Below are 144,179 nucleotides of genomic sequence, written 5' to 3'. Positions count from 1 at the left end.
CAGGGACTGACCTGATTGTATGTTTTGAATGACTGCTCCTTGCATGTAGCACCGTGTTCCCACTGTATGGTTTATGGTGCGTTTTGGTATGAATGACCGCACCATCTGTGCCACTCAAACACAAATCCAGAAATGCAATATTGTTGGAACTGTAGTTATACGTGAATTTGATATTATAGTTATTAGAATTAATATATTTTATGAAATCTGGTATGGCAGAAATATCTCCACCCCAAATGATGAGGGTATCATCGATATATCTACCATACCAGATTAATTGCTTTGAAAAAGGGTTGGCAGTGGAATATATATATTCCATTTCCCAGAATGACATTACAAGATTTGCAAGGGAGGGTGAGAATTTAGCTCCCATTGCAACTCCTCTAAGTTGCAAAAAAAATTCTCCATTGAACGTGAAGAAATTATGTGACATAAGAAATGCAACTACTTGTAGAATGTAATTTTGCAGCTCAGATGAAAAATTGCTGTATTTGACAAAATGGAATTGTAATGCTCGTATGGCTATATCATGGAAAATGCACGTGTATAATGAAATAACATCACAAGTTAGCCAACTATATTTGGATGACCAAGTTTTTTTGGAGAATGCCCCCAAAACCTGTTTGGAGTCCCTGATGTATCCCGGGGTGCGCTGCACTAGAGGTTGTAACAGCGAATCTACCCACTGACATAAATGCTCATTATTTGAGCCAATGCCCGATACTATTGGGCGCAAAGGTGGAATACCCTCAGATTTATGGATTTTGGGGACCCCATGTATTATTGGCAAAATGGGATTTTTTACCTCCAAGTATTCTGCTTGACTAGCTGTTAAAATCCCCAAACTGGAACCTTCCTTTATTAGAGCACTACTTATTTCCTTAAATCTTATTGACGGGTTATGCGGTAGTTTTTTATAGATGGTACTGTCTGATAATAATTCCATCATTTTTTGATAATAATCAGTGGCATTCAATACCACTACCACTCCTCCCTTGTCTGACATTTTAATGACTAAATCAGCATTATTTTTCAAATCCTGCAGGATTTTGTGCTGATAATTTGAAAAAAATTTTTTGTTGTTTGATTTATCTTTGGATTTCATTTGATCATATAAATGGAGCAAATCCCTCTCTACCATATCCTGAAATTGTTCCATGCAACTAGATCTCGTTTGCACTGGGTAAAAATACGGATTTTTTGTCTCAAAAGCATGTGTCTGTTCACATTGATCATTGCTGGAAAGGGAATGTTCATCTAGATCCTGCAGAGTAACCAGTGCTAACTGTTCCTCAAAATTCATGTCCACAAACTCATTGTTAGCATCTGAGGGGTGACTAGATAGAGGGACACAATTTGAATTATCAATGTCAAAAAAATGTTTTTTAACTGTCAAATTGCGAATAAATTTATTAACGTCCATAATGGTGGAAAACAGATCAAAATCTCGATCAGGGACAAAATTGAGACCCAATGATAATATTTGGGTTTGTTCTTTGGTTAGAATAATTGAAGATAAATTGAGGACATTATTGCAGCTTTTTATTGGTGCCAATATTTTTTTCTCCGAGTTGTAATTCCTTGTGTTCCTCCGGTGTTTTCTGCCTCCACGCCTCTGACGTTTTTTGAATAATGAAGATTACGTCTGGACGCACCTGGAGTGATCTCATTAGATGAAACATCAGATATGCTTGAAAAATTGTCAGAAGAATCCAACTCTGATGAAGTGAAGGAAACATGAGATCTTGGAATTCTGGTGGAGTTTCTGCACTTATTGTGAACATGGCTTTGCTTCAAGATAGATTTTGGGGTTCTGTTTAGACCCTTCCATTTTCCCCATTCATACACCATATTGGTAGAATAGTCATTCAAGTCTCTTGTGAACTTTTTTTTCTTTCTATCCATAATTTCATCTTCCAATGTTGACACCTTTTTGTTCACAGCAGTCACTGAAGAGTCAAATTGTGGTAATGTTTTGTATTCCACCATTGAAATGTTCAATAGACTCAATTCCTCTTGTATTTCCTTCAATTTCTGATCTTCATATTTTATTATTAATTTCATTAAATTTGCCGAACAATTGCTCAATATAGCATTCCATTCATTTTTAAACTCATCTGAGTAAACAGTAGTAGGCAGTTTTTTTATACGTAAACCTCTTGGTATCATGTCCTTTGCAATATAGTTATTTAAGGTGGCATGATCCCACCAGATTTTAGTTTCCAATATAAGCAGCTTTTCAAATTTGTTGAGACTCTTATCTAGGTCTGCCACCCCCTGATTAGATGGATCAGAGAACACCTGCACAACCTTTCTGGATCGGTCTCTAGCAACATCCATGTCTATGATGCATAAGAATATAGCACATATAATCTGTGAGAGGTGGGTTATAAATATTTCTCAATCAGAGTGGAGATAATCAATGGGAGCACGGCAGTCCAAAACTGTCCAAATAGAAATAGAAAGAAATAGCCAGCTCACCAGAGGTCAAGCGCAGAAACTCGGAGCTCCGTACGGACCAACGTCATAGACCATAGAAGGAAAGTTCTGCTCCAGCTGCTATTAAAATCTTCTTTAATGAAAAACCATTAAAACATACAATGGTGAAGACTCTCCATATAACCTCACCACAACAGAGATGACAGGCTACGCGTCTCGACCAGACGGTCTTTGTCAAAGCCATGTTTGAAATTTGCCTTAGATTAGACATATATATGTAGCTTAACGAATAAAACATCATATAAAAATCACATGATCACATGAGCCAATCCAATTGGACACATGTAATTAAATACAAAAGCGACATAGAAAAAAAAAAAACCCCCCAAAGTTTTTTTTCCTCTTTTGAGAAAAAAAAAAAAAAAAGGGGAAATTCAACAATAGTGCAACAATAGATCATGTCTTTTATTGAGACCGTTTGGATGTCTAGTATTTAAATGGTATATCCAAAATGCTTCCCGAGTAAGGAGACATCGCCTGATGTCTCCCCCACGGGATGACAGGTTTACTTTTTCTATTCCCTGAACTTTAAGGTGTGATGTATTGCGGGCATGGCAATCAATAAAATGTTTGGAAACTGCTGAGACATTCCGTATAAAATTATTTGTATTGCTAATATCATTTAAATGTTCCCTTATTCTTATTTTAGCTGCCTCGAGGTGCAACCAACATAGGATAAATCACATTGTTCACAATTAATTTTATACACTATGTTGCTAGAATTGCAATTGATATAATTTTTTATTTTAAAACATGAAGTATGATCATTATTAGTGAATTCCTGAGAAATTTGGGCATATTTGCATATTTTACAAATGTTAGCACCACATTTGTAAAAGCCCTTCACCGTTAACCAGTTTTCTTTAGGCTTGTGATGTGTTAGTGAAAACATGCTGGGGGATAATATACTCCCTAAAGACGGTGCTTTTCTTGACACCACATTAATTCCTGATGATAAAATTTTAACCAATTCATTATCCTGGTGCAGAATGGGTAGAAACTTGTGAACAATATTTTTTATAGATGTGAATTGCGGGCTATACTGGAAACATATATAGGGTTTTTTCCCATAGTTATTGCCTTTTTTTTCCCTTCTGTACTTGATGCCAGCAAGTCATTTCGATCTTTGGTTTGCACTATTTTTTGTGCTCTAGTTAGGGTCCATTTTGGATAATTGCGATTTGTCAATTTATTGGTAACATGTGCAAATTCCTCTTGCAAGGATTCCTCTGAGCTGCAATTACGTTTAACTCTGGTGTAGTCACCAACAGGGACTGACCTGATTGTATGTTTTGAATGACTGCTCCTTGCATGTAGCACCGTGTTCCCACTGTATGGTTTATGGTGCGTTTTGGTATGAATGACCGCACCATCTGTGCCACTCAAACACAAATCCAGAAATGCAATATTGTTGGAACTGTAGTTATACGTGAATTTGATATTATAGTTATTAGAATTAATATACTTAATAATAATCTTCATTATTCAAAAAACGTCAGAGGCGTGGAGGCAGAAAACACCGGAGGAACACAAGGAATTACAACTCGGAGAAAAAAATATTGGCACCAATAAAAAGCTGCAATAATGTCCTCAATTTATCTTCAATTATTCTAACCAAAGAACAAACCCAAATATTATCATTGGGTCTCAATTTTGTCCCTGATCGAGATTTTGATCTGTTTTCCACCATTATGGACGTTAATAAATTTATTCGCAATTTGACAGTTAAAAAACATTTTTTTGACATTGATAATTCAAATTGTGTCCCTCTATCTAGTCACCCCTCAGATGCTAACAATGAGTTTGTGGACATGAATTTTGAGGAACAGTTAGCACTGGTTACTCTGCAGGATCTAGATGAACATTCCCTTTCCAGCAATGATCAATGTGAACAGACACATGCTTTTGAGACAAAAAATCCGTATTTTTACCCAGTGCAAACGAGATCTAGTTGCATGGAACAATTTCAGGATATGGTAGAGAGGGATTTGCTCCATTTATATGATCAAATGAAATCCAAAGATAAATCAAACAACAAAAAATTTTTTTCAAATTATCAGCACAAAATCCTGCAGGATTTGAAAAATAATGCTGATTTAGTCATTAAAATGTCAGACAAGGGAGGAGTGGTAGTGGTATTGAATGCCACTGATTATTATCAAAAAATGATGGAATTATTATCAGACAGTACCATCTATAAAAAACTACCGCATAACCCGTCAATAAGATTTAAGGAAATAAGTAGTGCTCTAATAAAGGAAGGTTCCAGTTTGGGGATTTTAACAGCTAGTCAAGCAGAATACTTGGAGGTAAAAAATCCCATTTTGCCAATAATACATGGGGTCCCCAAAATCCATAAATCTGAGGGTATTCCACCTTTGCGCCCAATAGTATCGGGCATTGGCTCAAATAATGAGCATTTATGTCAGTGGGTAGATTCGCTGTTACAACCTCTAGTGCAGCGCACCCCGGGATACATCAGGGACTCCAAACAGGTTTTGGGGGCATTCTCCAAAAAAACTTGGTCATCCAAATATAGTTGGCTAACTTGTGATGTTATTTCATTATACACGTGCATTTTCCATGATATAGCCATACGAGCATTACAATTCCATTTTGTCAAATACAGCAATTTTTCATCTGAGCTGCAAAATTACATTCTACAAGTAGTTGCATTTCTTATGTCACATAATTTCTTCACGTTCAATGGAGAATTTTTTTTGCAACTTAGAGGAGTTGCAATGGGAGCTAAATTCTCACCCTCCCTTGCAAATCTTGTAATGTCATTCTGGGAAATGGAATATATATATTCCACTGCCAACCCTTTTTCAAAGCAATTAATCTGGTATGGTAGATATATCGATGATACCCTCATCATTTGGGGTGGAGATATTTCTGCCATACCAGATTTCTTAAAATATATTAATTCTAATAACTATAATATCAAATTCACGTATGACTACAGTTCCAACAATATTGCATTTCTGGATTTGTGTTTGAGTGGCACAGATGGTGCGGTCATTCATACCAAAACGCACCATAAACCATACAGTGGGAACACGGTGCTACATGCAAGGAGCAGTCATTCAAAACATACAATCAGGTCAGTCCCTGTTGGTGACTACACCAGAGTTAAACGTAATTGCAGCTCAGAGGAATCCTTGCAAGAGGAATTTGCACATGTTACCAATAAATTGACAAATCGCAATTATCCAAAATGGACCCTAACTAGAGCACAAAAAATAGTGCAAACCAAAGATCGAAATGACTTGCTGGCATCAAGTACAGAAGGGAAAAAAAAGGCAATAACTATGGGAAAAAACCCTATATATGTTTCCAGTATAGCCCGCAATTCACATCTATAAAAAAATTTTGTTCACAAGTTTCTACCCATTCTGCACCAGGATAATGAATTGGTTAAAATTTTATCATCAGGAATTAATGTGGTGTCAAGAAAAGCACCGTCTTTAGGGAGTATATTATCCCCCAGCATGTTTTCACTAACACATCACAAGCCTAAAGAAAACTGGTTAACGGTGAAGGGCTTTTACAAATGTGGTGCTAACATTTGTAAAATATGCAAATATGCCCAAATTTCTCAGGAATTCACTAATAATGATCATACTTCATGTTTTAAAATAAAAAATTATATCAATTGCAATTCTAGCAACATAGTGTATAAAATTAATTGTGAACAATGTGATTTATCCTATGTTGGTTGCACCTCGAGGCAGCTAAAATAAGAATAAGGGAACATTTAAATGATATTAGCAATACAAATAATTTTATACGGAATGTCTCAGCAGTTTCCAAACATTTTATTGATTGCCATGCCCGCAATACATCACACCTTAAAGTTCAGGGAATAGAAAAAGTAAACCTGTCATCCCATGGGGGAGACATCAGGCGATGTCTCCTTACTCGGGAAGCATTTTGGATATACCATTTAAATACTAGACATCCAAACGGTCTCAATAAAAGACATGATCTATTGTTGCACTATTGTTGAATTTCCCCTTTTTTTTTTTTTTTTTTCTCAAAAGAGGAAAAAAAACTTTGGGTTTTTTTTTTTTTTTTCTATGTCGCTTTTGTATTTAATTACATGTGTCCAATTGGATTGGCTCATGTGATCATGTGATTTTTATATGATGTTTTATTCATTAAGCTACATATATATGTCTAATCTAAGGCAAATTTCAAACATGGCTTTGACAAAGACCGTCTGGTCGAAACGCGTAGCCTGTCATCTCTGTTGTGGTGAGGTTATATGGAGAGTCTTCACCATTGTATGTTTTAATGGTTTTTCATTAAAGAAGATTTTAATAGCAGCTGGAGCAGAACTTTCCTTCAAATAAAGATACCAAATGTAAATTTTTGGTGAAGAAGTGGGACATAATTGTGAATTTGAACAAAATTTATTGGTTATTTTAAATTTTTGTGGAAATTCAAAAACTGAAAAGTGGGGCGTGCAATATTATTCGGCCCCTTTACCTTAGTACTTGTTGCGCCACCTTTTGCTGCGATTACAGCTGCAAGTCGCTTGGGGAATGTCTCTATCAGTTTTGTACATCGAGAGGTTTACGTGGACCCTGGGTGAAAGAGTCTCAGTGGGTCCCTTTAACACATACAATAATACATGATGAACAGATAAGAAATCTAAGTATAGTACAATGGCAAAGATTTCATTACTTCTTACATTAGAGTAGTGATATCTATTGTAAAGTCTACAATTACTCAGAAAAGAGCGAATCCTCACAGCACACAGCGAAGAGTGACTGGAGGCTTATCATTATACAGCGGACAGGATAGTCCTCCATACAGTGTTATGGTGACAACATAGTCCTCCATACAGTATTATGGGTACCACACAGTCCTCCATACAGTATTATGGGCATCGTATAGTCCTCCATACAGTGTTATGGGCACCACATAGTCCTCCATAAAGTATTATGGGCACCACATAGTCCTCCATACAGTATTAGGGGCATAATATAGTCCTCCATAGAGTGTTATGGTTATGGGCACCACATAGTCTTCCATACAGTATTATGGGGATCACAGTCCTCCATACAGTGTTATGATCACCACATAGTCCTCCATACTATATATGGGCACAACATAGTCCTCCAAACAGTACTTAGGCACCACATAGTCCTACATACAGTATATGGGCCTCAAATAGTCCTCCATACAGTATTAAGGTCACCACGTACACCTCCAAATATTATTATGGGCACCACATAGTCTTCCATACTGTACTTGGGCACCACGTAGTCCTCCATACAGTATTATGGTCAACAAGTACTCTTCCTATATACTATTATGGGCACCACCTAGTCCTCCATACAGTATTATAGGCACTACAAAGTCCTCCATACTGTATATGGGCAACACATAGTCCTCCATACTGTACTTGGGCACCACGTAGTCCTCCATACAGTATATGGGCCCCATATAGTCCTCCATATAGTATTATGGTCGCCAAGTACTCTTCCTATATAGTATTATGGGCACCACCTAGTCCTCCATACAGTATTATGGGCACCACATAGTCCTGCATATGGTATTATGGGCACCACATAGTCCTCCATACAAGATTATGGGCACCACTTTGTGCTCTATGCAGTATAATGGGCCCATATAATGCTCCATACAGTATAAAGGGCCTCATATAATGCACCATACAGTATAAACAGCCCTATATTATGAACCATACAGTATAATGGGCCTAATATAATGCACCATACAGTAAAATGGACCCAATATAAAGCTTCATACAGTATAATGGGTCATATACTATATAATGTTCCATACAGTATACAAAGGGCCCCATATAATGCTCCATACACTATAAAGGCCACATACGGTGCTCCATACAGTATGAAGGACACATATATTGCTCCATTCTCCATGCAGAAAAATGGGTCCCATATAATCCTCCATACAGTATAATGGCCCAATATAATGCTCCATACGCATATAACATGGCCCCATATAATGCTCCTCCATACAATATATCACAAGCCCAATATAATACTCCTGCATACTTTATATAATCAGCCCCATGTAATTCTTCTCCATTTAGCATACTGTATAATAGGCCCCATATAATGCTCCATACATATATAATGGGCCGCTAAAAAGCTCCTCCATAAAGAATATAATGCTCCTCCATAGAGTATATAATAGGCCCCATATAATGGTCCTCCATACAGTATATAATGAGCCCCACAAAATTCTCCTCCATACATTAAATTATTGGCCCCACATAATGTTCCATACAGTATATACCGTATATACTCGTGTATAAGCCAAGATTTTCAGCCCATTTTTTGGGGCTGAAAGTCCCCCTCGCGGCTTATACACGAGTCATATACCTGAGGGTCATTGGGGGAGGGGGAGCGGGGGTGTCAGAGATCATACTTACCCCCTCCTGGCGCGGTCTCTGCAGCCCCCAGCTTTTCAACGGTCTCCCTTCCTGCCATCAGAGGTCACATGGTACCGCTCATTAAACTCATGAATATGCGCATATTCATGAGTGTAATGAGCGGTACCACGTGACCTAAAGGCAGGAAGGGAGACCATGGAGAAGCGGGGCTGCAGAGCCCACGCCAGGAGGGGGTAAGTATATCCAATATTCACCTGTCCCGGGTCCATCGCTGCTCACCGCTGTCTGCTGCATCCTGTATCAGTGACGTTTAGGCAGCAGGGGGCGCGGTGACATGGTTAGTGCACGCTGCGCCCTCTGCTGGCTGAACAGTTACTGACACAAGAAGCGGCAGACAGCGGTGAGCAGTGATGGACCCCGGGCAAGTGAATATCTCAGGTACCGGGTCCTGAGCAGGAGAGGGGAGTATGGCATATTTTTTTTTTGCAGCAGCATATGGGAGCATAATATATGGGGGCATATTCTATAGGGCAGCATATGGGGGCATACTCTATGGAGCAGCATATGGGGACATATTCTACGTTGCAGCATATGGGGGCATAGTCTATGGAGCAGCATATAGGGGCATATTCTATGGGGCAGCATATGGGGGCATATTCTATGGGGCAGCATATGGGGGCATATTCTATGGGGCGGCATATGGGGGCATATTCTATGGGGCAGCATATGGGGGCATATTCTATGGGGCAGCATATGGGGGCATAGTCTATGGGGCAGCATATGGGGGCATAATTTATGGAGCAGCATATGGGGGCATATTCTATGGGGCAGCATATGGGGGCATATTCTATGTAGCAGCATATGTGGGCATATTCTATGGGGCAGCATATGGGGGCATAGTCTATGGAGCAGCATATGGGGACATTTTCTACGTTGCAGCATATGGGGCATAGTCTATGGAGCAGCATATGGGGGCATATTCTATGGGGCAGCATATGGGGGCATAGTCTATGGAGCAGCATATGGGGACATATTCTACGTTGCAGCATATGGGGGCATATTCTATGGGGCAGCATATGGGGGCATAGTCTATGGGGCAGCATATGGGGGCATAATTTATGGAGCAGCATATGGGGGCATATTCTATGGGGCAGCATATGGGGGCATATTCTATGTAGCAGCATATGTGGGCATATTCTATGGGGCAGCATATGGGGGCATAGTCTATGGAGCAGCATATGGGGACATATTCTACGTTGCAGCATATGGGGCATAGTCTATGGAGCAGCATATGGGGGCATATTCTATGGGGCAGCATATGGGGGCATAGTCTATGGGGCAGCATATGGGGGCATAATTTATGGAGCAGCATATGGGGGCATATTCTATGGGGCAGCATATGGGGGCATAGTCTATGGGGCAGCATATGGGGGCATAATCTATGGGGCAGCATATGGGGGCATAATTTATGGAGCAGCATATGGGGGCATATTCTATGGGGCAGCATATGGGGGCATATTCTATGTAGCAGCATATGTGGGCATATTCTATGGGGCAGCATATGGGGGCATATTCTATGGAGCAGCATATGAGGGCATATTCTATGGGGCAGCATATGAGGGCATAGTCTATGGAGCAGTATATGATGCATATTCTATGGGGCATTTTATGGGAGCATAATCTATGGAGCAGCATATGGGGCATATTCTATGGAGCACCATATGAGGGCATAATCTATGGAGCATCATATGGGGCATAATATATGGAGCATCTTATGGGGCATAATCTATGGAGCATCTTATTGGGGCATAATCTATGGAGAATTTTATTGGGGCATAATCTACGGAGCTTTTTATTGGGGCATAATCTATGGAGCATTTTATGGGGCATAATCTATGGAGCATGTTATGGGGGCATAATCTATGGAGCATCTTATGACGGAATAACCTTTATGGAGCATTATATGGGGCAAATTATTCTATGGAGCATCTTATGGGAGCATTATTAACCTTTGTGCAGCATTATATGGGGTGTATTTTGTATGGAGCATCTTATGGGGCCCATCATTAACTGTATGGAGCATTATATGGGGCTCCTGATTCAATATGGATATTCAAAAACATTTAACCTACTGATGTCTCAATTAATTTTACTTTTATTGGTATATAATTTTATTTTTGAAATTTACCAGTAGCTGCTGCATTTTCCACCCGAGGCTTATACGCAAGTCAATAAGTTTTCCCATTTTTTTGTGGCAAAATTAGGGGGGTCAACTTATACACAGGTCAGCTTATACATGAGTATATACAGTAATAGGCCCTATATAATGCTCCTCCATACAGTATATAATTGGACCCATATAATACTCCTCCATACAGTATTTATTAGGCCGCATATAATCCTCCTCCATACAGTATATAATGGGCCCCATATAATGCTCCTCAATACAGTATATAATGGGCCCCATATAATGCTCCTCTATACAGTATAAAATAGGCCCCATATATTGCTCCTCCAAACAGTATATAATGGGCACAATATAATGCTCCATACAGTATATAATGGGTACAATATAATGCTCCTCCATACAGTATATAATGGACCCATATAATGCTCCTCCACACGGAATATAATGGGAATCATATAATGCTCCTCTATACAATTTATAATAGGCCCCATATAATGCTCCTCCATACAGAATATAATGGGAATCATATAATGCTCCTCCATACAGTTTATAATAGGCACCATATAATGCTCCTCAATACAGAATATAATAAACCCAATATACTGCTCGTCCATACAGTTTAAAATGGGCACAATATAATCCGCCAAACGCAGCTAATGGGACCCTTATAACTCCATAAAGAATATAATAAACCCCATATAATGCTCCTCCATACAGTATATAATCGACCCCATATAATGATCCTCCATACAGTATATAATAGGCCCCATATAATGCTCCTCCATACAGTATACTGTGGCGGAGTCAGCTTTTGCTGAGTCGATTCCTAGAGTGGACCCTCTGGGCCGTGGCACCCACCCACCTAGGGCGAGCTGACCTTGTGAGGAACCACCACTTATACAGGGAGTGTCAGGGGCAAGACCAAGGGGGTTAGCCACCACGACTGCTGGAACCAGACGGCCGGCTCAAGCAAGACACGAGTGTCAGTGTCTGGCAACAGGGAATGTGCAGGGTACAAGACATAACAAAGCATGGTCACAGGGTTTCTTCAATAAATCGTGGTCTCAGGGTACAAGACATAATTACGAGGACAAAGTAATGCATAGTAAGGCACGAGCAAGGGCACGCCAAGGTCCAAGGCATGGTACATGCTAGGTGGCACGTCAGGGTCCAAGGCAGGGTTCAAGGCAGGATGCGTGCTAGGAGACACGCCAGGGTCCAAGGCAGAGTACAAGGCAGGATGAATGATAGGAGACACACCAGGGTCCAAGGCAGGGTTCAAGGTAGGATGCGTGCTAGGAGACACGCCAGGGTTCAGCCAAGGGCTAGGTGGCATTGGACTACGGACATCTAGCAACGATCGACAGGCTCTGGACATCAGGCCGCAGTCATCAGGCTCCGGACCTCTGGCAGCGATCGTCAGGCTCCGGACATCCAGCAGGCAAGCCAGAGTTCAGACAAGGAGGCACGCCAGGGTTCAAGACATGGTGCGTGTTTAGGAGACACGCCAGGGTCCAAGGTTCAAGGCAAGGACCTGCGCGTGCTTAGAGAAGCACGGGGAGGCATGCCAAGGGGCAGGCAAGGGCCTGCGTGTGCCAAGGGGGCACGCAAACGCAGTGCAGGGACAGCATGGGTGCAAGGAAGCACAGAGAGCACGGCTGGGGCACTTGCTAGCTGGTCGGGCTGAGGCACAGACAGGCGGGCACGACTGAGGCAGGCACGGCTGAGGCACAAACAGGCGAATACAGCTAAGTCACTGGCCGGCGAGCACGGCTGAGGCACAAGCAGGCGGGCATGACTGAGGCGGGCACAGCTGAGGCACACACAGGCGGGCAAGGCAAGACCAGGCGTGTGCAAAGGGTACGAACGAGGAGAAACAAAGCAAGGCAAGGCTAGCTAAAGACAGAGTACAAAGCAAAGAGCGGAACGTAGGCTGAAGTACAGAGCCGGGTATGAAAAGAGAAGCGGAGCGTATGCTAGAGCCCAGAGCCGGGTCAAGACAGGGTACCAGATGCAAGAGTACAGACAGGGAGCGGAATGTATGCTGAGGCACAGAGCTGGGTACAAGGATAAAGCGGAACGTATGGCAGAGCACAGAGCTGAGTAAAGAGAAGAGACAAGACTTGTGCTAAAGGAGCACGGTAGGTAAGAATATAAAGATGTAGCTCAAAGCAGAGTACATGGCCAAAGCGCGTACAGACAGCACGACGAGGCATAGTACAGAAACAGGCTTGTGCAAAAGAGCACGATGGACAGAGCATAGGGAAGAAGCAGAGCTTGTGCTAAAGAAGCACAATAGAACAGAGGATAGGAAAGCCAGGCAAAGCAAGATACAGGACACAAGGCAAGGTACAGGACACAAGACAAAGTACAAGACACCAGATGAGGTACAGGACAAAAGACAAACACAGGACACCAGACGAAGTACAAACACAGAGCGTGTGCGAAGAAGCACAACAGAGCAGAGTGCAGGGGTACAGATTACAGGGAGCGACCAAGCAGGACATGCAGCCTAGCAGGGAAGCAACACGATACTCAGGCCCCGACCATAGGAAGGGGCGGCCTGATATAGGGCAGGAGCACCTGGACTTCCGGTGTAACAGGCCAGATTAACCCCCCACCCAGAATATACCCGGGGTTAAAGTGGCCTAGGCCAGATTATACCCCGGGTATATTCTGGCCTAGGCCAAACTATACCCCGGGGTATAAATTAGCCTAGGCCAGTTTATACCCCTCTGGGCTACAATATACCCCGGGTACATTCTGGCCTAGGCCAAACAATACCCCGGTGTATAAATTGGCCTAAGCCATATTATACCCCTCCGGGTCAGAATATACCCCAGCGGCTGTAGATCAGATTTTTCACACTTTTGAGAATCAAAAACATGGCCCCAGGCAGTGCACGGGGCCCCAGGCACCACACGGGGCCCCAGGCACCACACAGGGCGGCAGAGACAGCGAACAGGGTCCCAAGCAGCACACGGGGCCCCAGGCAGCACACAGGGGTAGAGACAGCGAACAGGTTCCCAGGCAGCACACGGGGCCCCAGGCAGCACACGGGGCCCCAGGCAGATTACAGGAGCCACAGCCAGCACACAGGGCCCCAGGCAGCACACAAGGGGCCCCAGGCAGCACACAAGGGGCAGAGACAGCAAATGGGGTCCCAGGCAGCACACGGAGCCCCAGGCAGAGCACAGGGGCCACAGGCAGCAAACGGGGCCCCAGTCAACAGACGGAGCCCCATGCAGCGCACAGGGCCCACGGCAGCACACGAGGGCCCCATGCAGAGTACAGGGGCCACAGGCAGCACGCGGGGCCCCAGGCAGACTACAGGGGCCACAGGCAGAGTACAGGGGCCCCAGGCAGCACATGCCCCAGACATCGCACAGGGGGTCCCAAACATCGCACAGGGGGGCCCAGAAAGCACACGGGGCAGAAACAGCGCACAGAGGGGCAGACACAGTATCTTGCCCCCTTGCTCTCTGTTTCTGCCCCCCTGTGAGCTGCCTGGGACCCCATTCGCTGTCTTGTATGGGGGAAGCATGGGAGAAGTCTTGTATGCGGTTGTGGGAAGGAGAGATAAGGTGGGAGTAGAGAAGGAAATCTTGAGATGATCGAAGGTTGCGTGCGGGTAGGTATCTAGAGACCATGTCACAGATGTATGGAGGAGACAAGTTGTGGATGGCTTTGTATGTCATGGTTAGGGTTTTGAATTGGAGCCTCTGGGCAATAGGCAGCCAGTGAAGGGCCTGGATAGGGGGGAGGCTGGGGAATAGTGGGGAGACAGGTGGATTAGTCGGGCAGCAGAGTGTAGGATGGACTGGAGTGGAGCCAGAGTGCTAGAGGGGAGGCCAGAGAGTTACAGGTTGCAGTAGTCGAGGTGGGAAATGATAAGAGCATGCACTAGTGTTTTTGTGGTTGAGGAATGAGCAGATCCGGGAAATATTTTTGAGTTTGAGGCGGCAGGAGGAGGCGAGGGCTTGGATATGTGGTTTGAAAGAGAGCGCAGAGTCGAGGATCACCCCAAGGCACTGAGCGTGCGGGACTGGGGAAAGAAAGCAGCCATTGACATTGATGGATAGGTCTGGTGGAGGGGTAGAGTGAGATGGGGGAAAGATGATGAATTCTGTTTTGTCCATGTTCAGTTTGAGAAAGCGAGCAGAGAAGAAGGCTGAGATAGCAGACAGACATTGTGGGATTTCAGTCAGTAAGGAGGCGAGGTTGGGTCCAGATAGGTAGATCTGCGTGTCATCGGCATAGAGGTGATACTGCAAACAGTAGGATTCTATGAGCTGTCCCAAGCCAAAGGTGTAGATGGAGAATAGTAGGGGTCCTAGGACAGAGCCTTGAGGTGAGGAGGTGGTGTGTGAGAGGGAGACATTAAATGTTCGGTCTGTTAGGTATGATGAGATCCAGGATAGGGCCAAGTCTGTGATGCCAAGAGAGTCTGTAGCAGGAGGGAATGGCCTACGGTGTAGAAGGCAGAGGACAGGTCCAGGAGAAGGAGGACAAAGTAGTGTCGCTTGCTCTTGGCGGTTAGTAAGTCGTTAGTGACTTTAGTTAGGGCATAGAATCATAGAATCGTAGAGCTGGAAGGGACCTCCTGGGCCATCTGGTCCAGCCCCCTGCTCAAAGCAGGATTCGCTAAATCATCCCAGTCAGATGTCTGTCCAGCCTCTGTTTGAAGACTTCCATTGAAGGAGAACTCACCACTTCTCGTGGTAGCCTGTTCCACTCATTAGGGCAGTTTCAGTTGAGTGATGCGGTCGGAATCCAGATTGTAACCGGTCAAAGAGGGAACAGGAGGAGAGGTGGGAGGACAGTTCAAGATATACATGCTGTTCCAGTAGTTTTGTATAACTAATATATATGTAATATATATATATAATTAATAAAAATATTTTATATATATATTATAAATATATATAGATATACATGTTAGTGACAAATACAATTAGTATAGTGTTGGTTCAAAATTATGGAAATGTATTTAATTAATAAATTATTTCAAGGAACAAAATGGCATGGGTTCCCCTTATAATTTATAGACAGTAACACTATAATAATTATATTTGTCACCGACATGTACTGTATATGTATATATATATATTATTTAAATATATATACATATATATATTATTTAAATATATATATATATAAATATATATATGTATAGATTATATATATATTATATGAAGATATATTATGTATACAGTGCCTTGCGAAAATATTCAGCCCCCTGGAACTTTTCAACCTTTTCCCACATATCATGCTTCAAACAAAAGATACCAAATGTAAATATTTGGTGAAGAATCAACAAGTGGGACACAATTGTGAAGTTGAACGAAGTTTATTGGTTATTTTAAATTTTTGTGGAAATGCAAAAACTGAAAAGTGGGGCGTGCATTATTATTCGGCCCCTTTACTTTCAGTGCAGCAAACTCACTCCAGAAGTTCATTGTGGATCTCTGAATGATCCAATGTTGTCCTAAATGACTAATGTTGATAAATAAAATCCGCCTGTGTATAATCAAGTCTCCGTATAAATGCACCTGCTCTGTGTTCTGTTTGACGCACAGAGAGCATCAAGAAGACCAAGGAACACAACAGGCAGGTCCGTGTTACTGTTGTGGAGAAGTTTAAGGCCGGATTTGGATACAAAATGATTTCCAAAACTTTAAACATCCCAAGGAGCACTGTGCAAGCAATCATATTGAAATGGAAGGAGTATCATACCACTGCAAATATACCAAGTCCCGGCCGTCCCTCTAAACTTTCATCTCAAACAAGGAGAAGACTGATCAGAGATGCAGCTAGAAGGCCCATGATCACTCTGGATGAACTGCAGAGATCTACAGCTGAGGTGGGACAGTCTGTCCATAGGACAACAATCAGTCGTACACTGCACAAATCTGGCCTTTATGGAAGAGTGGCAAGAAGAAAGCCATTTCTCAAAGATATCCATAAAAAGTGTTGTTTAAAGTTTGCAACAAGCCACCTGGGAGACATACCAAACATGTGGAAGAACATGCTCTGGTCAGATGAAACCAAAATTGATCTTTTTTGCAACAATGCCAAACGATATGTTTGGCATAAAGGCAATACAGCTCATCACCCTGAACACACCATCCCCACTGTCAAACATGGTGGTGGCAGCATCATAGTTTGGGCCTGCTTTTCTTCAGCAGGGACAGGGAAGATGGTTAAAATTGATGGGAAGATGGATGGAGCCAAATACAGGACCATTCTTGAAGAAAACCTGTTGGAGTCTGCAAAAGACATGAGACTGGGACGGAGATTTGTCTTCCAACAAGACAATGATCCCAAACATAAAGCAAAATCTCCAATGGAGTGGTTCACAAATAAATGTATCCAGGTGTTAGGCTATGTGCACATGCTGCGGTTCCGCTGCGGTTTTGACCGCAGCAGAAGTGCAGCAGTTCTGCAAACAGTGTACAGTAGCATGTTATCCTATGGGATTAACATTCTGCTGTGCACATGCTGCGGATTTGAATCCGCAGAAACAATTGACATGTCAATTGTTTCTGCGGATTCTGCTGTGGTTTGCCACCTATTCCATTGTCTAGGTGGCAAACCGCAGGCCAAACTGCAGGTAAAACCGCAGGTCATTTTACCTGCGGTTCTGCAGATAAAAATCCGCAGACCAATCCGCAGTGTGTGCACATACTATGGTACATAATTCTTCTAGCTAATTCATAGCAAAAAGAAACAACGAGTGTTTAGGAAAAATATGAAAACAATTTTATTGGAATACGTTAAAAATACATATTAGACAGAGTTTCCCACTATGCAGGGAACCAAGGGGTTAATCCAAGAATAAGCAGTACAAATGGTGAAGAACTAGCTGAAAATATATAATATCAACATACAAGCTTCCTGTGATATTTTTCAATGTTAGTATATGTAATGCAAATTCTCCACTAAGAAAAAAGCTCTTTACATAATAGGGCCCCGTTTAAAGTGCCATAAGTGCTTGTGCAAATAAAGCTTAATCACTATACTGACAATGGCATATCATACCATCTTCCAGTTCTGGCAAGAAAAGCTATACAAACTGGATAGTACAATTAAGATACTAGCCAGTGCTAGAACTGTGGCCCAAGTAAAGATGCATATAAATGTGCAGTGCACTGTACTTACAACTGATATGTAATGAAGGATTCTCCAGGCCTGCCGCCCCAACGCGCGTTTCACCGCTTCTTCCTCAGGAGGCGTGGCCTATGGCGGCCTCGGTGTTAGTATTTATAGGAAATGATGTCACTGATGCTAATAAGCAATCAAAGCCAGGTCATATAACGGCGCATGCGCAGATTCGGAACCGTCATCAATCCGGGACCCTCTCCCAGCGCTCATGGAACGCAAGCAACCAGGTGCTGCTTAGCAACCTAAGTCGCCTGCAGTTCCTGTCGAGCACTCAGAGAGATCCCTGACAGAGCCAGCTCTGGGCATGCGCACTAGACCGCTTTAAAGAAATACACATTTAAGGTGCCAGTAGTCTCAAAATGAATGGACTGTGGATGCATAAAAGTGAACGAATGTGAATAGTGATGATGAATGCTATAAATAAAGTTAATACTTTATAAGCCACAAAAAGACTGTAAAATATGAAAAATTATAACTTATCAAAGCATGATGCGTTATACACCCAAATAAGTAATATTGTGAAATAATTAAAATGTATAAACATAATAAACATAATACATACAAAAACAGTTTTTAGACAAAAAAATAATAGATAAATAAAAATTATATATCAAATAATTTTATTCTAATTATGTGCAACATACATTATGTCAATATTTTACATGGACAAAAGCGTGCTAAATAGTGATGTAATAATCAGTCCATTCTTCTAAGTGCGATTTCCCCTTTGGAAGAGGTCCAAATAAGAAAATCCATTCTTCTCTCTCTTCAAATTATGAGGACTCATCCGCAAGATCACATGCACCACAAATGAGCATAGGAAAAATTGCTATAATAAAAGTACAAATATAAAAATTAACAATAAAAAATGAGAATAAAAACACCTAAACTAAAATTACCCATGTACTCTAAAGAAAGGACCCGAACCCATGACTCTCATTCAAACCCCCAGGGACCATCGAATTAAGTCGATAAATCCACATACTTTCAATTTGCGACAATTTTTTAAACAAATTTCCTCCCCTCATTCCCAACGATACCTGATCAATGGCCATTATCCGAAGGCCACTCGTATCCGAATTGTGACACTTTTTAAAGTGTCGGGGTAAGGTTTTTAGTTGCTCTCCCTCCTCAGATTCTTTTGACCTCTCAATGTCTCGAATATGTTCTCGTATTCGTATTCGCAGCTCTCTCGTAGTCATCCCAATGTATGTTTTATTACAAGGGCATTTTGCCAAGTAAATAACTCCCTTCGAGGAGCAAGTCAAGCACTTTCTGATAGTGAATGTTCTAGTCTGATCCGCATTTTGGAATTCTTTTCCTCTTATAGTATTGGCACAAGTCTTACATTTCCTGCAAGGAAAAAAGCCCTGAATATCACCCAAAAAGCCTCTCCGTTCCTTTTTTGATGAAAAATGACTATGGTCTAATAAGTCTGATAAATTTTTAGACCTCTTAGCAGTAATGCATGGCTTGCTTGATAATGTCTTGTTTAGATCAGTTAGTAAGATTTCCCAATGATTGTGAATAACACTAGAAAGTTGCTTCCACTGCTCATTAAAAGGTGTAATCAACCTGACTGTTTTGCAGTCCACATCCCGAGCTTCTTTCTTTTTATACAAAAGTTGATTGCGTGAAGTGTCTTGTGCTCTTTTATACGCATACCTTATTTGCCTATGGCCATAAGCCCTTTCTCGAAACCTAGAGTATAAATCTTTAGACTGTTTTTGAAAGGCTTGTTCTGTAGAGCAAATTCTCTTTGCCCTAAGGTACTGACTTACCGGAATAGACCGAATAGTAGATTTTAAATGAGACGATTCAGCATGGAGGATCGAATTAGTCGCTGTTGATTTACGATAGATATCGGTAAGAATAGATCCATCATCCTGTACCGTAATATCTATATCCAAAAAATTGACTTTTCTTCCAAATGTATACGTTAAATGGATGTTTAAATCATTTTTATTCAATGTCGACATTAACTCATGAAGTTCATCAACAGAACCATCCCAAACAAACATTACATCATCGATGTATCTTATCCAATCACGGATCTTTTCTATACCGGCAATGGGGGAGCTCTGAAAAATTTCTCTCTCCCAAAAACCCAAAAATAAATTGGCGTAGGAAGGGGCACAAGCCGCCCCCATTGCCGTACCCTGTAGCTGGAGGTACACCTGATGATCAAAAATAAAACAATTATGTGTTAGGATGAATTCTAGAAGATTCAGAATGAATCTCGACATTGAAAAGTCCAAGTTACTATTGTTAAGGAACCATGCAATAGCTTTTAGACCCTGTGCATGGCGGATGGAGGTGTATAAAGCGTCAACATCCGCCGTGACTAGGATCATGTCATCCCCAAGGTTCAATTGATCTAACCTCCTCAATGCCGCAGTGGTGTCGAGGATATGAGAGGGTAGTGAAGTTACAATTGGTTTTAAGTAGTGGTCAATAATTTGGCACACCAATTCACTCAAACCCTCATTCCCCGAAACTATAGGGCGACCCGGGGGATGTAACACATTTTTATGAACCTTGGGTATAAGATAGAATGCAGGTAACTTAGGTTTTAAATTTTCAATAGTTTCTAATAGCTTTTTTGGAATTAATCCTTCTTCCCAGGCTTCCATCATAATATCAACTAGCTCTTTTTGATATTGTAAAAGTGGGATATGCGTTAATTTCTGATAGCAATTAGAATCCATAAGCAGCTTGTGGGCCTGTCGAACATACATATCTCGAGGCCAGATAACTAAATTGCCCCCTTTATCAGCCCTCTTAAATAACACATCATCCCAATTTTGCATTTCTTTTATAATATTTCTTTCTTTTTTACAACATGGGCTAGGATGAAAATCTTTTTTAATTTTTTCAATATCTCTTGTGACCAATTTCACAAAGACATCGGCGGACGGACAGGTATTAATGCTGGGAAATTTTTTGCATTTATTGAACAGATGCGAGGGGAATGAACTCACCACTTTTGATTCATGGTTTTCCTCAGCCAATGATTCAAGAATTGCAATAGCCTCCTTCTCCTCCTCCGTTTCCAGCGGTAACCCCATATTCTTTTTTTCATGGAATCTCTCCAAAATTAATTTTCTTGCAAAGAGATGAACGTCCTTTATGGCCGTGAATGTATCTAGAGGTTGTAGAGGAGAGAAGGATAACCCCTTATCCAACAATTCAACCTGTTCATGAGATAATATACGAGAAGACAGATTGATTACCTTAGGGTGATCATTCCTCCTCTTTGAATTCTGCCAAGAAGTTCTTCTATCTCTTGTCCCAAACCTAGTTTTCATCCGTTTGGGATTAAACCGTTCAATCTCATAAGTTGGGGTAACTACGCTGGAAACGGAAGATGCAGAAGATACCGAAGGACTTCGAGATGCAGGATATTTATTTTTACCCAAAACTCTAGTTTGCCAACGGTATACTTTTTTCTGGTCATAATCCTGTAAATCTCTCTGCAGCTTTTTTAATTTCGCTGTACTAATTTGCTGCTCCCACTTTTCTAAATCCTGGTTCACACTCAAAAGGAACTTGTCAAGTTGTTCCCCATTCATTTTAGCGGTCAAATCTTTTTGTAACTGATTAAGTTCGTTATCAATCTCATCTAATATAGAAATATTTTTTACATTTATTATCTCCATGAAGGACAAAGAGCAAATAGAAGAAGCTGCTTCCCATCTTGTCATAAGATCCACATCATTCAGATCAAATGTGGGATACAGCTGTACTCTTAGACCGCGAGGTACGACTTTTGGTTTGATGTAATTTTCCAAAGAAGCTTTGGTCCACCATATATGAGTTTTTTTATGTACAAGATTTTTATATTTCAACATAAGATCCTTAGAGTCATCATGGGTAAAATTAAAATTAGTGGAAACACTCTGTTTGAAAAGATCTGATGCTTTATCCTGCCAAGCCTTTTCCTTGGCTTTGAAATCCATATCCAGGGATCAATAGCTGTTATAAAACAGAATATACAATATTATCACAAATATTCCCCAAGAAAAATTAAGGATATAACAATAACACCTCTGTAACTCTAGATGCAGTACTATGGTACATAATTCTTCTAGCTAATTCATAGCAAAAAGAAACAACGAGTGTTTAGGAAAAATATGAAAACAATTTTATTGGAATGCGTTAAAAATACATATTAGACAGAGTTTCCCACTATGCAGGGAACCAAGGGGTTAATCCAAGAATAAGCAGTACAAATGGTGAAGAACTAGCTGAAAATATATAATATCAACATACAAGCTTCCTGTGATATTTTTCAATGTTAGTATATGTAATGCAAATTCTCCACCAAGAAAAAAGCTCTTTACATAATAGGGCCCCGTTTAAAGTGCCATAAGTGCTTGTGCAAATAAAGCTTAATCACTATACTGACAATGGCATATCATACCATCTTCCAGTGCCGGCAAGAAAAGCTATACAAACTGGATAGTACAATTAAGGAACTAGCCAGCGCTAGAACTGTGGCCCAAGTAAAGATGCATATAAATGTGCAGTGCACTGTACTTACAACTGATATGTAATGAAGGATTCTCCAGGCCTGCCACCCCAACGCGCGTTTCACCGCTTCTTCCTCAGGAGGCGTGGCCTATGGCGGCCTCGGTGTTAGTATTTATAGGAAATGATGTCACTGATGCTAATAAGCAATCAAAGCCAGGTCATATATAACGGCGCATGCGCAGATTCGGAACCGTCATCAATCCGGGACCCTCTCCCAGCGCTCATGGAACGCAAGCAACCAGGTGCTGCTTAGCAACCTAAGTCGCCCGCAGTTCCTTTCGAGCGCTCAGAGAGATCCCTGACAGAGCCAGCTCTGGGCATGCGCACTAGACCGCTTTAAAGAAATACACATTTAAGGTGCCAGTAGTCTCAAAATGAATGGACTGTGGATGCATAAAAGTGAACGAATGTGAATAGTGATGATGAATGCTATAAATAAAGTTAATACTTTATAAGCCACAAAAAGACTGTAAAATATGAAAAATTATAACTTATCAAAGCATGATGCGTTATACACCCAAATAAGTAATATTGTGAAATAATTAAAATGTATAAACATAATACATACAAAAACAGTTTTTAGACAAAAAAGAGGCTTTTTGGGTGATATTCAGGGCTTTTTTCCTTGCAGGAAATGTAAGGCTTGTGCCAATACTATAAGAGGAAAAGAATTCCAAAATGCGGATCAGACTAGAACATTCACTATCAGAAAGTGCTTGACTTGCTCCTCGAAGGGAGTTATTTACTTGGCAAAATGCCCTTGTAATAAAACATACATTGGGATGACTACGAGAGAGCTGCGAATACGAATACGAGAACATATTCGAGACATTGAGAGGTCAAAAGAATCTGAGGAGGGAGAGCAACTAAAAACCTTACCCCGACACTTTAAAAAGTGTCACAATTCGGATACGAGTGGCCTTCGGATAATGGCCATTGATCAGGTATCGTTGGGAATGAGGGGAGGAAATTTGTTTAAAAAATTGTCGCAAATTGAAAGTATGTGGATTTATCGACTTAATTCGATGGTCCCTGGGGGTTTGAATGAGAGTCATGGGTTCGGGTCCTTTCTTTAGAGTACATGGGTAATTTTAGTTTAGGTGTTTTTATTCTCATTTTTTATTGTTAATTTTTATATTTGTACTTTCATTATAGCAATTTTTCCTATGCTCATTTGTGGTGCATGTGATCTTGCGGATGAGTCCTCATAATTTGAAGAGAGAGAAGAATGGATTTTCTTATTTGGACCTCTTCCAAAGGGGAAATCGCACTTAGAAGAATGGACTGATTATTACATCACTATTTAGCACGCTTTTGTCCGTGTAAAATATTGACATAATGTATGTTGCACATAATTAGAATAATATTATTTGATATATAATTTTTATTTATCTATTATTTTTTTGTCTAAAAACTGTTTTTGTATGTATTATGTTTATACATTTTAACTATTTCACAATATTACTTATTTGGGTGTATAACACATCATGCTTTGATAAGTTATAATTTTTCAGATTTTACAGTCTTTTTGTGGCTTATAAAGTATTAACTTTATTTATAGCATTCATCATCACTATTCACATTCGTTCACTTTTATGCATCCACAGTCCGTTCATTTTGAGACTACTGGCACCTTAAATGTGTATTTCTTTAAAGCTGTCTAGTGCGCATGCCCAGAGCTGGCTCTGTCAGGGATCTCTCTGAGCGCTCGACAGGAACTGCGGGCGACTTAGGTTGCTAAGCAGCACCTGGTTGCTTGCGTTCCATGAGCGCTGGGAGAGGGTCCCGGATTGATGACGGTTCCGAATCTGCGCATGCGCCGTTATATGACCTGGCTTTGATTGCTTATTAGCATCAGTGACATCATTTCCTATAAATACTAACACCGAGGCCGCCATAGGCCACGCCTCCTGAGGAAGAAGCGGTGAAACGCGCGTTGGGGTGGCAGGCCTGGGGAATCCTTCAATACATATCAGTTGTAAGTACAGTGCACTGCACATTTATATGCATCTTTACTTGGGCCACAGTTCTAGCACTGGCTAGTACCTTAATTGTACTATCCAGTTTGTATAGCTTTTCTTGCCGGCACTGGAAGATGGTATGATATGCCATTGTCAGTATAGTGATTAAGCTTTATTTGCACAAGCACTTATGGCACTTTAAACGGGGCCTTATTATGTAAAGAGCTTTTTTCTTAGTGGAGAATTTGCATTACATATACTAACATTGAAAAATATCACAGGAAGCTTGTATGTTGATATTATATATTTTCAGCTAGTTCTTCACCATTTGTACTGCTTATTCTTGGATTAACCCCTTGGTTCCCTGCATAGTGGGAAACTCTGTCTAATATGTATTTTTAACGTATTCCAATAAAATTGTTTTCATATTTTTCCTAAACACTCGTTTCTTTTTGCTATGAATTAGCTAGAAGAATTATGTACCATAGTACTGCATCTAGAGTTACAGAGGTGTTATTGTTATATTCTTAATTTTTCTTGGGGAATATTTGTGATAATAGTGTGTGCACATAGCCTTAGAATGGCCAAGTCAAAGTCCAGACCTGAATCCAATCGAGAATCTGTGGAAAGAGCTGAAAACTGCTGTTCACAAACGATCTCCATCAAACCTCACTGGGCTCGAGCTGTTTGCCAAGGAAGAATGGGCAAGAATTTCAGTCTCTCGATGTACAAAACTGATAAAGGCATACCCCAAGTGACTTGCAGCTGTAATCGCAGCAAAAGGTGGCGCAACAAAATATTAAGTTAAAGGGGCCGAATAATATTGCACGCCCCACTTTTCAGTTTTTGAATTTCCGCAAAAATTTAAAATAACCAATAAATTTTGTTCAACTTCACAATTGTGTCCCACTTGTTGTTGATTCTTCACCAAAAATTTACATTTGGTATCTTTATGTTTGAAGCATGATGTGTGGGAAAAGTTTGAAAAGTTCCAGGGGACCGAATACTTTCGCAAGGCACTGTATTATCTGTTTAGATATATAGTATATATATATATATATTTTATGCATATACTGTATATATAATATATATGATATATGTATATATTTATTACATATATATATATTTATATTGCACAGAAAGATTGAACAAATAAGCGGTTACGGTAATTCATTTGTCGGCTTCTGTAAAATCATTGCAGAAACCAACAAGATATGAGACATGGTTTACATACAGTAAACCATTGCATATCCATAAGATTTATATATGTCCCTAACTAATAATGTTATTAGTGTGTGTGTGTAAAATATTGGAGCTGTAGGTGTTAAATTAAAGAATTCACAGAAAAAAATTGCGTGGGCTCCTGCACAATTTTCTGCACCAGAGAAGGAAAGCCAGTGACTGAGGGCAGATATTAATAGCCTAGAGAGGGACCATTGTTATTGGCCCCCTCCCTGTCTAAAAACATCTGTCCCCAGACACCCCAGAAAAGGCGCATCAGTAAGATGCGCCAATTCCGGAACTTAGCCCCTCTCTTCCCATTGCCCTGTAGCTAGTGGCATATTGGGTAATAAGGGGTTTATGTCACCTTGCTATTGTAAGGTGACATTAAGCCTGGTTAATAATGGAGAGGTGTCAATAAGACACCTCTCCATTATTAATCCAATAGTATGTAAGGGTTAATGTTGTGCAGAAGTCTGGTGGATACACAGCTGATAGTCCTACTGAATAGACTGTTAGAATTTGTATTATGGCAAGAAAAAAGCATCTAAGTAAAGAAAAACGAGTGGCCATCATTACTTTAAGAAATGAAGGTCAGTCAGTCCGAAAAATTGGGAAAACTTTGAAAGTGTCCCCAAGTGCAGTGGCAAAAACCATCAAGCGCTACAAAGAAACTGGCTCACATGAGGACTGCCCCAGGAAAGGAAGACCAAGAGCCACCTCTGTTGCGGAGGATAAGTTCATCCGAGTCACCAGCCTCAGAAATCGCAGGTTAACAGCAGCTCAGATTAGAGACCAGGTCAATGCCACACAGAGTTCTAGCAGCAGACACATCTCTACAACAACTGTTAAGAGGAGACTTTGTGCAGCAGGCATCCATGGTATAATAGCTGCTAGGAAACCACTGCTAAGGACAGGCAACAAGCAGAAGAGACTTGTTTGGGCTAAAGAACACAAGGAATGGACATTAGACCAGTGGAAATCTGTGCTTTGGTCAGAGTAGTCCAAATTTAAGATCTTTGGTTCCAACCACCGTGTCTTTGTGCGACGCAGAAAAGGTGAACGGATGGACTCTACATGCCTGGTTCCCCACATGAAGCATGGAGGAGGAGGTGTGGGGGTGCTTTGCTGGTGACACTGTTGGGGATTTATTCAAAATTGAAGGCATACTGAACCAGCATGGCTCCCACAGCATCTTGCAGCGGCATGCTATTCCATCCGGTTTGCGTTTAGTTGGACCATCATTTATTTTTCAACAGGACTATGACCCCAAACACCTCCAGGCTGTGTAAGGGCTATTTAACCAAGAAGAATGATAGGGTGCTACGCCAGATGACCTGGCCTCCACAGACACCAGACCTGAACCCAATCGAGATGGTTTGGGGTGAGCTGGACCGCAGAGTGAAGGCAAAAGGGCCAACAAGTGCTAAGCATCTCTGGGAACTCCTTCAAGACTGTTGGAAGACCATTTCCGGTGACTACCTCTTGAAGCTCATCAAGAGAATGCCAAGAGTGTGCAAAGCAGTAATCAAAGCAAAAGGTGGCTACTTTGAAGAATCTAGAATATAAGACATACAGTATTTTCACACTTTTTTGTTAATTATATAATTCCACATGTAATTCATAGTTTTGATGCCTTCAGAGTGAATCTACAATTTTCATAGTCATGAAAATAAAGAAAACCCTTTGAATGAGACGGTGTGTCCAAACTTTTGGTCTGTACTGTATATATATATTTTGGGGATTATTTTGTTTTAAAACGATGTGTACAGTTTTTTTTACAATGGTATTTTAACATGAGATTTAACAGAGAGAGCTGCTGTATGTAAAAGCTCATGTTAAAATTGCATACGGATTGCACATGCATATCATACGTATGTTCCGTGGAAAAATCGCAAGGAAATTGCATGACACTTGCATAGCACTCGACCATTTTTTTCGGTACGGAAATCGGACGTTTTTTTTTTCCTCGCAAATGGGTATGAGCCCTAAGGCACCATTTTTACTCCAGAAAAAAAGGCGCAATGATAAATGAGCACCACAGTATTCATCTCCAACTCTTGGGCGACTACAATCCTCAGCACTACCTGTCATAACAACTCTTGAAATGCTCTAGGTCTGGTCAGAGGTCTCCCAGTACTGCCGTAAAGCGCGTCTTATAGCCCAAGAGAGAGCGGGGGCGCGCACGCCCCTAGATTCCTCGTGTGCGCGTCCACCTGATGACGTTTCTGAGGCGCGCGTGCGCGCGCCGCTGGCTGCGGAGATACTGAGTGCGAGCCTCGGGGGCGCGCTTCCGTCCTCCCGGCTCAGCCCTCAAGATGGCCGGTAAGTCTGGGGTAGGGGGCAGATGGGTCTACGCGGGGTATTACCTGGGATGGGAGGTGTCAGCCTGTGACGGCGCGCAGGAGGGGCGGTGCAGGCAGAGGCCAGTGTGCGGCGCCCTCCTCCCCCCATGTTATCTCTGCAGGGAGCGTGCAGCCATTGTTATTGGTGCTGCTGGGTCCTATGTAATGTGCAGGTGATGTCCCCCGTGCCAGGTGAGGCCGCCAGAGGGCGTTATCCTTCACCTGGTTAATGTGTGCGCCTATATAGCATATATATATGTAGCCAGCTACTCCTCCCATCATGGTACCGGTACTACGCCTCCCATCATGGTGCCTATACTACTCCTCCCATCATGGTGCCTATACTACTCCTCCCATCATGGTGCCTATACTACTCCTCCCATCATGGTGCCTATACTACTCCTCCCATCATGGTGCCTATACTACTCCCATCATGGTGGCTATACTACTCCTCCCATCATGGTGGCTATACCACTCCTCCCGTCATGGTGCCTATACTACTCCTCCCGTCATGGTGCCTATACTACTCCTCCCGTCATGGTGCCTATACTACTCCTCCCGTCATGGTGCCTATACTACTCCTCCCGTCATGGTGCCTATACTACTCCCGTCATGGTGCCTATACTACTCCTCCCGTCATGGTGCCTATACCACTCCTCCCATCATGGTGCCTATACTACTCCTCCCATCATGGTGCCTATACTACTCCTCCCATCATGGTGCCTATACTACTCCTCCCATCATGGTGCCTATACTACTCCTCCCATCATGGTGCCTATACTACTCCCATCATGGTGGCTATACTACTCCTCCCATCATGGTGGCTATACCACTCCTCCCGTCATGGTGCCTATACTACTCCTCCCGTCATGGTGCCTATACTACTCCCGTCATGGTGCCTATACTACTCTCGTCATGGTGCCTATACTACTCCTCCCGTCATGGTGCCTATACTACTCCTCCCGTCATGGTGCCTATACTACTCCTCCCGTCATGGTGCCTATACTACTCCCGTCATGGTGCCTATACTACTCCTCCCGTCATGGTGCCTATACCACTCCTCCCATCATGGTGCTTATACTACTCCTCCCGTCATGGTGCCTATACTACTCCTCCCGTCATGGTGCCTACACTACTCCTCCCGTCATGGTGCCTACACTACTCCTCCCATCATGGTGCCTATACTACTCCTCCCGTCATGGTGCCTATACTACTCCTCCCGTCATGGTGCCTATACTACTCCCGTCATGGTGCCTATACTACTCCTCTCGCCATGGTGCCTATACCACTCCTCCCATCATGGTGCCTATACTACTCCTCCCATCATGGTGCCTATACTACTCCCATCATGGTGCCTATACTACTACTCCCATCATGGTGGCTATACCACTCCTCCCATCATGGTGCCTATACTACTCCTCCCATCATGGTGGCTATACCACTCCTCCCATCATGGTGCCTATACTATTCCTCTCGCCATGGTGCCTATACTACTCCTCCCATCATGGTGCCTATACTACTCCTCCCATCATGGTGGCTATACCACTCCTCCCATCATGGTGCCTATACTACTCCTTTCGTCATGGTGCCTATGCTACTCCTCCCGTCATGGTGCCTATACTACTCCTCCCATCATGGTGCCTATACTACTCCCGTCATGGTGCCTATACTACTCCTCCCATCATGGTGCCTATACTATTCCTCTCGCCATGGTGCCTATACTACTCCCATCATGGTGCCTATACTACTCCTCCCATCATGGTGCCTATACTACTCCTCCCATCATGGTGCCTATACTACTCCTCCCATCATGGTGGCTATACCACTCCTCCCATCATGGTGCCTATACTACTCCTCTCGCCATGGTGCCTATACTATTCCTCCCGTCATGGTGCCTATACTACTCCTCCCATCATGGTGCCTATACCACTCCTCTCGTCATGGTGCCTATACTACTCCCATCATGGTGCCTATACTACTCCTCCCGTCATGGTGCCTATACTACTCCTCCCGTCATGGTGCCTATACTACTCCTCCCGTCATGGTGCCTATACCACTCCCATCTTGGTGCCTATACTACTCCTCCCATCATGGTGCCTATACTACTCCTCCCGTCATGGTGCCTATACTACTCCTCCCATCATGGTGCCTATACTACTCCTCCCATCATGGTGCCTATACTACTCCTCTCGCCATGGTCCCTATACTACTCCTCCCATCATGGTGCCTATACTACTCCTCCCATCATGGTGCCTATACTACTCCTCCCATCATGGTGGCTATACCACTCCTCCCATCATGGTGCCTATACTACTCCTCTCGCCATGGTGCCTATACTACTCCCGTCATGGTGCCTATACTACTCCTCCCATCATGGTGCCTATACCACTCCTCTCATCATGGTGCCTATACTACTCCCATCATGGTGCCTATACTACTGCTCCCGTCATGGTGCCTATACTCCTCCTCCCATCATGGTGCCTATACTACTCCTCCCATCATGGTGCCTATACTACTCCTCCCATCATGGTGGCTATACCACTCCTCCCATCATGGTGCTTATACTACTCCTCCCGTCATGGTGCCTTTACTACTCCTCCCATCATGGTGCCTATACTACTCCTCCCATCATGGTGCCTATACTACTCCTCCCATCATAGTGGCTATACCACTCCTCCCATCATGGTGCCTATACTACTCCTCTCGCCATGGTGCCTATACTACTCCCATCATGGTGCCTATACTACTCCTCCTCCCGTCATGGTGCCTATACTCCTCCCATCATGGTGCCTATACTACTCCTCCCGTCATGGTGCCTATACTACTCCTCCCGTCATGGTGCCTATACTACTCCCGTCATGGTGCCTATACTACTCCTCTCGCCATGGTGCCTATACCACTCCTCCCATCATGGTGCCTATACTACTCCTCCCATCATGGTGCCTATACTACTCCCATCATGGTGCCTATACTACTACTCCCATCATGGTGGCTATACCACTCCTCCCATCATGGTGCCTATACTACTCCTCCCATCATGATGGCTATACCACTCCTCCCATCATGGTGCCTATACTATTCCTCTCGCCATGGTGCCTATACTACTCCTCCCATCATGGTGCCTATACTACTCCCATCATGGTGGCTATACCACTCCTCCCATCATGGTGCCTATACTACTCCTTTCGTCATGGTGCCTATGCTACTCCTCCCGTCATGGTGCCTATACTACTCCTCCCATCATGGTGCCTATACTACTCCCGTCATGGTGCCTATACTACTCCTCCCATCATGGTGCCTATACTACTCCTCCCATCATGGTGCCTATACTATTCCTCTCGCCATGGTGCCTATACTACTCCTCCCATCATGGTGCCTATACTACTCCTCCCATCATGGTGCCTATACTACTCCTCCCATCATGGTGCCTATACTACTCCTCCCATCATGGTGGCTATACCACTCCTCCCATCATGGTGCCTATACTACTCCTCTCGCCATGGTGCCTATACTATTCCTCCCGTCATGGTGCCTATACTACTCCTCCCATCATGGTGCCTATACCACTCCTCTCGTCATGGTGCCTATACTACTCCCATCATGGTGCCTATACTACTCCTCCCGTCATGGTGCCTATACTACTCCTCCCGTCATGGTGCCTATACTACTCCTCCCGTCATGGTGCCTATACCACTCCCATCTTGGTGCCTATACTACTCCTCCCATCATGGTGCCTATACTACTCCTCCCGTCATGGTGCCTATACTACTCCTCCCATCATGGTGCCTATACTACTCCTCCCATCATGGTGCCTATACTACTCCTCTCGCCATGGTCCCTATACTACTCCTCCCATCATGGTGCCTATACTACTCCTCCCATCATGGTGCCTATACTACTCCTCCCATCATGGTGGCTATACCACTCCTCCCATCATGGTGCCTATACTACTCCTCTCGCCATGGTGCCTATACTACTCCCGTCATGGTGCCTATACTACTCCTCCCATCATGGTGCCTATACCACTCCTCTCGTCATGGTGCCTATACTACTCCCATCATGGTGCCTATACTACTGCTCCCGTCATGGTGCCTATACTCCTCCTCCCATCATGGTGCCTATACTACTCCTCCCATCATGGTGCCTATACTACTCCTCCCATCATGGTGGCTGTACCACTCCTCCCATCATGGTGCTTATACTACTCCTCCCGTCATGGTGCCTTTACTACTCCTCCCATCATGGTGCCTATACTACTCCTCCCATCATGGTGCCTATACTACTCCTCCCATCATAGTGGCTATACCACTCCTCCCATCATGGTGCCTATACTACTCCTCTCGCCATGGTGCCTATACTACTCCCATCATGGTGCCTATACTACTCCCGTCATGGTGCCTATACTCCTCCCATCATGGTGGCTATACCACTCCTCCCATCATGGTGCCTATACTACTCCTTTCATCATGGTGCCTATGCTACTCCTCCCGTCATGGTGCCTATACTACTCCTCCCGTCATGGTGCCTATACTATTCCTCCCGTCATGGTACCTATACTGCTCCTCCCGTCATGGTGCCTATACCACTCCTCCCATCTTGGTGCCTATACTACTCCTCCCATCATGGTGCCTATACTACTCCTCCCGTCATGGTGCCTATACTACTCCTCCCATCATGGTGCCTATACTACTCCTCTCGCCATGGTGCCTATACTACTCCTCCCATCATGGTGCCTATACTACTCCTCCCGTCATGGTACCTATACTACTCCTCCCATCATGGTGCCTATACCACTCCTCCCATCTTGGTGCCTATACTACTCCTCCCATCATGGTGCCTATACTACTCCTCCCGTCATGGTGCCTATACTACTCCTCCCATCATGGTGCCTATACTACTCCTCTCGTCATGGTGCCTATACTATTCCTCCCGTCATGGTACCTATACTACTCCTCCCGTCATGGTGCCTATACCACTCCTCCCATCTTGGTGCCTATACTACTCCTCCCATCATGGTGCCTATACTACTCCTCCCGTCATGGTGCCTATACTACTCCTCCCATCATGGTGCCTATACTACTACTCTCGCCATGGTGCCTATACTACTCCTCCCATCATGGTGCCTATACTACTCCTCCCATCATGGTGCCTATACTACTCCTCCCATCATGGTGCCTATACTACTCCTCCCATCATGGTGGCTATACCACTCCTCCCATCATGGTGCCTATACTACTCCTCTCGCCATGGTGCCTATACTACTCCCGTCATGGTGCCTATACTACTCCTCCCATCATGGTGCCTATACTACTCCTCTCGTCATGGTGCCTATACTACTCCTCCCATCATGGTGCCCATACTACTCCTCCCATCATGGTGCCTATACCACTCCTCCCATCATGGTACCGGTACTACTCCTCCCATCATGGTGCCTATACTACTCTGTTATGATGAGTCACCGAAGGAGGAAAAAACAAAATACCAGCTAAGTCCAGAAAAACCAGAGAGGTTGGCAGCTATCGGATTGCAGACCCCTGAACCTATCCACAACAACTAGCAGTAGCCGTGGGGGGTTCCTACGGTGCCCTAGACCCCTCGATCACAGCCGGAGAACTACATAGCCTAAAGACAGAAAGGGGAAAAACTAAACTGCCCCAGAGCAGACCCCAAAGCAATAGGCAGCCCCCAACATATAATGACGGTGAAGCAAGATGAAAACACTAACACAGATAGAAAGATAGGGTGAGCAAATGATGGGGCCCAAGCTAACTACATAGGACAGGATAGGAAAGCTGCTGTCTGCCATCCGCAAAAACCCTATCAAAATGAGCCGACTGATAGGAAAAACAGGCCCTGAAGTCGCTAGGCTTCAAAAGACTATATCAGCACTCAGGTATATTCTGAAGACAGAGCAAAAGATCAACAGATCAAAGACAAAAATGGAATTCAGCTCACCCCCGGCCGGGGATGGCAGAACTCCCAAAAAACAAGGCAAAACAAAAACAAAACTGAAGATTACAAAGCAGAGCAGAAAAACTTAGCTTTGAGATGCAGGAATCAGACTGGTCTCCAAGAATCCAGCAGGAAAATCACCAGCCAGGAAGAAGGGCGTCGGCAGCCTTATATCCAGTCCTCAATTCCAGCCACCCAGTCATTATCTAGCTGCCCAGGTGTTTGGTAATCAGCCTCACTACCTTCCTTCACCAGAGGAGGGAGTTCATCAGACCTCAATGGTGAAGGGAAAAATGAACTCACAACAGTACCTCCCCCTTGAGGAGGGGTCACCGAACCCTCATCCATGCCACCAGGGCGATCCGGGTGAGCCCGATGAAAGGCACGCACCAATCTTTCGGCATGAATATCAGAGGCAGAGACCCAGGAATTATCCTCCTTACCATAACCCTTCCACTTAACCAAATACTGGAGTCTCCGTCTAGCCAGACGGGACTCCAGTATCTTCTCTACCTCATATTCCATGTTACCTTCAACCAATATAGGGTCAGGAGGTGCCACCACAGGAACTACTGGTTCAACAAACCTCTTCAACAAGGACTTATGAAACACATTATGAATTTTAAATGTGACAGGAAGAGCCAACCGAAAAGAGACCGGATTAATAATCTCCAAAATCTTGTAAGGTCCAATATATCTAGGCTTAAACTTAGGAGAAGCCACCTTCATAGCGATATTTTTTGATGACAACCAAACCATGTCACCCACCTTAAACTGGGGACCAACGGTCCTACGCTGGTTGGAAAACCGCTGGGCCTTTTCCTGGGAGAGAGACAACTTATCCACTACTTGGTCCCAGATTTGGTGCATTCTCTCCACCACAGTGTCAACACCTGGGCAGGCAGAAGGCTCCACCTGCCCTGAAGAAAATCGAGGGTGAAAACCAAAGTTACAAAAAAAGGTGACATCAAAGTGGCAGAACTAGCTCTATTATTTAAAGCAAATTCGGCCAAGGGCAAAAATGAAACCCAATCATCCTGATCGGCAGAAATAAAACATCTCAAATACGACTCCAAAGTCTGGTTTGTTCTCTCCGTCTGCCCATTGGTCTGAGGGTGAAACGCAGAGGAGAAGGACAACTGAATTCCCAGCTTGGAACAGAAAGTCCTCCAAAATCTAGACACAAACTGAACTCCTCTGTCAGATACAATGTTCTCAGGAATCCCGTGCAAGCGAACCACCTGTTGCAAAAACAAGGGCACCAACTCAGAGGAAGATGGCAACTTAGGGAGTGGTACAAGAAGGACCATCTTAGAGAATCTATCACAAATCACCCAAATAACAGTCATTCTCTGAGAGACAGGCATATCAGAGATAAAATCCATTGAAATATGGGTCCATGGCCTCCTGGGCACCGGCAAAGGCATCAACAAGCCACTAGAGCGAGAACAAGGTTTAGACCGGGAGCAAGTCCCACAGGACTGCACAAAATTCCTGACATCATGAGACAAGGCGGGCCACCAAAAAGACCGACTCACCAGATCTCTAGTACCAAAAATACCTGGATGACCAGCCAATGCAGAGCAATGAACTTCAGACATCACTCTCTTCCTCCACTGGTCAGGAACATACAACTTTCCACTGGGACAACGCTCAGGTTTGTCCTCCTGAAACTCTTCCAGAGCACGTCTCAAATCGGGCGAGATGGCAGAAAGAACTACCCCCTCGCCTAAGATGGTAGCAGGCTTAGTCACAACAGGAGAATCAGCAAGGAAACTCCTAGAGAGGGCGTCAGCCTTGACATTCTTAGTGCCCGGAAGAAAAGAGACCACAAAATCAAAACGTGTGAAAAACAAGGCCCACCTAGCCTGTCTAGGATTCAAGCGCTTGGCCGACTCCAGGTAAATCAAATTCTTGTGGTCAGTAAGGACCACAACTTGGTGTTTGGCTCCCTCCAACCAATGTCTCCACTCCTCAAATGCCCATTTCATGGCCAACAGTTCCCGATTCCCCACATCATAGTTACGTTCGGATGGGGAGAACTTTCGGGAAAAGAAAGCACAAGGATTCATTTTAGATGTCACAGGATCTTTTTGGGACAACACCGCTCCTGCACCAATCTCAGAAGCGTCCACCTCCACCTGAAACGGGAGTGAGACATCAGGTTGCCGCAAAACCGGAGCAGAAGTGAATCTTCGCTTCAGCTCCTGAAAGGAAGAAACAGCCTCCGGAGACCAATTCAGCAAATCAGCCCCCTTCCTAGTCAAATCCGTCAATGGCTTGGCAATACCAGAAAAATTAGCTATAAATTTCCGATAAAAATTAGCAAAACCCAAAAACTTCTGGAGGGCCTTCAAAGAAGTGGGCTGAACCCAATCATAAATGGCCTGTACCTTGGCCGGGTCCATTTCAATAATTGACGGAGACAAAATAAATCCCAAAAATGAAATCCTCTGTACCCCAAAAATGCATTTCGATCCCTTGACATACAGGGAATTCTCCCTCAAAATCCGGAACACAGTCCGAACATGTTCCAAATGAGAGTCCCAATTCTTGGAGAAGATCAAAATATCATCCAGTTAGATAATCCAAAATTTATCCACAAAGTCTCGAAATATATCGTTCATGAAGCACTGGAAGACAGAAGGGGCATTAGTGAGCCCAAAAGGCATCACCAGGTACTGAAAATGTCCCTCCGGAGTATTAAACGCCATCTTCCATTCATCCCCATGCTTAATGCGAATAAGATTATACGCCCCCCTGAGGTCAAGCTTGGTAAACCAGCAAGCACCTTTAACTCTGGAGAATAGATCAGAAATCAGGGGTAACGGATACTGATATTTAACAGTAATTTTGTTGAGGGCACGATAGTCAATACAAAGCCTTAATGAACCATCCTTTTTAGCCACGAAAAAACCCCCAGCACCTAAGGGTGAAGAGGATGGTCTAATATGACCCTTCTCCAATGCCTCCTTAATATAGGATCGCATAGCCTCGTGCTCGGGTACAGATAAATTGAAAAGCCGACCCTTGGGGAATTTACACCCCGGGTTCAGCTCAATTGCACAGTCATAACTCCTATGAGGAGGCAAAGACGCAGACTCATTCTCACTAAATACATCATAAAAGTCAGCCAAATAGTCAGGAACATCATGCGACTGGGGAGAGGTGGAGAAAACAGCGTCACTAAGGGCACACCGACAACCCCAACTCACCACAGACACAGATTTCCAATCCAGAACTGGATTATGGATTTGCAACCAGGGAAACCCAAGAACAATGGTATCATGCAAATTATGCAACACCAAAAATCTGCAATTTTCTTGATGGTCTGGGGCGACCCGCATTACCACCTGGGTCCAAAACTGAGGTTTATTCTTCGCCAAAGGAGTAGCATCAATACCCCTCAAAGGGATAGGCGTCCGCAGAGGTGTCATAGGAAATCCACAACGTTTAGCAAAATCCAAGTCCTCAGGTTCAGAGCTGCTCCTGAATCCACAAAAGCCTTGGCGGAAAATGTGGACAGGGAGCAGATCAGAGTAATTGCCAGAAGAAACTTAGGTTGAACACCACCCACAGAAAACGTGTGTGCACAACGTTTCTCTCGTTTAGGGCAGACAGAAATAATATGCGAGGCATCTCCACAAAAAAAACACAGCTTATTACGCCTTCTGAACTCCTGACGTTGCGCCCTAGACAAAACTCTATCACATTGCATAGGTTCAGACATTTGTTCAACAGGTGGCAACATCTCTCATGTAGTTTTGCGTTCACGTATACGCCGATCCACCTGAATGGCTAATGACATAGAATCGTCAAGGCCAGAGGGAACAGGAAATCCCACCATAGTATCTTTTATAGTTTCTGACAAACCCTTCCGAAAGAGGGCTGCCAAGGCACCATCATTCCAGGTAGTAAGGACCGCCCACTTTCGGAATTTTTGACAGTACAACTCTGCCGAATCCCGACCCTGGCTTAATGCCAACAGGGTCTTTTCAGCCTGATCAATAGCATTAGGTTCATCATACAATAACCCCAAGGCTTGAAAAAATGCGTTCACATTATTCAGAATAGGATCATCAGGTTTCAAAGAAAATGCCCAATCCTGGGGATCGCCGCGCAGCAAAGAGATGACAATTTTAACCTGCTGCGCGGAGTTCCCCGATGAGTTAGGCTTCAAGGCAAAAAATAATTTACAATTATTCTTGAAATTCAAGAATTTAGACCGATCCCCAAAAAACACATCAGGAGTGGGAATCTTTGGTTCAGCAGCATGTGAATGAGCAAGATAGGCGGAAATTCCCCGCACTTCAGCAGAGAGCTGCTCCACACGATCAGACAATTGCTTCATCTCCATTGAGAGAAAAATTCCCCCTACGGCCTTAGAGATATAGAGGAAAAAATATGCACACACACAAAAAGAAAAAATTCTGACACTTTTTTTTTCCTTATTTATTTATTTTTTTTTTACAATTCTCTCCTGCTATTGAGTACCGTAGGATCTGCGGTATGGCTGGTGATTCTGTTATGATGAGTCACCGAAGGAGGAAAAAACAAAATACCAGCTAAGTCCAGAAAAAACAGAGAGGTTGGCAGCTATCGGATTGCAGACCCCTGAACCTATCCACAACAACTAGCAGTAGCCGTAGGGGGTTCCTACGGTGCCCTAGACCCCTCGATCACAGCCGGAGAACTACATAGCCTAAAGACAGAAAGGGGAAAAACTAAACTGCCCCAGAGCAGACCCCAAAGCAATAGGCAGCCCCCAACATATAATGACGGTGAAGCAAGATGAAAACACTAACACAGATAGAAAGATAGGGTGAGCAAATGATGGGGGGCCCAAGCTAACTACATAGGACAGGATAGGAAAGCTGCTGTCTGCCATCCGCAAAAACCCTATCAAAATGAGCCAACCGACTGATAGGTAAAACAGGCCCTGAAGTCGCTAGGCTTCAAAAGACTATATCAGCACTCAGGTATATTCTGAAGACAGAGCAAAAGATCAACAGATCAAAGACAAAAATGGAATTCAGCTCACCCCCGGCCGGGGATGGCAGAACTCCCAAAAAACAAGGCAAAACAAAAACAAAACTGAAGATTACAAAGCAGAGCAGAAAAACTTAGCTTGGAGATGCAGGAATCAGACTGGTCTCCAAGAATCCAGCAGGAAAATCACCAGCCAGGAAGAAGGGCGTCGGCAGCCTTATATCCAGTCCTCAATTCCAGCCACCCAGTCATTATCTAGTTGCCCAGGTGTTTGGTAATCAGCCTCACTACCTTCCTTCACCAGAGGAGGGAGTTCATCAGACCTCAATGGTGAAGGGAAAAATGAACTCACAACACTACTCCTCCCATCATGGTGCCTATACTACTCCTCCCATCATGGTACCGGTACTACTCCTCCCATCATGGTACCGGTACTACTCCTCCCATCATGGTGCCTATAATACTACTCCTCCCGTCATGGTGCCTATACTACTCTCGTCATGGTACAGGTACTACTCCTCTCATCATGGTGCCGGTACTACTCCCCCTTCCGTCACCTTCTGCTTGTCATTCACGCATTGCACATTTTTGTGCCAAAAATTGCCATTGCACAAATATTCCTAATTTTGGCTACGCCCCTCTGCACATCAGCGGTCCAGAGCAACATTAAAGATGGCCGCCGTCATTTCCACCATTTTTCTGACCCTTATGGCCGTAGTGAAACAGTTTTTAATTTTTTTTTTGTCAATCCCTTTTCATTTTCCCACCCCTTCCCCTTAGAGTCAGCACTCCTGTATTTTTCTGCCCAGACACCCTTTTGTGGTCGTTGTGTGCGGGACAGGTTGTAGTTGTGAAGGACACCATTCGCTTTACCACATAATGGAATGAAAACGGGGAAAAATATATTCCAATTGAGGTGAAAAATTTTTTTGGGGGTGTGTCATGTCGGGTAACAGTGACCTGATGGCTTGACTGTCCGGGTCAGTACGATTACAGCGATCCTAGACTTGTCCACTGTGTATATGTGTGTGTGTGTGTATATATGTATATATCTACAAGGAGTTTGTATGTTCTCCCTGTGTTTGCCTGGGTTTCCTCCGGGTTCTCCGGGTTCCTCCCACACGCCAAAGACATAGTGATAGGGAATGTACAGGGTGGGCCATGTATATGGATACACCTAAATAAAATGGGAATGGTTGGTGATATCACCTTCCTGTTTGTGGCACAGTAGTATATGGGAGGGGGAAACTTTTCAAGATGGGCAGTGGCTATGGCGGCCATTTTGAAGTCGGCCATTTTGGATCAATTACACCTCTCATACTCTGCTTTAGACAGGATCTATGCATTTTGCAGAGTATACTGTTGTCGCATCACTACTCCATTGGTACAATCTGCAAATAAAATGAGAGGGGGAGTGTTACCTGACTTTTTTTATTTATTTATTTTTATTAAGAACCAAACAATTCTATTCACGTCGCGATTCACCTTCAGGATAGGAGGAAATGGGACAGTGGCCATGGATGTGCTCTATTCACACATTAGACTCTGGCTCCCAGTTGTTGGACCTTTTTAGGGATTTTATCACTTTTCCTGTGGATAGGAGGATCATTAAATCACAGGATCATTCGGCCGATTTCATCCTCTGTGAGAGTTGCAGCAAAAATTATCCGTCAGCCGCTTACCTCCACGCAGAACATCCAGCATCATGTATTATTTGGCAGATGCTCTCACCGGGTGTCTTTATACACATTAGGACAAGAATTAAAATATCCTTTAACACCTAATGTAATTAAAGCACTTCGCTATTTAGAAAAGCGAAATGTACAGAATAGAAATATGGTCACCGTAAGGCTGTGTTCACACTTTGCGTTTCTGCTGCGGGTTTTTTTTTTTCCAGCATGCAAAACTTGCTTACTTAGCTGTAAAGAAGCTGCTTTACTGTGTTTGTTTTACTGTATTTTTGTTGTCTCCTGGGCATACTGATAAAAGTTTAGTGCCCCCCAAAAACCTGATGCAACAGCACCAAAACCTGATACCTGCGGGTTTTGCTGCGTCTTTTGCACTTACCCATTACTTTCCATGGGTGAAGAAACGCTGAAAGACGTGACATGCTGCAGTTTGCCAAAACGCATCAATTTTCCAAATCGGTCAGGAAAAAAAAAACAATGTGTGTGATTGAGATTTCTGAAATATCATGGCTTTTGCTGGTACTGTAAAATGCAGCTTAAAATTTGCGCAAAAAAGCAGCAAAAACGCAGCGTGTGAACATAGACTCTTCTTACTCCCCCATGCGCATGAACAAACGACTCGGTCGAGCGTTCATGTGTTCTCTATGGGGAGTGCAGAGTAAGGCTTCTGATTGCAATTTTTAAGCACTTCACCTGTATCTCATTTGTCAGGAGAGTCGGGCGGCCCCCAAGCACATTATATACATGCTGAATTCAGAGACCTTTCCATCTGCCACACAGTTTGTCGCCTTGTTTTTCAGCTGTGCAGCGGTAAGGAGTCTGCCTCCAGCTGCTGTGAACTACAACTCCCAGCATGAGGTTGTAGCTTCAGAGCAACTGGGGAGTCACAGGTTGGAGGCTGACTCGATTTTCACAATTCTGGGCAGCTTTAACCTAGTTGTATTGACTTCGTGTTCTTCTTATTCTTAGGGATCCCACTGTATTTTGTGGACCTGCAAGACGACCTGGATGACTGTGAGTGTTCGCCGGCATCTGCACTTCCTCCTTCATGTACTCCTCGCTTCCTGTGTCCTCTCGCCCCATTACACATCATGCGCAGCGTGATCATCTCGGGGACAAGTTGGGAGGGTTAACTCTCAATGACGTCTTATGCCTTCTGTAATGCCACAGAACATCATCTGGGATGGGGCCTCATATTGGTAGTATTGGATCATCCCAAATCCTACTGACCTGCAGGTCCCTGAGCTCTGATAGTCATTGCAAAGAGTATCTGTGGAAGACTCTCCTCTATAGACAGCCTACTGGCATCATGTAGTGTTTCATTCCTTCACAGTGAAAAGGGTTTTATTCCAGAAACCACACAACCCCTGTCTACAAGTTGTATCTGATGTTGCAGTTCAGTTTCACCCAGTTCAGGACAAGGCCATTTTGCCCCGTTCCTGACCAGGCACATTTTTGGGTCTTTTTCGTATCAGTGGTCTTAGCAGCTGTAACATTGTTTTTTTGCTCGTATATTCAAATAATTTTTGCCTCTTTTTTTCATGGCACATAAAGCCTAATTTTTGTCATTTTCATATTCCATTTTTTAAATGTTTTGTTGCTGATAGCAGGGGAGGGAGAGTATAGGCAAAATATAACTAATACATGTTCATTCTTTGAATTTTCTTTTCTCGTTTACGACCATAAGGAACCAGTCCAAAATACTTTAAATTGTGTTCTCCTTTTCATAGAAAATATTTTTATACATTGGATGAATGATAAATTTCGACAGGGACTGGACTAGAAAAAGCCAATGTGGACTGGCATTGGCTTTTTTTGTCTTGCTTTTTTTTTTTTTAATTGATTTCGCACATTATATCCCCCCATAAAGTTATAGAAGAAATTTGGGGGGTGGCATTTAAGCAATTAAGTAAATTTTTATATTGTTGATTTCCCCTGTAACGAGCTAGTGTAATGAGCCCCATTTACAGTCCAAATTCAACCTCCTGCTTGAAAAGCAGCATTGTTCTAAGTCTGCATGGGCTCAGAAGCTCCCGACGATCACACGATCACTGAGTGCCGAGGGGGAAGCACTGTCAGTGCTTTCTATACTGTATACACAATACTCGTTCAGCGCTCTGTATACAGCAGTCAGTGGCAGAGATGGTGATGAACCATATCTGCCTTCAATCAATGGGAAGTCCAGTTGTGTGTGACAGACAGCTGCTGCTGCAGGTAGTTAAAGACACAAAAATGTTTTATAGGAAAGCCATTTTTTTTCAAATTTTGGACACCTCCTTAATAGCTACATCCACTGTCAATAGCAGCTGAATAAGGGAAGTGGTTTCCTAAATTAGACAACTCCATGTAAGGGTAGTTTCAGTTTGTAGACCAAGTTAGACTTTGATTACATATTATGAAATATGCTTGTCTTTTGGGAATCTGATGGGAGCCTGTGTGCACTGCACAATAAGATGAATGTTTATAATCTCATTCTAGTTAATTGGGCAATGCCAAGAACTGAGTTCTGTTATCAGATCACTCATCACAATAAGCTAACTACCGTACTGTTATCCAGTCACGTTTGCAGTAGGGGCGCAATGCAAATAGCGGACATATATGAGGTCATTATTGCGCCCGCATATGCTCCCCTATACACTTTAAATAGCTGTTGGGTCAGTAGCCAACTCGTCCCCTCGCTTCCTTACACAGGAGTGCTCGCTCTGCCAAGCACTAGTGTGTTCTCTATGAGGGAGCCACTGCCAGACGTTTTGGGTGGTGGCTTTTCACGGTGCTGTACAATCCTTACCAAATCCCCGACAGTCATCCATTGGGGCCCCTAATACATACTGGACTAAAATTGTCAGGTTCAGCCGGCGTTAGTTAATGGGAGCCTTAAGACCTACAAGGATTGGTCACCCTTCGGGCATAAGCTTCCAGTAGTTGCAATTGCAAATAGGATTTCCAGCAAGTGACTGATGACGTTATTGGGTTGTGTACTTTGAGTCATGGTAGAGTTGGTATTTTGGGATCATTGACTTGTTAGCGAACAAGGCTCCAGACTGAAAAAAATAAAGTTCTGTAGATTGTAGTAACACTACATACCCAGATGCCTTTCCCTAAAGTCATAGTTTCCAGGTTTGCTCGTTATCGCGTGCAGTCAATGCCCCAAGCTGCCTTATAATGGGTTATTTATTAACATCGGTCCACACTCAGGATGATGCATCCATGAGCCAGGAGAACCTAAGGCACAGTCCTCTCGTAATCGCTTGCATAGTCAGGTGGTGAATTTCTTCTTTGCCTCTAGGAAACTTTTCAGCATTCTTGGTGGAGCACAGCTTCCTCCTTCTGCTATCGCATGCAGCGCTGTGTTATTATACCTTGCAGCCATGTCACTTCTAGTCACACCACTCTTTTTAGGTTTTCAGGTTAATCATTTGTCAGGCGTGCCATAAACCTGGCCTTCATTGAATAGATTGTCTACATACATACGGAGAAAGGGGATCAGAACTGCGTCTGAATTGAGAAAGTGCAGAAATTTGGGGGTGAGGACATCCTGGATCTAGAAAGTTAAGATACACACACAATGGTGATGGCGGTGGTTTAAGGTGAAACTCCATCCCAGGGCCGTTTAAAAGGAAAACCAGACAGTTCTCCAGTCACACATACTTTAGTAAATATCCGTGTTTCCCATGAAATAGCAAATCTAGAGCATTTGTATCTTATAACTCTGGTGTGTGCCGTTCCTGTGCTATACGTCCTGGAAGGATGTCAATACATTGTCAAATGAAAGTCTCCATTCCACTTGTCAAAGGGATGTGCCCCTTCACAATGTGATACTAGCAGCACTGATTGGACAATGTTAGAGGGTACAGACAACACCCTCCTTCTGGTAACAACCAGATGTCAAGTTTTCATGAATTTCTAGGAGGAATGACAGAGGAATGGTACCGAGAAGAGTTGCAAGAAAAGATGCCAGAGACTTGTTAGATGGGGGATACAATCATCTAAAATGCACAAGTCAGGAGCGGTCAGGGATCTATTTTAAAAGGAATTGCATCTTGTATTCGTCTTAACAAAAGTAATAACATGTTACATGAATGGGGGTAAAATTGTCGGGTGGGGGCAGGAAAATATCTGATCACAGGGCCAATAAGAAGCTCTGACTCCCTGTACAACACTTTGGGTCACCTGGCTGTTGGGAGCCATCACATGCCAATAATTATGACCCACGGGGGCTACAATTTTTAATTTTTTTTAAAAGTGCACCCTCGGTGTATCTCTTCTCTGATGAGTGAGGGGCAGGGTCCAGACATTGCAGCCACTTGCATTATCAGGGTATCTTACACTTGCCCTTTGTCTTCATTTTCTGTATTATTCCTTTATGGGAGAGATCAGAGTCCTGCGATCTCCAATGCTGATGAATAGGAGTCCAACTCTGCTTATTATGTGCTGCTCTTTCTTGCTTACAGCCTTATTCTTGGCTGACTTATTTAATCAGCCACCAATTATGCAACTGTTCTCCCACTTAAAAAGATGAGAGAGGCCTGTAATTGACATCATAGGTAGACCACAACTATGAGAGTCAAAATGAGAAAACAAATCCAGAAAATCACCTTGTCTGATTTGGCAAGATTTATTTTGCAAATTATGGTGTAAAATAAGTATTTGGTCACCTAAAAAAATGCAAGATTTCTGGCTCTCACAGACCTGTAACTTCTTCTTTAAGAGGCTCCTCTGTCCTCCACTCATTACCTGTAGTAATGGCACCTGTGTGAACTTATCAGTATAAAAGACACCTGTACACAAGTTCAAACAGTCACACTCCAAACCACTATGGTGAAGACCAGAGAGCTGTCGGAAGGACACCAGAAACAAAATCGCAGCCCTGCACCAAGCTGGGAACACTGAATCTGCAATAGGCAAGCGGCTTGGTGTGATGAAATCAACTGTGGGAGCAATAATAAGAAAATGCAAGACATACAAGACCACTGATAATCTCCCTCGATCTGGGGCTCCACGCAAGATCTCACACCATGGGGGCAAAATTATCACAAGAACAGTGAGCAAAAATCCCAGAACCACACGGGGGGACCTAGTGAATGACCTGCATAGAGCTGGGACCACCGTAACAAAGGCTACCATAAGTAACACACTACGCCGCCAGGGACTCAGATCCTGCAGTGCCAGACATGTCCCCCTGCTTAAGCCAGTACATGTCCAGGCCCGCCTGAAGTTTGCTAGAGAGCATTTGGATTATCCAGAAGAGTATTGGGAGAATGTCATATGGTCTGAAGAAAGCAAAGTAGAACTGTTTGGTAGAAACAAAACTTGTCGTGATTGGAGGAGAATGAATGCTGAGTTGCATCCAAAGAACACCATACCTACTGTGAAGCATGGGGGTGGCAACATCATGCTTTAGGGCTGTTTCTCTCCAAAGAGACAGGGACGACTGATCTGTGCACATGAAAGAATGAATGGGGCCATGTATTGTGAGATTTTGAGTGCAAACCTCCTTCCATCAGCAAGGGCATTGAAGATGAAACGTAGATGGGTCTTTCAGCATTATAATGATCCCAAGCACACTACCAGGACAACGAAGGAGTGGCTTTGCAAGAAGCATATGAAGGTCCTGGAGTGGCCTAGCCAGTCTCCAGATCTCAACCCCATAGAAAACCTTTGGAGGGATTTGAAAATCCGTGTTGCCCAGCAACAGGCCCAAAACATCACAGCTCTAGAGGAGATCTGCATAGAGGAATGGGCCAACATACCACCAACAGTGTGTGCCAACCTTGTGAAGACTTACAGAAAACATTTGACCTCTGTCATTGCCAGCAAAGGATATATAACAAAATATTGAGATGAACTTTTGATAATGGCTAAATACTTATTTTCCACGATAATTTGCAAAATAAATCTTGCCAAATTATACAAGGTGATTTTCTGGATTTGTTTTCTCATTTTGACTCTCATAGTTGTGGTCTACTTATGATGTCAATTACAGGCCTCTCTTGTCTTTTTAAGTGGGAGAACTTGCACAATTGGTGGCTGACTAAATACTTTTTTTCCCCACTGTATTTGTCATGTGATTGGCTAAAAAATGACGGGTATTTCTAGTCTTCCCAAAACGTGCCCAATAATCCTGCATTCACACATCCATGTCTGAGTACAGACCATGATTGACAGACCGGCCATGGGACTCTTGAACCGAGCTCAACAGCCTCATAGGCAGCCGGTGCGTGTATCGTGGATCCGTGTGGACGATCTGAGTGTAGCCTTAATTACAGGAGACTAACCCCGTCACTGCCTAGACTGGAGGAGCTGTACACCATTCCTGGACAAAGCGGTGATTGGTCCTGTTTAATATATCAAGCTCATTATACATATGCCAAGTTATGCAAACAGTTCTGGAACTTAGAGTCCCATCATGACCTAACGTTCTGTTCCTCAGAATGCAGCCTTGACGAAATACACAGCTATTCAGAGCTTATAGAGCAGATGCCTCTACCATGGGTAATGGGTAGACACACTGTAAAGAGCAATCTAGAAGCCAAGAGAAATCTTCTGCCTGCCAAGGCTTAATACTCCTTGAGATGGAATTAAAATTCTGCTCACACTTGATGTTAGAAGAGATTAGTGCCCTCCTCTCAGAACCTGCGGAGCATCACTGAGCATCTTAGCAGATCGCTATCCCAAGGCTGGAAGCAAATTAGCTTAGAGAGGCCTGTACCATCTAATGCCATTTATTATTCTGTAACCTAAGCATTCAGCGAGACGCTCAGTATATATCTGTGGATACATGAAACGTGCCAGCTGACTCGCAGGCTCTCACATAACACCTGTTCGGCTTTGCTCCTCTGGAAATGGGGAGATGATGTGTCTTTTCTTCTTTGTCACCACAGTTGGCTTTGAGGATTATGGACCAGACTGTGAAAGCATGAGGATAAGCGCTTTTCTAGACATTCCAGGACAGGACAACCTGACGCCTCTTGCACGCCTGGAAAAGTATGCCTTTAGCGATAATATATTTAACAGGTAAATGTGTACATGATTAAAAATATATTCATATTCAATTCAGTGAAATAGATGGAATCACCTGCACTTTTATAAATTAGGAGAGTGCCATGATCTGCTCCAGATTTGTGCACCCATCAATTGTACTGCATGGTTGAGCATATACAATGGCTCGCTTCTCTAAGCTGTTTTTAATTGACCATCTGGGTTCCCATTTAGTATCTACAACAGTTGCAAGTGCAACCAAAAATCTCTTAAATTTGAACACTTCAAACCAGAGGCGCCCATATTGATTTTGAAAGGAGCTACAGCCCTGTTGTATGTTGATTTGCATCTTATTTTCTGCCTGCAGCCACCACTAGAGGGAGCATGGGAGCTTACTGCAGACTGTGTTGTCTTTCCGTCCAGTGTATGCAGTAAGCTCCTGTGCTCCCTCTAGTGGTTGCTACAGGTAACCAGATCGTTTTCTGTAAACAGGATTTTAGCATTTTTGCTCTGTAATAGAATAGATTATGACTATCAGATCTGATAGAGAGAAGAGACATGTCATTTCTATAGAGGGACAGAGACAAATAGTTGGAGTTATATAGGATCTTGGAAGTTAAAATCCAATCAAGTTTCCTTCTCCGTGTAGTCCTTTTCATTGCTGGAATGAAAAGGTAAAGGCGTCACCATACCGGGGGTCTCTTATATGTCGGGGAAGTTGTAGTTTAGCCACAGGTTGCCGACCAGTGCCCTGTAGAGTGTAGTGTGCGCTTTCAGCTGTGACTAATAGAGCGGTGCCAGAAGGAAGTCATATCGTATGTTTGTGTGCTACGTACACTATATAATCTGTGTAATCCTGTCATCGACTCTCCTCCTTACAGACAGATCATTGCGCGTGGATTGCTGGACGTGCTGAGAGATTTTAGCAGCACCGAAGATGATTTTCTGACGGTCATGGAGATAGTTGTACGCCTCTCAGAGGATGCAGGTCAGTTCACCTGTGTTCTCTCAGTACTGGAATAGAAATATAATAATATAATATAGTAAAATATAATAATACTGTGTCTTATTATGAAACTGAAAAGATACATAAAATTAAAAGGGATATCTGGCACCACTCACTTCCACATCAGTAGTTGAGCGGCGCTGAGGACGCTGCATTGACAGATACCCTCCAAAGTGCATGTACAATATCTGTCAACCGTACAAGTGCCCTGGGAGAAATCTGCCAGCACAACATCATCAGTCTTCTCTGGTTGTGGAAGTGAGCATCACTGACCCAACCCCTTTAAACTTGGGAAAGATGTCAAGACATCCATATTCTTGTCGTTGGGTGGTCCTATGTTTGGCTATAAAAGGGTTTTTTAGGCAAACTGCAGTAACTCTCCCACTCCTAGATTAGACTGTAGCAGCTTCTGAGTTTCTACTCTCCTTCCAGAACCTACAGTACGGACTGAGCTCATGGAGCAGATCCCTCAGATCACCATCTTTCTCCAGGAGAGCCGGCCACAGTTTCCCAGAGCTTTCTCTGAATACCTGCTTCCCATTCTCTTGCGCTATCTCACTGATCCCAACAACCAGGTGAGTGCGGGCACAGCGTGGCTGGAGTTATATGTGCGCCTGTGCCTTCTGCATGACAAAAGAACAAAAACTGCTTCCTATACTTATTTGTGCGTTGTATCATCTCACCAATATGTGACCCACGAGGATTGCTGTTACCAATTCCTAGAACAACTTTCCCTGAGTATATATGAAAAGTAATATTTTAACCTCTTACTGCCATCGGATGGTATAATACGTCCGATGGCAGTATCCCCTGCTTTGATTTGGGCTCCGGTGGTGAGCCCACATTAAAGCCGGGACCTGTCACCTGTTTTGAACAGCTGACATGTGCCCGCAATAGGCGCGGGTGGAATCGTGATCCACCCGTGCCTATTAACTAGTTAAATGCCACTGTCAAACTCGGACAGCGGCATTTAACGTGCGCTTCTGGCCATCGGGCCGGAACTAGGTGCACTGCTGACCCCGTCACGTGATTGGGGGTCATCGGTTCGTTGGCATAATAACCAGAGGTCACAAGGAGACCTCTATGGTTGTTGATGCCGGATTGCTATGAGCGCCACCCTGTGGTCGGCGCCCACAGCAATACAGTAATTCTGCTACATAGAGGAGATCTGAGCAAAAGGGAGTAACCTGATCGCTAAACGGCGTAACGAGAAAGAAAGTCAAAACACCAGAATTACGTTTTTTTGGTCGCCGTGACATTGCATTAAAATGCAATAATGGGTGATCAAAAGAACGTATCTGCACAAATATGGTATCATTAAAAGCGCCAGATTGGCGCGCAAAAAATAAGCCCTCACCTAACCCGAGATCACGAAAAATGGAGACGCTACGGGTCTCGGAAAATTGCGCAATTTTTTAATTTTTTTTTAAGCAAACTTTGGAATTTTTTTTCACCACTCAGATAAAAAAGAACTTAGACATGTTTGGTGTCTATGAACTCGTAATGACCTGGAGAATCATAATGGCAGGTCAGTTTTAGCATTTAGTGAACCTAGCTAAAAAGCCAAACAAAAAACAAGTGTGGGATTGCACTTTTGTTTTGTAATTTCACCGCACTTGAATTTTTTTTCCTTTTTCGAGTACGCGACACGGTAAAACCAATGGTGTCGTTCAAAAGTACAACTCATCCCGCAAAAAATAAGCCATATTGATGGAAAAATAAAAAATTGTGGCTCTGGAAAGAAGGGGAGCAAAAAACGAAAAATCCAAAACCGAAAAAACCTCCTGTCATGAAGGGGTTAATCAATATCTCCCTAAATATAATAATTTCCAAAATGTTGTCAAAACTGAGTTTCATACATTTTTTTAACCCATGACATGAAAGTAAGGTTAGTATAACTTTCATTGCAAAATCTTCAGTTTTAATCAAAATAGTTGGTAGAAAAATGAACATCTAGTATTTTGTATGACCGCTAAGATTTTTAAGGACAGCATCAAGTCTTCTAGGCATGGAAGTTGGCTACATATTGCAATATCTATCTTTTTCCAGTCTTAAAGAACGACCTTCTTAGAGCCTATATGCTGGATAGAGAGTGATGATCAACTTGTAATTCCCCTTGGGTGTTCTGGTTCGGCTCAGATAAGGAGACAGTTGAATACTAAGTTAAGGGCCTTTTACACATAGCGATATCGCTAGCGTGTCACCGATTTTGTGACGCAACAGTGATATCGCTAGCGATCTTGCTACATGTGACACCTCCGACCGGCCCCCCGCTGGATATCGCTGATCGCGCGAGATCGTCCTGGGCCGTTTTCTTCTCGCTGGCGGCGAGGAGTGACGCATGGATGCAGGCGGAAGTCGTTATCATCGCTGCGTGTGACAGGTAAGTAACGACCCCCGTCCCCAGCGATGTCGCTGGTGAGATCTGCCTGTTTGGCAGCTCACTAGCAACCATTTAGCGATGCACCAGTGATCCTGACCGGGTCATATCATTGTCAGGATTGCTGGTGCATCGCTAAATGTAACAGGACATTTACTTTCACCCTTTTCTTCAGAAATATAACAAATGTGTGTTTTGGATCATTGCCATGTTGAAAAGTGCATGTCTACCAAGGGCACGGAGGGATGATAGCATCTTTCAATATGAACACTGTCACCACCATGTTTCACTTTATGCACTATTCCTTTAGAAAAATACATTTAGAAAAATGCATGATGCCTGCAAGGAAACGTGGTGGCAGTGACCTTATGTGAGGCGTTTGAGAGCTCCTGTTTTCGGAGAGTTACATTTCATTGGTGGTATCATGATTTCATAGACGCACTGCTCTATATTGAAAGAGAAGATGCTGCCATCTCTCCGGGCCCTTGGTACACGTGCACTTTTCCAACATGACAGTGATCCAAAACACATCTGTTGCATTTCTCAAGAACAGGATGAAAGTGATTCAGTGGCCAAGTGTCTCCTGATCTGAGCCAAACCGAACACCTATGGGGTATTCTGAGGAGACAAGCTGAGTATCACTCTTCATCCAGCATACAGGCTCTATAAGATGTTCTTTAAGAATGGAAAAATATGTTATAATATATCACCAACTTGTTCATTCCATGCCTAGAAGACTTGGTGCTGTCCATAAAAATCATCGAGGTCATGTAGGGTGTATTCATTTTTACATCGACTAATTTGAGTAAAACTGAAGATTTTGTAGTGAGTTCTATTATTATCCTTTCATGTTATGGGTTAAAAAATGGTCTCAGTTGTGTCAAAATTTTGGATATTGTTAATATGTTCAATCACATTGATTAAAATCTTACTTTATTGCTTCATTGGAGGACACAGGAAACCATGGGTGTATGCCGCTGTCGTTAGAAGGCTGACACTAGGCAAAAAAAAGGAAAATAGCTCCTCCATAGCAGTATACACCCACTGACAGGCACCAAGTACCTCAGTCTGAAGACGGTGCGGGAAGGAGGATACCGGATTCCATCGACCCTCTCCCACCCGAGGGCTCTTGATGTGCTCCTCATCGCTGCAGAGGGACTGGGACTCACCCCAGGTATGTATGATTCCCTCCCTGTAGCACGATAGGTCCGGGTAGCAGTCATTTATAATTCTGTAAATCCCTGCATAGCAATGGCCATAGCATCACTTTTAGGGGGCAGGTCGAATATAATTTTGTATATCTCTGTTTAATGGCTGCCATTTATTCCTGGCCGGTCTCTGACTCAGTGGCCCACTCCCCATACTTTCTTTCGTGGCCATACCTCACGGCTTCCTCCAGCCACTCAGTCGCGCTCCTTTATTAGCCCAATAGAAAGACTTGCCTGGGCTGCAGACTTGGCAAGGCCCCCGCTCCACAGCGCGCGTCTTCCTGGCAATCTTTTGCTCCTATCACGGAGCTTCCTCTCCCTGCCGGTACACGCCCCCAGCTTTTCAGCCTATCGGACAGGTGCTTTCACTTCCATCACCAGCCGGCATTTCGGGCACGTCCTCCACTGTGCATCGTGCTTTCTGGTACTCAGCACAGCCAATGCTCCGCTTTTAGCTTGTGCCTCGGCAGATGGGATTGCCTCTGCAATACTCATCGGAGCCTCTCCATGCTTTTTACAGGGGGACACAGGCAGCTACAAGGTCACCGCTTGTCATTGCTGATATCGGGTAGAAACAACCCTCTCTCTCTTTCTATAGCACTTCCCAGCAGTATTCACAAGGCTCGACTTATGCCCAACCCCAGAAAAGCTTCTCACTGCCCTTCTATGCCAACTGTGCTCCATAACACCTGTGCCCTCTGCAAAAGTCAGTGGTCTTCAGGCCAGCGTTCCCCTTTTTGCCAGTCCTGCACCCCTTTTACCACGGCTGCCCCACAGGAGCACTCTAATGCTTGGGATGAGAGCACACCCCTCCTCCGGAGTGGGCTGTTGCCATGTCACAGTCGGTCTCTGACCTGACAAAAGTATCACAGTCCCTGGTCCAGGTCCTGGAGCGTCTTCCTTATCTGTCTGCCACCACCAGTGCTCCAAATGCCTCTCACGGTGATTCGCATACACCTGACCACGACCTTCACAGGGACAAATCGGGTGCAAAGGCATGGAAGCGGTCTCTTTCCAGTTCCCCGGGTCCCTCTGCATCCTCTAGGATACTCCCCTCTCCCCATGCCCCCTCCTCGGAGGCTGCTTTTGGGCCGGATGCAGATTCCCAGTCTGAGTCTGATTCGGACCAGGTCTCCAAAATACAGCATATGGTAGATAGCCTTTTCTTGGCAATTACCCAAACCCTTAATTTAAAGGAGGATGAGGCACCTGCTCAGAAGCTGTCAGGGACACCGCACTGCACTTGCTCACTGAGCCAGTGTGCGTGTCCTGAGTAAAACAAACTGTGCCCAAAGATACCTGTGGAGCGGGGCAGCAGTGGTGAAGATGCATGCTTCAGGCAAGCAGGACCTGAAGCACGTGACTGCTGGGGGCGTGGCCTAAGCTCTGGAGAGCTAGGAGCTGTAGGAAAACTCCTAGAAGGGTATCTACGGGACAAAGTTACCAAGGGACATAAACCAGATCATGCCGGGGTCAAAGCATGAGATAACACAACAGTACCAAAGGATTAGACAGAATGGATAGTCAGGGCGTAGCCAAGGGATCATACACAGAGAGGGCAGCGCAGTACAAGAGAAGCAGGTAGAGGGTAGTCAGTACGTAGCCAAAGGGGTCATGCACAGAGAGGGCAGCACAGTACAAAAGGGGCAGGCAAAACTCATAACAGGGACACAGCCAAATCAGAACCAGACAGACGTAACGTAGCACAGGTACATAGCACTGGCGCAAGCACAACAGGGTCAAACACTCGGCCAAGGGTCAGAGTATAAGCGACAGGGAATGGCCCCACAATGAGGCTATAAGAAGCCTCTCAGAATCCCAGAGTGAGGCCATCCAGCTTCTCTCCCCCTACGGTCCTGCATCAGAGCTCTGGGGAAGATGATTGCTGCCGTTGAGCCAGTCCTCTTTGCCCAGTTCCATACCAGTCCCCTTCAGCGGGCCCTCTTGTCTGCTTTGGACAACGGGACCGCTTCCATGGAACGGCCCATTCTACTGCCTCTCAAGGTGAGGCAGTCCCTGACCTGGTGGACGCTATCATTTTCAGTCTTACGAGGAAAGTGCTTCCTTCCTCCCCGGGGGCTGATCATCACCACCGATGCCAGTCTCCTTGGTTGGGGAGCGGTTTTTCTTCATCACACAGCGCAAGGTCCTTGGAATGCCTAAGAAGCCGCTCTTCCCATTAATCTACTGGAGATCAGGGCAATTTTTCTGGCCCTTCGTCGCTGGCAGTCCTTCCTCGCAGGCCAGCCGGCCCGTATACAATCGGAAAACACCACTGCAGTGGCTTACTTAAACCATCAAGGAGGGACTCGCTGCAAACAGGTGATGGCAGAGGTAACAAGGATTCTGCGATGGGCGGAGCGTCTTGTTCCTGCCATATCAGCCGTACACATTCTGTACGCCCCGTGGAAAATTGGGTAGCAGATTTTCTGAGTCGTCAAAGTCTCGCATTGGGCGAGTGGTCTCTCAAGCCCGCTGTTTTCAATCAAATATGCCAGAGATGGGGCACACCGGACGTCGACCTGATGGTGTCTCGGATAAACCACAAGGTTCCTCAGATCGTAGCCAGGTCCCAGGATCCACTGGCCATCGATTGCGATGCCCTAGTGATCCTGTGGTCCCAATTCCAGCAGCCTTATCTTTTTCTGCCTCTCCACTTAATTCCGAGAGTCGTGAAAAAGATAAAGGCGGAAAGAATTCCCGTAATCCTGGTAGCTCCAGACTGGCAAAGAAGGGCCTGGTACGCGGAGCTGGTGAAAATGCTGGGAGACTTCAACATCCCCATTAACAGTCCCACTTCCACAGCTGCATCCCAACTTTTATCACTAACCACTTCTCTTGGCCTCTCACAGCTCTCAACCTCTGAGACACACAAACACAGTAACACCCTTGACCTGGTCCTTGTCCGGCTCTGTTCAATCTCCTACCTAAATAACTCACCACTTCCCCTCTCTGACCACAACATTCTCTCCTTCACGCTCACAAATCCTCGCCCACCCCAGCACACTCCTACGTATCACACATTCAGAAATCTACAAGCCATTAATCCTCAGGCACTTTCAGACTCCCTACAATCTTCCCTGTCCCCAATCTCCTCTTTTTCCTGTCCTGACCTGGCTTTTCATTACTACAATGACACTCTTAGAAGCACCCTTGACCAAGTAGCGCCCCTTACCCTCAGAACCTCCAAACACAGAGTAAAACAGCCCTGGCTCACATCGCAAACTAGACTTCTCCAGCGATGCTCTAGGAGTGCTGAATGCCTATGGAGAAAAACCCGCACACCAGAAGACTTCATCCGCTTCAAAGATCCTTCAGTGTTTTGCTCGCTGGCTCCACATCATCTCCTCTTCCTCTCGTTGTCGGGGCTCCTCAGGATTCAGTCCTTGGCCCCCTTCTCTTCTCTCTCTACACGGCCCCAATTGGACAGACCATCAGCAGATTTGGCTTTCAGTACCATCTTTATGCTGATGACACACAACTATACACGTCATCCCCCGACCTTACCCTTGTGGTACTACAGAACGCCAGTGACTGTCCGCAGTCTCCAACATCATGTCCGCTCTCTATCTGAAACTTAACCTCTCAAAAACTGAACTTCTGCTCCCGCCGTCTACTAACCTAGCTAAATCTAACATTTCCCTCTCCGTGGGTGGCACCATAATAACGCCCCAGCAGCAGGTGTGCTGTCTGGGTGTTATGTTTGACACAAATCTCTCCTTCACTTCCCATATACAATCTCTTGCCTACTTTTGCCACTTACACCAAAAGAACATCTCCAGAATACGCCCTTTTCTCACTAAGGAAACAACAAAAACCCTCACTGTCGCATTCATCCACTCCAGCCTGGACTACTGCAGTGCACTATTAATTGGCCTCCCCGTTACTCGACTTTCCCCTCTCCAGTCCATACTTAATGCAGCAGCCAGGGTCATCCATCTGGCTAATCGGTACTCAAACGCGTCCGCTCTTCGCCAATCATTACACTGGCTGCCCATTCATTATAGGATCCAATTCAAAGTACTTGTTCTCACCCACAAAGCTCTCCACAGTGCGGCACCCCCCCTACATCTCTCTCATTTCTGTCTATCGGCCTAACCGACCGCTGTGCTTTGCAAACAACTTTCGACTAACCTCTGCACTGATCCGCACCTCCCACTCCCGACTCCAAGACTTCTCCCGCGCTGCGCCAATCCTCTGGAATGCTCTACCCCAAGAAATTAGGACTATCCACAATTTGCACAGTTTTATGCTCTCCCTCAAAACGCATTTGTTCAGAGCGGCCTATCACGTTCGCTAATCAAAGTCATTTTATGTGTAAGTGTGCGTGTGTAGCCCATTCACTATTTCCATCTATCCCTCACTCCCTCAAGATGGCTGGACCATCATTGTAAATACACACCTGTACTCTGTATCCTCCCCCACCTCATTGTAGATTGTAAGCTCTAACAAGCAGAGTCGTCTTATTTTGCTTTAATTATTGTATTGTTAATGTTGTTACTTATGACTTGTGTTTTGAAACTGTTAAACTGTAAAGCGCTGCAGAATATGTTGGTGCTATATAAATAAAGATTATTATTATTATGGCGCTCCCTGTAGGCTTCCAGACCAGCCAGACCTTCTCTCTCAAGGCCCCCCTTCCACCAGAGTTCACAGTCTCTGAGTTCAATGGCATGGCCGTTGAGGCCACAGTCCTGAGAGAGGCCGGCTTTTCCCATCAGGTCATTCAGACCATGATTAGGGCAAGAAAACCAGCATTCTCATACTACTCTATTTCTCCCTAACTCCTGCAATCCCTCCACCCAGTAAGGAACTTGTCATTTCCCCCTACAGCCATCTCACCTCTTCGCCACAACTGTTCCTCCACATACAATCCTTTTTCTTCAGACACACACGGCCACATCATGTCCTATCCTGCTCCCACCTTCTAATGCTCTGTCTACTACTCCTCATTGCTGGCGACGTTTCCCCAAATCCTGGCCCTCCTCAACACATCCCTACACTCACTTCTATCACCCTGCCACGATCCTCTACACGTCTTCACAACCATGATAACCTCATACCCATTCACCCAGCCCCCACTCCCCAAACCCCCTTACCTGGAGCCCTATGCAGCACGCTTTGTCTGCAACAAGCTATCATTTATCCATGACCTCTTTATCACCAACAAACTCTCCTTCCTTGCCATCACTGAAACCTGGCTCACTCCCTCTGACACAGCCTCTCCAGCTGCGCTTTCCTATGGCAGATTCCATCTCTCCCACACCCCTCGCCCCAGCAACAAACGTGGTGGAGGAGTAGGCTTGCTCCTGTCTGATACCTGCTCCTTTACCCCAATTCCTCTTCCACCCTCCGCTACTCTTCCCTCGTTTGAGGTGCAGTCCGTCCGCATCTATTCCCCCTCCAACCTCCAGCTGGCTGTCATCTACCGCCCCCCAGAACTAGCCATCTCCACCTTTCTCGACCACTTCACCACCTGGCTACTCCATTTCCTATCTGCTGACAACCCCACCATCATCATGGGCTACTTCAACATCCCCATTGACACTTCCACCCCGGCTGCCTCTAAACTTCAATCGCTCACGGCTTCCCTCGGCCTCACTCAATGGTCCTATGCAGCCACTCATAGATGGTCACACGCTGGACCTTATCTTCACCCGTCTCTGTTCCCTCACTAATCTCAATAACTCACCCCTCCCCCTGTCTGACCACAACCTACTGACATTCTCTTCCCTCTCCTCTCCTACTGCGCAACCCCGCTCCATAAACTCGCTCACCCTCGCAGGAATCTCAAACACCTCAATTTACAATCACTCTCCGAGTCCCTTCTCCCTCTTACAGACATAGCTTCCCTTCAAGACACAGATGCTGCTGCCACTTTTTATAACACCACAATAACAGCAACACTTGATTCGGCTGCCCCCCTCACGCAGAGCAAAACTCGAACAATCAACAGGCAGCCCTGACTGACAGCCTGACCAAAGAACTGAGATGGATTTCCAGGGCCGCTGAGCGGAGATGGAAGAGAACCCATTCTACTGAGCACTTCAGCGCATACAAGCAGTCCCTTGCCAGCTTTAAGTCCACGCTCTCTGCCGCAAAACAAACTTACTTTGCATCTCTCATATCTTCCCTGTCTCACAACCCTAAACAGCTCTTCAACACTTTCAATTCTCTACTCCATCCCACTGCGCCTCCTCCCCCTCCTCTCATTTCTGCTGAAGGCTTTGCCTCCTTCTTTCCTTCTTTAAGCAGAAGATCGACACGATCAGACAAAACTTTGGCCTTCAGCCCCCAATGCCCCTCTTAGCCGCTCAGCCCTGTTCTGCAAAAGCCAGCTTCTCCACCATGACAGAATATCAGCTCTCCACCCTTCTGTCAAGATCACACCTCACCACTTGTGCCCTCGACCCACTCCCATCTCACCTAATCCCTAACTTGGCCACAGTTTTCATCCCATCTCTAACACACCTCTTCAACCTTTCACTTACAAATGGTGTCTTTTCCTCATCCTTCAAACATGCCTCAATCACACCCATCCTCAAAAAGCCCTCCCTTGACCCATCCTCTGTGTCTAACTGTCGCCCGATATCTCTTCTCCCTTACGCCTCAAAACTACTGGAACATCATGTATATCTTGAACTGTCCTCCCACCTCTCTTCCTGTTCCTTCTTTCACCGGTTACAATTTGGCTTCCGACCGCATCACTCAACTGAAACTGCCCTAACTAAAGTCACTAACGACTTACTAACCGCCAAGAGCAAGCGACACTACTCTGTCCTCCTTCTCCTGGACCTGTCCTCTGCCTTCGACACTGTAGACCATTCCCTCCTGCTACAGACTCTCTCATCTCTTGGCATCACAGACTTGGCCCTATCCTGGATCTCATCATACCTAATAACACGCAGATCTACCTATCTGGACCCAACTTTGCCTCCTTACTGACTGAAATCCCACAATGTCTGTCTATCTCAGCCTTCTTCTCTGCTCGCTTTCTCAAACTGAACATGGACAAAACAGAATTCATCATCTTTCCCACATCCTACTCTACCCTTCCACCAGACCTATCCATCAATGTCAATGGCTGCTCTCTTTCCCCAGTCCCGCACGCTCGGTGCCTTGGGGTGATCCTCAACTCTGCGCTCTCTTTCAAACCACATATCCAAGCCCTCGCCTCCTCCTGCCGCCTCAAACGCAAAAATATTTCCCGGATTTGCTCATTCCTCAACCATGAAACCACAAAAACACTAGTGCATGCTCTTATCATCTCCCGCCTCGACTACTGCAACCTCCTACTCTCTGGCCTCCCCTCTGGCACTCTGGCACCGCTCCAGTCCATCCTACGCTCTGCAGCCCGACTAATCCACCTGTCTCCCCGCTATTCCCCAGCCTCCCCCCTATGCCAGGCCCTTCACTGGCTTCCTATTGCCCAGAGGCTCCAATTCAAAACCCTAACCATGACATACAAAGCCATCCACAACCTGTCCCCTCCATACATCTGTGACATGGTCTCTAGGTACCTACCTTCCTTCTCTACTCCCCCCTTATCTCTTCTTCCCACAACCGCATACAAGACTTCTTCCGTGCTTCCCCCATACTATGGAACTCTCTGCCGCAACACCTCAGACTCTCACCATCAACGGAAACCTTCAAGAGGATCCTGAAGACCCACCTGTTCCGACAAGCCTACAGCCTGCAATGATCCTCGGTCTACTGAACCACCACACGACCTGCTCTATCCTCTCCTACTGTATCCTCACCCATCCCTGTAGACTGTGAGCCCTCGCGGGCAGGGTCCCCTCTCCTTATGTACTTGCGTGTCCCTTGTCGTACACATGTCTTTTATACTTGTCTATATTTCCCCTTTTCACATGTAAAGCGCCATGGAATAAATGGCGCTATATAAATGCATAATAATAATAATAATAAATTCTCGCGTATCTATCACAGATATTGGAAGGCCTTCTTTTGGTGGAGTGAGGAAAACAATTTGGTCTCTATGTCTTTTTCCCTTCCTTCTATTCTGGGTTTTCTACAAGTGGGTCTTGACTCTGGTCTATCACTCAGTACCCTTAAGGGTCAAGTTTCTGCTCAGTCCTTTTTCAACGAGATTCCAGGTAAAGACTTTTCTTCAAGGAGTCGCCCACTTGGCACATCCTTATTGTCCTCCAATAGATCTATGGGATCTTAATCTTGTACATAGCGCACTCCATCGCGCTCGTTTTGAGCCCATTCAAGACATTTTGTCTTCTCTCCTGTCATGGAACGTGGCTTTCTTAGTTGCCATTACGTCCATCAGGAGAGTTTCTAAGTTAGCGGCATTGTCCTGTAGTTCTCAGTTCCTGATTCTCCATCAGGACAAGGTAGTTCTCCTACCCGTTCCTTCCTTCTTACCTGAGGTGGTTTCTTTATTTCATATTAATGAAGAAATTGTCCTTCCCTCTCTATGTCCCTCACCTGTTCATCCTCTGGAGAAGTCCCTCCACAAGTTGGATCTGGTCAGCGCTATCCAAGTGTACCTGTCAAGGACTGCTTCCCTTTGTCTCTGATGTCCTATTTGTTATCTCTGAAGGTTGTTGTAAGGGGCTCCCAGCTGCTAAGTCCACTATTGCCCGTTGGATTCGTTCGGCAATATTGGAGGCATACCGCCTTCAGGACAAACAGCCTCCTCCGAGGGTAAAGGCTGATTCCAATAATGTTTGTAAACCACTGTGGAATTAATGGTGCTATATAAATGACTAAAATAAAATAATAAATAAATTCCACCCGGGTAGTGGGAGCTTCCTGAGCAGTTTGTCACCAGGCTTCGGCTTTATTTGTAAAGGTGCTGCAGGCGGCGGTTATGCATCGGCTGACGCAAGTCTGTTTCTTTCTTTGCATTGTTTCTGTTTCCCACCCTTGGGACTGCTTTGGGACGTCCCATTGTTACCTGTGTCCACCAATGAAGCGATAAAGAAAGGGATTTTTGGTACTCACCATAAAATCTCTTTCTTGAAGCCTTCATTGGAGGACACAGCACTCTCCCTAACTGTACTTCTTTTGGGCCTACGTGTCTTTGTTGTTGGGTTGGTGCATATGTTGAGTTATGGTTGTTTCTCCTACTGGTGTCTTTGTTGTTGGGTTGGTACATATGTTGAGTTATGATTGTTTCTCCTACTGCTTTAACACCAAGTTGGTGCCTGTCAGTGGATGTATACTGCTGGGGAAGAGCTATTTTCCTTTTTTTGCCTAGTGTCAGCCTCCTAGCGACAGTAGCATACACCCATGGTTACCTGTCTCCCCCAATGAAGGCTTCAAGAAAGATTTTACGGTGAGTTCCAAAAATCCATTTTTTCAAGGGTGTGAACTCATTGATGCTGAGCACTGTATATTTCTGAGAATTTAAATGAAAAAGTGCATGTGATATATACTTTCTTTTTATATTCTTATTTAAATCTCCAGAATGACGACTACACGTCTGTAAGTGTAAGTTAACAGCACAATCCAGATGATGTCAGGCCCTTTGTGTCTTATGATACAATCACATGATCCTATAATCCATGGCGTTCCCATCTCAATTACGGTGCCTGAGGCCATGGATGATGTAGGGATATGAACATACTATATGACTTTTAGGGGTAATGTTGTTTTCAGTATTGGGAAGCTGGAATTGTGAACATTTCATTGTCTGCATCACCAAAATATTACCATGCACCATATGGCACGTAAAATATAATTTCCATTAATTGTCATTGGTCGTCCTCTAAGGCTATAAATCAAGTTTATATACTCCTTTCCCAGCAGTAAGTATTGTTATGTGATTCAGAAACCGGTTTGCCGACTTGATGGAAAACTAAAGGGCAACTCCTAAGCTATTCTGTGCCTGAGGTGCAGTTTTCACCAGTAACATGAATGAAGTTTCTTACCTGTCTCTGCTTGTGGCAGTTCTCAAAATTTTCCACAGTTAAAGTCCCAGTAAACATCCGCTTATTATTACTTAAATAGGCGTTACGAGGATGTAGACATTTTGGGCAGCACGGTGGTTCAGTGGATAGCTCTGTTGCCTTGCAGCGCTTGAGTCCTGGGTTCAAATCCCACCAAGGACAACACCTGCAAGGAGTTTGCGTGTGTGTCCTCCGGGTACTCCGGTTTCCTCCCACATTCCAAAGACATACTGATGGGGATTTTAGATTGTGAGCCCCATCAGGGACAGTGATGATAATGTGTGCAAACGGTAAAGCGCTGCGGAATATGTTAGCTCTACATAAAAAATAAAGATTAAAGATTATTATTTTGAACGAAGGCCGGAAACCTGTAAAAAAAAAAAAAAAAAAAAAAGAAGAATCTAGAAAACTAAACGAATCTAGAAAACTAAACTATGTTACTTTGATACTTTATGTATTGTCCATGTTATTGATGGCTGGTATCTCTTTATCCCGTGTGATAAATGGGCCATCCGGGCAGTGGAGTGGCTTGTATGTGACTTCTAAGAATGGTTGTCTATTAACCCCATTTTTTAAATCTGATGTGTCACTTTGTGTTAATAACTATGGAATGTTTAAGGTATCTGAGTGATTCTGAGATTCTTTTTTCATGACACATTGTACTTCACCTTAGTGGTGAATTTAGATCTATGTTTTTCATTTATGGGCATGCAGGACATAGAAAGTGTAATAAAAATGATGCCTTAATATCTACAATCTGATATTCTAGAGAAATCCCCATATTTGTCAGTATGTAAATGAGCTGTTAAGATCTACGGGATGGACATAGATCTCCTCTCAGGCTTATTTTAAATCAAAGGGGGTGTTACCAGTGTGAGACATGTAATGACTGATGGTCTGCTCCTCTGATCTATGTGTCTCATGCTTGTGGAGGCAGATTCTCAATGAGATTTCTGTCCTGCCCGTAGATCTTAACAGCCCATTTACGTATTTAAAAAAAATGTGGATTTCGCAGGAATAAGTAATCAGATCGCAGATATGAAGTTATCATTTTATTTATCTTTCTACGATCTGCATGACAATATAGATGACTTAAGAGGGTTGTTCCGACTGACAGATTCCCTTTAACCCCTCTCTGCCATCTGATGTACTATCGCTTCCATGTGACCTGGGATTAACTTCCCATGGACGGGATAGTACGTCATAGCGATCGGCCTCGCACACGGGGGGTGGGAAATGTTATTTATTAAGTATTTTATGTGACATATCTCTGTGATTTAAGGGCATGAAAATTCAAAATTGGAAAATTGCGAAATTTCCATTTTTTTCACAAAGAAACGCAAGTTATATGAAATAAATTTTATCACTATCATGAAGTACAATATGTCACAAGAAAACAATGTCAGAATTACCAGGATCCATGGAAGCGTTCCAGAGTTATTACCTCATAAAGGGACAGTGGTCAGAATTGTAAAAATTGGCCTAGTCATTAACATGAAAATCACCCTTGGGGGTAAAGGGGTTAACCCTTCAGGTGCTTCACAGGAATTAACACAAAGTAGAATGAACCTCTGTCACCTCTTTTTGCCGCTATAAGATGCAGCCACCGCCTTTCGGGCGTACTGACCTGCCCTATTGAGGGCAGAGCAAAGGACTGCAGTGCGTAGGTGCCGGGAAAGGTCAGAGAGGCCCAGCGCCTGTGCACTGCAGGGCAGATCAGTACGCAGGAGCGCGGCACGAAGCAAGCAGGATGACGACATCACATGAAGATGGGAGGCGCCGGACCCGGGACCTGCGACACCCATCGGACCGGATTGCCCCCGGGTGAGTATAATAAAGCTTGTTTTTCTTTTCTTTCAGGTCGGACCGGGGGCTTATCTGCAGCATTACAGAATGCTGTAGATAAGCCCTGAAAGGCGGTGGCTGCATCTTATAGCGACAAAACAAGGTGACAGGTTCCCTTTAAATAAATGAGACTACATAGTCATCATCTCATGGTGCTTAGACTTATCCCTTTGTTAAAAATGTAGATGCTGGTATGTAGTGGCGGAGAGAAGACGCGTTCAGGGAGAGCTCCTCATATCCTGTAATCTATTCGGTCAGCGGACCCCCTGTTGCCGTGATATACCTGCCGGTGTCAGACCCCCTGGACTCTGGAGCACTTCCGGACCCCCGCGGGAGGCCGGGCTCCGGTGAGCTGATCGCTATAAAGACCGGGGCGGCCGGCAGGGCCTGCACGAGGAGGCGGCTATTTTCAGAAGCGTGCGCCCTGGCTGTGAGCGACGCGGCGCCGGCTTCCATCGCTGCAGCGCTGACAGGACGGTGATCACGCATCCTGAGGACCTGAAGGGGATAAGCGGTGAGTGCTCTGTAAGATTGGGCCCCGCACTCCCCCCTGCTAAATCACCTAACCTGCCAGTGTTATTACTTTAGGGGCCTCTGGACCCCTCCCTGGCTGCTGTCTCTGTGGGCACTGCGGATCCCCCCCTGGCCATAGGGCCTCTTGTCTGCTTCTCAGAGCCGGATTTTACCTCCCTGTGTTGCCCTTCTGCTCTGTGTTACCCGTGGGACACTGTCACCATCATATTATAGCCCTGCTGTGCTCATAACTTTGGACCTGGGAACCCCCTGAATATACCATTTCTGTTAAACGGCTGTGCCATATTGCTATTGAAAATGATCCGCTCCAAGAGGTCAGGAGCAGCCGAAAAATTGAAAGAATTTGCTATAATTGACCAATCTGATACTACACGGTCAAGGGGTCTGCTGTGAAGGAATCCTAATGTTTCTGCTGTTAACCAGAATTCTTTTATTAATGGTTTGATTGGAGCTTTTTCCGCAGGCATCCAGACTACCAACAATACCGGACACTGAGCTCAGTGATGGTATCCCCTTGTTTATCTCATGATGGGAGCGCAGGACTTTGCTCCCAGATTGTTTGTTTTTTTCACTCTGCTGTGTCTTTATAGTGGTTCTATTTGTTTTTTAGGTAGAATTCGCAGCCAACAGCAATCTCAATCTATGTGTGGTGTCTCCTAATTTTACTCGGGTAATGATGCATGCCATATCCAGCGGAGTAATCATGGGGTCTGAGATAGTATGTATGACATGGAACGTGAGAGGTATAAAAACCCCTCAGAAAAAGATCAAAGTTTTCTCGCAGATTAGACATTATCACCCTCACATTGTGGCCTTGGTGGAGACGCACCTGACCAGGGATACAGCTCGGTGCGTGCAGAAGCCTTGGGTACAATGGTCTGTTCACGCATTCCATACTAGCTACTCGAGAGGGGTTTCACTGTTGATACATAGAGATGTTAGATGGGAAGCCAGGGAGACCCAGAGGGATCCTGAGGGTCGTTTTGTCTTCATATATGCATTGTAGATACCAGGAAATATGTAATTCTATGTGTTTATAATCCACCCCCAGCTAATATGTCCACTCTTCAGAAGGCGATGAGCTTTGCCCTAAATTATCCGGACGCGGATGTTATCTGTATGGGGGACTTCAATATAGTCATGAGCAACCGTTTTGATAAATTGAGATTAGATGATGGAGTATCTGGGGGGGGCCCTTCGCTGGAGTATCTGGGGGGGTCCCTTCGCTGACAACAACCCAGCTGTCACTATTTATGGAGGGTAGCGGGTGGTTGGATTTGTGGAGAGTGTGGCACCCAGAGTTGAGAGAGTATACCTGCCACTCATCCACTAAGGCTAGCTTCACACTAGTGTTTTGGGCCGCAGCGCACGGCCGCCGCTAAGCCCCGCCCCCTCCGGTCATCTCCGCCTAGTGTCGCACACGGCTGCATGCGATCTGCACACCCTATTGTTAGCATAGGGTGCGCAGACCGTGCGCTAGTAGAATTTTGCGTACGCTGCGCCCATTTGACGGTGCGCATTTTGGTGCGCTCGGAGCACCGTCAAAAGGGCACATTGCACGCAAAATTCTACTAAGCGCACGGTCTGCGCACCCTATTCTAAAGATAGGGTGTGCAGATCGCATGCAGCCGTGTGCGATACTAGGCGGAGATGACCGGAGGGGGCGGGCGGGGCTTAGCGGCAGCCATGCACTGCGGCCCAAAACGCTAGTGTGAAACTAGCCTAAGTGCTCCCTATCGCGCATAGATTATATATTCGGATCCAGTGGTCTGGCGATGTGGGTAGATAAAATAGAACATGGCAGTAGGGGATCTCAGACCATAGCCCGGTCATCCTTAAACTTAAGTACGGGCAATTAAATAACAGGATGGTTTGGAAGTTGAACCCTTTCTGGTTGAAATTGTTAGTACCTCCCGATAGAACAGCCAATCAATTGCATTGCTTTATTTCGTCCCGCCAGGAACCTCAGGATATCAATTTATTTTGGGATACCCTTAAGGCATAGTTGAGAGGCTGCTTTTCCTCCACAATTTCTTATATCAAGTGGGTAACCTCGAGGGAGGATGATGTGATGGAACGATTGAAAGATTCAGAGGCTGCATACATATCTAACCAAACTAACGGCAATAGGATTGAGTAGTTGGCTGCTCAGCAGTTATACACCCAGCATATAGACACTAAGTCTAAGCGTTAATTATTCTTTGCCTGACAGTCTTATTTTGAGCGGGGAAATCAAGCAAGTAAAGTTTTGGCCTATCTGGTACGCCAACATAATACTTCTAATACAATATTACAGATTTGTAAGTCGGATGATTCAACTGAGGAGATTCTCGGCTGCTTCTACGATTATTATAAGTCAATATATGAATCTAAAAGTGGCTCTGATAATTTGGGGTGTTTGGATTACTTGTCAGATGTAACATTCCCTACATTAGATCCTGATCAGCGAGCCTTTATGGTCGCTGAGTTCACTGTGGAGGAGATAGAGAATGCCATGACGGACATGGCCTCTGGGAAGGCCCCTGGGCCGGACGGGTTTCCTATTGAATTGTACAGGAAATATTGAGATATATTAACGCCACTTCTGATAAAGGTATTTCGGGGAATCTGGGAGGTGGAATCTATGCCTAAATCCTTTTATGAGGCTAATATCATAGTGCTTAGGAAGGAGGGGAAGGACCCTTTAGATTGTGGATCCTATCGTCCCATATCGTTAGTAAATGTGGACTATAAAAAAGATCCTAGCCACTAGATTGAATTCAGTTATACTGAACCTTATACATCCTGACCAGACGGGTTAATGCCTGGTAAGAGCACTTCCATTAACATCAGACGAGTCCAGTCAATAGTTCAATATAGCTCCCTGATGCCAGACAATAAATGGGCACTGGCATCGCTAGATGCCACCAAGGCGTTTGACTCTCTTGAGTGGCCTTTCCTCTCCGCATGCTTACAGAGATATGGCTTTGGTGATAAGTTTATAAAATGGGTCAAAATACTTTATATGAAACCTAAAGCCCGTATTATTGTAAATAATTCCATATCTGAGTCCTTTTCACAACACAGGGGGACCCGTCAGGGATGCCCCCTTTCCCCAGCTCTCTTCGCTCTTGCGATTGAGGCACTGGCGATACGTATAAGGTCTTCCTCTGGCATTAGGGGTATAGATATAGCCGGTCGGTTACAGCACACAAAAGGAAAAAATAGAGGAGGATCTGCAATTAAACAAGAAAATTCACAGACCAAGTGGTATATGTTTAACCAAGAACCCCATCAGACTATATAATTATTTTTAGGACAGTCAAAAAAACTGAGCAAAACATACCGCACAAAAGACAATTGACCATAAGTCCCAAAAGTAAAATTGTATATTTTATTAATCATATATTAAAAACGAGGTATTTAAAAATAGCAAAGCATCAGTGTCGACATGTAATATTATAATAAATACATACATAGACGGGGGCAGTACTATCCAATTTATAGGGTCACACCAGTACAATGTAAACTTGCTGGAAGCGCTAAATAAAGTGAATCAAGTGTAGTGCCAACAAATTTTTACAAAAAAATGTATCAAATAGTTAATTACACCAAAAAGGTTTTTTGCATATATGTACAAGACATAATAAATATGTATGTATGTATATATATATATAGTGTGCAAGGAAAAACTAATAAAGTGCAAATATAAGTGCAATATAATAGATGACCAGCAGGTGTCTCCGTACAGGTATGTTACATGAAACTACTAATGGTAGTAACCACAGACTTCAATAGATGTCAATATATAGGCAAATTATATCCTGGATCAGGACCAGTGTAAAAAATACAGCATGAGGCTCAAAGTATCAGATGTATATAAGGTAACAACTTACAGGCTGTACAGCTCCTGATCACCTGGGATAGCAGCCCACACCCAACGCGCGTTTCGGCCTGTAGCCTTCGTTAGCCTGAGGTAACAGGAGAAATTGGACTGCAAAAGTTATTGTGCAATGTGTCCTGAGTACGCTGATACCTGATATGTGGGGGGAACCACTGTTTCGGCGCATGGCAGAGCTCAGAAGGGAAGGAGCACCGTTTGACTTTTTCAATGCAAAATTGGCTGGAATTCAGATCGGACGCCATGTCACGTTTGGAGAGTCCCTGATGTACCTAAACAGTGGAAACCCCCCACAAGTGACCCTATTTTGGAAACTAGACCCCCCAAGGAACTTATCTAGATATGTGATGAGAACTTTTTTTAACCCACAAGGGCTTCACAGAAGTTTATAACGTACAGCCGTACAATTAAAAAATCATATTTTTTCCGCAAAAATTATCTTTTCACCCCCAATTTTTATTTTCCCAAGGTTAACAGAACCCTAAAAGTTATTGTGCAATTTGTCCTGAGTACGCTGATACCCCATATGTGGGGGTAAACGACTATTTGGGCGCATGGCAGAGCTCAGAATGGAAGCAGCACCATTTGACTTTTTTGGCTGGAATTGATATCGGACACCATGTCACGTTTTTTGAAAACCCCTGATGTACCAAAACAGTGGAAACCCCCATAAATGACACCATTTTGGAAACTAGACCCCCCCAAGGAACTTATCTAGATGTGTGATGAACCCCCAAGGGTTTCACAGAAGTTTACAATGCCCGGGCGTGAAAATAAAAAAATCATATTTTTTTCCACAAACATGATCTTTTAAGTCCCCAATTTTTTTATTTTCCCAAGGGTAACAGGAGAAATTGGACCCCAAAAGTTTTGTCCAATTTGTCCTGAGTACGCTGATATGTGGGAGAAAACTACTGTATGGGCACACGTAAGGGCTCGGAAGGGAAGTAGTGACGTTTTGGAATGCAGACTTTGATGGAATGGTCTGCGGGTGTCATGTTGCCTTTGGAGAGCCCCTGATGTACCTAAACAGTGGAAACTCCACACAAGTGACCCCATTTTCCAAACTAGACCCCCTAAGGAACTTATCTAGATGAGTGGTGAGCCCTTTGAACCCCCCAGTGCTTCACAGAAGTTTATAACGCCCGGGCGTGAAAATAAAAAAAATCATATTTTTTTCCACAAAAATGATATTTTTGCCCCCAATTTTTCATTTTCCTAAGGGTAACAGGAGAAATTGGACCCCAAAAGTTGTTTTGCCATTTGTCCTGAGTAGGCTGATACCTCATATGTGGGGGTAAAACACTGTTTGGGTGCATGGCAGAGCTTGGAAGGGAAGGAGCACCATTTGACTTTTTCAACGCAGAATTGGCTGGAATTGAGATCAGACGCCATGTTGCTTTTGGAGAGCACCTGATGTGCCTAAACAGTGGAAACGCCCCAATTCTAACTCCAACCCTAACCCCAACACACCCCTAACCCTAATCTCTACCCTAGCCCTAACCCTAATGGGACAATGGAAATAAATACATTTTTTTAATTTTATTATTTTTGCCTAACTAAGGGGGTGATAAAGGGGGGTTTGATTTACTATTTATGGTGGGTTTTTATGTTTGGCAGCTGTCATACGCTAAAAGACGCTTTTTATTGTAAAAATAGTTTTTGCATCACCACATTTTGAGAGCTATAATTTTTCCATATTTTGACCCACCGATCTGACACAGGCAGGGAGGAAGCCGGCTCCCTGCAGGCCCCCGAAGGTCCCCGCCGCCATATTGGATCCGGGGATCTGAAGGGAATCGCGCTGCCCCGGGGGGCTCAGGGAAGCACGGAGGGAGCCCCTTCCCTGCCGATGCTTCCCTAAACCCCCGGTACACTGCGATCGTGTTTGATCGTAGTGTGCCAGGGGTTAACGTGTCAGGAGCGGTCCGTGACCGCCCCTGACACATAGTGCCGGATGTCAGCTGTGATCAGCTGACACCCGCTCACCCCGTGAGCGCCGCTGATTGCTATGACGTACTATCCCGTCCCGGGGAATTAAGTCCCAGGGCACATGGACGGGATAGTACGTCATATGGCAGAAAGGGGTTAAATTGTCCACCCTACGAAGGCCTAAAAAGGGGGTGTTGCGGCGTTACCAGATTTTTTTCCTATATTATTTGGCTGGGCTGGCTAAAGCCCTAAGTAAATGGATGCCGGGTGATTATCTCCCCAATTCTGAAAATCACCTGCTTCATGCTACACGAGCTGATTGCCCACTGGGTTTCCTGGAGTTGGAAAAGACTAGTGTCGACCATTCAGCCATTCCCCTGATCATCCATATACTTTTAATTACCAAATGCTCTATTGCCTTCCACTGGAAGAGACCTGATCCTCCCAAAATTCAGGACATTAAGGAGAGAATAATACTCCACAAGTCCTTTGAACTAAAAATGGCTACTGTCAACAACAATTTTGACAAATTTACAAGTAAATGGTTTAGATGGATCACCTTATTTCCCTTGAGTTAAAGATAAATCGTATCTATGTTTCCTTTATGATACCTGATTCAGACTGTTAAATATTGTATTATGTAGTTACTGGATTTATACACATGATGGCATAATTTACAGCTTGATTCACAAACTGTCATTATATCAAAGGTTTAACTGGACCACTTGGTCCTTCCTCCCTTTCCCCCCTTCCTTCCGTCCCCTCCCTTCCCCTCCCCTTTACTCCCCCCCCCCCCTATTATTGTTAAAAATCCTTTAATAAAATTATTTGGAAAAGGAGAAGAGTGTCCCTCGTCTACTGCCCTTGCTCCGTCTGGCACAATTAGCATGGAGGCAAATTAAGAAAGAGATTGGTTTTAAAGATATGATAGCCAAATGCCCCTATGGAATAATGTTTATTTTCCGGTATTACTAAATCACCCGTCCACTGATTTTTGGATTCAACATAACATCTCCTCGATAGGAGACCTGTATGATCATGGGACCTTAATGTCTTTTGAACAATTACAAGCTAAACATGACGTACCGAGATCCCAATTTTTCCTCTATCTACAGCTAAGATCTGCTCTTCAGTCTCACATAAGGTGTATGGGTGTGGGCCGTGCTATTTCGTCCCTACCTTTGATAGGAATCCTTAATTCACAGGGTCCTCAAGGCCTTATCTCCTCTTTGTATATATACATGCTGTCAGTGGGAGCAGAGTCTGCCATAAGCTCTCTCCACGCGTCGCTCGTCGGCGCCACAGGAAGCGCCGCAGGAAGTGACCGACGAGGAATGGTCCAGGAGCTTCTCGCGCGATCAGCGATAACCAGCGGGGGAGCCGGTCGGAGGTAAGTATCACATGCAGCGATATCGCTAGCAATATCGCTATAACGTCACAAAATCGGTGACTTTACAGCGATATTGCTAGCGATATCGCAGTGTGTAACGGGGGCTTTAAAGGGAAGTGGGAAAGACTCATCCCCGATACGCAGGGAGAGGAGTGGGAAGAGATCCTGGAGTCTCCGATCGGAGTGTCACCATCTATTAACATTAGAATGATACAGTTATATATAATAAATGAATCATACTTGACTCCGACACGACTTTTTAGGATGGGCCGATTTCAATCATCAGAATGTCTGCGGTGTCACTCACCAGATGCAGACTTTATCCATATGATGTGGCAATGTCCCACTGTCCTACATTGCTGGAAAGAGGTGACGCTACTCTTGTCATCCCTGGTGCAACCCCCTGTCCCTCTTGAACCACTGGTCTGCTTGTTTGCGGTATGGGATGAGGAGATTTGGGGTCACTACGCAGGATTTTTCTACGTGAGACACTGTTTATGGCACGGAAAGTATTGGCATTACGGTGGATGGGCAATTCATGTCCCTCTCTTAGAATCCGGATTGACTTGGTAAACTCGATTTTCCATATGAGCGCACGTTATACCAGAACAGGGGATGCCTGGGTAAATTTGAAAAGATCTGGGAGAGGTGGAATTCATCTCATCTTACTTTGTAAGATGGAGACATTGCATATGAGACAACATAATGTAAGATATTAGGCTGCGAATTAGTAAATAGTTGATGTAGTAGTAGTTTAGTAACTTATAATTAAACTACATTATCTGAGTAACACGATGTGAGATGTGACTGATATACATGCTTATAATGTATAGCCTGTTGTTCTCTGTATACGTTTGGGGGATTATGCATATATTACCCTGTATATTAATAAGAGTGATCAATTTTTGTTTAGTATCTAATAGATGGTAATGTGTATGCTCTGTATGATATTCACAACCACAAGCAAATATGTATGTTGTACATTTCTCTGGTTCTGAAGTTTAATAAACAAATAAAAAAAAAAAATCTAGATGCTTGCTGCTATTGCCTGCAGAATTTGCATCTTGGGGGTTAAATGGCCATGATTGGTGCTAACACCGATCCTTGCCGATGTGGCAGGGGATCAGCTATAGTATATATTTAACACCCACTGCATTTTCACCAATTGGGAGATGCTATTTTCTAGTTCTTAGGTTAGTAATAATGCATATTGGTGGTCTTTCCCAGCAAACTGATAGCTGATACCTGATGTCGATAAATCGTGCATTATGTATCAGATGCTGGCTATGATATCAGCCAGGTATGTTTGACTTGGGAACATTGCAGCATTTTAGGTTAAACCGTACTTTAAAAGCTCCCTGTTACCGAGCTGCATGGGAGGCTAGTTGGACAGGCCTGTTCACCCCACCTGTTACCCTAGAGTGATGGGTCTCTTTGCATTCATGCATAGTCGGAGACCTGTCGTTCAAGGAGAGCAGGCGGGGAGAAACCGCTGGGTACTTGCCGTTCCGACAAGTCTCCTGTGGTGCTCCATCCATGGTGGCTATTAAACTTTTTTAGAAAAACCTATTACCTTTCGCAGCACTGATATCGCATAACACATGTGTACACAGCAAATTACTCTGCTCCTTTTGTCTCTACCGCAGGTAAGGAAAGCGAGCCAGGAATCTCTACTGATCCTTCTGGAGCAAGACCTGATCGACCAGCGCGATCTGGAGAACAAAGTCTGCCCCATTCTGCTGGAGCTCTCCGCTCCTGATAACGATGACGAATACAAAGTGGAAGCTGTGAATGTGAGTAAAAGGGCAGGAATTGGGAAACTCTTGCTCCTGCGTGTTTACACAGGCACCTGCCATCCGCACAGGTCTCGTAAACCTGGCTACATTCCACATTCCTGACCTGCACTGAGCTTTACATAACCTGCATGACTCAACTTACGCACACGTGTGTGTCATGTCCGCCTGCATAACTTCTTTCTCTCCCCCAGATTATCTGTAAAATGATTTCCATGCTCGGCAGGCAGACAGTAGAGCAGATGTTACTTCCACGTTTCTGCGATCTCTGCAGCGACAGCAAATTGTTCCAAGTCCGTAAGGTATGGCCATGTCAATGTTTGTAGCCGTGAGCCTCGTCAGGCCAAGTCTAAGCTCCCAGTATCCAAACCCACACAGTATGAGTAATGCCGGGCCATCGGCGCGAGTTTTGTGTGGTACAGGGGGCCCAAAAGCAAACTCCAAGTGGCCCTTGCTGATACATAAGGCTTGCGGTTCCTTTATGCCTAGCAGGAAATTAAAGCCTTAAAACAGCAAATTTAAGGGGTCAAGAAGCCAAAATATCAATATACCTGCTTTCAGAGTGTTTTTTTTTTACGCTTATCTATTCCAGAATGCACAGCTTAGCAGGGAACATAGGTTGTGACCTGATGACCTTTTTATAGTGACTTACATAGCACAAGCCACCATACTGTTCAGGTTTTTTATCAATTCACTCTACTTTTATATGCCTGTAAATCTACTTTACATGTCAAGTATGGTGCTCCACGTAGCATTAGTCTTGTCATCATAAGGACAGATATCTGATAGACCCTATATGTATTTTTTCAGTTTGGATCTATTGTACAAATGTGACACCTCGTCATGGCTTTCATTGCAAACGTTAGCCATGGTGCCAGTGTAAGCATAACCGTAGAAATAGATTTATCACATAAAAGCACACTATCTTTATTCTGATTTTTTGACTCAGTCAGCTTATGGCCTGCAGTGGCACTACAGATAGACTGATGACAACATGTCCACCTCCATGATTTATTTTATGGGTGCAGTGTCCTGACCTTGTATGAATACAAATTCAACAACATTGCACTTGTCAGTGATCAGAAGAAGGTGTAAATGGTCAGCTTCTTGAGTACTCCAGGTTCATCTACAAGAGATAATACCTCAGCATATAGAACTTACAATATATGCCCATACACAGCTCTGTCGGGTCGCTTGTGAGCAATCTTTTGAACCATCGTGGGGGTCTCAGGACCTGATTTGCAGCACATTTAGAGCAAACCTGTTATCAGGATTTTGCTAAGTAAACTACAGACACTGTCAGGTTGGCGCTGTTAATACAGATTAAAATGATACCTTGGTTGATTAAATCCGTCTTGTAGTTGTTGTTTAATTTGTGTTTGCAGTTTTCCGTTAATGAGATGCTCATGCTTCAGGGCGGCCTATGGCCTCATTGTCATCATTTTGGGCTTCAATAACACATCACTGACCCTTCAATGACCTGTCTCCTATTTTAAATACTGCACCTGCGCATATAATATTGTGGTCTTCAAAAAAAAAAATTTGCTCCAGCAAAATGGCGGCGGAATCTAACGGCAATCAATGCTCTCAATCTGTGCATGCGCCGCCATTTTTTGGAACAAATTTTTTTTTGAAGACCACAATATTAAATGGGCAGGTGCAATATTTAAAATAGGATGCAGGTCACTGAAGGTTCAGTGACCTGTCATTTAAGCCTAAAAAAATGGCAATGAGGCCAGAGCACCAGAAAAAGACCCGCCCATAGGCCTGCCTTGAAGCACCAGCATATCATTAACTCAAAACTGCATACACAGATTAAACAGTACCCACAAGACAGATTTCTTCAATCCAGGTATCATTTTAATCAGTGCAACAGCAACAACCTGACAATGCCTGTAGTTTACTTAGAAAAATCCTGATGACAGGTTTGCTTTAAGTAGTATAAAATATTTGAAAAATGATATGAACCCTTTAAAGGCTTTGGACATTTTTGTCATGTAGGTTGTAAACTACTCTCAGTTTCACACTTTTTATCTTGTGGATGCGTAAACACTGGTAATGCATGCTGGATGTTAGGTCTTTGTGTCCTGGATTCAGTTGTCATCAGTAGCTCTCATTTATCAGTACAGCTTCACTCCTGGAGTGATGTCCCTTTCTGCAGCTTTTGAAGTATAATGTTTTGTCTGTAATATGCTTAAGGCCCCTTTACATTTAGCGATGCAACAGCGATCCCGACTACGATACGACCCGGTCAGGATCGCTGGTGCATCGCTAAATGATCACTAGTGAACTGCCAAACAGGCAGATCTCACCAGCGATGCAGCAGCGGTCGTCCGTCGTCACTTACCTGTCACACGCAGCGAGGGTGACATCTTCCGCCTTCGTCCATAGAGTCTCTCGTCGGCGCCAGCAGGAAGCCGACGACGAGAAATGGACCATCCCGTCCTCGCGCGATCAGCGATATCCAGCGGGGAGCCGGGTCGGAGGTAAGTGACCTCGCTAGCGATCTCGCTATGTGTGAAGAGGGCTTTACCCTCTTCTTTATTTCCATGTACAGTGGCTTGGGAAAGTATTCACCCCTTTGGCTTTTACCTATTTTGTTACATTATAACCTGTGTGTAAATATTTTTGTAATCCGATTTGTGTGTGATGCATCAGCACTAAATAGTCTAAGTTAGTGAAGTAAGAAAAATATAAACATACATTAAATTTATGGAATCAAATAACTAAAACTTGGCATGTGCATATGTATTCACCTCTTTTGCTACGAAGCCCCTAACAAATTATGGTGCAAGCAATTACCTTCATATGTCACATGCTTAGTGAAAGGAAGCCCACCTGTGTGCGATCTAAGTGTCCACATTGTCTGTCAGTAAATACACACCTGTTCTGAAAGGCCACAGAGACTGCAACGCCATTAGGCAAGAGGCACCACTGACCAAACAAGACCAAGAAGATCTCCAAACAAGTCAGGGACAAAGTTGTTGAGAAACATAAGTCAGGGTTGGGTTATAAAAAATATAAAATAAATAAATATCCCAATCTCTTATGATCCTCTGAGCGCCATCAAATCCATTATCGTCAAATGGAAAGAACGTAGTACCACAAAGAAACTGCCAAGAGAGAGCCGTACACCAAAACTCTCAGGTCAGGTAAGGAAGGCATAAAATCAGCAGCACAGAGACCAAAGGTAACCCTGAAGGTGCTGCAGAGATCCCAAGCAGAGACTGGAGTATCTGTACATACTACCACAATAAGCTGTTACACTTCATAGAGGTGGCTTTTATGGAAGAGTAGGCAGAAAAAAACCTTTACTTTACACACACAAATTACGAACTAAGGTAGTCTCCCCGTTCCACATCAACAAAGATATTGTCCTTCCTTCCTTCTGCCAATCCTCTGGAAATGTCTCTCCACAAACTGGACCTAGCCTGAGCCTTACTTCTCTACCTCTCAAGGACAGCATCCTTCAGGCATTCGAATGCCTTGTTTGTCATTCCTGAATTTTATTGTAAGAGACTCCCTGCCTCCAAGTCTACAATCGCCTGCTGGATCCGTTTGGCTATACAGAATGCTTATCGAGTTAAGGATAGACCACCGTCTCCGGGAGTGAAGATTCATTCCACCCGTGCGGTGGAGGCCTCCTGGGCTGTTCACCACCAGGCTTCTACAACCCAGATTTGCAAGACCGCTACCTGGTCATCTCTTCATACTTTTGCAAGATTCTATAGGGTATATACCTACGCCTTAGCTGATGCTGGCCTAGGTAGGTAGGTGTTGCAACGGCGGTTGTCCCGTCAACCGTTAGGACGTCCCATGGTTGCCTGTGTCCCCCAATGAAGCAATAAAGAAAAAATAATTTTTGGTACTCATCGTAAAATCTTTTTTGGAGCCTTCATTGGGGGGCACCGCACCCACCCTTGTTTTTTGTGCCTATGATGGGCCTGTATATTATCATTTGTTGTTGCTTCTCCTACTGCTGGTGCCAAACCAACACAGCTCATCACCGTAAGAACACCATTTCCACAGTGAAACATGGTGGTGGCAGCATCATGCTGTGGGGATTTTTTTCTGCAACAGGGACAGGGAAAATGGTCCGAGTCGAGGGAAAGATGGGTGGTGTGAAATACAGGGATATTCTTGAGCAAAACCTATTTCAGTCAGTCAGTGATATGAGACTGTGACAGATGTTCACCTTCCAACAAGACTATGCCCCAAAGCATATTTCTAAAGCAACACTTGAGTGGTTTAAGGGGAAACGAGTAAATGTTTTGTAGTGGCCTAGTCGAGTCCAGATCTTAGTCCAATTCAGAATCTGTGTTCGGACTTAAAGATTGCTGTTCACCAGAGGAAACAATCTAGCTTGAAGGATCTGGAGCAGTATTCTGGGCGAATAGTTATGCACACTGTTTTCAATTATTTTGTCCTATTTGTTGTTTGCTTCACAATAAATGTGCTTTTCATGAACTGATGCAAACCCTCAGAAAGCGTGAAATTCTAGGGAGTGAGGTAGCAAAACACAAAAAATGACAAGGAATACTTTCCTAAGCCACTGTATAACCTTCTCCCCAATATCTGTTGTTGCTTTCTCTAAGGCTAAAATTAGATGGATGTCGCCATTCTCAGGTCAGTCACATCTGCAACATTTGGATGTGACTGGGTCCATATGCATCACCTTTCCCTGTCCCACATCATGGATGGGTACAGGAGGGTCCTGCCATTGATACGTGAACTGATTCGACCAAAAAAAGGAAAGACTAGTGCATACTGCAATTTTTTTCCCCATATGTGCATATGGATCGAGACCGCGTTTGTCTGAACAAGACCTAACGAAGAAGGGGAGAGCCATCTGATTTGTGTCGGATAGCTAGGAGAATGATGAGGAAAGGTTTTACGTTACCTTTATACTATGACGTTTAATTGGAAAATATAGTAAGTTGCCGTGGGCAGCAGAATATCTTTACAACGTGATGTACTACTTACATAGAAATGCATTTTTATAGTGTTAATTTGCCTTTATTCTGAATAATGTCATAGTAACACAAAACATATAACCTGATCTTATCCAGTGACTTCCATGTCACATATCAGAAGTTTCACCTCCACAATCACAGCTTTGTTGTTGTTTCTGAAAAGCGGTTAAACTAGTTATAGACTCTGTTATAGTGAAACTTTGAATCAGATGTCCTACAGGCACGAGGTATCCTGCATTAAACGGGCGAGTGTATCTGAAACAGAAATGCCAATGTATGGTGCATTTACACTAGCCTGTTATCGAGAACGAGCGTTCCTAGAAATGCTGATAATCATCCATTGTAAACAAGCTGCCGATCACCCGTCATCCTTCAGTTGAAACGATATTTTTACTGGCTTAAAAAATCATTGCTCTTGGCAGCACATTGTCCTGTGCAAACAAAACCTGTGCTGCCGAGAACAATGACCATCTGGGCGAGCAGAACAATTTATCGGAAGTGCGGTCAGCCTGTGTTAACAGGTTGTTTAAGAACCGTTGGTCGTGAAATGTGTAGTCCGCAGGTCGTGTAATGTAAAAGTACCTGGAGTGTAAGCAAAGGAATACTCCCAAAATCCCATAATCATCTCATTTCTAATAGTATTCATCAAGTTTGCACACTAATATTCATTAGATGTTAGATCTTTAAAGATTTCAACTGATGTAAGTAGGTCGTCTCTGTAAGTAAATATCGAACATTTTAAGCTGATGCTCCATTTTTTCATAATTTTGTATTGTGGTCCAGCTCCTAACCATTGGGATAACTAATCCAGTCCTGGGTGCCATTGCTGCTTCCTGTCTTCGCAGTAAGCTCCTGATCGCCCCCTAGTGGTGGCTGCACACAGCTGAAATTTTATCTTTTCGCTTTATGACTGTCCTCTGTATCAGCCAACCAAGGCTCCATCTTCTGTTCTGGCATAGCAGGAAGTAAATCTGCACACATTTTTGGGCTAATATAGATTAAAAGAAACAAAATTGTGTTCAAGGGAGAGGATTCATCTGCCATGGTTCTACTCTTGAGAAGATGTGAATGCCATTGTTTACTTGGTAACTGAGATATTAAGTTTTTTTTTATCTATTTTTATATAAAGGTCTGTGCAGCTAACTTTGGAGACGTTTGCAATGCCGTTGGCCTGGAAGCTACTGAGAAGTTTTTGGTAAGGATTGACACTGCATAACCATATTGTGTTGACCCCATGTGGGATCAGTTCTACAGGAAAATGGGCAAGTTGTCCTTGTTAAGGCTTGTTCATGCACATCTTGATTTGCTCCTCCATGTGATGACCGTCTGTAGTATGCAGTGTTTTCTTGGGTCAATAGATTGCGCCCATCTCTGAAAGGTTATTTTACTGTAACCCAAGAGAACCTTGCAGATGTTTGGGGGTGAAAAATGTGAACTTTGAATAGTCTAGGTTATATCTCTATGTATAACCAATCTGTTTGCAGATCCCTAAGTTTCTGGAGCTGTGTTCTGACAGCGCTTGGGGGATGCGTAAAGTGTGTGCGGAGTGCTTCATGGCCGTGTCCTACACAACATCCAGTGAGGTCAGACGGACCAAACTCTCTCCTCTGTTCATAAACCTGATTAGCGATCCCTGCCGTTGGGTAAGTTGCTCGCCAGGAGCCACTTCTTTCTGATATAATTAACACCTTCCCGACAAGGCCAACTTTCTTTTTTTTGTGCTTTTGTTTTTTCCTCCCCTTATTCCAAGTGCCATAACTTTTATATCGGTATGAGAACTTATCTTGTGGGACAAGTTGCAGTTTTGAATGACACCATTCACTTTACCATATGGCGTACTGTAAAACAGGGCAATAAAATGGTAAATCCCCCGCAATTACACCATTGTTTTTCTTTGTTTTGGTCTTATGGTGTTCTTTGTGCGGTAAAAGTGCCCTGACGACATGATTCTCCAGCTCAGTACAATATTCGGTAATAACAAGCTTGTATTGTTTGGGGTTTTTCTTTTTAAGTGATTAAAAAAAGAAAAAAAAATGTTTGTGTCACCCCTGTCTGAAAAATCTGTTACATTTTTATTTTTACACTTATAGAGCTGTGTGAGCTATTGCATTTTTTGGCAAATTTACAGGATATGGATTTCCTCAGCAGAAGCCTTCACTTATCAAATTGGGACCCAATTGCGCACTAACCAGGACTAGAACTGTAACTGTATATGTAGATTTTTCAGTAGTTCTGAAAAATGAGCATACTTAATAAATGTCCGATAGATACAAGTCCCCCCCCCGCTGGATCCTACATTTGTGGACATGCCGTAAATGTGTGATCTAGGAATAACCCTTCAGTTCTTCTTTTGGACAGTGCAGCCCTATTATTTTGGGTTTCTCTATATATATACTTATTGCTGGGTGTTTATACATGGCCATAGCCCTTGGCTCACTGTATTATGTCCCATTACTCCTTAATTTCTCTGCTGACACACCAAGCCTACTTTTCCAGGAGCTGATAGGCCATTCTTATGAGTGGGCACAAGTACTACCAGTGGGGGGGAGGTTTATTATTTCTGCCATGCCATGTGCTGGGAGCTGCAGAGCAGCTGTAGGCAGCCAGTTCCTACAACATAAGTGCTTCCAAATGGCAAATTGCTGACAGCAGGCTGCATATTTCTAATGCTGGCGACATTAATAGAGCGACTGCTCAGATCGGAGATACTAACTCGCTCATATTACCAAGCGCATTGGAAAACTAATGATTCAGAACCTCTCAAATGTGTTTGCACTTATGATTTTGGGGGAGGGCATCTATGAATTGTATTCCTGCCTGTAATTAAGCAAGGAGCCTGGGATGTATTTGTATCCTGTGGTTGTTTTATAGCCTTTTTTATTGTATTATTTTAACTAGTTACTGTCTTTTTTTAACTTCATATTTACTTGAACAGGCTGGAGTAGTTGTTTTATGTGCCTTCTGTCTCTCAGATTGCATGTAAAGCTCGATATACAATGGCCGACGTGGGGCACTAAACAACTGTCTTATCAATTGCTTGTTTTCTGATCGGCCTTTGTTTAATATCTTGGTTACACAAGGAGGACTGCTCCTCATGTGCACTGAATGATCTGTAATAGATCGCTCGTAGCGCATGAGCTGACATTGTTCTCGGCAGCACAGATGCTGTTTACACAGGACGGTGTGCTGTCGAAAACGATGATCTTTTGTAAAGCACAAAAGATAATTTCACCCAACTGCACGAATATCAATGAAATAAGCATTCCTAGGGGCAGTTAAGATGGGCCCTTAGTGTATATGATAAGCTTGCATTCAGGTTACTTCCCGAACAAGAGAATACAGCAGCACTAAGTGCTATGATGTATTCAATCATTGAATATGTGAAATTTGGACTGCATTACTGCTATATAGAATATACTTATAAAACGAAGGTACTTGACGCATAAATTGGCCAATTCATGTGTGCCCATCAAACACGGCTAGGTGACCTTTCTTTGATGGGACCCTAAACCTAATATTTTTCAAATATGCCTCTCCCAGACTAAAAACCTACACATTTAATGGACAGGTAAGATCCAGCATTAATTATTCTACCTGCCCATTAAATTTGTAGGCTTATAGCCTGGGAGAGGCATATATTCAATGTTTGCATACATTTTGGCGCTTAAAGTGCTGCTGTATTCTTTTACTTGTATATTATGTAGTCATGGCAGCTTGCTGCTGTTCACACTAGCTTTGTTCTGTTCGGAGGTGCTGGTCAGTTTTTTTTAGATTACTGCCCTATTAATCGTACTGATTTATGTCACAGGTTCGTCAGACTGCATTTCAGTCTCTGGGACCGTTCATCTCCACCTTCGCTAACCCGTCATCTGCGGGGTTATATGTGAAGGAGGATGGGACGCTGAGCATTAGACCTCCCACAGAAGACATGCTGACAGATACCAGTGCTGTGGACAGTGCACATTGCAGCTCCAGGTTAGACCACCGATAAATATATTCATCATGTGGATATGCAGATTTCTTGTATGAATATCGGGGGACACAGCATTATGGGTAAATGACTGCCTTCCAGTTATACAGGTTATACCCTAGAACAGGGTAATTATTTTTTAACCTGGTAGCAATAGCAGGTAGACTTTGCACTCACCTTCTCTAGTCGTATAAGCCCTGTTTCACACTTCCGTTTTTTCAAATCCGTCAAAATCCGTTGGTTTCCGTAAAAAAACGGATCCGCCATTTTTTTTCAGGATCCGTTTTTTTTGTCCCATAGACTTCCATTAGTGGTTACCGCGGATCCGTCAAAAAAACGGATCCGTTTTTTTAAAAACGGATCCGTTTGCATCAGTTTCCGTCAAAAAAACGGAAACGGATCCGTTTGGCGGACACAAAAACGGAAGTGTGAAACAGGCCTAAGTTGCTTTTTACCCTGGATAAAAAACCCTTCTGCCTCTATGTTTCCACAGTTGGAACATTCTTGATGGTGGTTTTGGTGGTGACCAGGTCCATTCTTCCTTCCAGTCCGATGCCCTGTGCACTCAAAAAACAGGACTGTGCGTCAAACTCTTTGTTTTTCTGTTACTTTTTATGCCACCCAGCAAATTTTTGTATCTGTAAGGGTCTGTTAACATTGCTTTTTTTTTGTGCGTTTGTCTTGTCCAGGGTTTTTATCGGAATAGGTGGGGAAAAAATTGCTGTTTTTTGTAGATTGTTTTGGTTAATGACCTATTTTTATATACTACTTATCTGTCTCCAGCATTGACAATATATTCACCGAAGCAAATCGGACCAGTCCTAATTGTAGTACCGGAGATAACTGCAGTGATTATTCCAGTAATGGTGAACATGTCACTAGCGGTCCTTCTGCAGAAAGCGATGGCAGCCACAGCAGGAGACCCCCAGCCGGCAGCTCTACAGAAGGACGACCTGATGTGTTTAACTCCTTCTTATACTGGAGAAGCCCTCTGCCTGACATAAGTGAAGAGCTAGATTTACTGCCTGTAGCCGAGTCAAAGAAAGATACTGACCAGGAATCTGAATCCAATCTCATTTGCAAGTCCTACATGGCCAGTAGTGACATAGAGAAGGTTCTCCAGAGCTTGCAGGGGCACATGGATGATCCGGACGTTCAAGGTAATTTACCCCCCAGTGTCATACACGCTAAGACCAGTGTCTGGCATATACACATTCTGCTGATATTGTGACCATATTACCTATATATATAATTCCTACACTGTAATAATTCACATATTATATATACTGTATAAATGTCAGCTTTCACTTTAACTCCTTCTCAACATACGCAGGATGTTCTTGTGGATAGTTGATTGGGGGCTTGCTACGCTGTAACCTGCAACCGCCTCTAACAATTACGACCCGGGCAAGTTATAATCGATGCTGTTTCACCATTTAGATGCTCCTGGGAACCAATGGATTAACATGGCAACCTGTGGATGGGCCTCAAAGGAGATCATCATTTTTAAGCTATATTAAAACACTGGTGTGTTGCAGTGCAGAATATATTAAAACTGATCAAATGAGCACGGGTACATGTTGCCTAAGGGCGACTAAAAAAACAAACAGAAAAAATCTTGTTAAAAAAGAAAATATAAACAAATCACACCACTTTATGTAAACTAAATATAACATAATTAAAAAAACACATATATGGTATTGCGGCTTTGTGTAAAAATTCCAACTAGGAAAATACATAATTAACCTATATAGTAAGCGTAATGAAGAGAAAAATCTTAACACTGGAATTGGCTTTTTTTCTGGCCACCTTGCATGTAAAAAAATAAATAATAATAAAAAAGCAAAGACAATAATGATTTATCAAAACTGGTGTAAGAAAAGTAATGGAGTTCCTGTTCAGAATCGATAAGATCTATTTTTCAGGGATCTTTTGAAAATAAAGGAAGCTGTATAATTGGCAGCCCTGAAATCTAGCTAAGATTTATTAGAATAATAAAGTTTTCATTCTGTCCTTTTAGCCCAGGTTCAGGTGCTGTCAGCGGCTCTAAGAGCAGCAGAACTGGACTCGGTAACTTCAGAGGAAGTGGCAAGTTCGCAGGAGAGCGGTCAGCAGTCCGAAGTGACCCCGAGTAGTGTCTGCACCCAGTGTCCCAGCCCTACACATCAAGATCAGGAGGAGACCAACCTCACTTCTCATAGCCCAGTGAGTGTTTCTTCTGAGCATCCCAGGATCTCTTAAGTCTCATCATTATTCACTACAAATCATGACGATACATTATTTGTAAGCTCTGACCTGTAACGCTCCTTCCCCACTTTTACTGATGCGAATATATCAGTGGTATAGTGCACATGCCCAAGATATAGGCTAAAACATTCACAATAACAGGTTTTGCTAAATGCTAGGGATGGGAGAGCACTAAAATGCACGGATGCTCGTTACTTGAACCGAGCAATTCATAATGCTCGGATGCTTGTTCCCAGTAACTAGTATAATGGAAGTCAATGGGAAATTGGAGTATTTTTCCGGCAGACCCTACAAGGAGGTCTGGGGGGCAGTGAAAATGTTGAAATGGATGGAAAAAATGCTGAATGAGAGAAGAACAGCATGGGGAAGACCCCTGGAAACATGTCTGACTCCCAGACTGCTGCTGAGAACAATGGTGTCACACTTTTACTCCACTTTAAGGACTAACAATAAAACATTCAAAATCTACAAGAAATTGGAGTTTACAGGAAAAAAAAGTTGAGAAACATTCTTTCCTGTATAATAACTTGTATATAAGGCAAAATGTTAAAAAATAATAATTTCTCCTACGCCTCATTGGGGGACACAGACAGTGGCTAAACGGGCTGCTAAGAAGCACACTGCGTTTTTTACCGTGTGTACCACTTGCAAGACTGCCTTGCCCAATGCCCAGACTAATCCGTTATGCACGGACTGCGACCCGGCCTGTGCTCACAACGCCCCTCGCTGCTGCTGCTGACAGGCTGTGCATAACGGATTAGTCTGGGCACTGGGCAAGGCAGTCTTGCAAGTGGCACACACGGTAAAAAACGCAGTGTGCTTCTTAGCAGCCCGTTTAGTCACTGTCTGTGTCCCCCAATGATTGGCTCAGAGAAAAGGATTTTACGGTGAGTACACAAAAATCCCTATTTAATTAAACTAAAATTGATATATTTTATTAAAAAATTGGAAATTTCAGCGTAATTTATGAAGGATGCAAGAACTGGCAAAAATTTGATGGAAGACCGACTCAGATATACCCTCTGTTGGACATAAAGGATGGCCTCAAACACATTCTGTTCAAATTGTCATATAGTGGTACTCCTAGACTCATAAAGGCTATGCACGAAGTGCAAAGCCTGCCAAAAATTACAAGCAGGGTCATCCATATACCATGGAAGACACCAACTATAGTGCCTCATTCAAGTATTGTGAGCATAGTATAGTTGTCACACTTCTCCACTCATAAGGAAAAAAATTATAAAGCCATACACCCTTGAAGGCACCAACTGGAGTGCTTCATAAAAAAAAAATTGAGAAAGTGTAATTATGGAACTTGTACACTCATAAAGGCTTTGCACTGTGTACAAAACCAGGAAAAAAAGATAAGGAGGGTAATACAGTCATCCATCCTGATCATGCTGGTGGTGGTTAGGCTCTTAGTGGTAAGGACCTTTGCTGATCTTTGCATGGCACGGGTTGCAAATGACTATATAATGTCTCTGAACTCTCTTTAAAAAAGTCCCAGACTGGGGAACACCTAACTCTTTAACAGAGAAATTTACGAGTGTCGGTGGTCTGCGTAACAGTTGCTCATCTTCTCCCTCTGCTCAACCCACTGCCACATCCTATCTGTTTCAATGCTGCCAATTTCCCTGGCCCTTTCAGCACTGCTGGCCTCGCTCTGCATGCCAGATTCCCAGGTTGGGTTGGTGACTTCGTCATCCACCACCTTGTCTGCCACTGCTGTACCCGGGTTCTCCTGACTAAACAACAACCTGAGTTATTCGAAACTGTGTCTCATAATCATCTGCTGCCTCCTTAGACAAAATGTGCCATTCCCGACTGTCATGTTCTTTTGACCGTGGCTGCTCTAAGTTTTGCACATCATTACACAAATCCTCCTGTTCCTCTTGGAACATGCATGGTGAGAGGCCACAACCAAGAAATTATGTTGTAAGAGCTCCTCGGAGTGTCCTAGTGTGGGATCACTAGTCTCTTGGTACTCAACATGGTGGGAGGAAGGAGGAACAGGGTGAGGATTAAGTGATCCAGACTGTTGGCTGGTTAGACTGGACCATGTGGAAGACTGGGTGATTCTGGCAAACATTCTGGAAGCATTATCTGCTTTCCAACTAAGTGCCTGTTCACACCGGTTTGGCTTCAGAAGTGGTGTCCCGTGCCTCCCTGCAAAGTGGGATGGATGTGTTGTGGATGGACGTGTTTCATGTGCTCCAGCAACATGCGTAGTCGCACCTGCCCCACATCCTCAGCGTCTGCATGCACCATCAGCACTTTCCTATCCCATACACATTTTCTAATTGCTAGGTCTCTGAAAACCAAGTTTCCTTTATTAATTGAAACAAAATATTTTAATTAATCAAAAAATGTGGTCAACTGTACCAAACCAAGCATGTTTTAAAAGTTATAAACCACCAGAATTTTGCACAGAGGACCTTAATTTGTATGTATGACTAATTGAATCCGGAAAAAAAGTGGAACTATTTTTACTTTTATATACCACCGTAATGTAACGCTAACCACGTAAAACTCCATGGATGACTTAATTCAGTCCCAAAAAAATGTTAAACTTTTTTTTTGGGAGTTTTGTATATCACTATAATGTAACGCTAAGTACGTTAAACTGTATGGATGACAATATAGTCAATTGTTTCTGACTGCTAAGCCCTGCCTAGAGACTGTGTTCTGCCACTCTCTCTGCTCCTGCAACAGTCCCTAGGCTAAATGCAGAGTGTATCTGATACCAACAGCAAAGCACAGGATTAGAAGGACTGTTAGTATGATGGTTCAGCAGCAGCACCAGTATCAACACTACAGGACTCTGATTAGTTAAACTGTGCACACACAGGCCTGTATAACTGCTCTCTCCCTCCAATCATACTGAGTTGTGCAATGGTGTCAGTGTGTTGAGCATAGTGGCTCAGGTTGTTTATAACCTCTGCTGAGGTCATGCAGCATGCCAATCACGGTAATGCCACTACCAAGATGGCTACAGCATTACATTTACAGGCAGTCCACGCATGTTTATTGGCTGTGTAACAGGTGGCAAATGTGGGGCGGGGATTCGAGCTTCAAATCTGAGCACATCCCATCACCCAGATACGCAAGTGATATCCAAGTATCACTGAGCTCGTTCGCTCATCACTACTTGATTGATGTAAGTATCGCTGCTGTGACTTGCACTTATCAGAAGAACAGGGATTCCCTGGTCCGTTGAGTGATACAGGTGCTGTTTGTGGAGAGGTAGCCACAAGTGAATGAACGTGCACCGATAACGTGTTTGAATAATATGTTCAAGTCCCCTCAGCTCCATGTTTCACATCTGTTAGATAGCCGCAACACAAATGGGCATTGCCTAACAAACAGGCAGCGAATCATGCTGCCACGTGGACTCAAACATAGTATTTGAGCATACCCGAAGTACTTGGATAACATGTTATCTGAGCACGTTCACTCAATAGTTAGCCACACTTGCCCTACTTTCTCCATTGACTTATATAGGCATTCAGCATACTTGCTCTGCAGTTTCTGGAGACTCCCATTGAAGTCAATGAAGCAAGAGGTGCATGAATGGCCATCTGTCCAGTGACAGTTGCTGTAGTTCCAGGCTGGCCAAGGGATTTCGTTCTGTAGATAGTTGCATGCCCCTCCAGTGGACAACCCATCTTTGAGGTGAATAAACCCATTTATGGTCTACAGTGTGAGCATAGACTGACACTGGTATAGTTCAGTAAGTACATATTTTATTAAATACAAATACAGCATGAAATAATATATTCACTATCTTTTATGCTTTAGGTAACAGAGGATGAACCACTGCTTCCAATTGTCTCCCTCCAGGAAGAGGAAAGCTACGAAAATGAAGAGATTAAAGTCCAGGTTAGTGTACAGACTTGTATCTCTTCATCGTCTTCTGCTCATTCTGGTTTTGTCAGCATAGTAAATGGCTGACATTTATTAGGTTCTTCTGTTTCTCCTTAGGATGTTGTACCACAGCCATTGTTGGACCAATATCTCTCTATGACTGACCCAGTCCGCGCCCAGACAGTAGATACCGAAATTACTAAGCACTGCGCTTACAGTCTACCAGGAGTGGCTTTAACTCTGGGAAGGCAAAACTGGCATTTTCTAAAGGACACATATGAGACCCTGGCAGCTGATGTCCAGGTATGGCAAGAAACTGGATTACGGGTTCAGGAGGATTTGGGGACTAGTTGTCTAGTGTCATAGTTTTGCCTGGAGATGCCTGGACTCAGCTCAGCTCCTTCCTTCTCTATGATGTATTATTGGGGCATAGAGAAGGAAAGACTTTTTTTTTAGTTCATAACAGCTAATAATATCTTTTGTAGTCTCCATTTTTGTAGTGTAATAAATGATTAAAAGTTTTCTTAAAAGTAGGGAAGCCACATTGCAGAACCATCTTTCCAGTTGTAGTTCTCTAAACAAAGGTGAAATAAAATGTCTGACCTCTGCCTTACCTGTTTCCTTAGTGGAAGGTACGACGGACGTTGGCCTTTTCCATCCATGAGCTCGCTGTTATCCTGGGAGATAAGCTGACCGCAGCGGATCTTGTTCCCATTTTCAATGGTTTTCTGAAAGACCTGGATGAAGTCCGCATTGGAGTCCTTAAACATCTTTATGATTTTCTGAAGGTAATGTGATGTGGGGTAAAGAGGCCTTATTAGTCTTACAAAGTAACAAGAGTCCTTTTTATTTTGGAACCTTTATGGGATATTCCTAGCTCATGAATTAATAGCCGAGAGATACAAAACACTTGTCAGGTTTGCCAGGATTTTGGAAGCGGGCAAGTGGGCTGTGCTATACTGTTTTTGCAACAGCCATATAATATAGAGTTGTGGAAATAGTGTAGCACTGCTCACTTGCCTGCTTCCATAAACTAGACCACCTCCGTCCACTGGACACACGGTGGAGATGAGCATTTCTCTAAAGAGACTGCGTTCATCCATGAAGGCCAATGGTGGATGATTGCAGTGAAGTACTAATAAATGTCACAGATGAAGGAATAGATGGTATATCGCTGTTTCTCTGCAGCTTCTCCATGCGGACATGAGGAGGGAGTATCTGTACCAGCTGCAGGAGTTTCTTACCACAGATAACGTCAGGAACTGGAGATTTCGATACGAGTTGGCAGAGTGAGTGTGACTTATTTTCATAGGCCCTTCATGTCAGGAAGAACAATGTTATGTATGATACTTGGACGGCAGGACTGAGATTACTGAGAACAGCAGTCTAAAATATTCTATAAACTACATTATTTTTTCTCTTGACTTCTTTCTTTTAGAAGAAGTTATTATTTCCTTATTACTTAGTAACTCCCCTGTAATGGTTTGTATGCCGCCGGTTCTGCGTAAATGCTTTTGTAAAGGTAACACATTCGGGACATATCACTTACCCTGGTAAAGTCACATCAAACTCATCTAGAGTAGACCTACGCTAAATGGATTTTGTTAGCAAGACGTTCCCTTTCCATATATCCTACTCGGGCATATAAATGTCAGAAAGAGAAGCCCCCCAGTTAGCACCCTCCTTTATTATCCAGTGCAGCTAACAAGGAACATCTGTCACCCTGACAGAGGGTATCCATGCTTCATTTCTGTTGTCGAGGAAAATCATGGCTTGTCATAGTTTCTTCCTGAAATAACTAATCACTGGGCCCTAGTCCCTAAACGCCGTTTTGAAATGACAGTCGAGAATGAGAGAAAAGTGCCGGCCTGCTGCAGAAATTCCTGCTGATGGCTATACAAGACAGCTGACACCCTGTGGTGTTGGATCATATTGGGGCCGATTAACTCCTTATATATCGCTGCCAATTGCGACAGCGGTATCTAAGTGGTTAACTGGGTGTTAAAAGACCCCCTATGGCAGGATTGACACCCCCCCAGTCGCAATTGCTGGTACCGATCGTTGCCATGGTACCCTGACCCCAGAGTACGCTTGTGAGATCCAGCTGTATGCGGGGTCTCACAGGCCCTATCATGGACCGACTGACAGTCTCATGCAGATCACAAGTAAAAATTAAACATGTCCCACAGTGGGTGAATGAGTGGGAATAAAATGTAAAAAAAAAAATCACAAAAAAAGTTTTGCAATGAAAAACGCAGTGTATGTGATTAAGCAAAGATAATCAAAAATAACTACACATAATTTTTATCGACCTGATCTATAAAACTGACACGTTATTTACTTCGTACGGTGAAAAAATAATGAAAATCACCGCAAAACGTAGCAGAATATGGTGATGCAAAAACAATTGAATTTTCCCTTCACCCATGACAGCACACCTGAGAGGGATCCGCCCCGCCAGGACAGGAACCTACTGAGATATAAGGGGCGGCACCTCTCCCCCGCTTCAGTTGGGTTCCTGTCCTGGAAGGAATCCCACTGTCGGCAGTGCCTGTCATGGGCGAAGAGAAAAAGAAAAAAAAAAGGAAAAGAAAAAAAAAAAAAGTCCCAGGCCCGTCCCGGCACGGGAAGAACAGGTGCCTTACCTGTAGCGCCGGCCGTCGGGTGCTGGAGGCACAGTCCCCGGGGTCCTCCGGGGCTCCGGGTTCGTGTGGGTGTAGGTAGGATCCCGGTGGCTCCTGGAAGCCCCCACCGCGCCGCCCTCCCCTCGCGCGCGCCCGCATCGCGATCCCCGAGGCATCTGAGAGATGCGGGCGTCTTCCAGCCACTGACGTCAGCGGCGCAGAGGATTGTGGGTGCGCCGGCTGACGTCAACAGAAGACGACGGTGTCATGGCGCCGGGTGCAACGCCGGCTTTCTGAAGCGGTCGGCCGGCGGTCGCAGGGGGGAGGGGAGGAGACACCCACCAGGACGGAGGCCACATTTAAACGAGGAGCAGCGGCAGGGCAGACGGTGCAAGAATGGAGTCAGAGCAGGAGAGGTCCTTGTCTCTGCCTCCCTCACAGCCCTCCGGCCACAAACATGGAAGCCGCTCGAGCAGCAGCCGCCCCAGCCGCAGGTCGGGAGATTCCTCAAGGTCCAGAGAGCACAGGTCACGTGCTCCGACGCAGCCTCCTAGTCCGGTACCCTTGATTACGGGTGGTGAGTGATCTTCGTGAATGCTAGCATTTATGTTGATAGGGTTTCTCTGTTGTATGTTTGACCCCGTAGGAAAGGCCCAAAAAAGCGAGAAGTAAGAAGAATAATAGGGACTGTGCCATAGCAAGAGACTGGCAGAAAGACCTCTGCGCCAGTTGCATTCAGCGGACCATGGCGGAGGAAGCGCCTAGTTTCGCGGTTAATCTGATATCGGCCCTTAGGTCAGAAATGGAGGGTTCAATTAAGACCCTATTGAAAAAATGGAGGAAAGGTAAAAAGAATCCCCCTAGTTCTCCCTCAAATTCCTCTTCGGCCTCGTCTCAAACAGAACAGGCGTCCTCCTCAGACTCCTCAGACAGCGACACAAGGGGTAAGCCATGTTTCCCGGTAGAAGACACAGATGCCCTCCTAAAGGCCATTAGAACAACGATGGGCCCACAGGAAGAGAAAGCGGCTAAAACCCTAGAGGACGTTATGTTTGGGGGGCTCCAAGAGAGAAAAAAACGGACCTTTCCAGTGAACGAAAAGATCCAAGCGCTTATTGAGAGAGAGTGGAGGAAACCCGAAAAATCAGGGGCTGTTCCCTCCACCTCTAAGAGACGATACCCCTTTGAGCACAAGGATGCGGAAATATGGGACAAGGTCCCAAAAATAGACGCAGCTGTATCCAGGTCTTCTAAAAAATCGGCCCTGCCCCTGGAAGATTCAGGGGTTCTTAGGGACCAGCTAGACAAGAAAGCGGATTCATATTTGAGGCATGCATGGGAAGCGACAGCGGGAGGATTAAAGCCGGCGATAGCAGGCAACTGCATGGCACGCTCCCTGATGATCTGGCTGCATCAGTTAGAAGAGAAGCTAGCATCAAAGGTCCCAAGAGAGAAGATATTGGCAGATATGTATCACTTGCATGGGGCAGCAGCTTTTTTAGCAGATACCTCGGCGGATTCTATGAGGTTGACGGCTAGGGCGGCAGGATTATCAAATGCTGCCAGACGTGCACTATGGCTTAAAGGCTGTCCAGGTGACTTGCATTCTAAAGCTAAACTGTGCTCCCTCCCCTGTAATGGTCGGTTCTTATTCGGGAAGAACTTAGACGATATCCTGGAAAAGGCAAGCGATAGGAAAAAAGGCTTCCCCAGGTTCCCGACAGAGCAGAGAAGACAGCCCTTTCGGAGTGTTGGAAGATTCAATAGGGGGCGTCCTCAGGCCGACAGAAGAAGATGGGAGGATAAAAGGAAAAAAGAGTCAGGATTTATGTTTGGTGGGGGTACCTCCACCTCAAAAAAATCGCCACAATGACGCCAGTATTCCAGTTGGGGGGAGATTGGCACTCTTTTCCCAGGCCTGGGAAAAGATCTCCTCCAATACCTGGATCCTAGGCGTCTTAGGAGAGGGCCTGAGAATCCCCTTTGTTCGCCAGCCAAAAGCCGTGTTTGTCGTTACCCCTATCAGAAAGGCGACCGAAGAACAGTTGGCCTTGGAAGCGGAGATCCTGAACCTGATAGACAAGCAGGTCCTTTACGAAGTCCCAGACACACAGAAGGGAAGGGGGTTCTATTCACCCCTTTTTCTGATAAACCGGACCAATCGTTTAGGACAATTATAAACCTCATAGAGCTCAGTCGGTGGATAAGGAATCAGACCTTCAAGATGGAGTCGGTGACTACGGCCATAAAGCTGCTACATCAGCGTTGTTTTATGACCGTAGTCGATGTGAAGGATGCATATTATCACATCCCTATCCATCCAGATTACCAGAAATACTTGAGGGTAGCGCTTTATATCCAAGGCGTACTGAGGCATTTCCAATTCAGAGCTCTTCCGTTATCCATAGCCCCGAGGGTTTTCACCAAGGTCATAGCGGAGGTAACAGCCTACCTCCGGATTCATGATATGGTCATAATACCCTACCTAGACGATTTCCTCATAGTGGGCAGCTCAGAGGACCACTGTACGGCACAGTTGAGCCGGGTGACCGATACCTTACAAGAATTAGGGTGGATAATAAATTTCAAAGAGTCAAAACTACAACCCCTAAAGCAACAGACCTTCCTGGGATTTATCCTGGACTCGGTAGCAGGCGTGTCTGCTTCCGGATACCAAAATAGAGAAGGTGCAGAACATGGCTTTGGCTGGCTGAAACCAACCTCAGATGACGTTGAGGAAGGCGATGTCTCTACTTTCTGACGGTCAGGTGGGCTCAATTTCACACCCGCCAACTCCAGTGGTAGATACTATCAGCACAAAGATCGCTAAGAGGGCGTTTAGAAGGAAGACTGGAGCTTTCCTTAGAAACCAGAGACTCTCTCAACTGGTGGCTGGACAGTACAAACTTGGCCTCAGGAATACCTTGGGACAAACAGATGACAGACGTGATTCTAACAGACGCAAGCTCCTCGGGGTGGGGGCACACCTAAGGGGTCACGTAGGCCAGGGTTCCTGGACACCTCAAGAAATGGGGGCATCCTCAAACCTGAGAGAACTGTGGGCAGTGAACAAAGCCCTACGCCACTTTATTCCCCTACTCAGGGGTCGCAATGTCCGCATCATGTCGGACAACAAAGTAACGGTGGCGTACATCAACCACCAAGGGGGGACAAGATCACACTCCCTAAAGAAAGCAGCAGACGACATTCTTGGCAGAGCGGAGCAACACTTACACTCCTTAACAGCCTTACACATAAAAGGGGCAGAAAACATAGAAGCCGATTTCCTGAGCCGCAATACTCTGAGGCATGGAGAATGGGCTCTAAATCGGTCCGTTTTTCAAAAAATAACACAGCTTTGGGGAAAACCAGTGATAGACCTCTTTGCCAAGAAGCACAACAGGCAAACAGAAAGGTTTTGCTCACTAAACCTGAGGGAAAATCCGTGGGCAGTGGACTCATTGCACATTCAGTGGAACTTCAGGCTAGCCTATGCTTTCCCCCCAGTGGCTCTGATCCCAACAGTTGTCAAGAAGATCAGGAGCGATCAAGCCATAGTGATTCTAACAACCCCATTTTGGCCAAAAAGGGCCTGGTTTACTATACTGCGGAGAATGTCCCTCTCCGATCCATGGGTTCTGCCAGAAATCCCGGACCTACTAGCTCAAGGCCCAATATTCCACGCTCAAGTCAAAGGATTCCATCTGATGACGTGGAATTTGAATGGTCGTTTTTAACCCCTTCACGACCTTTGACGCCACGTAGGCGTCATGAAAAGTCGTGTCAGAACGACCCATGACGCCTATGTGGCGTCATGACTTTAAAGCCCCCCTGCGGGTCGGGTGACCTAGGTCACTGAAAGGTCACCCGACCCGCAGATACAGGGGGCTTTGTTCTTCGCCACAGGGGGCGTGGCTTCACCCCCACGTGGCTACGATCGCTCTGATTGGCTGTTAAAAGTGAAACAGCCAATCAGAGCGATAGTAATATTTCATCAATGAAAATTGATGAAATATTACAATCCAGCCATGGCCGATGCTGCTGTAGCATCGGACATGGCTGGAGACACCGATTCCACCCCCCCACCGGCGATCGCCCCCCCCCCCGCAACTGAATGACAGCGGCGATCTGCCGCCGCTGTCATCATCTGCCCCCCCTCCCATTCCCTCCGCTCCCCGCCAGCTTCCGATCCCCCCCTCACCCACTCTCACCTCCCCCGGCACCTTCTAAGTCACCCTGTCGCTCCCGGTGTCCGGCGGGTCCGGTTCATGGGCGCCGCCATCTTAGAAAATGGCGGGCGCATGCGCATTGCGCCCGCCCGAATCTGCCGGCTGCAGATTCCATTCTTTCATTTTGATCACTCTCACAGTGATAAAAATGAAAGAAAAAGTAAATAAACCCCCCGATTATCACCCCCATAGGTAGGCAGAACTAATAAAATAAAGAAAATATTTTTATTTTTATTTTTCCATTAGGGTTAGGGTTAGGGTTGAAAAGAGGGTTAGGGTTAGGGTTGAAAAGAGGGTTAGGGTTAGGGTTGAAAAGAGGGTTAGGGTTAGGGTTGGAAAGAGGGTTAGGGTTGGAAAGAGGGTTAGGGTTGGAAAGAGGGTTAGGGTTAGGATTGGAAAGAGGGTTAGGGTTGGAATTAGGGTTAGGGTTGGAATTAGGGTTAGAATTAGGGTTAGGGTTGGAATTAGGGTTAGCGTTGGAATTAGGGTTAGGCTTGTGGTTAGGGATGTGTTGGGGTTAGGGCTGTGGTTAGGGGTGTGTTGCGGTTAGGGTTGGAGTTAGAATTGAGGGGTTTCCACTGTTTAGGCACATCAGGGGGTCGCCAAACGCGACATGGTGCAACCATTGATTCCAGCCAATTTTGCGTCCAAAAAGTCAAACGGTGCTCCCTCCCTTCCAAGCCCTGACGTGTGCCCAAACAGTGGTTTACCCCAACATATGAGGTATCAGCGTACTCAGGAAAAATTGCACAACAACTTTTGGGGACTAATTTCTCGTGTTACCCTTGGGAAAATAAAAAATTGGGGGCTAAAAAATGATTTTTGTGGAAAAAAATGATTTTTTCATTTTCACGTCTCTGCATTATAAACTTCTGTGAAGCACTTGGGGGGTTCAAAGTGCTCACAACACATCTTACATACGTTCCTTGGAAGGTCTAGTTTCCAAAATGGGGTCACTTGTGGAGGGTTTCCACTGTTTAGGCACATCAGGGGCTCTGCAAACGTAATGACGACCGCAGACTATTCCATCAAAGTCTGCATTTCAAAACGTCACTACTTCCATTCCGAGCCTTGACGTGTGCCCAAACAATGGTTCCCCCCCCACATATGGGGTACCAGCGTACTCAGGACAAACTGGACAACAACTTTTGGGGTCCAATTTCTCCTGTTACCCTTGTGAAAATAAAAAATTGCGGGCTAAAAAATCATTTTTTGAGGAAAAAAAAGATTTTTTATTTTCACGGTTCTGCGTTATAAACTTCTGTGAAGCACTTGGGGGTTCAAAGTGCTGCTCACCACACATCTAGATAAGTTCCTTGGTGGTCTAGTTTCCAAAATGGGGTCACTTGTGGGGGGTTTCCACAGTTTAGGCACATCAGAGGCTCTGCAAATGTAACATGATGCCCGCAGACCATTCGATCAAGTCGGTATTTCAAAACGTCACTACTTCCCTTCCGAGCCCCGACGTGTGCCCAAACAATGGTCCCTCCCCACATATGGGGTATCAGCATACTCAGGACAAACTGGACAACAACTTTTGGGGTCCAATTTCTCCTGTTACCCTTGTGAAAATAAAAAATTGCGAGCTAAAAATTCATTTTTTGAGGAAAAAAAAGATTTTTTATTTTTATGGCTCTGCGTTACAATCTTCTGTGAAGCACTTCGGGGTTCAAGGTGCTCACCACACATCTAGATAAGTTCCTTGGGGGGTCTAGTTTCCAAAATGGGGTCACTTGTGGGGGGTTTCCACAGTTTAGGTACATCAAGGGCTCTGCAAATGTAACATGATGCCCGCAGACCATTCCATCAAAGTCTGCATACCAAAACGTCACTACTTCCCTTCCGAGCCCTGACGTGTGCCCATACAGTGGTCATCCCCCACATATGGGGTATCAGCGTACTCAGGACAAACTGGACAACAACTTTTGGGGTCCAATTTCTCCTGTTACCCTTGTGAAAAAAAAATTGCGTGCTAAAATTCATTTTTTTGAGGGAAAAAAATGATTTTTTATTTTCATGGCTCTGCGTTACAATCTTCTGTGAAGCACTTCGGGGTTCAAGGTGCTCACCACACATCTAGATAAGTTCCTTGGGGGGTCTAGTTTCCAAAATGGGGTCACTTGTGGGGGGTTTCCACAGTTTAGGTACATCAAGGGCTCTGCAAATGTAACATGATGCCCGCAGACCATTCCATCAAAGTCTGCATACCAAAACGTCACTACTTCCCTTCCGAGCCCTGACGTGTGCCCATACAGTGGTCATCCCCCACATATGGGGTATCAGCGTACTCAGGACAAACTGGACAACAACTTTTGGGGTCCAATTTCTCCTGTTACCCTTGTGAAAAAAAAATTGCGTGCTAAAATTCATTTTTTTTTAGGGAAAAAAATGATTTTTTATTTTCACGGCTCTGCATTATAAACTTCTGTGAAGCACTTGGGGGTTCAAGGTGCTCACCACACATCTAGATAAGTTCCTTGGGGGGTCTAGTTTCCAAAATGGGGTCACTTGTGGGGGGTTTCTACTGTTTAGGCACACAGGGGCTCAGCAAATGTAACATGACGCCCGCAGACCATTCCATCAAAGTCAGCATTTCAAAATGTCACTACTTCCCTGCTGAGCCCCAACGTGTGCCCAAACAGTGGTTCCCCCCCACATATGGGGTACCAGCCTACTCAGGACAAACTGGACAACAACTTTTGGGGTCCAATTTATCCTAGTACCCTTGTGAAAATAAAAAATTGCCAACTAAAAAATTTTTTTTTAGGAAAAAAAAAGATTTTTTATTTTCACTGCTCTGCATTATAAACTTCTGTGAATCACCTGGGGGTTCAAAGTGCTCACTATGCATCTAGATAAGTTCCTTAGGGGGTCTAGTTTCCAAAATGGGGTCATTTGTGGAGGAGCTCCAAAGTTTAGGCACACAGGGGCTCTCCAAACACGACATGGTGTCCGCTAACGATTGGAGCTAATTTTCATTTCAAAAAGTCAAATGGCGCTCATTCCCTTCTGCGCCCTGCCGTGCACCCAAACAGTGCCCCCCCCCACATATGGGGTACCAGCATACTCAGGACAAACTGGACAACAACTTTTGGGGTCCAATTTCTCCTGTTACCCTTGTGAAAACAAAAAATAGCGTGCTAAAAAATCATTTTTGAGGAAAAAAAATGATTTTTTATTTTCACTGCTCTATGTTATAAACTTTTGTGAAGCACTTGGGGGTTCAAAGTGCTCACTACACATCTAGATAAGTTCCTTAAGGGGTCTAGTTTCCAAAATGGTGTCACTTGTGGGGGAGCTCCAATGTTTAGGCACACAGGGGCTCTCCAAACGCGACATGGTGTCCGATAACGATTGGAGCGAATTTTCCATTCAAAAAGTCAAATGGCGCTCCTTCCCTTCCGGGCCCTGCCGTGCACCCAAACAGTGGTTTATGACCACATATAAGGTATCGGTGTACTCAGGAGAATTTGCCCAACAAATTTTAGGATCCATTTTATCCTGTTGCCCATGTGAAAATGAAAAAACTGAAGCTAAAAGATAATTTTTGTGAAAAAAAGTACTTTTTTTTTTTTTACGGATCAATTTGAGAAGCACCTGGGGGTTCAAAGTGATCACTATGCATCTAGATAAGTTCCTTGGGGGGTCTAGTTTCCAAAATGGGGTCACTTGTGGGGGAGCTCCAGTGTTTAGGCACACAGCGACTCTCCAAACGCGACATGGCAAGCGCTAAATATTCCAGCATATTTTCCATTCAAAAAGTCAAATGGCACTCCTTCCCTTCTGAGCCCTGCCGTGCGCCCAAACAGTGGTTTTTGACCACATATGAGGTATCGGTGTACTCAGGGGAAATTGCCCCACAAATTTTAGGATCCATTTTATCCTGTTGCCCATGTGAAAATGAAGAAATTGATGCTGAAAGAAAATTTTGGTTGGAAAAATTAAAATGTCCTTTTTTTCCTTCCATGTTGCTTTAGTTCCTGTGAAACACCTAAAGGGTTAATAATCTTCTTGAATGTAGTTTTGAGTAGCTTGAGGGGTGCAGTTTTTAGAATGGTGTCACTTTTGGGTATTTTCTGCCATATAGACCCCTCAAAGTGACTTCAAATGTGAGGTGGTCCCTAAAAAAATGGTTTTGTAAATTTTGTTGTAAAAATGAGAAATCACTGGTCAACTTTTAACCCTTATAACTTCCTAACAAAAAAATATTTTGCTTCCAAAATTGTGCTGATGTAAAGTAGACATGTGGGAAATGTTATTTAGTAACTATTTTGTGTCACATAACTCTCTAGTTTAACAGAATAAAAATTCAAAATTTGAAAATTGCGAAATTTTCAAAATTTTCGCCAAATTTCTGATTTTTTCACAAATAAACGCAAAAATTATCGACCTAAATTTACCACTAACATGAAGCCCAATGTGTCACGAAAAAACAGTCTCAGAATCGCTAGGATGCGTTGAAGCGTTCCAGAGTTATTACCTCATAAAGGGACACTGGTCAGAATTGCAAAAAATGGCCAGGTCATTAAGGTCAAAATAGGCTGGGTCATGAAGGGGTTAAGGGATAGAGGTTTCTCTCCCGGGTTGGTGGCCACCCTGCTTAAGAGTAGAAAACCAGTGACGACTAATATCTACGGCAGAACATGGAATAAATTCCTACAGTTCCTAGGTAAGCCGTTAGAACAAGAACCCCCGATTAGTGCCATCTTGGAGTTTTTACAATCGGGGTTGCAGCTGGGGTTAGCAGTAAATATGCTTAAAGTTCAGGTGTCTGCACTAGGGGGGCTCTATAACTGCAACTTGGCAGCAAATAGATGGATAGCCAGATTCATCAAATACTGTCATAAGGCTAGACCTATTCCAATGCCCAGAAAAGCCCCCTGGGATTTAAACCTAGTACTAGAGGCCCTTACAAAGGAACCATATGAGCCGTTACATCAGCTCCCCATAAAATTTCTGACCCTAAAAACCATCATTTTAGTGGCCCATACATCGGCCCATAGAATAAGCGACTTGCAGGCTCTCTAAGTGAATCCACCCTATACACAAGTTTTTCAGGACAGGGTGGTACTAAGAACAGACCCCGCTTATCTGCCTAAGGTAGCATCAGATTTCCATCGGGGTCAGGACATTATCCTCTCATCCTTCTGCGACAATCCAAAAAATTCAGGGGAGGAAAAATTCCATAGTTTGGACGTCAATAGAGCCCTGCTAGAATACATATCTGTCACTAGCCAGTGGAGGAGGACCCAGTCCCTATTCGTAGCTTTTCAGGGTGCCAGGAAAGGCTATGGGGTTTCAAAAGGGACTATTGATAGATGGATTAGGGAGGCCATTAGTGTAGCCTACTCAGCTAGTGGTGTTCCGATTCCTGACGGCATTAAGGCTCATTCCACCAGAGCCGTTTCGACCTCCTGGGCTGAAAAGGCAGAGGTATCGATTGATCAAATCTGTAAGGATGCTACCTGGGCCTCACCTTCAACCTTCTTTAAGCACTATAGATTAAATCTATCCTCCTCTGCTGACTTAACCTTTGGTAGAAGGGTGCTGCAAGCGGTGGTCCCTCCCTAAAGTCTTTTGAAGTCTCCAAAAATCTCTCAGGTGTGCTGTCATGGGTGAAGGGAAAACCACCGTGGTTACTTACCGGTAGCCGGTTTTTCCGGAACCCATGACAGCACCCGTATATTCCCCCCCTTTTTCACCGTATGGGTGTGCACGTTTAGTAGGGTGCTTTTGTGTGATGTGGTGTTGGATTAACATGTAATAACCGGGAAGTCCTCTCAATGCTCTGTAACCCAACTGATGCGGGGGAGAGGTGCCGCCCCTTATATCTCAGTAGGTTCCTGTCCTGGGGGGCGGATCCCTCTAAGGTGTGCTGTCATGGGTTCCGGAAAAAACAGCTACCGGTAAGTAACCATGGTGGTTTTTGTAAAATATTGTTTGTAGTCTGTAAACGCGGCAAAGCATAAAAAAAAAACTGTATACCGTAAATCTGGTATTCCTATAATCGTACTTACGACAAATAAATCAGTCTTATCACTTTTACCGCACGGCTAACAGTGCAAAAAAAACCCAGTTACCGTATTTTTTGGACTATAAGATGTTATTTTTTCTCCCAAATTTGGGAGGAAAATAGGGGTTTGTCTTCTAGTCCAAATGTAGCCGCCTCCGGATGCCATTTTCCTGAAACCCACCTGCGGAAAATCAATGGCAAAGCGGGGGCTTTGTTCTTGCTTGGCAACATTTTGTAGAAGCTGAGTGCCCGCAGCCTTGCACCATCGGGACACCCCTTCCTCCCAGCCCAGTGCCCCCAGCGTCGTCCTACTCCTGCTGATACTGCTGCCGGCTTCCTGCAGCAGTGACCCTGCCCTATGTAACCCTGCCCCACCGCCGCCTCTCTACTCTCCCCCTCACCCCCCCCAGTAAGCTATCCTAAATTCAGACTATAAGATGGACCACTATTATTAAAAATAAATTTTTCTCCTTCGTCTCATTGGGGGACACAGGACTGTGGGTGTATGCTACTGTCGCCAGAAGGCTGACACTAAGTGAAAAAAAGACGTTAGCTCCTCCTCTGCCGTATACACCCTTGCCCCGATTGAGGGAGGAAACCTGTTCATGCTTACTGTCCGTTGGAGGCACACGTCTATTTTTTTCCAGACTTTCTTTTTTTCTTTGAAGATGAGACAGAGGTGACGGACCCTATTGAAAGGGTCCGATCTCCCCAAACCAACAACGGGCGAGCACGTGCGAATGTCGCCTCCACGTATCCTCTCCCACAACGTGGGACATGATGCCGGAATTAGCCCTGACCACCCTAAGGTATTGAAACCCTAGGCTGTACAGAGGCACAAGCACAGTCCGTGCGGCCCCCACTGCACTACCAATGCTAGACTGCAGTGATGCAAGGAGGCGGACGGTCCCTCTGCTCATCCCTTGGAAGGAAAGATGGAGCTAGGGTGCCTGTACTGTCCTTTATGCGGCCCCCCTCACCTCTAACCTGAGCTGGAGCTGTAGCGTCATGAGGATCACGGAGGAGGGTGGCCTGGGAGGGCTCCTGCAGCAGCGTTCCCCAGGGCTGGCTGTCCTCAGCCTCTCTTCCTGGGTGCCAGAGCAGTGCAGCTTCTGCTGCAGGATAGCGCCATCGCGCGTTTCCGGGGTGTCCAGCAACGTCGGACTCTTGATCCCGGCTTAGGCCTCCGTGGCCAGCGGGTCCGCCCCCCTTCCTGTCGCGGGCGGACACTAAAAATCCAGCCCCCGACTTCGGCCATCGCTAGGCCGCGGGCGGAAGCTACGCCCTCCGTCGCGTCACTTCCGGCGGTCCCGCCCCCCCCGTGGCCTGGGCGGGCGCCGAAGAAATTTAGCCCCCGGCTTCGGACCGACACTAGGCCGCAGACGGAAGCACCGCCCCCAGGACTCCTTCTGGCAGCCCACCCGCAGCTGAGGCACGCACTTTTTGAATTGAGCGACGTTCTGCACTCCCTGGACGTGAGGGGGCACAGGACTGGGGTAAGTGCTACCCCCAACCCCCCCGAGAGGCCACTCTAGGTGAAAACGAATAGTGCACACTCTCCCCCAGCGGTCTGCAGCGCTCATGCCTGGCAGATACAGCATGTCCGGAAAAGCTAAGATGCACACGTTTCTATACGCTGCATGCATCTCCTGTCGGCCTGCTTTTCCACAGGTGCAGAGCAGACGATTATGTGAAGCCTGTGATTCCAAACGCGCCCAGGAACCCTCCCCTGCGACCGAGCCCAGTGTACCCAGTCCCCCGGAATGGGCTCTATCTCTGTCGCAGTCCATGGCATCACTTACAAGAGCAATCGAGTCCCTTCGCACCCCAGATGGGGTAGGGATAGTGGCTCGCCTGTTTTAGAGGGGTCCTCCACCTCATAGGAGCCTACGCCCTGCAGGGGCCGCTCTCACTCCAGGTAGACGCGGGGGAAACTAACCCACACGGCGTGTCCTGGTCCATTCGGTGCCTTGGCATCCTTGAGTTCCGCTTCTCGCTCTCTTTCACCAGTAGTCGATAACAAGCAAAGCTCAGATTACCATTCGGGCGAACCCCTTGACCTAGATACTCCGGGTTACCAGGAAACAGTTGACAGCCTCATCAAGGCCGTCAACCAGACTCTGGGGATTGAGGATGATTCCACCTTGACATCAGGCCATAAGGTGTCATTTAAGCGAGTAAAGCGGCCTCATAGAATATTTAGCACTCACCTAGAGTTTGAGGACATAGTGCAACGACACAGGGAACGGCCAGACAGGCGCTTCTCGGGCCAGAAGGCACTCGAGGCGAGGTATCCGTTTGCCCCGCATCTCTGTAAAAAATGGGCGGAATCCCCAATGGTAGATCCACCCGTGTCACGCTTGGCCTCTAAAACCCTGTTATCCGTACCTAGTGGTTCTTCTATTAAGGATCCCACTGATCGTCTCATAGAGAGCTTGGCTCGCTCAGTGTTTGAGGCATCAGGGTCAGCACTCTCTCCCTTGTTCGTGGCAACGTGGGTAGCCAAGGCCATGATTTCTTGGTCAGAATCATTGAACAGAGCCTTGCAGGATATGGACCTACCAGCAGAGGTATCAGAGATCACAAATCAGATCACTATGGCCGGTGACTACTTAATCAATGCATCTTTAGATGCGGCTAACTGCGCGGCACTTGCTGCCGCAAATGCAATTTCCATTAGGAGAGCTCTATAGTTAAGGACATGGCGGACCGATTCAACCTCCAAGAAATACTTTACTTCTCTGCCTTATCAGAGCAGCCGCCTATTCGGAGAGAAGTTAGATCAGCTCATCTCTGACTCCATAGGGGGGAAGAGCGGTTTTCTCCCTCAACAAAGGGTCAAACGGCCGTTTCGTCACCAGTTTCAGGCACGTTTTCGGGCCTTTCGCAACCCCGGGTGGACTACAGCGGCCAATTCCGCCGCTTCAGGTCGCCCCAACCAGGACAGGGATCGTCAAGTCTCATATAGAGCCAACCCGTTGGGGAAGATGCGTACTCACCAGCCCAGGTCAAGGGGAACCAGGTCCCAGAGATCCTCAGCCAAATGACTTGAGGCACTTTCCAGGCGACAACAGCAAGGTAGGCGGTCGCCTACTTTGGTTTCGCCACGTCTGGCTCACCGTCGCACACGACACATGGGTAAGAGAGCTGGTGTCCTCGGTGTACAAGATAGAATTTGTCAAGTACCCCCCAAGACGGTTTTTTCTTTCCCGTCTTCCCAGGGTGGATACCCAGGCAAGGGCTTTACGCAAGGCCATTGAATTGCTCCAGCACAACGGAGACATTGTTCCCGTACCAGAAGACGAGAAATCTCAGGGCTTCTATTCCAACCTGTTCACGGTCCCCAAAAAGGACGGGACTGTCTGGCCCATTCTGGACCTGGAGCTCCTGAACAGATTTATCAGGATCAGACATTTCCGGATGGAGTCTCTCCGTTCAGTCATATCTGCCATGGGGCAGGGAGAATATTTGGCCTCTATCGATATCCAGGACGCCTATCTACATATCCCCATTTTCCCTCCACATCAAAGATTTCTACGCTTCGCCATCAACGGCCTACATTTCCAGTTCGCAGCACTGCCCTTCGGGCTAGCCACCACCCCCAGTGTTCACAAAGGTCATGGCAGTCGTCATGGTCATCCTGCACTCCCGGGGCATAGTCGTCTTACCTTACCTAGACGACCTCTTGGTCAAGGGCCCTTCATTTTGGGCGTGCGAGGAGAGTGTCAACATCACGCTAGATACTCTTTCCCGCTTAGGGTGGTTGGTCAACCTGAAGAAATCATCCCCTGTTCCAGCTCAGAGGATTTCCTTTTTAGGGATGATCTTCGACACCTCCCGAGAGTTAATTGTCCCTCGGGACAAGGCCCTAGCTCTCCGACAGGGAGTCCGGACACTTCGCCAACCAGTCCCTCTTACCATCTGTTTCTGCATGAGGATCCTAGGGAGAATGGTGGCAGCAATGGAAGTGATTCCGTTCGCCCAGCTCCATCTTCGCCCCCGCAGCACGCCCTCTTGTCATACTGGGACAAGAACCCATTCACGCTCGATCACCGGTGCCAGTTGTCCACGCAGGTCAGACAGGCACTCGGGTGGTGGACAATCAGTTCCTCCCTTCTCCAGGGGAAACCTTTTCCCCCAGACCATTGGCTGGTGGTCACAACTGACGCCAGCCTCCTCGGCTGGGGAGCAGTTTTTCGCCATCACACGACCCAGGGACGGTGGTCGCCGCAGGAGGCACGCCTCCCGATCAACTTGTTAGAGATACGAGCGATCCGGCTGGCTCTGCAACATTTTCATCATCTTCTAGCAGGACGCCCCGTCCGGATTCAATCGGACAACACCACGGCGGTGGCTTACATAAATGATCAGGGGGGCACCCACAGCAGAGCAACCATGCACGAGGTAGGGCACGTTCTTCACTGGGCCGAGAGAACCACTTGGTGATATCCGCAGTACACATCCCGGGAGTAGAGAACTGGGCGGCAGACTTCCTCAGACGGCAGGGTCATTCGTCCGGGGAATGGTCACTACACCCTGAGGTCTTCCAGCAAATTTGCCAACTGTGGGGAACACCCGATGTGGACCTGATGGCCTACAGGGTGAACGCCAAGGTGCCCGCATTTGTCGCTCGGTCCCGGGACCCGCAGGCAATCGCCATGGATACGTTGGATCTGCCATGGAACCAGTTTCGCCTCCTATACCTTTTTCCCCCGCTGCCACTACTTCCAAGAGTCATCAAGAAGATCAAGGCAGAAGGGGTTCCAGTGATTCTGCTGGCCCCAGACTGGCCTCGTTGGGCATGGTACGCAGACCTAGTGCAGCTACTCGCCTATGATCCCTGGCGGCTGCCAGATTGCCCAGATCTACTTTCCCAGGGCCCGATCTCCCACCCGAACTCGGGGGCCCTGTGTTTGACGGCTTGGCTGTTGAATCTTGGATTCTGACCCAGGCTGGGTTTGGACGCGAGGTGGTTGTTACAATGGTTAGTGCCCGGAAGCCCACCTCAGCACTTATTTACCATCACACCTGGAAGGTTTTCTTTGTTTTCTTCTCATGGTGTCGGGATCACAGTTGTTCTCCACTGAGATTCTCTTCCCAACATCTTGGCCTTTCTCTAGTCTGGCCTAGACTCAGGTGGTTTAGCCCCAAGTTCCCTCAGGAGACAGATATCGGCTTTATCCGTCCTTTTCCAGCACAGGATTGCTACCAATCTGCAGGTAAAGACTTTCATCCAATGAGTCTCCCACTTGGTACCTCCCTATAGGGCGCCCATGGACGCCTGGGACCTTAACCTGGTCCTAAGCGTTCTGCAGGAAGCTCCATTTGAACCGCTACAGGATGTCTCCTTGTCATACCTTTCCTGGAAGGTAGTATTCTTCGTAGCTATAACCTCAATCAGGCGGGTCTTGGAGCTGGCAGCTCTATCTTGTCGAGCCCCATTTCTGATTTTCCACAAGGATAAGGTGGTTCTTAGACCAGCTCCTCCTTTTCTGCCAAAGGTCATTTCCTCGTTTCACATTAATGAGGATATTGTCTTGCCCTCTTTTTGTCCAGCAGCGGTACACTGTGTGGAAAAGGCTCTTCATACGTTGGACCCGGTGAGTGCTCTCAGGAGGTACTTGTCACGGATGGCACCCTTTCGTCAGTCAGACGCACTGTTCGTGCTCCCCGAGGGTCACTGGAAAGGGCTCGCTGCCTCAAGATCGACCATAGCCAGGTGGATTCGTTTGACTATTCAGGAGTCTTACCGCATCAGAGGCGCATCGGTTCCAGCAGGGATCAGAGCACACTCTACTCGGGCGGTGGGCGCCTCTTGGGCTCTCCGGCACCAGGCATCGGCGGAACAGGTTTGCAAGGCGGCAACCTGGTCCAGCCTGCACACATTCACCAAGCACTACAATATCCATACTCAGGCTTCAGCGGATGCGAGCCTGGGTAGAAGGATTCTCCAAGCAGCGGTGGCGCACCTTTAGACAGAAGGTGCATGTAGCTTGGATCGGTGAGTCAACTTCCCGCCCAGTGACTGCTTTAGGACGTCCCACAGTCCTGTGTCCCCAATGAGGTGAAGGAGAAACATGGATGTTTGTGATAACTCACCGTAAAATCCTTTTCTCCGAGACGCTCATTGGGGGACACAGCACCCACCCTGTTAGCCAATTGGCTCTTGTTTGTTTAACTAATATGTATTTTTTTTTTATATTAGGTGGGTTTTCTAGACATGTTGTTACCTGCATTAAGGTTGATTTTGTCTTATTTTTGATCTACTACTGCTTTTGCACCAAACTGGTTTCCGCCTGCAATCGGGGCGAGGGTGTATAGGGCGGAGGAGGAGCTAACCTCTTTTTTCACTTAGTGTCACCTCCTGACAGCAGTAGCATACACCCACAGTCCTGTGTCCCACAGTCCTGTGTCCCCCAATGAGCATCTCGGAGAATAGGATTTTACGGTGAGTTATCACAAAAATCCACGTTTTTCTATTTTCCTCTCCAAAATTTTGGGTGCGTCTTATAGTCTGTAAAATATGGTACTAAACTGCTGGGTTCAATCAAAAAATGTTGTGCCCCAAAATGGTACAAAAAAAATCCCCAACTCTTCGTGCAAAAAAATAAGCCCTCATACAACTCTGTTCTCCAAAAAAGAAAAAAGTTACAGCACTCACAATGTGGCAACAAAAAAACTATTTTTATTAATTTTTTTTTTTTTATAAAAAAAACCCATTATTTACTGTGTGATAGCTGCAAAGCATGAAAAAAAAAAGCAATATAAATCTGGAATCGCACGGACTCAAGGATAAAGCTGCCTCATCACTTATACTGCACAGTGAACCACGCAAAAATGAAAATAAGAACTATTCTTGTACTGCTATTTGTTCATTCTACCTCCCAAAAAATCATGACAAAGCTCGGCTCACATTTATCCTGCGCTCTCTGATGAGCGCTTATATCGGGGTTTCTGTGTAAATCCCAAAACCGTGATACAGACAAAACCCTGGACGGAGTCACTCAATGATGAGGCAGATGCAGTCACTTTGGACTGGTCTCTGTTCCGGTGGTGTCTCACCATTTTAGCAGTCTTTTTAGCACACAAGTGTGGGCGACCACAGAACTGTGCAGGCCTAAAAAGATGGATAACACTGGAGCAGACACCAACCGGAGTACGAAGTCTCTCTGTCTGCCGCATTATGGTAGGTGGTTCTGTTGGGGGTTTTGTCTGAATCACATTTTTGTGTGATTTACACGGATACCCCGACATAAGTGCTCAGTGTAAAACACAAAATGTGATCCCAGCCCTATTCTGGAAGCGATTGTATTATGTACCCCAAAATATAACCAAATAAAAACTCTAATTTATCCCACACAAAACCAGCCCCCACTCAGGTTCATCATCTGTTCCTGGAACTATAGGGCTTCCCATGTTACTGGTAGAGCAAAGACTCTGAAAAATGACATGACTCAACCAACCCTCAAAGAAAACCCAGTGAAATCTGTGCTCCCAAATCCAAATGCCCCCTTCCTTCTGTGCCCCACTGTGCCTAAACTGCTGTGCGGCCACATGTTTGGTATTATTGTAGCAGGGAGAGAGCACAATGTAAGGACACTTGAACTGGCATATTTGCAATTCTCCATAATAAAGCACAGATGTTACAAAATAGTCACTGCAGCCATAGATGAATTCATCGAGAGGTACAATGGGGTCACTTTTTTTCTTGTTCTGGCAACTTCGGGGCTCCACACTTGTCGACTGCAAATTATTCTAGCAAAACCTGTGGTTAAAAAGTCAAATAGCGCTCCTTTCTTCTCGGCCCTGATGTCTGGCCTAACAGTAATTTCTGATGACATATGGGGAATCACTGCGTTTGAGAGAAATTGCACAATAAATTATGGGGTCCAGTTTCACCGGTTAACCCTTGTGTAACTGACAGAATTGCAGCAAATACATAAATTACATTTTTACTACTAAAATGTTATATTTCCACATCCTGTTATAAAATTCTGTGATGCACCGGTGGGTTTAAAATACTCACTCCACTTCAGGAAGAATTCCTTAAGCAGTGAAGCTTCCATTATGGGATCACTTGGGGTTTCAGTTGATCTCGTACTTCAAGGGCTCTGCAAATAGACATGGTATCTGCAATCTATTCCGGCCAAATTTATATTCCCTTCTGAGCCTTGCTGTGTGTCCAAATAGAACTTTTTGACTACATGTGGGCTATTACCATGCTCAGAACAAACCTGGGTAATAGACGTGGTCCACTTTTTTCCCTTGAAAAAGTGAAACATTTGGGGCTAAAGCAACATTTTCATGAAAAAAAAAAAAAATTCAATTTGACAACCTAATGTTATCAAAATCAGTGTAGTACCTGTGAGTTCAAAAGCTCAGTATTCCCTTGGATAAAATCCTTGAGGAGTGTAGTTTCCAAAATGGGGTCAGGTATGGTGGGGTTTCTACTGTTTTAGAATAAAAATGACTTTTTTTTCTTTGTTTAATTGGACTTTGTATTAATTCCTGTGCAGCAAATGAAGGGTTAAACAAATTTTCTGACAGCAGTTTTGAAGTATTTGAGAGGTGCGTTTTTTTCAAAATGGTATGATTTCCCATGTATATGCCCCGTTTAAGTCCATTTAACCCCTTCGCACCCGAGCCTGTTTTTGCCTTCGTGACCGGGCCAATTTTTTCAATTCTGACCAGTGTCACTTTATGAGGTCATAACTCTAGAACGCTTCAACGGATCCTACTGATTCTGACATTGTTTTCTCATGACATATTGTACTTCATGATGGTGGTAAAAATTTTTAGATATGATCTGCACTTATTTGTTAAAAAAATCAAAATTTGGCAAAAATTTAGAAAATTTTGCAATTTTCAAACTTTTAATTTTTATGTCCTTAAATCAGAGAGTGATACCGCACAAAATAGTTAATAAATAACATTTCCCACATGTCTACTTTACATCTGCACAATTTTGGAAACATAATTTTTTTTTTTTAGGAAGTTATAAGGGTTAAAAGTTGACCAGCGATTTCTCATTTTTACAACAAAATTTGCAACACCATTTTTTTTAGGGACCACCTCACATTTGAAGTGAGTTTGGGGGGTCAATATGACAGAAAATACCCAAAATTGACACCATTCTAAAAACTGCACCTCTCAATGTACTCAAAACCACATTCAAGAAGTTTATTAACCCTTCAGGTGCTTCACATCAATGAATGGAATATGGAAGGAAAAAATAAACATTTAACTTTTTTTCAAAAACATTTTACTTCAAAACCATTTTTTTTTATTTTCACAAGTGTAAAAAGAGAAAATGAACCACTAAATTTTTTGTGCAATTTCTCCCGAATACGCCAATACCCCGTATGTGGGGCTAAACCACTGTTTGAGCACACGGCAGAGCTCAGAACGGAAGGAGTGCCGTTTGACTTTTTCAATGCAGAATTGGCTGGAATTGAGATCGGATGCCATGTCGCATTTGGAGAGCCCCTGATGTACCTAAACAGTGGAAACCCCCCACAAGTGACCCCATTTTGGAAATTAGACCCCCCCAAGGGACTTATCTAGATGTGTGGTGAGCACTTTGAACCCCCAAGTGTTTCACTAAAGTTTATAATGTAGAGCCGTGAAAATAAAAAAAAATCATTTTTTTTCCACAAAAATGATCTTTTAGCCCCCAATTTTTATTTTCACAAGGGTAACGGGAGAAATTGGACCCTAAGAGTTGTTGTCCAATTTGTCCTGAGTCCTGAGTACGCTGGTACCCCATATGTGGGAGAAAACTACTGTTTGGGCACACGGTGGGGCTCGGAAGGGAAGTAGTGACGTTCTGAAATGCAGACTTTGATGGAATGGTCTGCGGGCGTCATATTGCATTTACAGAGCCCCTGATGTACCTAAACAGTGGAAACCCCCAATTCTAATTCCAACCCTAACCCCAACACACCCCTAACCCTAATCTCAGCCCTAACCATAACCCTAACCAGAAACCTAACACCAACACACCCATAACCTTAATCCCAGCCCTAACCCTAGCCCTAACCCTAGCCCTAACCCTAACCCTAGCATTTTTTTTTTTTTACTTTTTTTTTTATTTTTGTCACAAGATCGCTGCCCTGCGATCTGACTCATAGTAACGCCACTTCACCTCTGATCATCTGTCAGTGTGAGATCAGAGGAGAAGCAGCGTTACTATGTGACAAGATCGCTGTCTGGCACATAATAACGCGACTTCTCCTCTGATCTCACAATGACAGATGATCAGAGGTGAAGCAGCGTTACTGTGTGACAAGATCGCTGCCTGGCACAGCTGTGCCAGGCAGCGATCAGCTGTGCCAGGCAGCGATCTAGTCACACAATAACGCTGCTTCACCTCTGATCAGCTGTCAGTGTTAGATCAGAGGGAGAAGCCGCGTTACAATGAGGGAGATCGCCGGGAAACATGCAGCTTTCCCAGCGATCGCTCCCATTGGCTGCTGTGACGCTGACGTCATCGGGACCTGAACCAATCAGGTCTCGATGACGTCGGGGGTCCCAGCATGCATTGCGCACCGGGATCCCCACGTTGTAAGGTATGTGGGGGTCCCGGGGGGCACAAAACCACCGACAGTAGATAAACGTCGGCGCTGCACAAAGCCCAGCAAGCGCCAACGTTTATCTACTGTGGGCGGTCGTGAAGAGGTTAAATCTGAATAGGTCCCTGAAGAAACAGGTTTTGTAAACTTCTTGAGAAAATGAGAAATTGTTTTTAGGCTGTTAAGGGTTGAAAGTTTAATAAAATAAAATGATGTTTGAAAAATGATGCACATATAAAATAGACATATGATAAATGTTTATTAATTATTTTGTACAGCAGGACTAACTGGTTTAACGCCTTAACGACCAGAAGTATTTTTGGTTTTGCATTTTCTTTTTTTTGCTCCCCTTCTTCTCAGAGCCATAACTTTTTTATTTTTCGGTCAATATGGCCATGTGAGGGCTTGTTTTTTGCAAAACGAGTTGTACTTTTGATCGACACCATTGGTTTTACCATGTCATGTACAGGAAAAAAATTGTGGTGAAATTGCAAAAAAAAAGTGCATGTTTTTTTCCCCATGTTCACTAAATGCTAAAACTGACCTGCCATAATGATTCTCCAGGTCATTACGAGTTCATGGACACCAGACATGTCTAGGTTCTTTTTTATCTAAGTGATGAAAAAAGTTTCAAACTTTGTTAAAAAAAACAAAAAAAAACTTTGTTTAGAAAAACACAATTGCGCCATTTTCCGATACCCGTAGCGTCTCCATTTTTCGTGATCTCAAGTTGGGTGAGGGCTTATTTTTTGCGTGCCGAGCTGACATTTTTAATGATACCAAATTTGTGCAGATACGTTCTTTTGGTCGCCCGTTATTGCATTTTAATGCAATGTCGCGGCGACCAAAAAAACGTAATTCTGGCGATTTGACTTTTTTCTCGCTACACCATTTAGCAATCAGCTTAAGTTTTATTTTGAATGGAGCAAAAGGGGGGTGATTTAAACTTTTTTTATATTTTTTTATATTTTTAAAAACATTCTTTTTGCTTTTGGTGTGCTTCAGTAGTCTCCATGAGAGACTAGAAGCTGCCATTACCCAAGCGGCTCTGCTACATACAGGCGATGATAAGATCGCCTGCATGTAGCAGAATTGCTGACCTGCTATGAGCGCCAACCACCAGGTGGCGCTCATAGCAATCCAGCAGTAACAACCATAGAGGTCTCCAGGAGACCTCTTGTTGTCATGCCAACCTATTGGTGACCCGCAATCACGTGACGGGGGTCACAGATCGGCGGATTTCTGGCCTAATGGCCAGAAGCGCAAGTTAAATGCCGCTGTTAGAGTTTGACAGCGACATTTAATGCGTTGATAGCCGCGGGTGTATCGTGATTCCACCCGCGGCTGTTCTGAGCACATGTCAACTGTTCAAAACAACTGACATGTACCAGGAAAGATGTGGGCTCACTGCCGGAGCCCACATCAAAGGGAGGGAGTCCGACATCGGCGTAAATGTACACCCGCTATCAGAAAAGGGTTAAGGATATAAATATTGAAAGTTAGAAAATTGCAAATTTTTTAAAACTGTTGACAAAATTTCAATATTTTCACACAAAAAACGCAAAACATGTAGATCTAAGTTTACCACTAACACAAAGTACAGGGTGTCATGAAAAAACAAACTAGGAATCTTGGTCATTTAACCCCTTAGCGACAGAGCCAGTTTGCAGCTTAATGACCAGGCCAATTTTTACAATTCTGACCACTGTCCCTTTATGAGGTTATAACTCTGGAACTCTTTAATGGATCCTGCTGATTCTGAGATTGTTTTTTCGTGACATATTGTACTTCATGTTAGTGGTAAAATTTCTTTGATAAGTCTTGTGTTTATTTATGAAAAAAACAGAAATATGGCAAAAAAATTTAAAATTTTGCAATTTTAAAACTTTAAATTTTTATGCCCTTAAATCAGAGAGATGTGTCACATAAATTTCTTAATAAATAACATTTCCCACATGTCTACTTTACATCAGCACAATTTTGGATGCAAAATTTTTTTTTGTTAGGAAGTTATAAGGGTTAAAAGTTGACCAGCGATTTCTCATTTTTACAACAAAATTTACAAAGCCATTTTTTTTAGGGACCACATCATATTTAAAGTCATTTTGAGGGGTGTACATGACAGAAAATACCCAAAAGTGGCACCATTCTAAAAACTAGACCCCTCAAGGTGCTCAAAACCACATTCAAGAAGTTTATTAACCCTTTAAGTGCTTCACAGGAACGAAAGCAATGTGGATGGAAAAAATTAACATTTAACTTTTTTTTGGAAAAAAATTACTTCAGAACCAATTTTTTTTATTTTCACAAGTGTTAAAAGAGAAAATCAACCACAAAATTTGTTGTACAATTTCTCCTGAATACGCCGATACCCCATATGTGGGGGTAAACCCCTTTTTCAGCACGCGGCAGAGCTCGCAAGGGATGGAGCACCGTTTGACTTTTTCAATGCAGAATTGGCTGGAATTAAGATCGGATGCCATGTTGTGTTCGGAGAGCCCTTAATGTGCCTAAACAGTGGAAAACTCCAACAAGTGACCCCATTTTGGAAACTAGACCCATTAAGGAACTTATCTAGATGTGTGGTGAGCACTTTGAACCTTCAAGTGCTTCACAGAAGTTTATAACGTAGAGCCGTGAAAATAAGAAATCCATTTTTTTTCCACAAAAATGATCTTTTCGCCCCCAAATTTTTATTTTTACAAGGCTAACAGGAGAAATCATACCCTCACAGTTATTATGCGATTTGTACTGAGTACGCTGATACCCCATATGTGGGGAGGAACCACTGTTTGGGTGCATGGGAGAGCTTGGAAGGGAAGGAGTGCCATTTTGGAATGCAGACTTTGATGGAATGGTCTGCGGGCATCATGTTGCGTTTGCAGAGCCCCTGATGGGCCTAAACAGTGGAAACTCCCAACAAGTGACTCCATTTTGGAAACTAGACCCATGAAGGAACTTATCTAGATGTGTGGTGAGCACTTTGAACCTTCAAGTGCTTCACAGAAGTTTATAACGTAGAGCCGTGAAAATAAGAAATCCATTTTTTTTCCACAAAAATGATCTTTTCGCGCCCAAATTTTTATTTTTACAAGGGTAACAGGAGAAATCATACCCCCACAGTTATTATGCGATTTGTCCTGAGTACACTGATACCCCATATGTGGGGGGGAACCACTGTTTGGGCGCATGGGAGGGCTCGGAAGGGAAGGAGTGCCATTTTGGAATGCAGAACTTGAGTTTGCAGAGCCCCTGATGGGCCTAAACAGTGGAAACCCCCCACAAGTGACCCCATTTTGGAAATTAGACCCCCTAAGGAACTTATCTAGATGTGTGGTGAGCACTTTGAACCCCCAAGCACGTCACAGAAGTTTATAAACGCAGAGCCGTGAAAATAAAAAGTCTTTTTTATTTCCACAAAAGTGATTTTTTAGACCCCAATTTTTAGACCCCCAAAGTTGGTAAATAGTGGAAACCCCTCAATTCTTGCTCCAACCCTAACCCCAACACACCCCTAACCCTAATCCCAACCCTAACCCTAATCCTAGTTCGCCCTAACCCTAGCCCAACCCTAGCCCTAACCCTAGCCCAACCCTAACCCTTAACCCTAGCCCAACCCTAACCCTAGCCCAACCCTAACCCTAGCCTAGCCCTAACCCTAGCCTAACCCTAGCCTAACCCTAACCCTAGCCTAACCCTAACCCTAGCCTAACCCTAACCCTAGCCTAACCCTAGCCTAACCCTAGCCTAACCCTAACCCTAGCCTAGCCTAACCCTAGCCTAACCCTAGCCTAACCCTAACCCTAGCCTAACCCTAACCCTAGCCTAACCCTAACCCTAGCCTAACCCTAGCCTAACCCTAACCCTAGCCTAACCCTAACCCTAGCCTAACCCTAACCCTTATGGAAAACTGAAAAAAAAATTTTTTTTTTATTTCATTGTGTGCGCCTATATAAGGGGGTGATAAACGGGGGGGTTATGTACTATTTTTATTATTTTGATCACTATGATCGTTTATCATAGTGATCAAAATAATGAATGGAATCTGCCAGCCGGAGCCAGCAGATTCCCGGCGGGCGCACTGCGCATGCGCCCGCCATTTTCAAGATGGCGGCGCCCATCGGATGACGCCGGCGGGCGCGGGACCACCGGGAGGGGATGGAGGACAAGGGAGAGGTACCGGGAGGGGACCGGGGGGATCGGGGACCCTATTTCTCTATCCTCTGATGTGCGATCACATCAGAGGAAAGAGAAATTAAATGTAAAATCGCGGCTTTTTTTTTTTTTTTGCGGTCGCCGTTATAGGGTTAATAACGGCGATCGCAAAAGCGGGGGTCGGTAAAAACCGACCGATTCATGTTCTCTGGGGTCTCGGCTACCCCTGGCAGCCGAGACCCCGGAGAAAATCCGACACTGGGGGGCGCTATTCACTTAAATCACAGCGCCGTGAATTAACGGCGCTGTGGTTTAAGTACCCTTAATTACCGCCGTTAAAAGGCGTATCGGCGGTCTTTAAGGGGTTAAAGGGTATTCCCATTTCCAAGATCCTATCCCAATATGTAATAGGTGTAATAATAATAATAGTAGTGTAGTTCTTCTGATAAGTAGAGATGAGTGACTTTATGCTATATCTAAACTCTAACCAATACAATATTAAATTTACGCATGAACATAATATGGAACATATATCTTTTTTGGATTTGGATTTATTTGGTGTTGAGGGGGAAATAATCTCTACGAAAACACATCATAAACCCTATAGTGGGAATACCATCTTACATGCGACTAGCAGTCACAATAAACATACCCTCAAAGCAATACCAGTAGGAGAACTCACAAGGGTTAAACGTAATTGTAGTGAAGAGAGTAATCTAGATAGTGAACTGGAACATGTAAAGAAAAAATTAAAAAATTGCATGTATCCGGATTGGTCTTTAAATCGAGCACAACAAATAGTAAAAAATAAAAAACGTAATAAAATGATTTTTTTCTGGTGGCAACGCAAATGAGACAGTTATTGAAAAAAAAACGTATATTTGTTTTCAGTTTAGTCGCCAATTTCCACAAATCAAGGGAATCATTAATAGATATTTGCCCATTTTATATGAAGATAGTAAATTGGCAGATATATTAAAGCCAGGTATTAATATAGTATCGAGAAGAGCTCCTACATTGGGAAACAAATTTTCACCTAATTTATTTTCTCTCAATAATAAAACTAATAAAACCTGGTTAACCTGCAATGGTTTTTTCAGATGTGGAGCTACAAAATGCAAAACATGTAGATATGCAAATGTCACAAAAAAATTTTCTGATGCGGCAAATAAAGTGCAATATACCATAAAACAATATATCAATTGTAATTCAACTAATGTAATATACAAGATAGATTGCACTATTTGCAAATTATCATATATAGGGTGCACATCTAGAAAAATGAAGATGCGCATTAGGGAACATCTACATGATATTGAGAATACGAATAACATGAATCGTAATATATCAGCTGTGTCGCAGCATTTCATTAGGCACCATGCTAGAAATACCTCGAGTTTTAAAGTGCAAGGAATAGAACAGGTTAAAATTCCTTTCCGCGGTGGAGATTCAAAGCGACGCCTGTTAACAAGAGAGGCTTTTTGGATTTATCACCTAGATGTCCGATCCCCGAATGGTTTAAATAAACGAAATGACCTAATGCTTCATTATTGTTGAAAAGATAAATATTTCTCTTTTGCAACATGTGTTTTAATTTATTTTGTACATTGCTATGTAATTTTAATGAGTTAATTGTCATGTGATTGTATTTGTGCATGTCATTGGATCAAATGTAGTATATATGCAGCTGAGATCAGTGTATCTCTATGGCTCTGACAAAGATCTTACAGATCGAAACGCGTTGCCGTGTCCGTGTGTATGGCATTTACTATGAAGATGACATAATTTTAATGTTGAAATAAAGAAGAATTTTTTTACACGCAGCTGGAACTAATTGCTTTTTCCTAGTAGCTTAGGTATCCATGGTTGCAACCACTAACAACTAACTGTCACTATATGAGTGGTCGTAATCATGGATGCCTAAGCTACTGCGATGCCCTACATGGGGAAAGCGACATAGTGAATCAGAACTATGCTACATTTCTAATTAGGGGTGTTTGCTAATGTTATTATTACAATATCTTGTAGATTGTGAACCCTCGTGGGTAGGGTCCGCTCTTCTCCTGTACCAGTCTGTGACTCATTGTTCAAGATTTTTGTACTTATTTTTTTGTATTGTATACCCCATTTTCACATGAAAATCGCCATGGAATAAATAACGTTATAATAATAATAATCTATTTGGATAGGATCTTGGAGCTGAGAATACCCCTTTAATGCTAAAACTGGCTCAGTCACTAAGCGGTTAAAGCAAATACACAGCCATCACGTGAATGCTAGGCTAGCTGCGATATGCAATGAAAAAATACATATTGTACCAGTGTGAACAAGATTAGATCAGGATAGGTTTTTAGCTTCTAAATGTAAGGGGAATGTTTCCATTCACTGACGGCAAACCGCGAGAATTGAAGCAGTAAATATAGTAGGAAGTTGTTTGTAATCTGTTCAATGAAACTTTACATAAAACGAAGTAAGAATAAGATACATTTTATTGTACAGTTTTGCCAGGAAGGCAAAGACTGAAAATATAGCTTTTTTTTTTTTTTTCAGGCAGCTGATCCTGATCCTGGAGCTGTACAGTCCCAGAGACGTGTATGATTATTTACGGGTCTTAGCGCTGATGCTCTGCTCAGACAAAGTGTCTGAAGTCAGGTGGATCGCTTTCAAATTGGTGAGTTGGAATTCCCTGTGACCATTGCCACAAAAGACAAACCAGTACACATATACAGAACTGTGCAAAAGTTTTAGGCGGTATTGAAAAAATTGTGCAGCGTAAAACTGCGTTAAAAAATAGGAGTGTCTATTTAGCTTATTTTTTTATCAATGGAGAAAGCGCAAAGTGAATGAACAAAAGAGAAATTTAAATCACATCATTATTCGGTGACCCCCACCCCTTTGCCTTCAAAACATCATCAGCTCTTCTAGGTATTCTTGCATATAATTTTAGCAGCAACTCTGCTGGGACATTGTTCCAAACATCTTGGAGAACTACCCACTGATCTTCTCTGGAAGTCGCTTGTGCAAATCCTTCTGTCTCTTCATGTAAACCCAGACAGACTCAATGATGCCAAGATCCGGGCTCTGTGGAGCCGTACCATCACTTCTTGGGCTCCTCCTTTACACTGAAGATAGTTCTTAAGGATACTAGCTGTGTGTTTGGGGTCATTGTCCTCCTACAGAATACATTTGGAGCCAATCAGACTCCCAAGATGTTGTCTTGAAGACAGAGGGCGGTCACATCAAATATTGATCTTTAGATTTCTCTTTGCATTTTGTTAACTGATGAAAATATTCTTTCTCGGTCGCTTCATTGTAAACTATTCACACTTCTGTTTTTTAAGGCATTCTTACTCGGCCTGCCAAATCCTTTGCACAACACTGTAGATAAGGTGCAAAAACACGTGTTGGACATCTGTGTGATACTAGTCTCCTGTCCTCTGTTTTTCTCCAGATTGTTGAAATTTTGCGTAAGTTTTACGCAAATGGTGAAAGTGAATTGGGCATCAACTTTATTAATGAGCTCATTGTGCAATTCAGACATTCTTCTAAGTGGGTTGGACGTCAGGCATTTGCATTTATCTGCCAGGTAATTTGACCATATATGTTTTTGTCTTGTTTTTTTTTATGCAGTTGGGGCGCACTCACTTGCTTGTCTAATCATATGGTCGCATCTTATGGGAAAGAAGTGGGCCTGCAGCTTTAAACTTGCAATTCTTTTTTTTTTATTTTGTGCTTATCAATCCTGGATCCATATAATAATTGTTGTCTGTATCCTTGATAGATGAAGTTCTGTAAAAAGCAGTTTGTTTTTTTGCAGGCGGTGGTACAGGAGGAATGCATGCCTGCTGAGCAGTTTGTTACTCACCTTCTCCCCAATCTATTGAGTCTGGCATCCGATCCTGTGCCCAATGTACGAGTGTTACTTGCTAAGGCTCTGAAACAGACCCTTCTGGAGAAAGGTAATCCACCTCTTTAATATTTATTTACAGATTTAGCTTTAGCTGAAAGCTTCCTCCTTGATTGCCAAAAGGAGGATTTTCAGTTTTTCAGAAGCCCACCTCTCCCCTGCCTTCCAGCTTCTTGCTTGCTGGGGGCTGGTGTCATTCTGCTTGATTGTTGCTTTGAAGCAGCAGCAAGTTAGCGCCACTGTCCCCAAGTGTGTGCTCTTCTCTGAAAGCAAAGCTAGTTGTGCACTGAGGGACTGAAGCCTGATGGATCCAGCCAGCTTGTAAGCGCTGGACTACTTGCCTAGGGGTCTAGCCACCGCAGTGGTGGTCGGTAACCTAGGGCAACAAGTGGTAAACAAAAGAATTTTGAAAATCCTTCCATTCTTGAGAAGGGAGAGGATTTAACTTCTTTAAATAAAGTCCTCTTCCTTGTAAAAGTTGAAGGAGATGCGCAACTACTGCCCCATCGGTTTGCTGACCAACATGGTGATGAATCAGAACCCCCTTACCGATCTTGTATTAAAGGACCTGTTAAAACGAATACTTGTTCCTTATCTTTGACCCTCATAAGCATATCTGATCAGCTTGACAAATGGGTATATTATTTCATTGCATGGAGAGAGGGAGTAGATATTCAGGTAAAAATAATGAAATACGGTCCATGTTGTCCTGGACAGGAGACATCTCTGTATATTGGTTGTGTTGATGTAGCCCAATATAATTAGCCATCTTAACAGACAAAAAAAAAGTTATAAAAATTGGCTTTTGTTAGTGGAGGGAGAAGGTTTCCTGCATCAAGTACGATATGTTCTGTGTCAGTCGGTATAATTGTTGACTCGTTCTTCCAGCCTACTTCACCAGCCTGGGTAACCCGCATCTTGATGCTGTGGAAAAGACGGTGCAGGCTATGCAGCTGGACCGAGACCAAGACGTGCGGTTCTTTTCTACGGCAGAGCCAAAGCGACACCTCCGGAGCACACCCTTGGAACAATCTGTCGACTGATAGCCTGACCTGTGCTTGGGGTTTTTACTTTATTTTTTAATCTTTCCAATAGATCTACAATCCTAAATCCTAGACGTACACTTTATTTTTTGGACCTGGTCCAATGACTGCAACATAACCCAATGTTTTAATGGCATGAAACATATTATATAGCAATTTTTTTTATAGATACATTTAATACCGCAAAGATGCATGGTAACTGCAAAGATGATTACGCTTCTGTCTGTGAACCCCATTTATTATGGAAACCCGGTCTATGAACCAAGGGCTTAACAAAAAAAAAAAAATACAGCCAATGTTCAGTGTTTGTATATATGCATGTATAAGATGGAAAGCTGTACACGATCTTCTTCTGTAATATGTTTTTGAATATATTTTATATATTTTTTTAACAAAAGAAAAAGCAAAAACCTGTGGTCGAGTAAATTTTGGAGGGTGATGGTGGCATATGTGAATAATAATGAGCCTGTCCAGTAATACATAATCTTATTTTTCTGTCGGACTGCAGAGAGAATCGTGGGATTGTGACGCAAAATCAGCAGACGTGAGGTTAGAGAAATTGTAGGTCAGTTTATTTCTGTAGATCAGTCAAAATAAGTGACGACAGCTTGCTGCTGTAATATTAGACACATCCTGTGGACATGAGTGGCGCTAATTCTGGAAAAGAAAATAGAAGACACTTTTCTGATCTTCTACAAAACCTTTAAGAATTACTGTAAGTGCAGATGTGAAGTGCATCTGTGTCAGGGTTTCTGAATCCTTACAGTTTGAGCGAGCCAAATGGTTTCAGAAGCGTATGGCTGGTTTCACACATCCGCCATGCATAATCTGAATACGGACCGCGAAGTTACACATGCTATGGGTCTGTTGACCAGAACTTGACCTTATATTTGGCTGTGATGCGGTTGAATTCCGGCCCATACTCGGGGTGTCTGACTGTGGAAGCCAGCCTAAGAGCGCAGTCAGACCGCCGTATAAACTGTGTTCCAAATTATTATGCAAAAAGAGTTTAGGAGTGATAAGGTTAGAATTTTTTTGTTTGTCATTTAAACTCATTGATGGTGATGTGTGTCAGGGCTCTTTATATCACTGAAAGCAATTGCAGATACCTGTGCAAATTAGTTTGGCAGGTGTGTCCAAATAAAGGCAAGACTACTTAAGAAGGCTGTTCCACATTAAGCAGCCTACATTTTTTGCCAAAATGGGAAAGAAAAAGGATGTGTCGGCTGCTGAGAAGCAACAAATTGTGGAGTATTTAGGTCAAGGCATGACTACAATCAACATTGCCAAGACACTTCATCGTGATCATCGCACAATCAAGAAGTATGTAGCTGATTCCCAGCACACACGTGTGCGTGCTGATAAGGAAAAATTGAGGACTCTTTCCAACAGGCAATTGCGTCAGGTTAAAAGAGCAGCTGCAAAAATGCCTTGTCATAGCAGCAGAAACGTTTTTGAAGCTGCTGGTGCCTCCAACATCCCCCGAACAACAATATGCAGGGTCCTTCAGAGGTTTGCAGCTGTGCGTAAGCCATCCTGTCGACCACCTCTATCCACTGCACACAAGCAGAAACGGCTCCAGTGGGCCAAACGATACATGAAGACTGACTTCCAAACTGTTTTGTTCACCGATGAGTGCCGTGCAACGCTCGATGGTCCAGATGGATGGAGTGGAGGATGGCTGGTTGATGGACACCCCATGAAAACACGGCTAAGGCGCCAACAAGGAGGAGGTGGAGTAATGTTTTTGGCTGGAATCATGGGGAGAGAGATTGTCGGCCCCTTTAGGATCCCTGAAGGGGTAAAGATGAACTCCATAATCTATGTGGAGTTTCTAAAACAGCACTTCCTGCCATGGATCAAGAGGAAGAACCGTGCTTTCCGCAGCAAGATCATTTTCATGCATGATAATGCACCGTCTCATGCTGCAAATAACACATCTGCATCTCTGGCTGCTATGGGCATAAAAGAGGACAAACTTATGGTGTGGCTACCATCTTCCCCTGACCTCAACCCCATTGAGAACCTCTAGAGCATCATCAAAAGGAGTGTCTATGATGGCGGGAGGCAGTTCACATCTAAGCAACAGCTCTGGGAGGGTATTCTGTCCACATGCAAAACAACTGAAGCACAAACCATCCAAAAACTGACAAATTCAATGGACGAGAGAGATCAGAAGCTTCTTTCCAACAAGGGGTCCTATGTGCAAATGTAACATCACCTAGAATAAAGTTTTGACTTGAAAACTGTTTGATTTCATTTTGTAATAAGCTGATAATGCTTATCATTTCACAATTGACCATTTTTTTGTTCAAAATAAAAAGGTTGAAAACTGCTGTGCATAATAATTTGGAACATGCATTTTGAGTGTTGCTTATTTTTAAAAATATACTGTTTTCATAGGCAGTTTGTTCAAAAACATTGCAATTATACTAGAATAGTAGATGACTGGAAAATAACAATGACTGCAATTCATATAGGCAATTTAGAGAAAATAGGAGGAAATATTTTTTGCATAATAATTTGGAACACAGTGTAAATCGGACCACAGAGCACAGACTGGCTGGCGGTTCTCCCGACCTGGGTGTGACATCTTCATGTCTTTCTAGGCAGCTGTGACGCTTGAGTTGGAAGAGCTGCGGTCAGTCTTGAGCACTCCATCTCATCCCGATTTATATGGCTCCATGACTTCATCCCTAAGTGTAAGAAATCTGAATATAAAGTTTGCAATATCTCCCCACCCCTATTAGTTTATTTGTTTCAATTATTTTATTTATTTTTGTGACTAATCTTTTGAGGGTGATGGCAACACCTAACATCCTCAGGGAGGGAAAACTCTGAGCTTTACTAGAAAGCATATGCAAAATCATCTTTCTATCACTCCTTTAACGGGGCTTGTCCCATTTTTTTTTTTGTTAGGGCTGATGATGTACCTCTGTTGAAACCCTCAGTAATCTGCAAGGCAGCTCGGCAGTTTTCCTGCAGTGCCTCCACAGGGGAAATGAAGGATTACATGATGCCCAATAAAAGAGATGGGCTGTTTGTGTAATCCATGTATGTGCAGGGTCCTTCAGAGCAGGAGGACACTCTTTGTAGCAGCTTCTCTCCAATTTGACATAAAGCGGTGCTAAACAGGATCCCCCTCTAATCTGCCAATCTCCATAAAGTGAGGATTCCTATGCATTGTGTATGCCAGTGTGACAGCTCTGGAGTATATATCATTTAAGCATTCCATGTATTGTATATAGCCCCATGGATATTGCTGGATAGGAAAAGACAAACCAACAACTGTCGTTTTCCTATCGCCCAGCCATTATATAAAAACACAACCTGTGACTTTCTAGCTGCGATGAAACTACAACTCTCAGCATGACTGGAGTTGAATGGGTGTTGGGGGGTAATATTTTCTATGTTGATAATTTTGTTTCTTAGAATAGTGCATGTCTGATGGCAAAGCAACATTTCAGATCCTGCTGCTATACCCAGTAGCCTCTTCTGCTTGTGAGGTTTTTCGGTACAATATAAATATAATATATAATTTTAATGTGTTCATAAATCCCTTTTTATATTTTAATGCGAAGCACACTTCTTTATTAATATCTTTTATTTTATAAGCACATTGTAAAAAACAAAACTGTAAATAATAAAAATTGCACTTGCTCAGAAGACGTTCCCATAGCACAGTCCCTGTCCCCCGAAATGTAAGGTTGACAATGACTCTCACCCGATGACTAACATTGTCCTCTCCAATGTGGACTGCTCTTCCCCTGGAAATTAAAGGGGATCAGAGGCATCAACGCCCCATCATGTAACATAAAGAGTGACCATGCCGGCTGCGGCACAAGCTTGGAGAAATTGACATTTTTCCTTTTGTTTTTGCACTGTGCAATGTAGACGAAAATTATTTGCAAAATATAAACCACATCGGTTGATACTGCTGGATCTTGCTGTTGACAATAAACAAATATCCAAATAATCTGATTAGCATAGCAATACAGAAAGTGTAACTTTTCAGAAGACATCGCCTTGTGTGTACATGAAGATTACACTCTTTGTGGCCATTATATGATATTTTTACCCTCTCTAGTCACTAGAAGTTTCGGTATCTTCTCTGTTTGCCCCCTCTCCACATATTACATATCTTGTCACTTGTACTATTGAGTTATAAAAAAAAATTACGTGTAGTTACTCTGTAAGGGTCATAAAATTTACATCATGGGTGACACCAATTTGTTAATAAGTGTATTCTTTAAATTCCAGGACACAAGCATGCAACCAAACTATTAATACTATGTTAAATCTGTACATCAACAAAAGCTTGCTGACTGTTTCTAGATGGCAACACTGTACAAATATATTTCTTACGCTGCAAAGTATTGATCAATTGAATAATTAGTTAAAAAAAAATAATCATATTTTACATTTGCGGACTAGAATTTTTTTTCGGTGGGGTGGAATTTTGTTTCTCTCTTATTCAGTGTTAACCATTGACTTTTATTGTAAGCACTGGTGTATGTCCAGAGTATTTTGCTAACTTGTCTGATCACTGATACATTTATAACGTTTCCACAGTAGTCACCATATACTCCCCAAGTCTACTGATGGGATGTCAGCAATGATGGGGAAACTGTTTGTTTATGAAGCACGGTGTCATAGAAAAGTTCCCTGTCTGCAATTCTTCCTAGCCAAGAAAAGCGAAAAGAGCTTCTGGGGACCTTACCTTTCTCAGGGATACAGAGGGCAAAAGAAAGGTCATCATCCTAGCCCGCCTTGATCACTGCACAGCCAGGTTTTCTGGGTCATTGGTTTCACTGCAGGTTACCTTCCAGATACTGTGGTCATGTTGTTCATGCTCCTGCATCGCTATCTGCATATACTTGGCACACTTGTCAAGTACATTCAGCTTTTACGCCTTGCTACACATGGGCACCCTGTCCAATTGATCTTCATTGTATTAGTTGAACTTGCAGGCTTTCACACTTTACGTATCATTGTCTGTAAAATGCTATGCAAATGTTTCTCATCTAGAGTTAGAGCATTACTCCAGTCATATCCAGACTTGGATATAGAACTAATAATCTGGTGCCTGCAAATGGAAATCTGACAGGTACTTGTTTATCTCGGACTTGCTGAAGTCGGACTTGCGTTTTCCTGTTCTAATCACCCATAAACACTACAACTTCCACAAAGCATCACCCCTGGGCATGTTCTGCATGGGCCCCAAAAATTGAATGCATGTTTTAGGGGTAATTGGAGATATGGTATCACTGAACATCAGGCCGAGAAAATGAGGGTCCTAAAATCAAATATTCTGGTACTTTTTTATTTTATTTTTATGTCTATCAGACAGTTGAGTTGTTTTTTACTGGTGTTTCATAATGTGTTTTTATGACTGCATTTTCTAGGAATGATGGGTAGCCACATGCATTACTGTTAGTTGGCACGAGTCTGTTAACCATCCATGAATGGCTTCCTCTCTGTGTATATTGGTTTTTCAGTATAACTTCATTCCTTTGTACATATGTGTAATATATATATATATGCACACACAAAATAGAGCGCAGTGTTTTATGATCAATTATCACTGTACAGTAATTACCAAACCGGCAGCTAAGACCTTGTTACAGTGTTGGCAATGCACTTTGTATAGGGGGCACCATCACCAGGGTCTGTTGGGGACGTGTTCACACTTATGTACAGTTATTGTCTTTTATGTTTGTTTTTGTTCTTTTTTTTTACTTGATAGAAAGTCAAGCACTTACTGTTTGTTTTCCTGGATCATAAATAGACTGTTCCTTGCAGTGACTGTGTACACTGTCCCTTTAAGACGGACACTTTAGGTGATGTGCACTTCACTTTAATAGCTGTGTATTATTCGCAGTGTTCTGGAAACCAGTTTGTATTAATCTTAATAAAACTAGATTTCTATTTAACAATTGTATGTGACTGTTTCTGTAGGGTTGGGTATGACATGTTGTGGTGCAAAACCCCAAAGTTTTCCAGTGTTTTAAAGAGTATCTGTCACCAGGTTTTTGTTCCTCCGTCTGAGGGAAGCATAAAGGGTAGAAAACCTAATCCATTGTTGGGTCACTTATTGGGCTTCTTCCTGAGTAATCTACTGCTTCTCTTCTAGTCCTCTAATTTATAAGCTCCTGCTATGTATGTAGTCCTCGATATTTATTAGCTCTGTTCTTCACCATTGCCCACTACTGATTGTCAGCTTTCTGTGTGCACAGTGCAGATACAGAAAGCTGCTAACCAGGGCTACTGGAGGGGTCACACCGAGCTCATCACCGAGAGGACTAGTAGATCTGCAGCAGAAAAAAAAGAATGTGTATCAAAACTACACCAAGAAGCCCAGTAAATGACACAGCGCTGGAATTGGAGTTTCTGTCCCTGTTGTATGGTGCCCTAAGATTGAGAAGCATAAACTTGGGGATATTGCTTTTCATTATACACTGCTCAAAAAAATAAAGTGAATAGCACATCCTAGATTATAGGATCAGCCTGTAATTTGATTTTCCACTTTGATTTTCAGTATCATTCTGAATCCAGACCTTCATGGGATATTAATTTACATTGATGATGTTTATGTTTTATTGTTCTCAACGCATTCCACTATGTAATGAATAAAGATTTGCACCTGGAATATTTCATTCAGTGATATCTACTTTGTGATATTTTAGTCTTCTCTTTATTTTTTGAGCAGTGTATTTAAAGGGGTATTCCAGTTTTGGAAACTATACAGTTTTCCAATATGCTTTTTGTATCCACACAATTTTCAAGATCTCTAATTCCTGTCTTTCAATATTAATTTCATTGTTTACTTCCAGAGGAAGAGAATCTGTCTTGGTTGTCTTGGTTTGAAATGAGCCACACACAAAGACCAAACATTACAATAAAGGTTCCCAGTTACTGACAGCAAGCAGAGATCTTGGAAACCATAAGGAATTGATACACAATTTTCCAATGTATATTCTGTGTCTTTTCATTGCATGATGAACATTCTTGCTGAAATCATAATACCTTGACATAAATGACTTAAAGGGAACCCGAATGCCCCCACTACTAATCACCCACTAATTTGCATATCGGCAAAGTTATAAAAGATTTGATTAATATGCAGTTTAGACAATAATAAAGACTGATTAGAAAGGATATTCAGAGAAATAAATATATGGTGGTGGCTTGGGGGACCTGGGCAAGCTGTCTAGGGGTTGTCTAATTATTAGAATTCCTCTCTGCTCTCATAAAAGGAGGGATTTTTAATTCTACAGCTTAGTGCTTGTTGTCTCGGCTACAGGCCACCGCTGCAATCCATCATAGGTGGCCGGTTTTCTAAGCAAGGAGTACGCGCTTGCTAGATCTTTCTAACAAAGCATGCAAGCGTTGATCTGAAGCCTTTTTGAGCCCCTTTCTGCAGTGATAAAGCTATCTCTGCTAGCAACATGGGAGATCGCTCACTTCACTTCAACGCGCAGTCATGCCGCCGGCTCAAACTGTCGATCATCAGGAGCACAGCGCCACTAGCATGCAGCAAGGCAGGGAAGTTGTGTGCTGCCGAAAACACAATAAGAAAGTAACCCTTTAATGAACTGTTGTTAATCATTTTTACAATTTAGCACCAAAAGTGGGGTCATACGTTAAATAATATGATGTGGTCAAATGCCACAAGGATGTTAATAGAGAAGAACCCTAGATAAGTCCTCACTCATACGTCCATGAATCGCATACATGTTTCATCAGTGATTTTCTTGGCTATGTAATAATGTGCAGGTGCTGCGTATGTCACCACGGAACAGACGGACCAACAGTTAAAGGGGAGGTTTATTTACAGGGATTGATATTGGCAAAAATAACAGTGCAGTTGTGGTATTATGAGAACAAACACTGAAAACAGTCAAAGAGGGATAAACAGGATTTAACAATCTTATAAGGGGTTTTCGTATGAAAGCACTTATCAGTCTGAAGAGGGAGGTCTTGATTGAAGGGTCGAGCTTCTGCCACGTTGGCACCGAATCACCAGCAGCGCTTGTCATCTGTAGTCCTTCTGTACTTTGGGTCTGAGGGGTTACTGCCAGAGCCAGAGGAATATGAGGTAAAACGAGGTTTCTCTGCTCCGAGTCCTCTCCTGCTTTACAGAAAAGTCTATTCTCAGGGAACAGAGGTGCTGCACTGACACCGTGGGTACCAGAACTTCGCACATGGGTCAGTACCTCTAGACAGGTCTCAGTCTCTTCGTAGGGCTCAGTCTCCTTACAGGGCTCAGTCTCAATGCAGGGCACAGTCTCGATGCAGGCCTCCGTACGGGTCTCAGTCTTTTCACAGGGATCAGGACGTACCTTTGCTGTCACTGCAGTACCCGGCCTCACAGTCCGCAGTCTCTGTGTGCAGTGCCTCGGTCTCTACCCTGAGAACGGGAGCTCTGTCTCTCTTCCGGTCTGCGTTAGCATCCTCTCCAGGCTACTCTGAGGAAAGCGCGCCCGCTTTTCCCGCTCTCTTCCCTGTCCTCTTCCTGTACCCGGCCCCTTTTGTCCCCCTGGGAATCTACTGCCCTGCTCAATGGTTCCGGGCATGAAGCAGAGGAGGCAACCCTCCCCCGGCACTTCCTGTATTTCCCCTCTCTTTTAGCTCGCCATTCCACGGGCTAGAGTTTCTGGAGCTCTTGTTGACAATCTTCCAGCCCTTGCATAATTTGTTGCCAGATGAACTCGTCCTGGTTGTAGTGGATGGGGGGTACACCAGCCGTTGAATGTTCAGAGCGTCTCAGATCAGTAGAAGCAGTAGTGTCAATCACTGGAGGAGTGGGGGTCGAGGCCCCCTCTGATCAGTAGCTTCAGGCACTAGCCCTGTACGGCCTTTTCTCCCACAATACTCCAATCTCTTGTGTGGGCATTTTTCCCTTACCAAGACTCGGTCTCCAGGTCGTAGAGCTGTCCCTTCTTGGGGAGTGACTTGGGAATGCTCCAATTCCCTGAGTCTGTTCTGCACCAGCCGCTGAATGGTCCGTAGCCGGCGACGGTGTTCTTGAACCCAGGAGTACACCCCTGTCCGTGGTTAGTCCTCCTCGGGTTCCAGCGCTAGCTCTGTCAGACCCTTTCCGGGTCGGCCAAAGAACAGGGAGTAGGGCGTGAATCCAGTGGTGCTGTGTTTTCGGTTGTTGTATGCCCACACCAATTTGGGGACAGACTCAATCCATCGTGCTTTCTGGTCTTCCAGTGTCCTCAGCATTTGAATCAGGGTGCGGTTAAATCTTTCACAAGCCCCATTCCCCTGTTGATAAGGGGTGGTCTGAGACTTATCGATTTTGTACAGCAGATGCAACTCCTCCATCACTTTCCCGAGGAAGCAGGCTCCTTGATCGGAATGGATGCTCTTAGAACACCCGTACATCTGGTTGAAATGTTTGCAGATTGCATACGCCGCAGACTCGGCAGTCTGGTCCCGTGTGGGCGTCACTATGGCAAATTTAGAAAAATAGTCTATCATTACTAGGCAATACTCGTAGTCCTGATGCGCTGGTCCAGTCGTCAAGTAATCTATGGCCAGTAGATCCATGGGTCCAGAAGATCTCACTGTCTCCGTAGGAGCTCGCTGCTCCGGTGGCTTGACCAGCTCACAGTTCCGGCACAGTTGACAAACTCTCTCCACGATGCTCCTCAAGTGGAGGTGGAAAAACATACGCTGCAGCCACTGGAACTTTTTCTCTGGCCCGAAGTGTGCTCCTTTCTCGTGTGCTTCCTTAGCCACCTGTTCTACCAAGAACGAGGAAAGGATCGTCTGCCAGACAAGATTAAGTTCAGATTGTAGGTACACCTTCCGGTACAGGATACCATCCCGCAACTGGAGTCTCTCCCACTGTCGTAAGATCTTCAACACCTCAGGTGATTTGGACTCCCTCTCTTGACAGGCATTTGTTCTGATGCGACCCACTATCTCAGCTGAGCTAACTCCGGATCCTCCTGCTGCACTTGAACCCACTCATCCCGAGGCTGCTCCAATAAATTCACACCAGCTTCTTTCTCAGTCTCCCACGTAGCTGCCACCATCCTGGCAGTCTCTCCAAAGCCGGGAACTTTTACATCCTCATGTTCTTCATCCGGGTCGGCCGTTGGTCTCCGATAATTTACTCGGAAGAGGGCATCTGCATGGACATTTTCAGCCTCTCTTTTGTATGAAATTCGGTACCGGAACTTGGCCATTCGGGCTACCCAGCGCTGTTCCAGGGCCCCCAACTTGCCAGTCTCGAGATGGGCCATCGGATTGTTATCGGTGCGTACATGGACTTCGGAACCTGCTAGGTATTCCGCAAACTTTTCCGTCGTGGTCCATACCAGAGCCAACAACCCCAGCTTGAATGAGCTGTAATTTTCTGTATTCTTCGAGTCATGCAGGGATCGACTGGCATACGCTATGACACGCTCTTTCCCATCCTGCATCTGCGAGAGTACTGCCCCGAGCCCCTGTAGGCTCCCATCAGTGTGCAAGATGAACGGCTGTGTGAAGTCTGCGTAGGCCAGCACTGGAGCATCTGTCAAAGCCTTTTTCAGAGCTAAGGGTGGTTTCACATTAGCGTTTCAGGCCGCAGCGTCGGCCTGCGCACGGCCGCGGCTAAGCCCCACCCCCTGCCGCGCCTCCTCCGGTAGCTCCGCCTACGGGCGCAAGACGCTGCATGCGTCCAGCGTCCCCTATCTTTAGCACTGGGGACGCAGGCCGTGCGCAGGTATGCGTTTGGCGGCGCATGCGTCCTTTTGACGGTGCGCCGACCAGCGCCAAACGCAACAGGTTGCGTTTGGCGCTGGTCGGCACACCATCAAAAGGATGTTTTCCCACTGTATGTTCCTGTTTTTTTGCACAAGAGGGCACTCCCCTCAATAACTCCAGAAGTGGACTGGCCAAGTGGGTGGTCTTTCACGAAACGTCTGAAGTATCCAGTGAGTCCCAAGAATGCTCGCACATCTTTTACTGTCTTTGAAGTCGGCCATTCTTGTACCGCAGCGATCTCCTGGGAAGGTCTCACTCCCTCAGCGGAGACAACATGTCCCAAATATTCAATCTCAGTCCGGAAGAGGTGACATTTCTGAGGTTTTACCTTCAGTCCATACTTCTGTAATCGACTCAGAACTAGCTCCAGTCTCTGTAGATGTTCCTCAAAGGTGGGGGCAAAGACGATTATATTGTCCAGATAGATCAAAGTGGCCTCAAAATTCAGGACCCCCAGACACCTTTCCATGAGTCGCTGAAATGTTCCCGGAGCATTTGCTAGACCAAAAGGCATCCGGTCGAATTCATACAGCCCCATTGGGAGGATGAAAGCCCTCTTAGCTCGGTCTTGCTCGGACATAGGTACCTGCCAATATCTGCTCTCCAAGTCTAACCTGGAGAAGTACCTGGCATTTCCCTGTGCCGATAGGGACTCTTCTATCCTAGTAAGTGGGTGTGAGTCCCGCACGGTGTAGGTGTTGAGTCGGCGATAGTCCACACAGAACCGCAAGGACCCATCTTTTTTCCTCACCAGGACAATGGGAGCGGCCCACGGGCTCTGACTTTCACGAATAACTCTCTTCTTCAACATGTGTGATAGCATTCCTTTCACTTCCTGGTACATCTGTGGTGGTATTTGACGGTACCGTTCCCAGATCGGCGCCGCATCTCCAGTGGGTATCTCGTGGGTTATGGCCATGGTGTGCCCGAAGTCATCTTCATCCTTGGCAAACACTTCCTGATATCTCCCAGCAAGGCTTCCACCTGAAGGACCTGCTGAGGGTCTAGCTCCGAGAGTTCTGCCCGCATGCGTCCCAAAATTCAGCATCCTTCCTGCAATAGACGAGGATCCGGGGCTTCCTCTGCTTTGACGGTCACCAACCACGGGTCCCCTGACCTTGCAGTCAGCTGCACTGTCTCAGTTGGAGCCAACTCATCCGCGAGGCCCAGGACTTGGGCAACTTCACTCTTGGGGGGTAAGATGACACCCGTCTCCCCCAAATTTATGCAGCGTACAAGGACAGACCCATTCCGCACAGTGGCCAGGGACCGCGCAACCAATATCCCCGACGCAGCTGGTCAGCTCTGCTGGGCTCAATCTGTACCTCCACCCCCTCTAGTGGGATACCAGTTCGTACAGGCAGGGGAAGTACTGTTTGTCCAGGAGGTAACAGCCGATTGACAGAGACAGGAGCGATAACTTTACTGAGCTCTTTGCTGTCACCACATGCTTCTTGCACCTGGACCGTGCATATCAATTGTTGGAAGACCCTTCTCTGGGGGGTTCGGTCACTCAACTATTGTAAGAATTGTTCAGGAGACTCGTTAAAGATTCGACTTCCAAGGTCTTAAAACATTCATGTTCAGGGTCAAGGTATGGTCCTTAGCGGCCTCTCCATCCACCAGTACCACGCCTCTTCTCCCGACATCCTTACCGCACACCTCGATGTTCATCCATACCAACCCTGCGACCGGGATGGGCAAGTGGTTGGCTGCCATGAGTTTGATCACGGGGCCCCACTCGGGCCATAGCGCCTGCAGAAATATTCCTCTGGCATGGTGGTCACTTGCGAACCGGTGTCTACTAGGCACCGCACTGCTCTTCCATTGATTTCGGCCCAGACCAGGGGGCACGTGAAAACAAGGCTGGTGGGACTTCTGCTACTCCTCCTCTGCTCTTCACGCTCCGGGCGGTGTCCCTCGTGCTCGGAGCCACCTAGTTTAACGGCGGCCACGGGGATGGTCGGCTCCGCTGGGGACACCACCAGGCAATGTGCTGGGCTCTCCACAGGTATAGCATGTAAGAGAACGTCTTCTCGGAGTAACTGCAACTTCTCTTCGGGGAACAGCTCCTCTGTCTTGCACCATAGGACTAGGCCTCTCTGCCTGAGTTCTCCTTGAAGCCGCCATTTCTTCACGGAACTGACTGATCTCCATCTGTAAGTCTTCTACCCATCGGGGGACTTTGTCTGCAGTGGCGGTTGCCTCCCCACTCCGCACCTTTCCCACTGGCCCTGTTACGTCCTGCTCGCGCACGCGCCTCACTGCCAACTTCAGAGAAGGTCAAGTCTGGCTTCACCCGCAGGCGCTCACGCATGGCCTGCTTCATCGTTCCTTCACACAGCCCTGTGACCATCTTGTTAGGGATGGCAGAACACACTAAATAGTAAATAATAGAAAGTGCGTTCGCCGCCCAGGGTCCACCGTGCAGAGGTGTTACACTGCTGCTATGTAATGGCAGACGCTCGATATGGCGGTATTGCGCACACGAGTTGAACGTCACCTGGTGTGCGCTGGGCGGACTCTGTTAATTCACAGAGACATTGAGGCGTTAAACACAAATGCTGAGCCTGTTGAACTCACAGGTCTCAGCGGAATGCATGCACGGTATATGGTCACAGGACTCGGGCCCAAGACACAGGGTCAGCGTCCTTCTAGACCTACCATGCGTGCGGCGTCGCAACTGCAGACGCCAATAAGTACTGCTGACTGCAGCGCGGCAACAGACACTGCCACAGGACGACAATGCCCGGTAGCAGGTACACTGTCAGACGCTAGTACCGTGGATGATATGCACTGTGGCCTGTAGCTTGCCACTGACTGGCGCTGACTCTATCACTAGTTCCCTATCCACACACGTAATATCAGAGGGAGGGGAATCTTAATGAGTCATTTGCAAGTCCATGCATCCGTCATTCACACAGGTAGCAACTAGAGTCTATACTAGTGCATGGCCGAGCGGCCATGCGAACCTTTTATAGCCGGGACCTTCCAGAAGCTTCCAGATCCCTGAGATGGACCAATTGGAACTGGAGAAGGACCTGTGCATGTGACTCCCGATCTCCAATGGGAGATCGTCTCGTGAGCATGCTCAGTGGAGAGACGGAAGGACTTAGCCTCTGGAGTGGCTTTCTGCTGAGCAGCCTGCGTTGCTATTGCTGGCCCAGAGGTGGCAGCAACAGCCAGACCCACAGAGCTGGTCTGAGCAGAACGACGGGACTGCTGAGCAGGCTCCTCTGCGGTCGATGGAGAATGAGAGACCGCTGAATGCAAGGCTCTGGATCCCTGCTGTGCAGTTGCAGGAACCTGACGCCTAACACATCTGATCCCTGAGCACCACGTCAACGACACCTACACCGTCCTTCCGTCTTATTGCAGTATGGAGCTCTTGCAGGGCATTCATGAACTGAGTCACAGTCTCCCCCCCTCTTTGCACCCGGTGAAACAGTCGCATGCGGAGTTCCCCTACGTCAGTGGGGTCCCCATGTGTCTCCTCTAGTATGTGCAGCACCTTGTCCAGTGTGTTTCTTTGACGGGGAGATCTATGCATGACAAGAGTCTCGTGCCTCCCCCTCTAAGGCCATCAATGCTATTTGAAAGCATAGGGAAGCAAAAGACCAGAAAAAGCCATACACCTGACAAATGCTATTGAGAATTCTGCTATTAGAAGTGGAAAGGAGGAACAAAGACGAAAGAATCTAATTAATACAAATATTGGAGAAAGAGAAACCAATCACAAACTAAAATGTTTCTATACTAATGCACAAAGCATGGGCAACAAACAAGGAGAATTGGAACTACTAACACAGGAAAATAAATATGATGTAATTGGAATCACTGAAACTTGGTGGGACAATACACATGATTGGAATACAAGGATAGAAGGATACAACTTATTTGCAAGAAACAGACTTGATAAACGAGGAGGGGGTGTCGCATTGTATGTTAGAAACGCGTATATCTGCAGAGATTGAAGCTTCAGAGACTGGGAGTTCTGTGGAAACTGTTTGGGTAAGAATACAAGGACAGAACAATGGAAAGGACCCCATTGTAGGCATTTACTACAGGCCGCCTGTGCAAGCTGAAGATATGGATGAACTCTTTATGCATCAAATGGCCAAGTTCTCCAAAAAATATGACATAGTTGTCATGGGAGATTTCAACTATCCAGACATTTGTTGGGAATCTCTCTCAGGCAAAACTAACAGGTCAAGGAAATTCTTATCCTCTCTTGCTGACAACTTTATCTTCCAAAAGGTAAGGGAGAAAACAAGGGGAACTGCTACCTTGGATCTAATCCTTATAAACAGGGAGGAAATGGTTGAGGAGGTAAAAGTGGCTGGGACCCTAGGAGGTAGCGACCATGCTATTTTAGAATTTTGGATAACTAGAGGCGGAAGACCTGTGAAGACTCAGACGTCAAGGTTAGATTTCAGAAAGGCAGATTTTAAGGGATTCAGAAAGAGAATTGGAGGGATCCAATGGCTGGATATCCTTAAAGACAAAAATGTCCAGGAAGGATGGGAAATCTTGAAAAATGAAATTCTCAAAGCACAGTTGTTATCAATTCCGAAAAGAGGGAAGAATAGGAATCATTTAAGGAAACCAGGATGGATGAACACAGAACTTAAGCACATGCTAAAAAGGAAGAAAAAAATGTTTATAAAATGGAAAGAGGGAGGCATATCTAAAGAAGAATAGATTGCTGTCTGCAGAACCTGCAGGGCACAAATCAGATTATCTAAAGCTGAAAATGAATTGAGGCTTGCAAGAGATGTCAAAAGCAATAATAAAAGATTTTGGGGATATGTCAAAAGTAAAAGAAAAGTCAAAGATGCTATAGGATTTTTACAGGATGAAAATGATGAAATGGTAAGACAGGATGTTGAGAAGGCTGAACTTTTAAATTCCTATTTTGCATCTGTTTTCTCTCAGAAAGGAAATGTAACATCAACTGTTATTCACTGTCCTATTAAGGGAATAGAAGAATCCAGGATATCTATAAACAGAAAGATAGTGAGGAAACACTTAGCTAACCTAAATGAATTCAAGTCTCCAGGTCCAGATGAATTACACCCCAGAGTACTGAAGGAGATAGCAGAAGAAATTTTTGAACCCCTCTCCATAATCTTTGAAAATTCTTGGAGAACAGGAGAAGTGCCAGAAGACTGGAGAAGAGCAAATGTTGTTCCTATCTTCAAAAAGGGGAAGAAGGTGGACCCAGGCAACTATAGGCCGGTGAGTCTGACTTCTATACCAGGAAAGATCTTTGAACAAATTATTATACAACATGTATGTCAATACCTGGATAAGAATGAAGTGATTAAACAGAGTCAGCATGGGTTTGTAACTAATAAGTCATGTCAGACTAACTTAATTTCCTTCTATGACGGTATCACTGATTGGGTGGATCAAGGAAATGCTGTAGATATAGTATATCTTGACTTCAGCAAAGCATTTGACAAAGTCTCTCATACAATCCTTATTGAAAAAATGACTAAGTATGGAATGGACAAGGCAACTGTTAGGTGGATTCATAACTGGCTTAGTGATCGGACCCAGAGAGTGGTCGTAAATGGCTGCACATCCAGTTGGAAGAATGTCTCAAGTGGGGTACCACAGGGCTCTGTCCTGGGCCCTGTATTGTTCAACATCTTTATCAACGATTTAGATGAATGAATTGAGGGTAAACTGATTAAATTTGCTGATGGCACAAAGCTAGGAGGGATAGCTAATACTAGAGAAGAGAGAGAGAGGATTCAAAACGATTTAAATAAACTGGAGAAGTGGGCAGCAACTAACAGAATGGTTTTTAACAGGGAGAAATGCAAAGTACTACATCTGGGCAATAAAAATGAAAAAAGCATATATAGAATGGGAGGAATAGGGCTAAGCAACAGCACATGTGAAAAAGACTTGGGTATACTAATAGATCACAGCCTGAATATGAGTCAACAGTGTGATGCAGCAGCAAAAAAGGCAAATGCAATTCTAGGATGTATTAACAGAAGCATACAGTCTAGATCACGTGAAGTCATTATTTCCCTCTACTCCTCTTTGGTCAGACCTCATCTGGAATATTGTGTCCAGTTTTGGGCACCACATTTTAAAAAAGACATCAACAAACTGGAGCAAGTTCAGAAAAGAGCGACCAGAATGGTGACCGGACTGCAAACCCTGTCTTATGAGGAAAGGTTGCAGGATTTGGGAATGTTTAGTTTGCAAAAGAGAAGACTGACAGGAGACTTAATAGCGGTCTACAAATATCTAAAGGGCTGTCACATTGTAGAAGGATCAACTTTATTCTCATTTGCACAAGGAAAGACTAGAAGCAATGGGATGAAACTGAATGGGAGGAGACACAGATTAGATATTAGAAAAAACTTTTTGACAGTTAGAGTGATCAATGAGTGGAACAGGCTGCCACGAGAAGTGGTGAGTTCTCCTTCAATGGAAGTCTTCAAACAGAGGCTGGACAGACATCTGACTGGAATGATTTAGCGAATCCTGCTTTGAGCAGGGGGTTGGACCAGATGGCCCAGGAGGTCCCTTCCAACTCTACGATTCTATGATTCTATGATTCTATTTCTGCCTCCAGGGCTGGTGCCAGGGGGTGCATCCGCAACAGTCCCTGGATCCTCTCCGTCCAACTCCACAACATCACATTGTTTCCAGTAAACTTTGGCAAGTTATTCAACATGGCTCCCAAGGAAATACTGGTCCTGGGGCCTTCCCTAACTGCTTGGTCCGCCCCTTCCGCGCCATCATGTGACATCCTGCTGACTACGCCAAATGTAATAATGTGCAGATGCTGTGTATGTCACCACGGAACAGACGGACCAACAGTTAAAGGGGAGGTTTATTTAATGGGATTGATACTGGCAAAAATAACAGTGCAGTATTGGTATTATGAGAGCAAACACTGAAAACAGTCAAAGAGGAATAAACAGGATTTAACAATCTTATAAAGAGTTTTCCTATGAAGGCACTTATCAGTCTGAAGAGGGAGGTCTTGATTGAAGGGTCGAGCTTCTCCCACGTTGGCGCCGAATCACCAGCAGCGCTTGTAGCCTGTAGTCCTTCTGTACTTTGTGCCTTTAACAGTCCCCAGCTGGGGTCTGAGGGGTTACTGCGGGAGCCAGAGGAATACGAGGTAAAACAAGGTTTCTCTGCTCCGAGTCCTTCTCTCCTGCTTTACAGCAAAGTCTATTCTCAGGGAACAGAGGCACTACACTGTCACCGCGGGTACCAGAACTTCGCCCATGGGTCAGTACCTCTAGACAGGTCTCAGTCTCTTCGTAGGGCTCAGTCTCCTTACATGGCTCACTCTCTATACAGGCCTCCGCCTCTGCGCGTGTCTCAGTCTTTTCACAGGGATCAGGATGTACCTTTGCTGTCACTGCAGTACCCGGCCTCACGTACTCACGGTCCGTAGTCTCTGTGCACGGTGCCTCGGTCTCTACCCTAAGAACGGGAACTCAGTCTCTCTCACGATCTGTGTCAGCGTCCTCTCCCGTCTGCTGCCCAGGCTGCTCTAAGGAAAGCATGCGCACATTTCCCGCTCTCTTCCCTGTTCTCTTCCTGTACCCGGCACCTTTTCTGTCCCCCGGGGAATCTACTGCCCTGCTCAATGGTTCCGGGCATGGAGTAGAGGAGGCAACCCTCCCCCGGCTCTTCCTGTACTTCACCCCCTTACAGCTACAACACAAAATCACTAAAGTCTAAGGCGCTGTTCATGTATCCATGTTTTTTTTTTACCAATTATGAATCCGCCAAAAATCCGTCTTAGATCAGGTGTATGGGTCCGTGCAAATAAAACACAGTACATGGCATCAGTGTTTTGTTCGTGATTAACATTGCAATAGATAGAAGCTTTTGCTATTTTATTTTTTATTATATGTGAAAATCACTGACGAAAAAATGACACGAAGAGCAAACACTGATGATACTCAGACTTAAAACAGTGATAAGACTCATAGTTTTTTCTGCATTTGTGAAATATCATGGATGTGTGAATGAGCCCTAGCAGTAAATTTCACCTTATATCTATTCAGATGCATGTTAGTCTTGTCCTGGAATGAACATTATAGAAAACTTGGGTGACCACAAGGTGGCGCCATTGTATGCCCTAACTATAGTAGTGTAAGCTACAATTTGACTTCAGTGACTCATGACCCCCTGTGTATCGGTTTGCATAATACAGTATTTACCATAATTTGGAAGTGTGACCAAGTATTAACTCATGCTTGTACCTCGATTAAGAATAGTTATAACTGTCAATTTCCTTGCACTGAAGAAGTCCTTAGGACACTTTCACGTAACAAAACAATACTCTGCATATATTCATTAATGATATCTACACTGGCAAAGACAAAAAAAATATATATAATAACATGGTCCGCACAAATGATCTAGAATTGCAGCTGATTTCACATTTTGAAAATGGTACAATGCAAAGGGTGAAGTCTGACTGCATAAATTGACACAAATCCGTGGCAGAAAATCTCATTTCTGACACATCTGGAATTTTGGATCTTAGTATGCATTTCTAGACACTTTTATAAGTGTGACATCTTGACTAGAGTTTACAGAAATCTGATCTGTCACCAGATTTCAGAATCCAAACTGCATACATTAATAAATAGGTCTCTTGGCCCTGATGAGGCTGGCACACTTACTTTGAATATCCAAGTCAGAATAGCTGTATAATTCTGCTATTACGATGAACAATTTACACATCCATCTAGAGTAGGAATCATAAAATGCTCATTTTCAAATTGCTTGAGCATTTATCAATATATACAGTTTGGATTGTAAAGTCTGGTGACAGATCCACTTTAAATGGGGTTATCCAAGCTTGGGGCTCATGTCTTGTGAATCCTCACAGTATGCATTGACAGGATTATCTGGTGCCAATGCTGGGAGCTGGCAGTCATGATGTAAAGCAAGCATGCGATTTACACTACCGTTCAAAAGTTTAGGGTCACTTAGAAATTTCCTTATTTTTGAAAGAAAAGCTCATTTTTTCCAATAAAGCTAACATTAAATGATTCAGAAATACACTCTATACATTGTTAATGTGGTAAATGACTATTCTAGCTGCAAACGTCTGGTTTGTAATGCAATATCTTCAAAGGTGTATAGAAGCCTAATTCCAATAACAATCACTCCAGTGTTCTTATGGTACTTTGTGTTTGCTAACTGTGTAAGATGGCTAATGGATGGTTAGAATACCCTTGAAAACCATTGTGCAAGTATGTTAGCACAGCTGAAAACAGTTTGGCTGATTAGACCAGCTATAAACCTGACTTTCCTTTGATGTAGTTGAATCTGGAGCATTACATTTGTTGGTTCCATTTAAAAAAAAACAGAAAAAAAGAACTTTCATGTGAAAATCGACAGTCTATTTGTTAGGAGTCGGATTTCTGCGGTTACTCAGCAGGGATCCAGATCCTCACATTCTGCACTCTCCTCCTATTTTTCCACTGCAGAGGAGATTGCCTTGCAGCAAGTCTCTCCTGAGGCTAAGTCCTTCTGTCCTCTTACTGGGCATGCTCATGAGACGATCTCCCATTGGAGATCGGGAGTCATGTGCTCAGGTCCGGCTCCAGTTTTCATTGGTACATCTCAGAGATCTGGAAGCGTGCAGAAGGTCCCGGCTGCTATAAAAGGCACGCATGGCTGTTCCGCCATGTACTAGTATAGACTTACTTGCTGCTGTGTGTATGAGGATGGATGCATGATTCTGGTGACTGACTCATTTGAAACCCCTTCCCTCTGATATTACGCATGTGGATAGGGACTGAGTTAGAATCAGCGCCAGCACTCCTCTGCTGCAACATCCACAGCTGCTAGCGTCCGACATTGCACTTGCGCCTTGCCTGTCGTTTAGTGGCATTGTCCACGCTGCGCTGCAGTAGCAGCCTCCTTTGAGTTCGCAGTTGCAACGCCACGCACACGGTAGGTCCAGACGAACATAGTGCCGCCGTCTTGGGCTTCTCCTGTGACCGTATACCGTGTGTGCGTTTTTTACTGAGTACTGTGACTACAACAGGCTCAGTCATTTGTGTTTGTACTTTTTGGCATCTCTGTGAGTTAACAGAGATTGCTCTGCGCACCTGGGTTAAGTTTATCCCTGTGTGCATTTCCGACATATTGCTCCTGCCACCACTTAGCAACAGTTATATCACCTACTGCACGGTGGACCCCGAGCGGCGAACGCACTTTATTATTATTTTTATTTAGTGCGTTCCACCGTTCCTAACATTATACTAGCACCAGGGTCTGGCTAGTGATGGCAGAACAGCAGCAACTCTTAGGCTGGAGTCACACTGCCATATTTCTCATCCGAGAATCGCATCATAAAACTCGCACTGGCTATCGGCTCTCCTGACCTGGGCTTGACATATGCATAGTAATCCATCATGCTGTCATGCTCAGGTCAGGAGAGATGCCGGCCAGTCCGTTCAGTGCGATGCGATTATCGCAGGAGAAATATGCCAGTGTGACTCTGCCCTTACAGTGTATTCGGTAACTTGAGGGCCGGCTGGCCACTCTTGAGAGGGCTCTCTCAGCTGCACAATCCACCGAAGCTGCTGTAAAGGCAATCACAGACGCGGTTTCCCGTATGTCCACGTCCTCCCCCGCGCCGACAGTTACCCGCCTCCCGTTGCCCGATAAATTTTCTGGCGATGGCGCCTCCTGTAGGGGTTTCATCAGCCAGTGCTCCATTCAGCTGTAGTTACTGGCTGCGCAATTCCCTACGGAACGGGCCAAGGTGGGGTTTATTGCTTCCCTGCTGTCGGGCAAAGCGTTGGAGTGGGCTACGCCACTATGGGAGCGTGGTGACCCAGAGGTCCGGACCGCTGCTCACTTTCTAACAGCTATTAAGCAGGTCTTCCTCGATCCACGGGTCATGCACGATACCTCTCTTCAGCTTCTTGCTTTGACTCAGGGTGCTCTCTCGGTTAGTCAGTATGCCGTCCGTTTTCGGACACTGGCTTCCGAGTTGGAGTGGTCCGATAAAGCCCTCATCCCTGTGTTTTAGAAAGGTTTGGCGGAGCACGTCAAAGATGCTCTCTCCACTAGAGAGGTTCCTGCCAGTTTAGAAGAGCTGATTGCCATTTCCACCCACATTGACCTCCGTTTTTCGGAGCGCGGTATGGAGCGTGCTCAATCCAAACGGAAGGTTACTCCGGCTCCCAATTTTTTTGAGCCTCTGGAACTACCCGAGCCAGAGGTTCCACCCCCAGAGCCCATGAAGGTGTCTCGTGCCGTTCTCCAGGCGTGGCCGGCACAAGACTCCAGTCGCGGTCATATTTGTCAAAACGCGGTGTCTCAGAACAACAGCGCCCCGCAACGGCCAAATTCTGTACCGCCAGGTAAGACCCTTGTTCCTCCCCACCTTCGGCCGAAGGTTCTTGCCTGGGCACACACGTCCATGAGGGGTGGTCACTGTGGCTATATGCAGACCACAAAACTCCTGGCAGGGTCTTACTGGTGGCCGCACAGGGCTCGGGATGTTAAAAAATATATTCAGGGCTGCGCCTTTTGTGCTCGGAATTGCCTCCTTAAGTGAAGAGCGGAGACGCCTGCTGACACACGGTGGCGTTCCACTTTAACTTCCGCTCCCGCTGTCTCCCACGGGTCCCTTCTCAAACCTGGTGATCTTGCCACCCCCGAGGCCTTCCACGTGTCCCGGGTCTCTCTGTCATCTACCGGGACATCAGACTTGCCTGCGGACGAGCCTGAGGCCTATACCTCTTACGGGCACAAGTTGGTGGATCGTAAGGCTCAGGGAGGGGGGCCCTAGGAGGGGGGGTAATGTTAGGAGTCGGATTTCTGCATTTACTCAGCAGGGATCCAGATCCTCACATTCTGCACTCTCCTCCTATTTTTCCACTGCAGAGGAGATTGCCTTGCAGCAAATCTCTCCTGAGGCTAAGTCCTTCTGTCCTCTTACTGGGCATGCTCATGGGACGATCTCCCATTGGAGATCGGGAGTCATGTGCTCAGGTCCCGC

The 144,179-nt window shown here is 44.6% G+C and overlaps 1 protein-coding gene across 2 annotated transcripts; it reads left to right on the top strand.

The window, feature by feature from the left end:
* The first annotated feature begins 28,160 nt into the window (after window positions 1-28,160).
* LOC141096058 (serine/threonine-protein phosphatase 4 regulatory subunit 1-like) lies at window positions 28,161-127,329 on the top strand. 2 transcript variants are annotated; one of them, XM_073582442.1, is made up of 21 exons: window positions 28,161-28,279; window positions 41,898-41,942; window positions 47,810-47,942; window positions 48,788-48,894; window positions 49,345-49,487; window positions 73,651-73,797; window positions 73,992-74,099; window positions 79,900-79,965; window positions 80,255-80,413; window positions 82,579-82,745; window positions 83,234-83,320; window positions 83,524-83,900; window positions 84,761-84,945; window positions 88,786-88,866; window positions 88,969-89,154; window positions 89,478-89,639; window positions 90,040-90,140; window positions 118,994-119,114; window positions 119,895-120,029; window positions 120,261-120,402; window positions 121,239-127,329. In XM_073582442.1, exons 1-21 carry the CDS (start codon window positions 28,273-28,275, stop codon window positions 121,391-121,393), a joined length of 2,814 nt encoding a protein of 937 aa, XP_073438543.1. In that variant the 5' UTR covers window positions 28,161-28,272; the 3' UTR covers window positions 121,394-127,329. The 2 variants fall into 2 exon arrangements, with proteins under 2 accessions (XP_073438543.1, XP_073438544.1); XM_073582443.1 differs by lacking the exons at window positions 28,161-28,279; window positions 83,234-83,320 and adding an exon at window positions 28,337-28,491.
* The last annotated feature ends 16,850 nt before the right edge of the window (window positions 127,330-144,179 follow it).

Source organism: Dendrobates tinctorius, unplaced genomic scaffold (genome assembly GCF_039654945.1).
Source record: "Dendrobates tinctorius isolate UK_male_01 unplaced genomic scaffold, ASM3965494v1 ptg000071l, whole genome shotgun sequence".
NCBI classification, from domain to species: domain Eukaryota; kingdom Metazoa; phylum Chordata; class Amphibia; order Anura; family Dendrobatidae; genus Dendrobates; species Dendrobates tinctorius.
Note: the sequence above shows the minus strand (reverse complement) of the source record. Positions and strands in the feature narration are given on the sequence as shown.

Coding starts and splice junctions, on each gene's coding strand:
- LOC141096058 (XM_073582442.1), top strand. Junction 41,943..47,809: donor GCAAGACGACCTGGATGACT/GTGAGTGTTCGC, acceptor TTGTCACCACAG/TTGGCTTTGAGGATTATGGA. Junction 47,943..48,787: donor AGCGATAATATATTTAACAG/GTAAATGTGTAC, acceptor TCCTCCTTACAG/ACAGATCATTGCGCGTGGAT.